This window comes from Equus quagga, chromosome 4 (genome assembly GCF_021613505.1).
Source record: "Equus quagga isolate Etosha38 chromosome 4, UCLA_HA_Equagga_1.0, whole genome shotgun sequence".
Lineage (NCBI taxonomy): Eukaryota > Metazoa > Chordata > Mammalia > Perissodactyla > Equidae > Equus > Equus quagga.
Window position 1 is genome coordinate 29,497,073 of NC_060270.1, and position 138,422 is coordinate 29,635,494.

General features: G+C 39.3%; 1 protein-coding gene across 4 annotated transcripts; it reads right to left on the minus strand.

Annotated features, from left to right (window-relative positions):
• Positions 1-37,090: 37,090 nt before the first annotated feature.
• On the minus strand, positions 37,091-119,834 carry OPA1 (OPA1 mitochondrial dynamin like GTPase). 4 transcript variants are annotated; one of them, XM_046658890.1, is made up of 31 exons: positions 119,624-119,834; positions 112,464-112,782; positions 111,712-111,808; positions 109,692-109,799; positions 108,862-108,915; positions 108,090-108,157; positions 99,379-99,489; positions 94,546-94,599; positions 91,432-91,536; positions 89,649-89,735; positions 88,618-88,731; positions 85,142-85,222; positions 84,942-85,016; positions 84,550-84,621; positions 84,367-84,466; positions 83,895-84,025; positions 81,117-81,189; positions 80,951-81,023; positions 80,072-80,187; positions 79,122-79,186; positions 78,020-78,096; positions 72,735-72,900; positions 70,561-70,713; positions 69,067-69,175; positions 68,496-68,575; positions 65,129-65,269; positions 63,246-63,362; positions 61,379-61,472; positions 60,766-60,876; positions 39,881-39,955; positions 37,091-37,222 (listed from the first exon to the last, which is right to left on the minus strand). In XM_046658890.1, the coding sequence occupies exons 1-30, from the start codon at positions 119,653-119,655 to the stop codon at positions 39,891-39,893; spliced, it is 3,048 nt and encodes a 1,015-aa protein (XP_046514846.1). In that variant the 5' UTR covers positions 119,656-119,834; the 3' UTR covers positions 37,091-37,222; positions 39,881-39,890. The 4 variants fall into 4 exon arrangements, with proteins under 4 accessions (XP_046514846.1, XP_046514847.1, XP_046514848.1 ...); XM_046658891.1 differs by lacking the exon at positions 108,862-108,915 and having other exon boundaries at positions 119,624-119,833; XM_046658892.1 differs by lacking the exon at positions 99,379-99,489 and having other exon boundaries at positions 119,624-119,833.
• Between the last annotated feature and the right edge of the window lie 18,588 nt (positions 119,835-138,422).

Genomic DNA, 138,422 nt, shown 5'->3' on the forward strand with positions numbered 1-138,422 from the left:
CCTTCTTACCTCCTCTGATTTCATCTCCCCCATGGAGTCAGGATCATCTTTCTAAACTGTGAGTCGGCCTAAAACCCTGAGGATCAAACAAGATCCTTAACCGGTTGCCGATGGCTGGCATGACATCAGGGCCTTGTCTGCCCATTCAGCCTCCTCTCTAGCCACTTCCTCAGAAGTGGAAGGAACCTTGACCTTATGATCAATTAAAACAGTTTCTCCAGATGAGCAGCCTCTTGGTATCACAGAGAATATCTGACATTTTCGCATAACCCCAATGACTAGAAACAAGTTCAGGAACACTCCTGAAAGTTTACGTTAACATTCTAGGGATCCCTGCAGGCAGCTCAGTTGACAGGTAAGAGTATTTTGGAGCCAGAAAAACCCGGGTTTAAATTCTGGCTCTATCATTTATTAGCTACATAACTTGGGGCAACTTACTCAACTTCCCTTTGCCCTGCTCTTTTCATCTGTGCAATGGAGATAATAACAATACTGAACAATAATGAATTATTGCTGACAACGAGTGAGATGCTAATAATAATGGAAGATGATGTTTATTAAGAGCCAGCTACTATGCTAAGTGCTTTATATGTCTTTTCTTTTGATGTCACTGTTTGTTTGTTTTTGGAGGAAGATTAGCCCTGAGCTAACATCCACTGCCAATCCTCCTCTTTTTGCTGAGGAAGACCGGCCCTGAGCTAACATCCATGCCCATCTTCCTTTACTTTATATGTGGGATGCCTACCACAGCATGGCTTGACAAGTGGTGCCATGTCCGCACCCGGGAGCCGAACTGGCGAACCCCTGGGCCGCTGAAACGGAACATGCGAACTTAACCCCTGTGCCACCAGGCCAGCCCCTTTATATGTGTTTTCTTGATCTCTGAACAACATACTATTCTTATGCTCATTTCATAGATGAAGAAAGTGCAGCACAGAAAGGTTCAGCAAATTGCCCAAGGTCACACAGTCAGCAAGTGGAAAAGCCAGGATTGGCTCACATCTACCCACTGCACCGTTTCCTGTGCGGCCCAGTGCCTGACACACGTGCTCTATCCACGTTACCTGGGATGAGGAGAGGCAGAAGCAACAGTAGAAGATGCATTTTGTGAAGGGCTTGGTTCATAGTAGTGCCCAATCAATGGTAGCTTGTAGGACTGTTATTAGCCTGAAGAGTCTATACCCTGGAATTTGCTTTTTAACTTTTCTACCCTTTCTTTAAAAAGGATCTAGGAGCCATTGTGAGGCAATCTGATCAGCAGGAATGGTTCCTGTGCAGCGACCGAAGGCGTTCTGGCCATGGAGGAGCCAGTAATCAGCGAGCCAGGAGCTCTGGCACTGGCTGGCTTCTAGTCAGTGAGCTGCCAATTCAAGAGGCGCCAGGCCCCGAAAGCCTTCCTCTCGCTCCAGGCCTAAGGCCAGTGATGTGCACACAAACAGTGGAGCCCAGGTCAAAACTCCCAGAACAGCTGAGGTAGCCCCAGAGGACTGTGACAGCCACAGAGTCTCTGTTGGCCCTTGGACTGGGCCCCGGGGGTCAGCTGGAGGACATACCCGACAGACCCCTGCCCCTCTTAGGCCGGTCATGCCCCAGAGGGGACATTCCTACTGTCTCCTCCTTCCGGGGAGGGGAAGCCTATTGTCCTTCGGAGATCCATATCTTTTTTTGGCCTTACTGTCTGGATGAGAGAGGGAAGGCACGGCCAGTTAGTCCAACTTGACAGGAACACCAATGGCATCTGCCCTTGGCAAAGTAGGGAGTCACTGAACCCCAAAGATGGAAGGGTGCTTGTTTGGAGGGCTTCTGTGAAGGTAGGTGTTACAGTATTAAGGTCGATGGCCCCGACTCTGGAGGCATCTTCCCCAGAGTCCAGGCTCTGCCACATACCAGCTCTGTGACCTTGGGCATGTTTCTTAACTTCTCCGTGCCTCCATTTCCTCACCTGTACTAACGTGAATAATAATAGTACCTACTTCATAGAGTTCTGTATTACATGAGAGAACCCACGTAAAGTATTTAGAATGGTGTTTGGGACGTAGTAACTGCTCAGTAAGTGACAACTACTTATTCTTGTTACTATTTCCTGCTCACCCAATGTAGGACTCCTCGTTATGACTGATGGACAGCTCGTGTCTGCTTGACTACTTCGAGTGACAGGACGTTCACTGCCTTGTAAGGCTGCTCCACTGTTGGCAAACGACTCTGACTATTGGGTGGTCCTTCCTTCTCTTTGCAGCAAATAAAAAGTGCACGTGGGCAGCCTACATATACTGGAATGAAGGATATTCAAGATACATTCAGTGGAAAAGATCAAGCTGCAGAACAATACATGTATATAAAAAAAATATATGATTTGCCCTGTTCAGCCCTGAGACAGCTCGGTGACTGACAACAGAGCTTGGCCTCTCTCTCTGGGTGACTGGCTTCCGAAAGGAACCAGAGGAATTGACCTTCCTTGGTGACTTTAGGCAGCAGGGCAGGCTGGCAGGTAACGGAGGAAAGTTTGCGGTGGTTTATTCCTGCTATGATTAAGTCACCCAGCTGCCTGCTAATACAGACTCAGGGTCAGGCTCAGAGCTTGACCAAAGGAAACTCACTGGCCTCAAGAAGTGGTTTTCATCATTTTTTAAATGAAGCTCAGCATCCAGAATTGATGGGAATTCTCGTATCTGTCATTTTAAAAATTCCCCAAACTCTCAAGAGTGGGTTGAGCATCTCTTATACACAACAGGCTGCATGCAAGTCAGAGCAACCCCAGCTCATCCTCTCTTTCTAGACACTCAGGAGTTTCCCGGAACGTCTTCGTTATCCTCGGACGACAGCCCAGACCCACGTGCTGTACCTGCTTGCTAGCCAACCACAGGGGGCATCGGATTTCCTCTCCACAACCACTGCACCTGGGGAGGCTTGGAACAGTATCACGAAACCACTTCATTAGCATAGAGAGAGCACTCACCTTGTGTGTGAGTATGGCTTCTGCAGAGAAGTTTCTGTGGGTCAATGGAAGGCTGCAGACCTGGGCCACGTGACTATGCAAAGCTCCATCATTTTATTCAGTCTTACGATAAACCCATGTAGCAGGGCTATTTGAGCCCCACTTCACAGATGAGGACACTGAGGCAAGGGGAGGGAAGGAACCTGCCTAAGGCCACACAGCTCCCTGGTGCAGACGTGGGCTTCCCACTTCTCCCAGCTCCTCGTGAAACGTTCATTCTGGTCCCACTGGCCCCTGAGCAGCTTCCTCATTTCCTCCTGTCTTTGTTCCTGAGCCAGTTCTTCTGCCCTCCTCAAAATCTACCATCCTTCAACACCAGGGGGAAGGGAAGGCTTGCTGGAGGAGGAGGAGGGGAAAAGAAAAGCACGACAGAACAGAAAACTGTGGGAAGCCCAGCAGAGCAGCAGCAGCAAATACAAACGGGACGCGTGTTCATCCTGCGAAAGCCCCAGATTATCAAAGCTGATTTGGAGGCTCTGACTGAGAGAAAGCAAGGGTCCTCCCAATGGCCGTGAGCTGGTCACTCTGCTCAGGGCTTCACAGAGGCCTGCCAACGAGGCTCCATCATGTGGACTGAGAGGAGGATAAAGGATAGTCAGGCCTGCCCTGGGCCTGCAGGGCTTACACGAGGCCACACAGGAGCTTTAGAGCCCTTAAGCTGTACTTTGAAGAAGGGAAGGGATGCAGCCAGATCAAGAAGGCAAGGTCATGCACCACCATCGCCATGGCAGCCTCACACAGCAACATCATTTAGATGGAACACAGATTGACAGAGAGAGAGAGAGAGGACACCAGCCCCAGACAGCCCCTGTGCCTATGCTTGGCCCGCCCTGGCCCAGGCTTTTAGGAGCCCCGGGCTCCTCTGGAGCATTTCTCAAGCAGCCGCAGCCCTGGGCAAGACTGAGAATGGGAAAGGTATTTGCCCAGCCAGCAAACTTCATAACTTATAACATCTGCACAATGGACAACTTAAGGGTGGGAGCCGGGGACTGGAAGCTTCCCAGGATAAACTTGCCCTAGGCTGAGGAGGTGAAGGAGGAGAGGTTTCCAATCCATTCTTCTTCTAAGTAGAGGTTCCATTGGGGCCTTTATTTCCACATGTGTGGAACAAGGGACTGAAGGAAATTTCCAGCCTCTTCGCTCTGTTCTCCTATGACTCTGTAAACCCCACACCTTGACTTCCAAAGGGCCTGGGTCTCCAGATGCAGTAGCTCCAGGTAGACATAAATGAGATTTTATCCAAGAGAGAGGCCGCTGTTTACTGAGGGTTCCCCAGTATCAAAAACAAGAAAATACTCAGCTTTCCTGTGATAGCCTCAGGTGTGTCTTTATGGCCCCCAAATTCAGCTGCACTCAGTTCCCTCGCTAGTATCACAATTTAGGTAAGAGTTCATACGTCCTTCCTTTAATTCAGCCAAAGCTTTGCCTGGAGCACCCCCATAAATTCCTCCAGGTCTGAAAACACCGACTTTAGCCCCTGGGGCCACGTTTCTACCTGCTTCCCAGATTCCAGTGGTAAGGAATGTCTTTTTCTTAGGGATCTTTACAAACTTTAAAAAAAAACATGAGAAGATGCCTATGTAAGCATGCGTACACACTCATACATATTTGTTCAGAAAATGTGTCCTGTGCCCTCAGCGCAGGCTGTGTGCTGGATGCCAGGCTGGCAGTCTCCTGGAGGATGCAGACAAGACAAGCAGAGAGACATCAGGGCTGATAATATGGACATGCCCCGGCCCTTGATCCTTGGGGCATCTGGGATCACGTTTAAATGCAGAAGACATAGGCCGAAAATGGAAAACTCACATGCGCTGTTCACAGAGCTGTGGGGGAGGCCACAGAGGCCCGGCTGGCAGCCCGGGAGAGTCTCCCCTCCCACTGACCCGGCTGGCCCCTCACTCACCGCTCTGATCACGTGCAGCTCCCTGGGGACCCCATTGTCTGCACGGATGAGCCGGGGTTCATTTGGGAAAGCCGTTCCTGGGAATGGAAAGGGAGATTTCAACCGTGGAGCTGGACTTTTGTGTTAATACAACTATGTTTTGTTTGGGGGTTTTGTCTTTTTTCAAATAACACCACATAGAGAACCCTAAGAAAGTCCCCAGGCTGCAACAGACAGAAGCATCGTTTCTTTTGTATTCCATCAGTCAGGAAAAAAAGTAAGAAGGAGAAAACAAAGGGAAGAAAGAAAAAAGAAGCCCCCTAGAGCCCCTCCTGTGTCCTTCCCATCAGACACGTGGGTTTGCACAATTAAATCTCAATAGCTCCTTCCAGGGCTTTGTGGGGGCCCCGCCTGCCCCAGGAGGACAGTCACTCAGGCACTCCAGGGACTTTCCACACGCCTGCTGGTCTCTCCCTGACTGCTCCTTCCGTCCCGCACCTAGCCAGGCTGACTGGTGTCCTGGAGTGTGTTGTGTTCCCAGCGACAGGGGAGCCCAACGCCAGACACAAAGCAGCCCAGACTCCAACTGGGACAAACTGCCAGGCCATAAAGAAGGCAGAAGATGCTGGCCGCTGGAGTCACTTGCCTTTTATGTGGCTGCAAAGAGAGTTCATCTCAAGTGTTAGGTTGTTTTATAGCAAGAGCAAGAAAACGTTTTTTTTGAGGGTTTTCTTGCTTTTTGTTTTTTTGTTTTTGTTTTTTGTTTCTATTAAGGATCCATCAGGGATCACGTGCATTCAAAATCATCTAGTGTTTTCTGTTTAAACAAAAATCCTAGACTTTCAATTTATCTGATAACAAAATTAAGAGTGTGGAATGTAATAAAAGATGTATGTTTTAAATCGGAAACTATAGTATCTGATAGGCCTCAGCCCAAGTTAGGAAAGAAAGAGAATTCAGGGAGAAGGGATTCAGATAGGTAGAAGACGGGGGCAAGGGGCTTCTCTGGAATGGGATGCCCTTCCCCGTTCTCCCTCCACTTCCATCCATCCTCTCCCCATCCCAGAGCGTGCCGTCCTTTCCTCTGCTTCTTCTGCCCCTTCCATGAACCAGTGGCTCCCTCCCTCAGGCTGGCTCCCATCCCACTGCCTCCACAGAGCACTGCTGGGTTCTGTCCCTGACCCCTCTGGCAGCAACCTCTGCATCGCCATAGCCCTGTCCCTACCCGCCCACACCATTTTTGTACCTCATCTTCTGATAGAATTGATTGCATGTGTAGCTTTCCCACTGACCGCCGGGACTGCTTGCTCCTGGAAGGCAAGGATGGGCTCTAAGACACCTCTGAATCCCACTGCGAGCACTGGCCTGATGCATAATAGGTACCCAGAGTGTCTGAGCAGAATGGCAGGTGATGGAACATGAGGATGAGTCTCTAGGGAGGCTGAGCCCAGCTGGTTGCCACCCCTGCCTCTCCCGGGATATTGGCTATGCCGACTGGAAGATTCCTCTGCCACCTTGTTTAACAAACATGCATTAATTACATGAATCTCTCCAATGAAAAAGAACTCATTTGGTCTTAAAGTTCTGTATGTAGGGGGAGGGGACATGGGATGTGAGCTCACAGATCTTGAATTTGCATTTTAACTGCGCCATGTCACTTTAGCTCTTTGATACTCCTTCCTCATCTGTAAAATGGGAATAATAATAATAATGATAATAATAATAATAACATCTAGCCTGCCTTCTTCCCAGAGCACCTGTGAAAAGCAAATGTCCACGCAGAGCGCTTTGTACAAATTACAGGTATAAATGACTGCAAAGCAAGGTCCCCTGTGCGGGGAACTGTCATGCCTCAAGCAATTACTGTCAATAGTTAGAAACTGATTTGAAAATTAACAGAATAAAAGACTAGTGGGGAAAAAAAAAAGGATCTATATATAAAATTATGGTCTTCCTGGTGCTAGAAGGGGGTGAGACGGGAGGACATTAGGGAAGGGAACCACGCAGGTCTGAATGTGAAATGGCGACTGGTTTTACTGGAGCCGAGATAATGTGCAAGGTGAATTTGGACAAGAAGGTTGGGGCTGTATTTATAAAGTCTTGACGTGTGTATTAGTGGAGCCCCTGAAGATTTCTGAGCAAAGAAGTGAGGGGTTGCAAGTTCTGTTTGAGCGCGGTTGGTGTGGCAGGACATTTTGGATGGGGAAGGGAGACACTGGAGAGAGAGCCACCCACAAGCAGGTGACTGCAGTAGCCAAATGGGATGTGGACTGGGCTGTGGCAACAGCGAGGAGAGGGCAGACTTAGACCCACCCTGCAGGAAGGGGCCTCTGCAGGTGACGGCCTGGTGGGAGGAGGAGGAAGGGAGAGGCAGCAGCCCCCAGGATGCCAAGGCGGAATCATCTGTTATCCCAGGGTGCCCCCCTCCTTACATGGCATTGCAGCTGCCCGTGGCTTGTTCACCTCCCACACTGGACCATACATTCTTTTAAAAAGTGTCATACAACTTCCATATGTCCCACATCCGGCCCCTGGAAGGTGCTAATGAATATACCTGTGGAATGAATTGAGAATGACCCAAATTCATTTATTTATTTCCTCCTCTCTCTCTCTCTTTTTTTTTTTTGGTGAGGAAGATTTGCCCTGAGCTAGCATCTGTTGCCAATCTTTCCTCTTTTTGCTTGAAGAAGATTTACCCTGAGCTAGCATCTGTTCCAATCTTCCTCTATTTGGTACATGGGTCACCACCAGAGCATGGCTTGATGAGCAGTGTAGGTCTGCGCCCAGGATCCAAACCCAGGGCCGCTGAAGCTAACGAAGTGCATGAACTTAACCACTATGCCACTGGGCTGGAAGAGTGACTCAGAGTTAAAGGGTGCCTTCAGAAGTACCCCTTAGGGAAAGCTAGGGCTCTGTGCTTGTGAGGGACCTACATTTGGACAGCATGACTCCCTGGGTGTTCCCCTATCCCAGGATGGGGCCCTAGGAAGTTTCCAGCTGCCTCACTCCAGGCTTTGTCTTGGCTCTTCCCATCTGATATAGGGTCCCATGGGAACACTAGACCAGCCTGGATCCCAACCTGCTCATCACTGATAGCCATCATGGCCAGATTTGTGGAGTGTCTCCTCTGTGCTAGACCCTGGGGCTATGATGTAGATCATCTCATTTAATCCCACTTCATCTTCATGGAATCCTTCAAAAGGGTGATCATCTCATTTATCAGAGTTGGGAACCAGGGCCCCAAAAAGCTCAGCTGAACTTGCCCAAGGCCACACAATGAGACACAATGGACCCAAACCACTATGCTACAAACCTCTTGGGGGTGGGATTGCTTTGTGTTCCCTACTGTATCCCCCATACCCTGCCCACGCTGTGCGATTTTGAATACTTGTCGAATAAAAATGAAAGAGGACTTTCTGACGCCAAAGCTCGAATGCACTCTGAGCCTCCATTGCCTCATCTGGAAATAATATGAACCTCATGGGCTTGGTGTGAGGTTAAAACGGGTGCTGGCGATATGCTTGGGAGACAGGGGTATGTAAGCCACCTTCCTTCCAGAATTCCCCAGATCCCCAGACGGCAGACAATGCTTGCATATCCTTTCAAAGACATTTGGCCTTCAGAGCGCAGCACACTTCCCATGAGGGCTCATTCGTAGGTCAGATCTGATACTTAAAACTGGCATCATCACCTGGCCACCAGGCAAACGAGCAAACCTTCCCTGCAAGAGAAGCCGAACAAACTCCCTTTATTCCAGACTCATCTGAAAACTGCTCAGCCCTCCCAGCCACCACCCCTGTCCTGACCACACCTCCCAGCTCTAACCCCTCCCCACTCCACAGCCCTTTGTCCACGAACTCAGAGGAAGTGAAAGGTTAACTGAAAGGAGGACGCCTTTGTTGCCAGAATAAGTTAGCGGTGGGGTTGCGGTCTCAGCCATCGCTGCTGAAGTTTCAGCTGCTGCGGCCACACAGAGCAGGCCTTGTTCTTTCATGAAACTTCTAGTCCCTGTTTTGTTCCAGGGATGTGGAGACTTCAGCAGGGCCTTTGTGGCCAAAGAATCCTCTTGGACAATAGGGCCACCCTCGTCCGAAACGCTTGCTCCACCCTGGAGGGAGAGCCGAGGCTCCCACACTGCATGGCTGTCCAGCAAGGGCGGACGTGGAAAGTTCCATGAGGCCCAGCAGAAAAGGAGAGCTCGGGCCCCCGCTGCGCCAGGACCCTCTTAGGCCAAGTCACGATGGGAGGGAAGCTGCCTCCAGCCCTCCCCTGGTGGTGTCAACATCAGCCACATTCAGCTGGGGACAAGAGGGGAGACGGTCTTACGCAGAAGCTGGCTTTTTCTGCCTGGTGCAGCTAAGGACCCCTCTTCGTCTAGAGCACAAGACTGTTTTATGACCAAACACAGAGTGTTCAAGGGGGGACAGTAAGAGTGGAGATGGCGTGAAACTTTATCCAGCATTTACTAAATGCCAAGTGCTGTGGGAAGCACTTTGATAATAATTAATATTTATTAAGAACCTACTATGTCCCAGGCATTCTGTTAATTGCTTTATATGTATTTTTTTCATTCTATGTCCGTAACAGTCTTATAAGGAAGGTAGGAATATAATCATCCTCATTTTACAGAGGGGAACCTGACGTTCGGGGAGGTTAAGTGACTTCCTGAAGGTCCCACCACCTGTAAGTGGTGAGCTAAGATTTAAACGCTGGGTTTGAATCCATGTCTGTGCAACAGAGAAGCCTATATTCTTTGTTTCTTTATTGAGGTGTAACTCACATAGAATATACTGCACATGTTTAAAGGGTACAACTGATAAGTTTCAGCATATGTGAAACCATCACAGTGGCAATAGCGACCATACTCATCAACCCAAAATTTCCCTCGTGCTCCTTTGTAGTACCTTCATCCTGTCCGCAAGCAACCATAGATCTGCTATCACTATATATTAGTTTGCAATTCCTAGAATGTATGGTTTCTAGAATCCCACAGTATGTACTTTTGTTTTAATCTAGCTTCTTTCAGTTAGAGTCATCATTTTGAGATTCACCCCTGTTGCTGCATGTATCACCAGTCCATTCTTTTTGACTGCTGAGTAGTATTCCATTGCACGGATATACCAAGTTTGTTTATCCATTTCTCTGTGGGTGCACATTTCAGTTACGTCCAGTTTCCGGCTGTTAGAAATAAGTCTACTATGAATATCTCTGTACAAATCTTTGTACAGACATAGCTTTCATTTCTCTTGGGTAGATACCTAGCTAAAGGCTAGTTCATATGGTAGACTATATATATTTAGCTTTTTAAGAAAATGGCAACTATTTTTCAAAGTGGTTGTACCGTTTTGCATTTCTGCTAACAATGTACAAAGATTCCAATTGCTCCAGATCCTCATCATCACTTGGTATGGTCAGTCTTTAGTTCTGGCCATTCTAACAGGTGTGGAGTGGTACATCTTTTTGTGGGCTTACTTGCTATCATGTATCTTCTTGGGTGAAATGTTTTAATTCAAATTTATCGCCATGCTTTTAATTGGATCTTTTGAGTTCTTATGGTTGAGTTTTGAGAGTTCTTTATAAATTCTGAATACAAGTCCTTTATCAGATACACAATTTGCAAATATTTTCTCCCAGTCTGTGGCTTGTCTTTTCATTCTCTTAACAGGGCCTTTTGAAGAGCAGAAGTTTTTAATTTTGATGATGTCCAATTTATCAATTTCTTCTTTTATGGATGGTGCTTTAGTTGTGAAATCTCAGCAGTGTTTGCCTAACTCAAGATTGCAATGGTTTTTTCCTACGTTTTCTTCTAGATGTTTTATAGTCATAGTTTTTACATTTAGGTCTATGATCCATTTCATGAAAATTTATGTATATGGTGAATTGAAGTTTTTGGGTTTTGTTTTATTTTTTTGCACATCCAATGTTTCAGCAGCATTTGTTGAAAAAACTATCCTTTCTTCATTGAATTGCCTTTTGTCAAAAATTAGGTGTCCATATATGCACGGGTTTATTTCTGTACTCTCTATTCTGTTTCACTGATCTATTTGTCTGTCTTTATGCCAATATCACACTGTTCTGATTACTCTAGATTTATAATAAGTCTTGAAATCAAGTATTGTTACTCTTGTTGCGGTTTCTTCTCTGAAACGTGGTTTCGTTGTCTAGGTCCTTTGCACCACATTATAATTTTAAAATCAGTTTGTCAATTTCTACAAAAAAATCTGCTGGGATATTGGTGAAGTTCATATCCTTAATTACATGCTAATCTTATTTAAATTTTACCAAAAATCTTTGATTTTGGCATTATTACTATTTTATAGATGAAGAAACCAAGACTCATCCAGTTTATGGAATGTCATTGGTGATAATGTAAAAACTTGAACCCAAGTCTGCTGTAATTCTTGCTACCACGACACCACAGTGTTTGAACAAGCTGGCTGGGTCATAAATGGTGGTACAGCCTTCAGCTGGCATTTTCCATTGGAACAGTTGTGGATTGTGTTCAACACGTGAAGCCATCATTTGATGTCTACTTCACTGCAAAACAGACTTTCAAAAACATATCCTTCATGCTACCTCTCTCTGGCCCTCTCTTCATCTTTATTTCTTCAGTGAATGGGAAAAACACACTCTCATCTATGCACATAGTACCCATAGTACTGTCCCTCTAAGTCTCACTAACCATTATCATAATGAGAACTTACTCACCAGACTTGTTTACAAATCTTTAAATATCCATCTCCTTAAAAAGCTTGTCACTCTCCTGCTCAAAAAAAGTCAATGACTCCCCAGTGCTACAAAAATTAGGTTGACTTGTGGAGTCATGCACGTTTAGAGTCAAAGAGAGCCTAGACATCATGTATACCTAACAGTGGAGAAGTGATGTTCAACCCGGTTGTTTCAGGTGAGCTGATTACCAAGGAGAGGAAGTGACTTTGATGCAAGGAATCTGTAACTCTACCTCTCTTAGGAATTCTGGTTTTGATTTTATTCGGTTTTAAGCATTGGGTTGGGATTTTGATTGCAAACCAGTCTAATGTCTTTGCCTCTATAAATGTAAAAGATTCACTTTGACATTCAAGTTTCTCCTCAATCCCATTCCAGCCACTCCCTGTCCTTTCACCATTCTCCAGGCAGCTAGTGTCCACGCCAGCAGGGCCCTTCCTGATCTCTGTGCCTTGCTTTCTGCTGCCTTCTGCCAGTGATGAACTCTCCTTTTTCCATCTGCATCTATCTCTTCCTGAAATACCCTTACTCCCCATCATTTGAAGCTGATGTCAAATCCCACCTCTTCCGTGAAAACTTCTCTGATCCCCCAGCTGCATACAGAGGTTCTCCAGGTTCCCATCATCCTGGGTCTGAGATGAAAACTCCCCTGGATGAGATGAACAGTAGATTGATGACCTACAGAAGAGAGGACTAGGGAATTTGATGACATAGCAACAGAAACACAAAATGAAACCCAAAGAGATAAAAATGAACAGACTGTCAGTGAGTTGTGGGACAGCTCCAGTGACATAATGTGTATGGAATTGGAGTTGCAGAAGAAGAGGAGGGGATTCACAGAAAAATATTGAAGAAACAAGGGCTGAAATTTTTCTAAATTTAATTTTTTAAAAAAACTATATACTTACAGATCCAATAAGGTCAACAAATCTCTAGGCACAGGAAACATTAAGAAAAATACAAGGCATATCCCAATCAAATTGCTTAAAACCAGTGGTAAAAATTTTTTTTTTACAAGCAATTAGGGAAAAAAGACACAGCATGTACAAAGGATCAAAGAGTAGAATTACAGCAGACTTCACATTGAAAACAATGCACCTCTGAAGACAGTGGAGCAACATCTTTAAAATTCTGAAACAGAAAACCAACTTAGCATTTTTTGCCCAGAGAAAAAAGCTTTGAAAAATGAAGGTGAAATAAAGACTTCTTCAGACATATAAAAGCTGAAAGAGCTCACCAGCATCATACCTACATTATAAGAAATATTAAGGGAAATTCATTAAAAATGATACCAGATGGAAATGTGGGTCTACAGAAAGCAATGGAGAGCACCAGGAATGAGTAATGAGTAATGTATATGATTTTTCTTAGTACTTAAGTCACTTTCAAGGATCATTTTGTAAAAAGATATTTGCCTGTTTAGAGCAAAAATAATAACAATGTATTGGGGAATTTATAACATAAGTTGAAGTAAAATGTACGATGCCAATAGCACAAAGGTTGAGAGAGCACCAAATGCAGTGTACTTTTGTAAAGTTCTTATATTGTATGTAAAGTATAATATTATTTGAGTTAAAGATGTACATCTTTAAACATTAAAAATCAAAACAAAGAGGTAGAGCTAATCTGCCAATAAAGAAGATGAAATGGAATCATGAAATATATTCAATTACTTCAAAAGGAGGAAGAAAGAGGGAAGAAAATTCACTCAGACAAGCAGGAAATATCAAGATGATAGATTTCAACCCAACACATCACATCAAATGGAAGTGGCCTAAATTCCTGAATTCAAAGACAATGTATGAAGCAAATGTATTAGCCTTTAACAATTGGTGAGTCTGGGTGAAAAGTATATGGGAATTATTGTCACTTTTCTTGTAATTTTTCTGTAACTTTGAAATTATGTTGACAATACAAATTTAAAACAATAATCTTTGTAATTATTTTTTAAAAAGCAGTAAATATTTTTAAAAACTCTTGCATCTCTTTCTGTAGGGTCTTGTAGGATCTTGCTTTTCCATCTTGCTGACTACTGGCAGGGCTGTGCTCTGGAAAGAGCACTGGACAGGGAATCATGAGACTGGAACTCCAGTTCTACTTCTACCATGTATTTGACTTGACCTCTCTGAGCCTCAGTTTTCTCATCTGGGAGATGGGCACAACAAAACCTCCCTCAGAGGGTGATCATGAGAAATATGCAAGGATGCCCCATGCTGGCAAATCATGGGTGCTCAGTGAAAGTCATGCTGTGCAACAAAGAGCCTAAAACCAGGTTTCCTGAGCTTGAGGCCATCTCAACCTTGCAAAGTGCAGCCGAGAAAGACCTTGTCTCAGGAGCCAATGACTCAGCAGAACCAGGATGCTGCCAGGGGCAGCTATTGCTCAGTTCCCAGTCTATCTGCTGCCCTCACCCACCCCCAGGGCATCCTTCCTGATGGCGTTCTCTGGGAACCATTCAAGTGCAGAACACACCAATGCACGCCCCCTCAAACCAACACTGATGGAGAGTATGCCCAGCCATGGACAAACAGTAAACCCTTGTGTCGGTCCCATCTGCTTCATCCCTTACCACCATGGTCGATCTGGGACCCTTGTCACTTCACACCTGGACTATGGTAAAAGAGTCATAAATGGTCGCCCAGCTTCCAGTTTTGGTCTAACTTCCAGCTCTTCATCTCTGAATCCACTCTCCTCTCCATACTATGGTCAAAACAATCTTTCAGAAAAGCAATTCTGATCATGTCTCGTTCTTGCTCGAAACTCTTCCATGGCTCCCCATCACCTTCAGGATAAATATCTAAACTCTTAGCTTGTCACAATTTAACCCAAACCGGACTCTTCCATCTCATCCCCCAGCCTTCCTCTCCTTCCTTGACAAAGATGCATACCTGGATCTGATCACACCAGGCCAGCCTCTGCTATCTAGCTCCCCGCATGACATTTAGTGAGCAACTGTTATGTGCCAGATACTATGTTAGGTGCATTTTCGCTGTAAAGTTTCCTTTTTTGTTAAGGTATACTTTTTGGTGAGGAAGATTGGCCCTGAGCTAACATCTGTTGCCAATCTTCCTCTTTTTTTTTTTCTCCCCAAAGCCCCAGTACATAGTTGTATATCCTAGTTGTAAGACATTCTATTTTTTCTATATGGGACTCCGCCACAGCATGGCTTGATAAGCAGTATGTAGGTCTGTGCTCAGGATCCAACCCAGCAAACCCCAGGCCACCAAAGTGGAGGATGCCAACTTAACCCCTTAGGCACAGGGCCAGCCCAACAGTAAACTTTCTTAATTACCACGATTAAGTCAGTCTTATAATGCCAAAAGAGAAATATGACAGGTCCATTTTTGAAGGATGACCTTCAACGCAGCTCACATGCCACCTCCTCCACAAAGTCCACCTGGGGTGATCCACTCTCTTTGTCCTAACTTCCCATGGCACTCTACACTCCTTTTCATAGCGCTGGTTCTCTGAAGTTACTTCTTGCCTGTGATCAGGATTAGTACTCTCTTCCTCAGGTTCAGTCTCTACCAAACTATATGAGCCTCTTGAGCTGATGGCGCACATTTTATTCACCTCCATCTCCCCAGGGCGGGAGTCAGAACTGAGCGGAACCGAAACCCTCGCTCCTGGAGCCGGCTCCTGCAAACGTAGCCCTTCCTAAGGATTTGTGGGCGCATGTGCAGACGGCCCCCCCGCCCCCCGCCACCTCCCTGGGCCCCGCCCGCACCCCAGCTGCCGGCTTTTAGGGTGTTGCGGGCATGTGTCTTGGAGGGAAGGGAAGCAAAGGCCTCAGGACAAGAGAAGTTATCAAGTTCCCAAGATTGCAGCGACCCTAGGGCTTCTGGGTCCCCACGTGGAGGCCCGCGGGCTAGGGGTCTCTGCCTAGCCTCTCTGCCTCTAAGCCGTGGCGTCTCTTGACATTCCGGCAGCTGCGGCTCCAGCGTGTGTGCTCCGAAGAGAGGGTGGGGCTCGCCAGGACCCAGGCTTCGGATTCGGGGGCGCAGGAAATCCAGGGGCGCTGGCCTGGCAGAGGGGTAGAGGCAGTCTCTCAAGGACTTGGCATCGCCCAGCCAGCTCCTAGGCCCACGATGTGATATTAGGCAACACACTTCAAAACGCAGCCGTCGGGTCCTCCTGTGGAAAACGAGGACCGCAGTAGTAGAGCACAGGGTGGTCATGACGTGCAATGAGCAGATTCTGTGAAAGCTCTTGCAGGGAGGGGGGCAGCGGTGCAGAGGTTGATGTGAAATCAGGGGAGAAGTAGATGAAATGAAGAAGTCTCATGCATGGAAGCAGTTGTTTTTGCTGTTGTGTGTGTTCGAGTGTGTGTGTTTCCTGGGGACTGGGGTGGGGGTGGGAGGGGTGGCAATGGTGATTTTTTGTACTTTGACGTTAAAAATGAAGTTCTTTAAAAGCCTTCTAGGACTGAGTGGAGCAACCTGGAGGGAGTTGGCCCCCAGCCACTCTCCCCAAAGCCTCAAGCAATTCCCCTTCCTTTTGGGGCCTCAGTTTCCCCACCTGTGAGTGAGGAAGTGGAACCCCCAGCTCTGGCATGCTTTTCGTCAGCCGTTTCATACTGTCTCCTACCCCATCCCACATACATGCACAGAAAAGGGTTTAGGAATGCAGAAAGGCACCAGGTGTCACCCAGCAGGGTGTATTTAGAGGGAAGTTTCCAGCCTGTCTCTCTGTCAATCTGCCTGGCATGATTTTCCCACTGAAGAATGGACCAGATTCAGGACTGGAACCAGGCCCAGGAGTGTCCTGGTGGTGTGGATGGAATCCTGACCTGACCTGTCTTCTGATGTTTCTAGATGGTGGTATGGAAAGAGGAGGAGGGCAGAGCGGTCACCACCTTCTTAGAACAGACACCCCGAGCCTGTGTGTTGACACAGGCGCACACAGTCCTCCCTGGTCAGCCCATCAACCCCCTCATGTGCAAGACAGTATGGTGGAGCCAAGGACTACATACACATTGGCACTGGAAGGGACCAGGAGACATGAGTCTCACTCTGTCCTTTAACAGAGCCAACCCCAATGTCAGAGCCGGAAGGGGTTTGCCCAAGTCGGGACAGAGCTGGAACCAGACTGTGCCGGCTGCGTTGTAACCGTGCCCTGCTGGACAAACAGTGCATTGGCTTCAAATGCCAAGGGCAAGTTCCAAAATCAGGAGGTGAAAACAGGCAAAACTAATCTATGTGAGAAGTCTACATAGTGGCCACACTTGCCGGAGGCGACCTCTGAGAGGGAGCACAGGCGGGCTTGTGGGTGCTGGCAATGTTCAGGTTCTTGACCCGCTTGATACCAGGGTGTGGCCGTTTGTGAAAATTCATCGAGTTGTACAGATAATACATGTATGTTACACTTTAATAAAAATATATTTTTTAAAAAATGAACTGAAAAGAGAGGAAAGGAAGCGTGTGGCATAGACACTGCGTTCTGCTGCTCCCTGGGGCACGCGAGAGAGGGCCAGTAATGTCTAACGCCCCGCTGTGCCCCTGGGAGAGGAGGACTTTGGCGGGCTGGCCGCCTGTGCATATTGGCAGAGCAAACACACGGGCCTCTGAGCACACTGTCCCCTCTGTGTACACAGGGTGTTAGGCCAGGCTCCACTGAGCTGCACTTCATGAGGACAAAGACAACAATGCCACCATCTCGTAATTCTCAACAGCATCGTCATGCTCAAGTCGTTGGTCCAATATTTGCAGAGCCCGAGGAGCCACATCTACTCTCTGATATTGACTTAGACCCACCACTTACCAGAAAAAGTGGAGGGTGCAGGCCCGCCTGCTCGTGGGGCTGTGGCCTCGGCGAAGTATGTGGCCTCAGCTGGGATGTGTGGGGTCTTGTTTCGTGGCTGTCGTCACCATGATCTTACCCATACACCCCAGGAGCCAGGCTGCGGAGAGGTCACCAATTTCCAGACTGCTGCTGAAGGTCACCTCGGGTCCGCCGTAAATGCAGCCTGCGAGATTCGGGGAGAAAGGAGCTGGGGAAAATGAAGCATTGAGTTCACATTCTTGAACTGAAGTGTTCAGGATGTGGCCGTTGGAAAGTTTTTCCTCACGAAGAACTTTTGTTTTTCCTACGAAAACCAAATTTCTTTTCCATCCCTGGGTCAAACCCTATAAATGCCAAACACGTTAGCCCCCAGTTTGCGGTTCTCCTTCTCCCAATAAATTCTGAGTGAGACACTTTACAGTTGACAAATACAAAGACTGCTTTCCAGAAACTTGTGTCACGGGGGGGAAGCTCCTGGCCTCTTTGTGAGCTCCGGGCCCCAGCGCCCGCCATGACCTGTGACCTCCTGGCCCCCAGCCTTGCTGTCAGCTGGAGAAAGCAGGGGGCCTGGAGACGCCGCCTTGGGGCTCTGCTTTCCACAAGGGGCTGACCCCTCGCTGCAGGTGCCCTGTCCCCGGGGCAGCAAGAGGCTCAGCCATCTCTGCTCCCTCAGAGGGTTTCTCTTTTTCCCATTTTATCTGAAGGGCTCTGCTGAGACTCCCTCCTGTCCTCTCTCTGCCTCCAGGGCCCACACATTCAGTGAGGCCTCCACTAACCATTAATTTAGCCAATTTCCTTGGCCACACCGTCCCCCAGGGGCCCCACTTTGGTGGGCAGCAGCGGAACATGACTCCCTGCTGTTTCCCTCCCTTTTAATTACACGGGGACAAGCTTCCTAGGGCTGACTTTGGGAGGCGAGCCCCAGGCCAGCCTGGCTGCCCTCCACGAAACAATGCACACATGTTCCGGAGAATTCCCTCCTCTCCTAATCCGGGCCGGGAAGAAAAGGGCTTTTCTTCTTCTTGTCAAAGGGGGTCTTCGATGCTAAGATACCATTTTGTGTCTCAAGTCATGTCACGGGACTTCTGCCTCGGCCTGGCTGCCTGCTCTTTAGAAATGAAAGACACAGTCCTTGCTTCACCTCGGGACAAGTGCCCCCCCCCCCCCATCCTGCCCTCCTCTGAAAATAAAGGGGGGTGGGGGCCAAGGGAAGCAGCCAAAGCTCGCAACTCCCACTGTTCCTTTCTCATCCTGGCAACCTCGGCTCTCTGGACTATTTGCCCAAAGGATGAGTAGGGAGGGCTGAGCCTCACCTGCTGCTCTCGAGGGTCATGAATATTCTTATAATCCCCTGGGTAGCAGGGTCCCTTTCACTAGAGAAGCAGATTCCTCCTGGCGGCCTGGGGGCTTGCCACCCCCTCCTTCCCACCAGCTAACCTCCTCTCTACCTTCCTGCCCCACAGCCTCTGGGTCCAGCCAGCTCCTCCATTCTTGGCCTAGGCCGGGCGGAGGACCAGATCTTTGTAAAGCATTGCTATACTGCTTTTCATCGCTAATCCGTGTCCCTATTTTATAAACCAATTAAAGGAAATAACAACAAAGAACTTACAGACATCCACCCTGTTGCTCAGGAAGAAGCCAGTTCCAGCACACAGAGCAGGGCAAACTTCCCGCATCCCTGGTGGTGGCATGCACTTACATGTTCACCTCACTTGGCAAAAGGATTGGAGATAGCTTGTGGAAATACTCACAAAAATTCAGATGAAGAAACCAAAGATAAATGAGGGGGCGAGGTAAAATGAAATCAAGGCAGGGGAAAGTTTAGTAGCATAGACATGGAAATGTAAGTTTCCATAAGACAGCAAGGGTAAGCACAGAATTTAGTTTGGGGCTTCCTAGCAGCCAAAGGAAAAGGAGAAAGTGGTCAGTAGAAGGTCAGAGCACACCAGCTACTGAGGGGAAGCACGGTTCTCCCTGATACCGAGGCCTGAGACCCTCTAGCGGTGGAGGGTTGTCACACGAATAAAAACACCGTGGGCTGCATGAAAAATGGCATCCCTAACGTAATAGTTTCATTAAGCTGTGCTATAAAATGGTTTAAAACTAAATTCTCTGAATGGTTCTCAAGAGAGATAAAGGACTGTATGGCAGTCCAAGTTTTCTTCAGAATCCGTAAGTGCAGCTCGCTGAGTTGGTTCCGTGAGATAAGACCCTCAGGGGCAGCCTGAAAACACATTGATGCAAGAGAGTTGGGCTGTGAGCGAGCGGACTGATCGCTCTTGGAGGCCAAGCCACAGCGCCTGGCTCAAGCACATCTGTTAGAGGGGGACAAATCCACAGAGCAGAGCTGGACAGCTCCCTGGCCTCACCGGGGCCGGACCTGAGAAGCAGGGGGTGTACAGGTCACATCGGGGTAACCCTGTGCTCCACAGGGAGCACGGAGGAAACAGGTCTGGAGAACAACATCCAGGCATCAGCGTGAGTGGACGCTGCAGGAGAGGGACAGGATTCCATCAATATTTATGATGCCTTTCCTATTCTTGGGTTTGTCAACAACTATGGATTGGCTCTTCATTTAAACCAACAAGGTAGCATAATAATAACTAATAGCTTTGAACACATGTTGGACACTTTGAAAGTGGTTTAAAGGTGTTATTATTAGTTTAACCTTAAAAACTCTATGATGTCAACTTTACACACACACATTTTTTGGGGGGGGGGGTGAGTAAGATTGTCGCTGAGCTAACATCTGTGCCAATTTCCCTCTATTTTTCATATGTGGGATGCTGCCATGGCATGGCTTGATGAGCAGTGTGTAGGTCCATACCTGGGATCCAAACCTGTGAACGCCGGGCTGCCGAAGCAGAGTGCACGAGCCCAACCACTGCGCCAACGGGCAGGCCCCACATTTTTTTAAATAAGCTGAGGAATCCAAGGCTTCGGGGAGAATTTGTCCGACATCACAGTCAGCAAGTAGCAGCCCCGGGATTTTAACCTAGTTCTGTCTGTTTGCAGGGCACAGGGTGTCCACCAACATACCATCCTGAGAGGAAAACCATACTGGGGATCAGGGGACCTGGAAATCTGTGGTTCTGAGATCATTGCTGCAACAAACCAGCTTTGCTGTGTTCTCCTTCAGGCATTCATTTCTGTCATGTTTTCAAACAGCGTTTGAGCCTCTGAAATCCTTTGCAGCTGCAACATTCAGATATGCTTATTCATTAGATCATAATTTATGGTGCCAGGCACTGTGAGGTGGGAAAATCAGATGTTCCATCTCGTCTATTGGAATCTACAGTCTAAGTAGGGAAGATGGACAGCGAATAAGTAACTAGAAATGTGACATGTGCTAGGAAGACAAAGTTCAGGCTACCACGAGGTGCATATCAAGGAGACCTACATTAGGCTGAGTAGGGGTAAGTCAGGGAAGCACTCCCAAAGGAGGTGTTAATTCAGCTGAGCCCTGAGGATAAGTGGCAGTTAGTTAGGCCAATGGGGGCTTGAGCATTGAGAAGAGACTGTGCAAAAGCCCAGGGCAGCATACAGTGTAGTGAAAGACTTACGGAACACGAGGAAACAGGAGGCTGAAGAAGGCAAAGGTGGGTCTCACTGGACCCTCAAAACCCTTGTTGGTGCTTTTGGACTTTATCACAATGACAGTGACAATCAAAGGAAGGGTTTGAAGCAGCAGAATAACAATCACACGTGTGCTTTAAGAAAATCATCTGGCTGCAGCGGAGGGAAGCCAGTGAGGCCATGAGGTAGGATGCTCTACAGCCTAGCGGGGGTAGTAACTGGGGATGGAGAGGCATGGATGCAACTGAGAGATGCTGATTGATAGGCCTTGGTGGATGATTTGACGTGGACATTGAGGAAAGGGGGAAGAAGCAAGGATGACTCCTAGTTTTTGGCTTGAGCAAGAAGGTGAGTAGTATTGCCATTTAGTGAAATAGGGCAGAATGGAGTGAGTGCACGTGGGGAAGATGATAATGAATTTAGCTGTGAAGACCCTTTGAGAAATGCCAGTGATAATGTTGACTAGGCCTTGGGAGTCATTGGTAATTAAATGATCGTTGAAGTTTTGGGAGCGGATGAAATCTAGGGAGGGAGTATAGATTGGAAGAGGGTCAGGACAGGGCTCTGAGGAATTCCAACACTTCATGGTTGAGTAGAGGAGGAAGAACTGGCAAAAGAAAGATCAAACAAAGAGCCAGAAATGTAGGAGGAAAGTCAGAAGTGTGTGATGTTGTGGAAGCCAAGAGACACAAGTGTTTCAAAGAGGGAGAGGTCAATGTGTAAAATGCGGTGACGGGTCAAGTGAGATGTGGCCTGAAGACCGTCCAAAGAGGTAGTGACATCAGTGCCACTGGTGTCCTTAGGGAGAGTAGTTCTTGTCCAGTGGTACAGCTGATTCAAACATGCAACTCACACGCCAGCCATCACTGACATTGGCTAGACTGCCTTTTAACACTTGCCATTGATTTAAAATACATCTTGAATTCAGGCTAGGAAACTAAGAGAGAATTCTCAGGAGGATGCATTGCTCTTTTAAGCAAAGGGTCTGATCCCGTATCTAAGCCTCATTGTACAACGCAGTGATTTTCAAAGTTTTAATCTCTTAAAAATTATTGAGAATCCCGAAGAGTTTTTGTTTATACGGGTTATGTGTATTGATATTTAATATTTGATACTGGCATAGTGGAAATTGAAACTAAGTAACATTTACTAATTTTTAAAAATAAAACAATTTCATGTTAACATAAATGACATTTCTTATAAAAAACAGAAAAAATTTTTTTGTGTGTGTTTGCAATTCTCCTTAATATCTGGCTTGATAGAAGATAATCAGATTCTTATATATGCTTCTGCATTCAATCTATTACAGCGTGTTGTTTTGGTTGAAGTACATGAAGAAAACCTGGCCTCGCACAGTAACGTAATTAGAAAAAAGAAGGAGAATTTAATAGCTTTTTCAGGCACTTGTGAATCTTCTTTGATACAACACTGATGCTTGACATGGCTTAATTGCAGTGTGGAATCTGAAACCCTTTCAATGAACTTATCCTCTGTGAGTTGAGATCCATCAGTTCACCTTCCACTTGGAAAGGATCTCCCCCCACACCTAATTTGGTCCCATCAGACATTAGCTGTTAGGAAAATATTGGTTTCCCTGGTTACGTAGATCTTCCAACTGACACATTTCCTTTTACAGTATCAAAAAATCACATTCCAGGCCAGCCCAGTGGCATAGTGGTTAAGTTCACATGCTCCGCTTCAGTGGCCCAGGGTTCACAGGTTCGGATCCCAGGCACAGACCTATACACCGCTCATCAAGCCATGCTGTGATGGTGTCTCATATACAAAATAGAGGAAGATTGGCACAGATGTTAGCTCAGGGACAATCTTCTTCAAGCAAAAAGAGGAAGATTGGCAACAGATGTTAGCTTGGGGCCAGTCTTCCTCAACACAGCAAAAAATGCCCAGAAAACACATTCATTAATACTATCATCCATCTCATTAGAAAAATATTGAGAAGTTATCAAGCTCGTTATGTTTTTCCAAATTATCATTTTTGCTTAAATGTATAAGTTTTATCATTGGCAACAAGCACAACAGAGTTGTTTTCCTTGAAGCAGTGGGCTCCCTCCACTTATTTTTAAGAAAATGCCTGCCATATGACGAAGTTTGAATTACTATAGTTTGTCAGTCACTCTTTTAAGCAAAATGGTGTTCCTCAAAAAAAGTGGTAGTTTAGGTCACAGATCGAATAACTGGACAAGTACTCTTCCTGAAGATGATCATGGTCATCATCTGAGCTGCAGAGTGTTTTCTGTGAACCTCCTAATTTGTCACAGAGACTATTAAAAAACATGTACTTAAGGGTTGAGATTTAATAAAATTAAAAATCAATAAAATAGTAATACAAGTTAATAAAATAAATGAAAATTTTTGCTGTTTCATCAAGCCATTCTTTAAGTAAAATTGGCCTTTTTTTTTTTTAAGATTTTTTGTTTTCCTTTTTCTCCCCAAAGCCCCACAGTACATGGCTGTATATTTTTAGTTGTGGGTCCTTCTAGTTGTGGCATGTGGGATGGCTGCCTCAGCATGGCTTGATGAACGGTGCCATGTCGGCGCCCAGGATTCGAACTGGAGAAACCCTGGGCCGCTGAAGCAGAGCTCGGGAACTTAACCACTTGGCCATGGGGCCGGCCCCTGGCCTTTTTTTAAAACTGTGCATGTACGGTGGTGAAGATGGCACGATGCCGTTCGTACAGGTTGGCGCCATTGCCTGGATTCATGCTAAGCAGTGTTAGCCACTGCTGCTTTTGCTCAACCAGTGGATGTCAATATAGTGAAAGGAGCAAATAAAATATTTGTATTATTGTAAAATCATGTTGACCTGGTGATCCCTGGAAGGGTCTCGAGGACCCCCGGGGTCCACAGACCGCCCTTGATCAACTGCTGGTCTAGACAAAGATCTGACATCTAAGAAGGCAGTTAGTCGAAGAGAGACTCTCCAGACGTCAAAAGAAAAGGCAAGGATTTCCCTCGGAAAATGTTTTCTATCTGAGAACAGCTCTGACAGCTAAAGGAATTAGAAATGTGTCCTGTGCTGCAGTCATAAATATTTCAGAAATTTAGTTCTAGACTCAAACTATTTGATTAAGGTTCGATAAATGCTTAAAATAAGCCAATAACTGAGTTCTACTCATATCATCACAATGACTATCTCATCTACCATATTGGCATATTTTAAAGATCAAATGAGATAATAGGTCTGAAAGCTATATGCTAATTAAGGGAAGTTTTACTTATAAAAGGCAGTTTTATATAAAAACAGAATCAAAGTTTTCACGAATATCAGCATTAGAAGGACCTTTAGTGAACATCCAGTCAAACTGTCTTATTTTATCAGCGAGGAAATTAAGAACAACGATGCGAAGGAGTTTCTCAGTTACAACAGATCCTGATTCTGGGTCCAATTTTTTGCCAACTGAAGTGAAAAGTTAATTGTTTATACCAGATAGCAAATGAAAAAAGAGATCTCACACACACACACACACACACGAACATATATGTTTGAATAAATTTATATTATTCAAATTTATAATTTGAATACTATCTATACAGACAGTATAGTACAGATAGTAGTAAGCCCATTAATTTGTACGTAACTTAATGTCTATGTATTATGTTTTATAGACATGAACAGTTTACTCATTTAAATAGTTTGTCAACATTTGTTGTGTCCAGACGCTGTGCTAAGTGTTAGGGATATGAAGATTTACAGCTGTCAGTCCCCGCCATCCAAGATCTTTCTGTCTTGTGAGGAAACATGTGAGTGGGTTGGCAATTCTGGTACACGATGCTGTCTTGGGACAGCCATACGCTTGGGGCGCTAATAAGAAAGCAGCTCCCTCGGGTGGGAGACAAGTGGGCGAAGAAGGGGTCACAGAAGTTTCCAAGAGGAGGTGGCGCTGGTTCAGGATCCCCAAGGGTGTACGACGGTTACCAGAGCAAGGAGGACATTCCAGACCGAACAGTGCATGACAGAGAAGAGGGTCTCTGGGTCCTGCTGTGCAGGTGGGAGGAGGGGTATGGTTGGAATTGCTGTGAGAGAGATGGGCAGCTCCATATCATGAGAAGCTATGCGTGAAAGATTTTGAACTTGATTTGGAAAGCTGTCTGGAGACAGTTTTAGTCAAGTGATCACATCTGCATTTTAAATACTTCATTCTGGCAAGAGTTTGGAGGATGCTTGGCAGAGAGATGAAAACGAAGCCCTGGGGCCATAATGGAGGTGAGCCCTGAGGGCCGCCTGATGTGAGCAGAGGCCTAGGATGGGTACAAAAGGTATTAAGATAGGAACTACAGAATTGGTGATTGGGTTTGTTGCTTGGACCTGGGAAAGGGAGATGCCCTGGTGTCTGTCTTGTGCAGCTATCACAGTGCCTGTCACCAAAATAGTGAAATCTGGGGATGGGACAGGTTTCACGGAGAACGGGTTGGTTGCATTTTGGACACGTTGAGTGTAGAGTGTCTGTGGGACGTGCAAGAAGATAGTTGGAGATAGGGGTTTGGAGCCTGGAGAGAGGACTAGGATGGAGCTAGAGAATTGGCGGTCACAAGCAGACAAGGCAGGGAGTGGGCCAGCCAGGGAGAATGTGTGATTGAGAGAGTGAGAGGCAGTGGGGGGAGCTCTAGGAATGGCTGGCCGTTAGGAAGGTCTGCAAACAGTGTGGAAAATTAGCAGCCATTTTGTTATCAGAAGGGAAACTAGGAGAAAGTGGTGTCACAAAAGTACAGAAGTCAAAAAAAAATAAGCGTTTATAGCGAGAAAGACAGAGAGAGAGAAAGGGTACAGATGTCACAAAGTATTAAATGGTTTTTAGGGATCAAACAAGTTAAGTATCAAAGTGTTTGGGGAAATTAGCATCATGAGGGGCGCTGGTGGCCTTAGTGAGGGCAGTTGGCTGTGTGGCAGTGGTGGTGGCAGCAAGGACATGGTGGAGGGGGGCCCAGCTGGTAAAAGAAAATGCCGGCTTGGAGCGAGCTGAGGGAATGAATGGGGCTTGAGTTCTCTTTCGAGGAGCTTGGCTGTGAGCGAAAGGAAAGACAGTGTATAGTTTATAGATACATAGGGTTTACAGAAGATGCCAATTCATTTCTAGATCCTGGGATTCAAGGACGTTTTAAAAGTTCATTTGCCTTATTTCTAAATAACTCTATCCAGAGTACCCAGAACACAGTAAGTACAAGCGATGGCATCACATGAGAATGAAGGAGAAAACGTTCAAATTAGAAAAATGTAAAAATAGTTAATGCAAGCAACTATACTGAATACTCTAAAATGCCCAAAAGCCACATTTCCTTATCCCCACGTGGTAGACAGAGCACCGCCTGGCAGCAGGGCTGTTATGAAATAACAAACAATCCCTTTTCTGCCCTGAAAGTAAGTATTCACACAACTCTCACCCTCTCTCAGGCAGCCACTCAAGTCTCTTTAACAACCTGCTTTGGTTTAGGTCTCTTTGCCCTTCCCTGTTCCAGCGCAGGCTATCCCCGTCTCACGCCCTGTCCCCTGGGCGGGGAGGAGCTGCTGGCCGGGAGCTGCCTCCTTAGCGGTCAGGGGTCTCCCAGGACGGGACTGCTGGTTCCCAAGTCCTTGGGTGTGGGGAGGTGTGCCAATGAGCCAGCAAAGCCGTTTCTACATGCAAACATTCCCGAGGACGCAGGAACCCTCCTGTCTACAGCTCCCAAATGCCTGTCCTCTGAACTCACAACCTCTTACACTCCTCTGCCATCCCTTGCCAACAGTCACTTCTTCCTCGTGCTTCCTACTGAGCAACGCAGGCCGTTTGTAGTGGAGGAACGGTTGATAGTATAGGGTGGTGGGTTGGCGCACAGAGCAGAAACCTGATCTCCAGGGTGGAAATCCCAGCTTTGCCATTGAAAAGCGAAGCAAACTCTGACAACTTCAAAACTCAGAGGCTCCATTTTTTTTTTTTTTAATCTGTAAAATGGGGAAAATAACAGTCTCTGTCTCTCGGGTCATGGAAGTGAACAGCATCCATATAGGTTAAGTGCTTACAACAGTGCCAGACATATAATCCCTTGATAAATGTCAGCTATCATTATTGAGAAGGACTCAAGAGAGAAACACCCTGTGCCTGGCTTGGAGGCAAATGTTAGAATGCTTTTCACTTAAAAGAGAATGTAATCTGGACAATGTCTGCCTGAGTTACTTGGACCAGGAGGCATTTTCCTGTGGTTTGGGGAGAATGTCTTCAGATGCTGAGTTTAATAAACGGCAGAGACTCATCGGCTATCTGGGCTGGAAGAAACCTTTGGGACTATCCAGCTCACTGTGCTTTCGCGCACCTGGTCTGGACAGGGACGTGGCTCTAAGAAGGTCACTTATCCTGCAGGCGGCAGGGCATGATCAGAAGCATCTCTCTTTGCTTCACGGTCCCGTGCTCTGCTTTCGTTCTTCCAAAGATAAGAACACACGGGTTTGAACTCTGGGTGTGTGTGCGGGTCATTGTCTTTCCCTTCTCAGCAGCAACTGTCTTTCCTGGTAGAATTTCTCCAACTAGGATTGCTGTTTCTGGAACCAAAGATGAACTCCTTGTTACAAATCCAGGACACACACACACACACACACACACACACACACGCACATGCTTGGTAGACAAGTGTCTCTCCTTTATGATAAAACACCCTTTAGTTAGTGAGATGATTTTATTCAAGCTGTGCAAGAAATACAAAATAATCACTAAGATTCTGGGCTACCTCTTCCTCAGTAAACCTTAAAAATAGAATGTGCTCTGAATACTTAGACCAAAAGGCTTTTTCTTTTTTTTTGGTGAGGAAGATTAGCCCTGAGCTAACATCTGTGCCCACCTTCCTCTATTTTATATGTGGGATGCTGCCACAATGTGACTTGATAAGCAGTGTGTAGGTCTGTGCCCAGGATCCAGGCCTGTGAACCCCAGGCCTCTGAAGTGGAGCACGCGAACTTAACCACTATGCTACTGCACTGGCCTCCCAAAATGCTTTTATGTAAGTATGTACAACTTATTCAGTCGGGGCTTTATCTTAGCAGTGACTTATCCATTGTGCTGGATGAATACACACACTTTGCCAGGCAGCCCACAACGTGAAAGGAAGTGCCGTCTCGGGATCATTGAGCGGGTAAAGGAAGGCGGCTTTTAGTGTGCTGCCAGCCCACTCAATACCTGCTGCTTTTTCTAGGCTTGGCAGTCAAACCTACATGGGATCCCAGAAAGACTTTGCCAACTAGACCTGCTGGTAAACGGTGATGACGCCTACCTTTGGAAGCTGTCGCAATAAGTAAGGTAATGTATTTAAAATGCCAAGAATGCAGCTGGCATTTAATCAATGAGATTTCCCCTTCTGTCCAGCCTCATCATAAATGATGCTGAAGCTCTAGGCATCGAAATGAAGCTAAAAATCTATGCATCTCTAAAATGACCAGAAATCATGGTATTTTCAGAAACCCTCAGTAGTATTTTCCTTCAAATCTGTTGCGAGCAGGGGGGACAGAAAGCCGCCGTCTAAATCAGAGGTTTCAAATGGTGACGCATGGGTGGGCAGTGAGCTAACTGTAGATGTTTCTGTCTGACTCACACACTGTTTAAGGCTTTTAAAATTAGCTGCTAACATTTAAAAGTAGGGAGGTCTCACGTGACTATCTAGATCCTCAGCGTCTTTTACAAAATACCTGGCTTGGGAGGCCTTGAATTTTTGGCCCCTGATTTTAAATCTTCAGGGAACGGAAACGGTCCCTGCTGGGCGTCAGGAGAGCTGAGTTCTAGCTCTACCACTAATCGAACAAATTGCTTCTTCTCTCTGGGCCCTTTTCTTCTTTTTTGCAAAATAAGAGCGATCATTGCTCTAAAATCACTTTCTAGATAAACAAAGTAAATCTAAGGGTAGATATAACCCCTCTAGAAATTACACCACACTCTAACAGTCAGCCAGGTAGTAGAAAGCCTTAACAGTATTCCAGAGTATATATAAGCGGTTGCACAAAAGATTATCCAAACTATAGACATCCATTTAAAGGCCATGGGAGTTCAGAAAGAGGAAAATCTTTTTTAAAGGAAGAACTGCTCTATTTTATATATACATGGGGAGATTTAAGCTTCCCATTACCAGATGTTGAACACGCAGACGTGCCATATATCCATCTGCTCTAGAAATTTCCCTGTTTCCACATTCTTATCTTGTAGTTTCGAGGAGGTTGAGCATGCCACGCCTCGGCCGTGGAGGCTTTCTGCTTGGTTGGCTTCAGACAAAGTTACCATTAACTCCCCAACCTGCAAGAAAATTATTCCACACAAAGGATTCCAAAATGTCCTCCTCTCCCCCTACAAGCCTGTGAACAAATGTTACAGGAATGAGGTCAGAAAGGAATCCTCCGCCTACCAGGCCTCTGAATTCATTTACCTACCTCAGAGCCCATTCAGAGAAAGGGGTGGGACCGGGAACAAGAGATGCACGGAGGCCAAGTGGAGTTTGGGGGTCGAGCGCTACATTACAAGATTTGACAGGCCTTTGCCAGCCTTCAGGTTCTTTGTGTCTCTCACATAATAGAGAAACACAAACTGAGCAGCACACGATCTGTGGTTACACCCTTGGACAGAGCACACTCTTTGCAAATGCTAATAGTATTGTAGCATCCTGTCACCCGGGAACACAAAAAAGGATGTTGATTTTCACATGAACCAGAACAGGCCCATTGTACACAAGTTTGTGACCAACTTGTAGTATCTGCACATCAAAAGCCCAGCCAATCATGGGGTACACAGCTGGCGAACCTCACTGACAGGGGCGCCCCACGGGGAGAATGAGATCCAAATGTTCCATCCACTGATATGGGGACAAAACACAGTATTTTTGACGTGAATGGAACTACGATGCCACAGTCCTGATTCAGCGATGACCATAGCAATTAGCATAATTAGCAAGAACGTAAATGTCTTAGGTATTTAAAAAGAGAAATTTGAATGTATGAAAATGGGAGTGGCGTGTGCTCATGTTGAGAGAGGCAGCAAGGGGCAAGGATGCTCAACTGAACATTCATATGAGGGATGTTCTGATACATGAAAAGATAAACTCATGAGAACATTGGCAGGAAAGTATCCATCTCCATTCTAATAGTCTTAAGAAACCAGAAACTTTAAGGGTAAGAAAATCAAATAAAGAATATATGACATTCCTGAAAATAAATTTAGTCAAAATTAGCTTTCCTTTCAAATGTTAAATTTATTAGAAACAAAAAGGCAGTCAAAATTTGAGAAAATAAAATATGCAATCAAGGTTTGAAAAACTAGGGTAAAAATAATTCTGTATCTTAATAGTTGGGCTAACTCAAAAAGATTTAGAGAACCTGCATAAGTAAGACGGGAAAATTAACATGATCATCCTGTTGAGAAATTGCAAAGAACTCATTACTCCTAAGACTTCAGGTCTGGGGTAGACATGAGACTAGAGCCCCCTGAATCTCAATAGCGCCTCGTCCCCTGGGACCCCAAAGGGAACCACACATCTCTGCTGATGTTGTTACTGCACAAATGTGGGGTTCTCTTGTCTGATTTGCATAAATAGAAACCAATTAATTCTGGATTTGGCTTTTGGGGGAGAAATCAGCTTTATTCTGCAAGATCGTTCTGCAGGGAGACAGGGGGGCGTGTGCCCTCAGATCTCTCTCCCCAGTTCAGGATTTGGGGCAAAATTTAAGAGGTTAGGGAGAACAGGCTGGCATGTGGAAATGCTGGTGGGACAGGTTTTGATGCGTGGGCTTCCAACACTTATGGTAAGGTTTTAAATATTTATGACAGGGTTCGAAACATTTAGGATGAGGTTCTAAACATTTTTGATGAGGTGGGGAAGGAATTTTAACACCAATCCTCCTGAATGAGGGACCCCTGCTTCTGATAAGAGTCCGACTTTTAAGTTTCCAGTGTGTCCCAGTCCTGGGCTCTGTGGGAAGGAGGCTCTTTTGTTCCGTGGTCATCTCAGGTCACAGTTTCTTTTACGCATGCTCTGGCCATGTGACTGCAGATTTTCTGAAAGACAATCCTTAGTCATTTTGTTGATAAGAGACAGGGTCTGTTCGAACTGGCTCTAAATGGGCCTGTTGGTCACAGTATTTCCATTCTTGTGAGGCAACACAGGCCTCCTCCAGTTAGGGAAAACCTATCCTGGGACATTTCTGTAAAGTCTGCTCATTTTGCACTTTCTGCATGTATCAGGGCCCTCTCTAATGTACTCCTAATTTCATAAATAACTTCATTTTCCTAAAAGTATCTTTGAGAGCGAGCAGATTTTGGAAAGTGCATAGGCTTGTAACCAGACTTGTTTTCAAATTTAGACTTTGCTACTCACTAGAATGATCCTGGGTAAGTTACTGAAAACTTTTCTGAGCCTATTTCCTCATCTATAAAATGGAAATAATACTGCCTGTGATACTGGATGCAAAACACAAGAATACTGGTTCCTTTGCTCTACATTCAAGTTCTTAACTTCAAAATTTAAAACGAAAACTGAAAACATTTCATGAGATCAATCCTTGGTAAGATATGGACCATTAAAAAGGCTTCAGGGGGCTTTCTAGATGAATCCCAAAATGCTAATGGCCAGTGACTCTACAGTTCTCTGTTGTGCTCCGAGTCCTGCTAAGACCTTAATAATGGGCCCTTACTAGGCATGTGTTCCCACGCCTGGAATGGCTGCAGACTGAGCATCTCTCTGCACCTTTTCTCCCAACACACATCAGGCCCCTCCTCTTCCTGACAGTGTTGTTCATGGCGGCAGGGAGGCGGGCTCACTATTGTCACTGGGTCGTGCAGTGTTCCTAACGCATAGGGAAGGTGATTTCTGGTTTTACTATAAATAAACTGATTGTAGAAAAAAAATTACATACATTTGGCATACAAGGGGATTGGCTGTGTACCACCTGGAGCATCACCGACTGCAAGTTGTGAGAACTTTCAACTTAAGCCTTCTAGGTAAATAACATTTCTTAATGGATAAATAGTAAGCATTGTATTTTGTTAATGATACATGACTAGTACTGTGTCAGGATATGGAAAAGAGAGATTAAAAACAAAAATGGGACACAAACTAAGGGAGCAGAAAAATGGATAGGTTCATTCCTTAAGTTTAAGAGGTGAATTAATTTCAGCACTTTCTAGCAGCTGAAGCAAAGAAAGAGGTAAGGTCTTGAGTTCTCTTTGACAGAAGGAAAGCAGCATATACATTTGTCTGGAGCGGCAAACTGCTGGCTCTGAATTATCTAGTAATCCTCACTTTAATGAACAGAGACATGTCATTAGGTTTTACTTCTGCGAAAGACACTGTGCATTTTCTTCAAATAGGTGTCTCATACAGCATTTGTCTGTGAGGGCCCAGGGCGTAATATTACATAAACTAAAAGGTAGGTAAAGGTACATAGTCCAGGCCGTACTGCTTTCTGATGATTTGGCCTAATTCTCACATAAATTTTAGCAAAGCGAGAAGACGGAGTTAACCTGTTCCCTACGTACTTTCTCACAAACGTTAGAGGTCTCACAAGCTTTCAGCCAGTGCTAGCTCATGTAAACTATGACTGTATTTTCTGACAAGTGGATAAAATTCTACTTTCCGTCTTGTTGCTATGTGATTTAGTTACTTCAAAGGTAAGCAGCAGAAGGGACACTCAGCTTTGAACATCGAGTGTAACGTGTAACTGAACACAGCCATGACACGCTCTGTGGGAGGCTGCTGGCAGTGTCACGCAGGGGGACTGGGTCTTCAGTGGGGTCTCGGGCCTACAGTTTTTTAAAAAACGACTTTGTGAATTTTCTCAAATACTTGGATAGGAATCAGGCTACACCTGGATTAAGTAGTTAAGAACAAAACAAGTAAGAATTCTTTGTCACAAAGAATGAACAACTGATTTAAAAACATTTAAAAGTTGCAGTTACCTGCCCATCAATGACTTGACCCCGAATAAACCTTGACACTGACAAGAATGTGAAGCTGAGGAGAAGTCTTTCGGACAGCCAGCACACACACTCTCAATTTTCAAGCTAGTAACTCAACCCTGTCATTAACCTAATACCTTATGAGGAACATTTTTCCTACCCGTTCTTTATAAAACTGTCTTCTTCAGGCTAAAGAGCACCCACATTTAAACTTTCCTCATACTCTCCTGCTTTTTGATCTTGGACAATTTTTGGATACTTAAGTCAAGTTTTCTACGTGTGTTAACTTAGTCTAATATGTGCAGAAAATATGACTGTCTTAGTTATGACAAGGTGGGTATGCTTGATTATTGTAAAACATTTTTAATATAATCAATTAATACATCTGTATTATTTACAAGCACATGGTGCTACTTCACTTTGATAAATATATCAATTCTTTAATTGGAAGAAAACAGATACTCTATCAAAGCTTCAGGAAGTAAACTCTTCACACTGTTTTGATACATGACAACTTCGAACTTGAATTGCACAAAGGATGAAAACAATTTAAAATACAACTACTTTTCGGGCCTCACACCAGGACTGGTCTGTTAGCACTGATAAGTGAAAAAATGCTAATATGGCTGGAACATGTTCTTCCCTATAAACCTTCTAACGGATTTCAAAGACTGTCTCCTGACATTTATTCACCAGAAACACACCACATGCCAGCTACTATGTACTGGTTACTGAAGCAATCGTGACTTTGAGTCTTTTCCTGGTTGGTTTAGCCGACTATGTGAATCCTCTGCCTTATTTTACACATTTAATGATCAACAAATATTGAATAAGCATCATGTATGAGCAAAGTTCCGGGAGGAATAAAAAAGTGAGAAATGGGAGTTCATAATCAGGTGGTAGATGGAATTAAGTGATCTAGAAGCTTCCTTCCATTTCTAAGACTTACTTAAGACTTTTTAGTAAGCCTCATATATGACTGAACATGTTAGCATCACTAATGAAAATGAGGGCCGTGGAAGCAAAATGCGATTAAACATTTTTTATATATTTTACCAAAGAAAATACCAAAATGTTTTGACAAGTATGAAGACATGAAAAAAAGCATTGTTTAACCATTGATTACAACTGTGAAATGGGAAGCGTGTAAAGCTCAAGGATTCAGAGAAGAGCCACATTAAGAGGGTGGTTAGATCATGAATTTGGTTATACTGTGGGGTCGAATTATGACCCTGGGTCCTCAGGTCTCTCTCTCCCTCATTAAAACAGAGAAAACTTAAAAGATGCTCTCCAGTATAGAATTCTAATGTGATTTAAATATCTTTAATTGCTCATCCACACAAATGACCTTAGATCAAGCACAGGCAAAATATAAATTGCAATGATGTCTACATGTAGTGTCAAGGTTTCTAAAAATAATACAAAGTTCATTCACAGTGCACAAGTAAAAACAAAGTTAAGTCTTAAATATTTAAACACAGCCGTGATTGTTCAAAAGGTAAAGAGATCTGTAAGCACATTTCCATATTGCTCAAGTACATGAAACTGTAGCACATACCAGCTTAGAGAATTGAGAGAAAACGCATTACCTTGATCCCTTTTATCGGAAAACTAAAATATTGTATTTCTTTTCGAAGATAAATACGTCTAAAATAAATAAATATAAGATTATTAACTAGTTACAGAATTTCTCTCTTAAACCTACACTCTGAATCTTGCCATCCTATGTAAAATCCCCACATTGCAGGGTTAGGAGGCACGACACTCTGCAAGGTTCCCCACTCATTTTCACACTATTATTTGCATTTGGAGGCTAAATTCTTGGTGGGAAGGAGTCTGCTGAGTAAAGCCTGAAAGGGGGGACAACACAAAGAGGAGAGAACACAGTTGAGCTGCTAAGAAGGGCTGACTGCTGCACCTGGGAGCACAGCTCAGGTGGCTCCAGCGGAAGCTGCAGGCACTGCCGCTTGTCCAGCGGGCAGCTGACAGACACTGACTCTCCCAACGGCCACCTGAGCGAGTCAGTTTTAGGGAGAATCTATTTACAATGGTCCGGTCTTCCACACAGAACTTCGTTCACTCTCTTCTTTGCAGATTCTGACGTGAAAAACAAATGGTTCCTGGTCTTGTTGGAATTCAACTTCCGTATATTGAATATCTGAAGTGGTTTGTTTAAATCTGAATCATTTGTAATTTCTGAACTACAGACACACACACAGGGTTTACTGTTGAGAATCTGAATTTTATTTCTTTCAATGACATCTACATTTAATAAATATCTAGCTTTCAAAAAAGAAAACATGCTTAGTATGAGATCAGCTAAAAATGAAAAAAATATATAATCCATGAAAGAAGTCATATAGTTGAGGGGATGAGGGAATGTCTGGACTCCTATACGGGGCTTTTAATATTAATTTTTATCACCTATTTATATACTTAAATTACAAATACTGATCTCAAAGAAATGAAGACACCCCACCCCCTTTCTTAAATTTATACAAAGGGATGTGATAAAAGTACTAATTTAACATCAGCATTTTACTTGGGAGAAGAAATCTGTAGAAATACCGCTGAGGGCATTTTTTCCTCTCTATAGCTGACAGAAATAAATATGGTCCTATTCCCTTTTTCCTTTAGAAATAGATATGCAGTTGTAAAGTGGGTGTGTTTTACAACTGCGAAAACGTTAATTACTACTGGTATGACGTCTGCTTCAGTGAGGGGTTGCCTCCCGGCCAGCACTGCTTACAGGGAGCTAACCAGTGAGGCCACCGCCCAACCTTTGTGCCAGACGGTGCGGGGCTCTCCCCCTTTCTGTCCGTGCACTAGCCCTAGATCTGACAGACCCACGACACGCTCTCGATTGCTCACCCACCAAACAACAGCGTATGCTGTGGACACTATGCAGCGTGTGCTGCTACTAGCTGCGGAAAACCGGATCTACGCTTTTCAAATAGTATAAAACAAGTATTTACCGAATTCTCAATTCTGAAATATTCTGTGACATCCTTCAACCTTGCATACGAAGTGGCAGATCTTGAGATCTCAATGAAGAATGTATTAAAAAAAAAAAACGCGGGGGCGGGGGGTGGTAAGGGAACTGTTGCCAAAACACAATTCCAAGAAAATTGTAAAATTAAGTAAACTGTAAATTAAAAACTGTCACACAATGGGCATTTTTATTAGAATAATAAAGGCTTGACGAAACAGCAGCAAAGAGCCAAATTAAATGAGAAAGACATTTTAAGTCAAAAATAGCATATCTCTTTGCTTTCAAGTCTTCAGCCAATAAAAAAAATTTATACAAAACACGAGAGTGCTGTGAGGGATTATTATAACTGAACTGCAATGAATTAAACCACATTTTTCTTTAAACGTTCAGCTAAGAGGGGATGGTCAACATTATTCTAATTGTTGAAATAATCTATTTAAATACAGTCCATGAAAAAAAGCCTTTTCCTGATGCCTAGTTGCAATGTCTGACAATAGTCTAAATGAAATCACTCAGTTGATTATTCTTAATCTTGCCTATCCTGTGACACAATCCAATAGCTTTGTCAACAGGTAAAGCAACACTGTTAACAGAAAGCCTAGCTCACATGTACAACATCCAGAATGAGTGAATTCCAAACAGTTACAGAGTGTACAACACAACCAACCGGATCAAACAGGTAAAGGGCTGCTGACTTAGCTTCCACGGCAACTCGCTGAGCTGTCGACAGGCCGCTGAAATCTCTTTCACTGTACACAGAATCGGTGCAGTCCAAATTCACCTCTTCCTGGGTTCTTCTGTTAACTGTTTCCTTTCACATGATGAACAGAAACTGAATTCTCATGGCCAAATAGTTTTTGGATACAGAACATTACAGATACACATAACAACTCAGCAGGTTACCATCATTTTATATATAATTGATAGCTTTTAGAACATTGCTGTAAGTTTTATTTCAAAACACCAAGCATTCTCTTTCTGGAAAAGAAACGGACGTGGAGTAACATCAGCTAATGAATTAGTTGAACTAGTGCCACCACAAATGAGACAACAAGCAGGAGAGCAAGTGTCTGATCCTCAAGGACTGGACCTAATGGTCATACCACTTATATTAGCCCAATTTATCACTTCAATACAATAAAATAGGATGTTAGTGCCATTTCCACTGCTCTTCCATTCAAAGGGCAGCTGATCGTTAAAGTGCCTCTAACACGCATAAATTATCTTTATTCCATGGCTTTATTTTATGTTTAGAAAGGTGGAATAGCAGAAGAAAAAAAGGCAGGACAAAAGACTTTGGAGTTCTCTTTCTTCAGATGTAATGCAGAGGTGATTACATTATCAGTAGGATTCTGTAAAAATAAACACATTTGATAACTTTAGGTCTGGAGAGACAAAGTGCAAAATTTCTAAGTAAACTTTATTACCGCATGATCATAAAACTACTGAAGCTTAACTCCTTAAGTTTGCTAGTTTTATTAAATTTAAAATATCATCTACCATAATAACAATTTTATCAAGCATGATATATGAATCAAAAAATACTACAATTCATTTCTTACAGAAAAAAGTTAAAAGCATACTATATTAAAATGGATCAGCAGAAGGAATCTGTACATGGCTGGGTTAGGTATAAACATCTTCACCAAGCATCAGAATTAGTTACTTGAAACGATCAGGCTGAGGAACTCCACACATGTTAAAACGACCACTGAGAAACTATTCCTGAAGATGCTTGGTAACTTCCATAAAAAGGTCAGAATGAAGCACGGCTATCATTTTGCCAGATTTATTCTTTTAAATGGATTTGGAGGGTACAAAATAGATCCTCTGTCCAATTCATAGATATCTGTAACAGTTCAGAGTCATAAATCCCAAGGGTTAGGAAGGGCCTTAGAGACCAGACAGGTAGGGGACAAAGAAAGTTGGGATGGTTTCCCTGTATACAAATAGGACAACCTGGCTCTTATGACTGCCCTGGTCTGCATTTGGGACAGACACTTCGGCAGGAAAAGGCATGTTCCCAGCAGCAAGGGTAACTCTAGATGTTACACTGACCAGCTTAGGGAAGTGACACTCACTGTTAGGTAAAGCATTTTCTGGCTTGGGGAGTCCTCATTTCATTAAAAAGACAGAAATGTAGTTTATATTTTTAATGGGGTTTCAGTGACTTTCATGAATTTTCTTCCCGCAAAAACGACATTTGTAAACAACAAAAAAAAAACCCCAGAAATATCAAGTGAACTCCAATGCTGAAGAAGAGAATCTCCAAATCAAGAAGGTTCTCAAAATGTTTATCTCAAAATTAACTATTGATAGTAATTGTGATGACAAGGAAGATATCATAACACTTCATGTTTTTCTTTTTTTCTTTTGCTGAGGAAGATTAGCCCTGAGCTAACATCTGTGCCAAGCTTCCTCTACTTTATATGTGGGTCACTGGCACAGCATGGCTGATGAATGATGTAGGTCTGCACCCGGGATCTGAACCTGTAAACCCTGGCTGCCGGAAGCAAAGCATGCTGAACTTGAACCACTAGGCCACGGGGCCAGCCCAACACTTACTGGCTTTAAAAGAAAATTTTCTGATGTTGTATAAAACATTTATGAACAAAGACACTTAACACTGGCTTTATTTTTGGCATGTGTTAAAGATGACTGATATTTAGTTTCTAGATATATTTTTGTATATATCTATACATCTGCCTTAAGAGATAATACAAAGTAACAAGGCATTACTCTAAAGCTTTCTAACTCCTTCCTCCCTCATTCACTGCTGGTGTAGCATTCTCAGCGATGTTGGTCTGAGCTGTGCTTCCCTTTCTAGCTTGCTCTCTCAGACATATTACCCCTACAGTAGAGGAAAGTAGGCAGTTTGGTTTAAGGGCTTTTTCTGAACAGAGTATACAGCTAGGGAGGGAATCTTTCACATTTCTATTCCTTCCAGGCCTGACTGTGTTGCAGGCTGTCTACAGGGTAAGGCTCACAGATAAAGTGGTTACTTAAATATTTTAAATAAATGACAATGTCTTAATTATAGCATTTTCCTTCTCTCAACTTCTTCAATAAAAACAAAAGACTTACTAATTATAATTCTTCAGTGATAATTAACAATTAACTGTGCTACTAAGGGAAGTCTTTTTTTTTTTATAAGGAAGATTGGCTCTGAGCTGGCATCTGTTGCTAATCTTCCTCTTTTTGCTGAGTAAGATTGTCCCTGAGCTAACATCTGTGCCAATCTTTCTCTATTTTGTATGTGGGATGCTGCCACAGCATGGCTTGATGAGTGGCGTGTAGGTCTGTGCCCAGGATCCAAACCCACAAAACCCAGGCCACTGAAGTGGAGGGCATGAACTTAACCACTATGCCACCGGGCCGGCCCCAAAGGAAGTCTTTAAATATATAATATTTTATTGGGAACAGGCTTATAATGCCAGAGTACAGAATTAGGTAAAAGAGTCCACACATTCAGCAGAGTACTAAATTCTAAGGCTAAGTTACTTTAAACAGGAAAAAGGTATATCTAAATGATTTAAACATAAGAGAATAAGATTAAGAACAATTATTGAAATTTTTAGGCAAGCCAAATAAAAAGCTTTGTAAGGTAACATACACATAACTAGCCATCGAACATGAATAATGAGGAATAAAATAATGAGAGCTAGAGTTAATTCTTTACATGCAGAAAATTTAGGACCCGCTTGCATATTATGAAATATCTGAGCTTTGTTCACCTTTGTTCTGTTCAAAATGAGTTCTAGAGGAGAGTTCTAGTTCAGCCAGAAGGCAATCAAATTATTCAAGGGAACGTTATAGACATGAAATTTAGAATCTAGTTTCAGAGATTCCTGCCATTAAAATTATTCCTACCATTAAGGCTATTTGATTATATTAAAATTACTATTAAGGAGCAAGATAGAGTTAAGTAGAATGATAAACTATTAAGGTAAATTTAAAATACAGCTTTTGTGTTTAGTTAGTGCGAGTGTAGTGAAAGGACTTTTACTCACTCATTATGATTTATTTCTCCTGATGAAGAGCTTCTATAAAAGCATCAAGTTTTTCTTGAATTTCTCTAACTTTCTCTGTAGAGATAAAAAGAGAGAATAAATTTGTTAAAAACATTTGTTTCTCAAAGGCATCACAAATCACAGGGGACAATTATTCAACAAATGGTCTAGGATACTTGAACTATTTGGGAAAAGGGGAAAAAATCACCTCAGCGCCACACATCACCTTCTATCCACATCAAGGTCTAAGGGCTTCCAGCACCGGCTCTTAACGATCTTTCGGAAAGCGGAGGGCATGGGGTTTGCGCCAGATCCCTCTGAGACTTGAGGAAAAGTTACGGACTCTTACACAGAAAAATGTACACGCAGATGCACAGACGATTATGTACGGAATTTTAAGAAGTTCTCAGATTCTCTGGCGTCCAACCAACGACTCACAGTCAGCGACATTTAGAACAGAAGAAAATATAAAATAATAAAACCACTTTCAAAAATTAAAAGAGAACGCAAGCGAGTCATTGGCTGGAGACTAAGAAATGACTTTCTAGGTATAAAGTAATGGAAAGAATTACAAAGGAAAAGATCCACCAATATGACCACATTAAAATGTACACTTTATATATCAAAATGTCCTAAAATTAAAAGACGAAAGTAAGTGTAGGAAATACTTGCAACAAACATGAAAAAGGCAATAACACTTTGAAAATACATATAAAAATGTATTTTTTTAGCTATGAATAAAGGAAGTTTAAAAACACCAGAGCCACTAAAGACAGATTTACATTATTTTATTTGATTTTAGGTGTTCACGTGTATAGACTTCTAAATAAAATCTATAATTTCTCTCTGAAATATGAAGATTCCCTCCCCAAATGGAAACTATTCACAGTGCACATCAATCTCCTAATATTAAAATCGGAAAAGTCACGATTTATTCTACTTCACTAGTAACTTAACCACGCAACTCCTATTTTAAAATACAGGTTATAGCAAGCATAGTGACAAATATTTTTGTCCTTTTAACACAATTTAACACACGAATGGGAATTACCAATTGAAGGAAGGAACTGGTTCAAAGCTAGCGACCTAGAGGCAAAACTGCCCAGCATTCTGCCTTCTGTCTAGAGAAGAACCATCTAAGATGCGTTACTGTCTAACAGTTATATCTTTTACATTTAAAAATAAATAAATAATCTGCAAATGAAGATAGAAGTATCCCTTTTTACCAGTGAGACAGCATTTGTGATGAGTAGCCAATAAAAGGAAGAACTGTGCTTTCTATGAATTTTTATTAGCACGGCAGGAACTCAACAAGCCTACCCAAGTTGCATATAAAGAACATAACATCCTCATATTCCTTTTCCAGTAATTTCACACTTCTAATTCTTGGTATCAGACTGAGACTAATGCAAAATCTATAGGAAGAAAAAAAACCCCTGTTGTTTTAATCAAACTATTTACTGAGGAAATATGATAATGGTTATTGCAAAGGCATTAATTCTTATATATAAAATTAAATCAGAGAAACAAAAAAAGAATCCCAACTCAACTCTTGGAAGTTTAGTCTGTACTTTTCGGTAGTCTGTACTATTTTTCTTTTTGAGGAAGATTAGCCCTGAGCTGACACCTGCTATGAATGCTTCTATTTTTGCTGAGGAAGAGTGGCCCTGAGCTAACATCCATGCCCATCTTTCTCTACTTTATATGTGGGATGGCTGCTGCAGCGTGGGTGACAAGTGGTGCAAATGCCGGGGCCGAAGTGGACCATGTGAACTTAACTGCTCCACCACTGGCCTGGCTCCTAGTCTGTACTATTTTTTAACCAGCAGTCAAACCGGTAAACGTACTTCCTTTCTCAAAATAAGGCCACATTCTTATTTTTAAAATTAATTCATCTAGTTGCTTAGAAATAGCTTCACCGACTTCCCTCAATGAATACCTAGAGAGTTCCACAGAGCGCAGTTCATCAGGTGAGAACTGTCAAAAGGCGGGGAGGGTAGGAGGAGAAAAGTTTTCTAAATTGTCTCACAGAGTTTTAGAAATGGATGGGGTCTTTAAAAAATCATCCAGCTTCAACAGTACACCACATGGCAATCGACCCGGAGTTTAGAGCCGCAGCAGCTCCTCTGAACATTTCACTGGGACCCATTTCCACGTGGAAAGCTGGACTTCATGAAGAGAAGAAGTCCGATTCTACTCGCTCAGCGGGCCGCTGCAGAGCCAGCTCTATCCATCCTTTTGCCGCGTCAATGACCTCCATCCTTGGCTGGACAGGCCATCTGTGAGTGGCTGGTACAGTGGCCTCACTCACAAGAGACTGTTCAGAGCAAGATCTATTTGTATGGAAAGAGACCGAGAGCCACTCTGATGCAGGTGTCTAACTGTGGAGTCTCAGACAATTCAGTCTTCTAAAATTAGAGATAAGCAACGTTTTATCCTAAATGAAAGTAAAAGGACTATTTAACTTTAATATAAAAATGACAATAAAAAATTGCCAAATTTCCCTTAAAAAAGCTGTTTTTACAAAATATTGTAAAATGAGAATATCAGGACACTATACCACCATACCCTGAAACCTCAGGAATGACTCAAAGGATATTTACATAAGGTTCCAGGAAGTAATGGGGGAGGAGGAAGGAGATGGGAGGATGGAGGTAAATGTTTAAATAGACTAACTGTGATAAACGTATCCTTATAATACTAAATAAAATAATCAATTTCCTTCTTTGTTCCTTCACTGACACAATGCACCTAATGGAGTGCATTGGGGGCACAGGTGACATCCCTGCCTTTGAGAAGCATTCTCTGCTTACTCCTTACCTCCTTCTAAGTCTGTGAAGCATCCACTATGTTTTGAGTGATTTCAAATCCCACATTTCATTTGGTCTTCATACAACCCTGCAGGTCTCACTGCCAAAGATGAGGACACTGAGCCTGGAGAGTTAGCCATGCCCACGGTCCTCTGATTCAGAAACACATGCAAGATCTGCTACCATATGCAGACTCCACATGTAACAAAACAAATGCTATCATTTCAAGTGTATTTGTTCTAAGTTTTACCTTTTATGTGAAATAAGACATATTTTGGTAAAGCTTAGGGAGTAGAATAGTTAACAAGCACCTCCTAGGTAGTTCTGTGCCTAGGAATGACTAAACACGTACAGTATACTCTCATACTCTGCTGAAAATTATCACCTCTAGAGGAGACTGGAACTACAGACACTCGGAGAAACCCTGGAGAACCATGAAACTGGACAGAAAAAGTTCAGCATCCTCAGTGTCTCGAACAATGTCTGGTTTACTATAAATGCTTAATAAATACTTGGTAAATGATAAATGAAGTTCCCAAAAATACAGCACAGAAAATAAGGGCTGGAGGTTATCAAGAAGAAAAAAACCACTTGACAGGCTTACTGGATGTTACGCCAGTGACCAAGAGGGAAGAGGCCAGGGCCAGAAGAGCTAGAGCAAGCCTGGGGACAGGAGGCAGCACACAGACTGACAACGCAGGTCAAGGAAAGCTGGCGAGTCACCTGAACAACATAAGCAACAGGGAACTGAGAACACTCAGGTCCCACAGTACAATACCAGTGGAAAAAGAAACTTCAACTGAATTATTGCACCTTATTAGGAAGGCTAAAATATGGTGATTATACACGCATGCATGCACGCACACACACACACTTGTAGCTTTAGAAAGTAAATTGATTTCTTGCTGTGCAAGGAAGCTATCTTACAAATAATAAGCAGCATTTCCCATATTTGAATTCATTCATTTTTAAATCCTGATGGAAGTTTTCTGCACTGTCTTGTATACTAACTACGCCATCCAGCTGCAAAGAAAACTGAGCTAGTATCCATAAAATCAAGGTTGAATGTTAGCAACTAAAACTACTTTCTAATCCTTCTAAATTAATGTCCCAGTATTACAGTGTTTTCAAATCCCAAAATCTTATTGTATTTAACTATTTCACCATTAGAAATTACTTTCCCACAGAAATATATGTACAGATTAGCATGGCTAAAGCAAACTCCTTTTTATATTAAATATTTGCATTAAATATTTATAGTTAAAGAATTCTTATAAAATTTGTGATTTACTCGTTAAATTAAACTAACTCAGGAAGGGATTAACAAACTGCTATTTCTGTTACACTGAAATAGTCAATTCCACATGTAGTGAATACTGAGTCTACGTTCCATTTATCCAATGTTTACCTAAAAGATGAACTATTTCAAACATCAATTCATTGTGCTTCTTGATTGAGTCATGAATATTCCCATAATCCCCAACTCATAAACCGTGAGGCTCAGTGAATGAAGTTCCTTCTCTTTTTTCTTTTCTTCAGATGACTTGACACCCATTCATGTTTTGGGTCTCTTTATCTCCACATGAAACGATACGACTACTCTCATTTTCTTTCTGAGTTTTCTGATACTTACTCTAAAAGTTTCAAATATAGACTAATCTGTAATTAGGTTTTGAATACACTGTGAATACCAAAAGGCCAAAGCGGGGAGAAGGCTCACTTCAGTGGTTAATAACAGTTTTGAACAGGAACAAAGAACCACAAACAAAACGCTACCACATGCACTGAAATGAACCTTTTATAACTTTTGATGTTTTTAAAGAAAGCATGAAGAAACAAGCTGTAAACTTACTAACGCAGTGTACACATCCAAAGATGCAAATGGACCTTAAGAGAACTGCTTTATAACACGCTGCATACACACTTTGTACCAAGCTTAGGGACACCTTATAGGTGAGATTCTGCTATAGAAAGCTGTTCACTACAGGACCGAAAATTAAAGGAACCTTCTTATAATGTAATATGTTATTCCTGAGAAAGCCTGCTTTTTATTAGACAATTATACTGTAAGTGACCTTCAGAAGTTTAGTATCTAAAGGAATCCTCTAGGGTACAAGGAAACAAACAAGATTGTCAAAATTACAGTTAAAATCTTAGATCTGGCACAAGAAGAAATGTGTTCCTTTTACAGCTGATGAAAGGAAGAACCAAAGAGATATCGTCAAAGGTGTATAGCTGTATCTAACACTTCTCTTCTGAATCTTGGCCCTATACTTTTCTCCCTACAAATAGGCATGATTATTTTTAAACAGACTCATTAATGAAGACAAATAGAATACTGCTTATTATAGAAAAAGGAGGTGTCCTTTCCTACGTCCCAGAAAGCTGCTTGAGACTGGTACAGTAATGCCACAGCTGGGGTCCCAGACTTCCAGGGGTCTCTGAAGGTGGTAAGACAGTTCTCTGGGTTATTTCATTGTTTCAAAAGTTCAAACGGAAATCTTTGTTTGGACTAGAATTACACCTACTCTCATAACAATTTTTTTTGCCTTTTTAAGGAAGATTAGCCCTGAGTTAACATCCACTGACAATCCTCCTCCTTTGGCTGAGGAAGATTGGCCTTGAGCTAACATCTGTGCTCACCTTCCTCTATTTTATATGTGGGATGCCTGCCACAGCATGGCTTGATGAGTGGTGGGTAGGTCCATGCCCGGGATATGAACCAGCGAACCTGGGGTGCTGAAGCAGCGCCCATGAATTTAACTGCTATGCCACTGGGCTGGCCCCGACGTAATTATTTTTAGGCTGATTAGGAAGTATAATTGTAACCCTATGTTTCTAATTATAAAGAATATAAGTGTATTATTGTAGACAAATCTTCTAAAACATGGACCTTACAGGAGTATACAATAATGAAAGGAGTGTTTGATTAAAAAAAAAAAAAGTTAGAAATCCCTGGTCAAACATCTCTAATAATCAATGAGGTAGTTCTACGTTTTTTATAAAAATGAAAACATAAAGCATTAAAAGCTAATGTGATCAGGAAAACTAAGCTTCTAGTCCCAGCTTTGCCTTTACCCTTATGACTGCAGACAAGTCACAGTCCTAGTATCTCTATCTATAAAATGAGAGAACTGTCCAGAAGAATTCAAAACCCATATTACTTTAAAACTTAGGACTGGACTATTCTATTCTAACTGATCATATGTTCTAATTGCATCTTTTAAAACTTGTTAGTCCTCTTTTATTTCTTAGTATCTTTTATTTGCTAGTAATTTCCTAATAAAAATGCAATCACAAATTATGATATTATTCTTACAGGGCTACACAATTCATTTTGGGAAGATACGTTTTATAGTGTTTTTTATTTTTTTTGTTGGAATCAATGTGGGACTGCTTGTATGAATTATCTACTTACAGAAGTCTGTCATTTAAAAATCACTCGGCCCAGCACAGCACTTGCTATGTAATAGATGCCCATGAATATTCATTCACTGTTCACTCATTCACTGTTGAGTGTCTGACTCAACCAATACTTAAACATTAAAGATGATTATTTAAAAATTTGCTATTTTCAGACCCCAAAACAAGATGACTTAGAAAGCAAGCTACTGTAAGAAAGTCTGTGAGGTAAATTATAACTTATGTCTGCTGAATATATAAATAGCTCATTAGTAACTTGTGGATAAATTCAGTTTTCTTTCTTTTGAGCTCTTTTAACTGTAAGCATTTCTATCAGGCTCCTTTTGGCTAATACAATCAAAACTCCTTCAAATACCTTCTTAATATTTTGAAGCCTTTTCCCCAAAAGACTTCAGTATGGGTGAACACAGAATAGACTTCAGTATGGGTGAACACAGAATAGACTTCATTAAGCCTCTATATTGGTTAGGACCTTCAACTTTCTTAGTAGATGGCAATCCTAATTTCAGCTCAGCTAACTATTAATTCTTATGAATCTGTCCTTAACTAATAAAGAGTAGCACCAATGCAGGTGCTTGTCAATGCCAACCAGTATAAAACCTCAAACTTACTGCTTGCTACCTGATACTTACACTAAAAGGTTCAGCTGCAAGAAAATATTTATGTAAGACTGTATGGAGGATGTAGAAATCATCTATTTCTCTAGATACTACACATTTCATCTTTAGATAAGTCAAACCAAATAGCTATGTATCTGGACTGCATCATTTTGATTTCCCTCAGAATCGCTTACGCTACTGGTCTACACTGAGGAATATTTCAATAAAGTCCGATGAAATTCATGATTAGATGTAGCCATTTGACTCACTGCATCACCTCACTCAGTGCTCCTTTCTGAGAACTGATGAAAGCTCTCTCAGGTGTGTGTACAGGAATACCCATGCTTCTCCTAAGCAACTGCTGTGCTGTTGTCTGACAGCCACCATAAATCATGTGATCAACTTTGCTTCCCATTTTGCATCAGCCACTAGGAAGCTCAGGGCTAAATTTGCAGCTTAGTTATAGCAAAGTATATAGAACCCTTGAGAATGTATTTTGAGGGGGTACAATCATCCCAAGTTTCACATTATTTCACTTGCCTGGATTTTCTCTTTCCTTCCACTCAACTTTTTCACTTAACTATTTTTACCTTTCGCACAGGACAGGTCTTTGTAAGCTTCCCTCAAATCCTTTTTGGGGTAAGGTAGGGAATTAATAAACAAATGAAAAAGCTAGTTTGTACCTCTAGGCAGGTCATTCATATAATATGCCATAATATTCTAAAAGTGGTCTTTTCATACTGCTAATACTTCTTAAATCAGTAGTTTAAGAAACTTTGGGGGACAATATTTGTCACATTTAATCTATGAATAATTTCTACATAAGGGAAAAATTAATTATTTTTATTTCTGCTCAATTCTTGAGAAACCCAATGATATAAATATCTATACTTAAAATATTTATTTTTAGCAACAAAAGAAAAAAATCATAAATTTTTGTGGGATTCATAATTGTCTTTTTTAATGTAAAAGTTAGATAGATTCTATTATAAGATTATAATCACCTACTGTGAATTATTTTCTTATCAGTACATAAAATGTTCCATATTAGGTACATCTATCAACTGAAATTATGGAGAAAAAAATCTTTAAAAGTTATTTTATATGCTAACACATGAATGATGAAATGTTTTATTTTCTCCAAAAAAAGTTTAAATAAATAAACTACTTCAAAATGAAGACATTCCTTTTGTCCACAGAGAAAAATCTAAATATCAATATAATTTAGAAAATACCATTTAGGTAATTAATCGGGAAGGCTAAAAAGGCTTTAGCCTAATGACAAGTAAAATATTTGGTCCCAATCAATTAGAAATGTTTTAAAATAATCCATCATTTTTTTCTTTTCTATTTCCTCTGATTCTTAAAAGCTTATTTGACTCTGAATTTTTTTAGGAGGAAAGTTGAAACATTTTAAGAAAAGGAAAACCACCCAGGCAGCCCTTAAAGAGACAGGACATCGTTTATCACTTGCAAAGACAGATTTATAAGAAGAGGGCCCCTTCTGTTCCTTTAAGACTGAAAAACAGATGGGAAGTGAATGGACAGTCAATGGGACAAGAAAACACATGGGAGGTGCTGCTGCATGTATGTTCCCAGCAGAAGAAAGAGGTCAAGATTGTAACTGCATGACTGGGTCCTGGAAAGGGTCTTTCTTCAAGCTGTTACAAAGAAAAACGCTGTTCCTCATCCTGCTGTCAAACTGTTATAAATATTGGTCTGTCAAAAGACCTTCAGTGCTGAAGCTTTAAAAAGGAGGTGCAACAGACGAATGAATCATGAGAATGATTCTTAAACAGTCAGATCATTAATGTAATTTTAAAAGTAAAAACAAAAAATACAAGAACAGAGAATGTAATTCTGATTTATGAACCAAACTAAAAGTTTATTAAAAAAATATGGAATTATAACTTGCTGGCTTTAATAAAGTTATAAATTAAGTGAGATGAAAAAACAGAAATGAAATACAATTATATCACTTAAATAAGATGCTGCATTAGGACAAGCTAATATTAAACTTATCACAAGGAGAACTAACAGGCATTATGTTTTGTTAGGCTGATTTCATAAATATGCACTTATTTCTCACAATAGAAGGTATCATTATATTGGTACCATAAGTCAGAATAAGGTTCCAAGAAATAATAATAACTTTAGAATTAATTTCTTATATTCATTAATGGAGAAAATCATGTTTCAATTTTAAGTCACAATTTCTTTTTTTCTATAGAAAAGGAAAATTACAAAATTGAAATAGCAATGAGAATACATGGATTTATAAACTTAGGGTTTTTTGAAGAATGAAACCACTACATATGTCTTTAGGAGATAAATTCCTTGCTCTAGATTCTCAATGATTAGTTTAACAAGGAAAGTAGGGTCTAAAACTAACACATTGAAATTATAAAAAAAGGAAGCCAAATTACATGAATTTGTTTACCTATGGTCACCTGCAAGCACAAACCCAAAGACTAATGGAGCACAGAATCCCAAAACAAATTTTAAAAGATATTATCTCTAACACATGGTTTTAGCCCCAACTTTGTCATAAATATTTTTGTAACTGGCTAAATCCTTTTCCCTCAATGAACTCAATTTCTCCATCTGAACAATGGGGATAATACCTTAGAAGCCTCACATGCCTTTACAAGGCAAACACGGACAAACATAACACATTTTTTATCAAGTGTAAGCTCTATACAAATGTAAGGGAGAGTTCCAAGTAGAATTTGGATTCCAAAGTCCCAAACGATGCAGTTACATGAGAAAATTTTTTATTCCTGAATGCCTGCTTGGCTCATTGCTTTCTCTTGATTGCCAGCAATCTTAGAAAAAACAATTTCGGTAGAAATGAGAATAAAAGATGACAAAGTTAAGAAGGGAATGGATGGTTAAAAGTGGAGGCAGCAGGGAAACAGTCAAAGGGTTTCCTGTGTAAAAGAGAATCAAGATCAAAAGCAGCTAGAGTGCACAGAGGAATCAATCCGATAGTTTTAAGATGGGAATGACCTGAGCATCTTTGAAGAAAGGAGAGACATAATGAAGGCACAACACACAGGAAGCGCAGGGTCCCGACTACAGGTGCAGATCAACTTTCAAAGGAGTGCTTTGCAGTATATGTTATGCCACAATATAGCCTCTGGAATACCTGCCTTATTTAAAGTAGGTGGTATTATAGGGTTTTTTTTTGTTTTTGTTTTTTTACTAATTACTGGCTATTCCTTTCAGTGAACCTTTTTGAAATAAGTCTATATGAAGAAAAGAAAGAGAAATTTAGCCTACTCTGATAGATGAGAAAGCAGAAATAGGAGTGATGACAATGAACTCCAGATCTCGGGGTATAAGAGGAAGCCAAGCTAAGATCTCTTCATGAAACATGTATTCCAGAAATGACAGAAATTCTGTCTCTAAGACCCATTTAAAAAATTTCTTAGAATACAACGTCACAGTAGTTATCTCTGAGTCCTGGCAATTGTTTAAAAAATTTTGCCATCCATATTTTCTAATTTTCCACAATGCATATGTACTAGTTCCGGGAAAACAAAAAGGATTAAAATAATATGAAAACACCTAAAATTCTGGTAGTACACTTGGTAACGGCAGGTACAGTCAGCACATATGACTCAGAGGATGAAGTGGTGCCAATAAAGGGAGAGACTAAAAAGCCCTGAATTCCTGGGCCCAGAAAAAAGATCTAACTGAAGCGAATAAAAATTAGCAAACTTCTTTCTACAACTCAAAATACTAAAGCTAAGGAATAGATGAAATAGCCATTCTAGGAGAAATTCAAACGGACCATTTCTATACACAGTAGGTAACAATGAAGCAGAGAAAATCTATTATCTTAAACAGGTTACACAAGCTTGAAAACTTCTTTAGTTCAAGAAAGATTCAAATTCATTCACAGATGACAGATCCATGATGGGCAGTTACTGGAAATGAGAAAAGTTCAAAGTGAACCCCAACCACTAAGGAAGAGACCATGATGAGCAATTACAACATGATCCCATGAAATGTCGCTTGGTGTCACAATCACCAAGAGATTATTTGGGAAAATATTCTGTCACTTTTAAGACTGATCATATCATGAATTAGCTTCATCATTTCTATGAACGTGCTAATTAAGAATATGAATACATTTCTAAGGTAATTTTGAATTATGCTGATTTGGGGAAAAAACCAGTTTAGAAATGTATAAAATAGTAAAAAATTAAAAATTCCTTTTGCCCTTAACACGCACGCTCCAACTCCCCTGAGAGTCCTCCTTGACAGAGGTTACAGTTTAGTGAGCATCAATTTGTCCTTCAAGACTGCTCTGTTTAGGGCTGGCCCCGTGGCCGAGGGGTTAAGTTTGCACGCTCCGCTGCAGGCGGCCCAGTGTTTCGTTGGTTCGAATCCTGGGCGCGGACATGGCACTGCTCATCAAACTATGCTGAGGCAGCGTCCCACATGCCACAACTAGGAGGACCCACAACGAAGAATATACAACTATGTACCAAGGGGCTTTGGGGAGAAAAAGGAAAAAAATAAAATCTAAAAAAAAAACAAAACACTGTTCTGTTTAAAAAAATTTATTTATATCTTGCTTAATTTTATTTTTTTAATATACTGTTTCACAGGCTAACAGATTGTTTTGTGATTAGATTTAGTTTTCAATGACTGGAGTCTATTTTTTTTCCATCTTAGAAATGGAGAAAATGCATAGAACATAATTAAAACATAAAACAAATCAAAGTTTGATCCCAACTTTAAAGACGTTATTTCATTCTAAACTCTCAATGGGGAAGTGGTAAGCATTATTAGTGAGGGGAAAAAAACCAGCTTCATTTCTAGCTTTAAATATGTGCACTGGCCTTTTTATACACAAGAATACACATATAAACATATATCACAACAACACGAATAAAACCTACTTTAAAATGACAAACAAAAAATTCAATCCATAAATTAAGAATAAAGATAAGAAAGGTCTCTTCAGTAATCAGTTAAAATGTGAGTTTAGAGCAAAAAGAATACACTTGCTAGTAAAGCACTAAGTATCAACAGCCTGTATAAGATTACAGAGAAGTAAATATCCTTTTAATCTTGTACCAATTTATCAATATCCTTCAATGTTGCCTTTAAAAGAGAGACTTAGGCCATGAAAAATGTGCCTGATTCTAAAAGCTCCATTTTAAGTCTGGATTTTCTCATCAATAAGCTGGGAAGCACACCACCCAGGCTCGTCTTGTGGAATTCTGCGTGTAAATAACTACTTCTCTAACACAGAAGACTCTCCCTGAGGATTACTTTATTCTTTGTGTCTCTCTTTCTCTTTTTTTTGGCTACAACACAAAGCAGAGTCTACTTTATCTATGCAGACTCAAGGTAAAAAAAAAAAAATCCTTCACTATTTTCCTCAGCTGCTTTGTCAATTTCACTCACTATGAAAAATATTATTTCACAAAGACAGAATTTAAAAATTCAATCACTTTTACCATGAAAAGACACCTTAAACATCTCAAACATTGGTAACATAAGACAGAAAAAAGTTATTTATATTTATTCTGTAGTGAAGAAGAGAAATATTCCAATCTTTCCACTTTTCAAATATACTCATTTCTACTAACAACTATTCCAAAAAGTACACAGATGTTAAAGAGAATGAAAATATTCCAACTGACTTGGGGGCGAGCCCGGTGGCGCAGCGGTTAAGTGCGCATGTTCTGCTTCAGCAGCCCAGGGTTCGCTGGTTCGGATCCGGGGTGCGGACATGGCACTGCTTGGAAAGCCATGCTGTGGTAGGCATCCCACATATAAAGTAGAGGACGATGGGCATGGATGTTAGCTCAGGGCCAGTCTTCCTCAGCAAAAAGAGGAGGATTGGCAGTAGTTAGCTCAGGGCTAATCTTCCTCAAAAAAAAAAAAAAAGAAAATATTCCAATTGACTTAAAAATTCCTAATAAATATCAAAAATTATGAAAGTGTTTTGGTGAATTGTGTGGATTGACAATTAAGAAAACATTGGTGACCTAGAAAGAAATGGTTTCTCTAGGGATGAAAGCCAGATCGCAAGGCGGAAAGAGAGGTGGATGCAGCAAATGCAGGCTGCTCTATAAGAGACATGAGATGGCAGCTTTCTTGTGTGGCCGAGTGCCGGAAAGGTTCCTTATGATGAGAAGAGTTAGCTTCCTTCTCCCTCTTTTTTTAAGTAAGAGAAGGGGCCTAATGAATAGTCTATATTAAAAGGTCGTGATGAAAGAGTCACTGAACACATATACTACATAACATACAGGATATGGTGTATTTATGAAAGAAACCAAATCACTTTGGCAGAATAGATCACTCACAAAGACATGAAAAATTTTTTTCTTAAATTGGTTATTTTGGTTGATCTACAGCTGCCTATGGTGGGAAACCGGCCTTCTGCTCAATTAAACAATACTGGCAGTAGTTCACTAAGGTTTTTAATCACTGAAAGAGGGCAAATAAGTAGGGAAGAGGAAAAATACTGGTTGAGGACCAAGCAATAACGATCTAGAAGAAGGCACAGTGAGAGACCTAAGAAGAAACAAAGAGAAAAGACGGCTTAGAAATGCACCAAAAGCGGTACTGAGGTCTTAAAATTATTGGCCAAAGAAATGCAGCAACAGTATTTAGATATAAATGATACTACAGGGATTACCGTCCTTACAGTTTATGCTTTCTCTCCAGGGCACCTTACTCCAGTCTCTATAATTGTGATGTTGTGAAAAAAAAAAATTCTTCTCTGGGCCTAGGTACTTAAAATTCTACAACTCAATGCCACCCTTGCCTTTATATGCTTTAAAATTCATTTTCTTTGGTTATGTCTACAGAAATAAAATAAACATGCTACTACAGATACGGTTCAAGTAACTTATCAAATTTTCAACAGTCACACGGTTTATCAGATTCTACTAAAAGAAGACTTATGTCAACTTTACCCCAATTCATAAAACGACAAATGGTACTGCTGTGAGGAGAAGAATTTCCCAGAGTACTGGTTTGGGGGCAGGTGGGTGCGTGGCAGCGGCATGCGGAAGAATCACCTATGGAGATTTGTCAAAAGAGGCATGCCAGAGCCCCACCTCTGGAAAAATAGTTTTAAACATACGACTTCCCTTTTCCATAATTTTAAGTTCCAGATTCTGAACATAACTAATCTTTCTAGGCGGATTTTCAGTCTCACACTACTTCATGGCCACTATTTTCACCCATAATGGCCTTCAAGGATATGGCAGGTATGGGAGAAGTTTAGGAATGTGGAGTAACCAATGGAAATTAAATTCAAGAGTATCTTTATATTTTTCTTTTCTAAATGAGAAACAAAAAGACCATTTTGGCCAAGAGTTCCATCTACATATGTTCTGGCTACTTTCTATTCAAGTTTTACCGTGTCATGAATATATTTCTTAACTGTCCTATAAATCAGAATTGTGTTTTAGAACTAATGAAAGTATCTTTTTAGATTTAAGCATCTATGGTACATTTCTCTTCCAAACTTAGCTTTAAAAATGGCAGTACTGGAACATTCTGCTGCTGCTCCCTTTTTATCACCACAATTTCAAAAATGCACTGGCACATTAATTATGAGGAACAAAGTTTTCATTATAAAAATTATTTCTATTATTGAATATCTGGTAGTTCAGAGAAAAAGGAAATTTCCATCTGTAGTCTATACTTCTATGTTTTTAGAGTCAAAAGTGAATGTGATGCACACTAAGATACAAAGCTTGCATCTTTGCTCCTTTCTAATTATCAAGAGAAAGCACAGGATGGAGGATAAGAAGAGACTGGGAAAGTGAGGAGACACAAAGATGAGCCCCACCAGCATTGTATACTCCAAAGAGAAACAAACTTTAAGGTCCAAGAAACAATCGCCCGCTGTCTGGGAGATGCTCAGGCATCAAACAATAAAGAACAGTCAACAGAGGCAAGAGGCCGAGCACGCCACTGCGACTCCCACTCTCTAATCCCCGCCAGAGCGCTGCAGAAAGGCCAGCTGTTGCCACCTCGCGTAGGGAGTCAGCAGAGCAAATGAACCGCAGGAGAAAAAAGCTGTGGATATTGGAAAATTCTCATTTACCAGCCTCTTTAAGCTATACTGTTTTTAACATTAAGGACATCAAACTATATCATTAAAACAAGCCTCTACAACAGTAGCCCAAGTAAAAGAGTTTACCACCGTTTTCACATTTCACTGGCAAGTGAGATGCAAATATGAAGTATTCAGTTTTGACTAAAGCACATCTTCTATTCATATAAACTACAAGAAATACAAAGAAATATACTTCTTTTTTTTGCTATAAAACATTTCAATACTCACAGACTAGCTCAACAAAAAACCTCAACTTAGATCAAAAGCCATTATGCTCAATTAAAGACTCTGTACCTGTTATGGCTGGACCTTAAGTCTCTAAGCATGAAAACACCACACTGAAAAGCTGGGTCTGAATTCTGGGCAACTGAGATCCTATTTAACTAGGGTGGAATTTGACAGAGGGTACATCGAAACGTGTCCACAAGTCATATAAAGAAAATCACCTTCCTTCAATCTGTTATAGTGTCTTTGTTTACACTGTAGTGTTCTCTTACCCAGATGTTCTAATTCTATCAAAGTTTTCATATCGTTTGAAAGTTTAAATTACAAAGCTTTTCACGGTGTAGGAAGTACACGGGATGATCATGATCGTAATCATGACTAAAATGTATGTCTTTCTGACTCACTCTGTAAAAGACACTGTTAACTACGGAAGCTTCCAAATATAAAGGACTGTTTTATGTAATTATATTTTCCAACAGCTTGAGGTTTTTTTCCAAATTAGTTCGGCACAGTAGTTACAAGACCTGAGCTCAAATCTTGGCTTTACCATTTGTTATCTACATGTTTCTAAGCCTTCATTTCCTTCTCTATAAAACAAGAAAAATGACTGTACCTATGAGAATGCACGTCAAGCACAAAACCTAATACCTGGCACAGGAAAAGTATTCAAATATTAATTCACATTCATAAACAGTCTCAAGTTCTGATACAAAAATGATATTGTAAAATAAGGAGGAAAAGACCCCAGAGATCTTAAAAAGAGTGTTCTAAATGAGTGATTTAATTCCTGGGTATCAATGATTCTTTGATTATATACACAGAGAATGAAAAGCGTAACTCGGCTTTGGTGAACAAGAGTTAAAAGAGAAACCTAAGCTCTAAATCCCAAGCAATTGATATAAAGGCCCGAAAACTCATGATAACTTAGTTAAGAGTTGATACAATGTTCATAGGGCAAACAATGAAAGAATTTCATGCTGTGCTGACGGAACTCAGCAACACTACCAGCAGTCGTTTCCAGAGCCCCGATACTTAGTTTCAGGGCTGAGATGGAGAACAAACGCCAATAAAATTCTGTAAGATGTTAGCACCACTACTTGGTTTTATATGATGACAATCATAAAACAGGTTTTATAAATCATAAAACAGATCATAAGAGACAGAAAAACTTTGAATTAAGCTATAATATACCAATCTTCCCCTCCTCAAAGAAAGCATTTTAAAATTACAGTCTGTTTCAATAAACAGATTGGATATATTATTAAAAATTATGCTGGGAATCCAAATAGATTTTATCTAAGTTAACACTGTATTTAAATATCTACAAAAACCTTTTGAAATAAAATTCACTACAAAATCAAAAGAAATTCATCAAGGTCATAGTGGGGCATGTTTAAACATCCGACAGCCTAAGTGTGAGTAGACTCTGCAAACAAGGGACTAAGGGGGAAAGATGATGCATGTATCTCATTAAATTGTCCATGAGGTAACTCAGTCTTTTGACATCTTCAGAGATGTTTTCAAATTATTTTCATATGACCCTGATCCATATGTTATAAAAACAAAATTAAACTTTTTTTACTCTTTTTATGTAAAAACGTCAGACCTACAGAAAAGTTGGAAGAGCATATTTTTCCTGAATCATTTACTGTCATTATGTCCCATCAGCCCCAACTATTCCTTTGTGTACTAGCTACAGATATTTTCCTGAATAATCCCAATTTAACTATCAAAGTTTAAAAATTAACATTGATGTATTACTATCACGTAACCCTCAGATCCCATTCAAGTTTTACCAACTGTCGCATTAATGCCCTTTAGAGCAAAAAGATACAGTTCAGGATCACACATTACATTTCATTTTCATGCTCTTTAATCTCCTTCAACCCGGAACAGTTCCTCAGTCTTTCCTTGTCTCTCATGACCTTGATATATTCGAGGATTACAGGCCAGTTACTCTGTAGACTGTGCCTTAATTTGGGTTTGTCTGATGTATCTTTATGATTGGATTTCAGTTATACATCTTCGGTAAGAATATCCTAGAAGTGATGCTGGGTTCTTCTCACTGCATTCTATAAGGTGGCACACAGTTCTGATTTGACAAATACTGACTCTGACTGCTTGATTAATGTAGTTATTGCCAGGCTGCTCCACTGTAAAATTACTTTTTCCCTTTTTAATTATTTTGCGTGGAGCTATTTTATGTGATTATACAAACATCCCACTCCTCATCACTGATTTTATTCATTTATTTATATAATCATCAACTCACGAATTCCTGTTTTATTCAGTGTGTTACAATATGTAACTGTAATTATTTATTTTGATACCCAAATTGTCCTAGTTTTGGTCAGCTGGAGTCTCTTCAAGCTGGCTTCTGTATTTTGTTGACATGTCCCCATCACCCTGCAACACTTCCCTACTTTCTACATCTTAAGATGCCCCAGGTTTACTGTGACCTTTTCCTGCTCCAGCGATGGAATCCCCCATATTTCCAAAGCATTCTGGTTCCTATGTACGACTCCTGTTCTCATGAGCCTCCGAAGATGGCAAGAGGTGGGCTCTTCTTCCACTTCTTTGATCTTCCTAATTCTAGCTTCATGGCTTCATTTCAATAATGAAAATCGTATATCTCCTCTAGAATATGAGAAAACATTGCACTACTTCTTATGTACTCATCTTAAAGGACAATCAGTTGATGAATCTTGAAAGTAAAGTGGTAAAATGATTTAAAATTGGGCAAGTTTAAGACTGGCAAAAATGTGATGCATCAAGCTTTTACCAATCTCTAAAATACTCTATACTATTTTGAATTTTTAGTAAAAATTCTCTTGACTGCCTCTCTTCCTCTAATGTCACTATATTCTAATTGAATATGCTATACTAGAAACCTGGATTCGTCTAATACAGTAGTAACTGTTACCCTTTGAAAGTTTTCTGGCTGAAAGTATCCACGACCATATTCCCAAGTGTTCGACTAAAGATAAACAGTAAGGAAAAGGTACTCTCAAGACACTTTCTCAGCTAATGGACAGTCATGGCTCAGCTCCTTTAGTGTGACTGATGAAGCTGAATCACTGGCGAAAGACTTGTTTCCGAGGACATTATTTGGTACATTACTATGATCATGATTTTATACGTACAAAAGTAGTAAACCATTTCAAGGGAGTCATGAGTACTTTCTCAGGAAAACCAGCAAGAGAATATAAGACTTGGCTTGACAGAGCACAAATTCATGTAATACATTTTCTTAAATTATAAAATTGGCAGTGGAGAGTGATGGGGTGACACAAAGTCTTTATATAAAACATGAGAAAAGACACATCATTTTTTAATCACTTAAAAATGTAAATGCTGGTAAAATACGCTGAAGTATTTCACTGTCTGATAGCTATGTCCTGAGGGATATAAAAGAAATGTATTTGTCTATGTTGTGACACTGACACACTTCTTCCATAACAGCAGTGATTAAGCATAAAATTATGAACCAGGGACTTCCAAATGTTTCCTGAACTAATTCTCCTAACAATCCTGTGAAATAACTATTATAGGAATTGTCTTTTACAAAGAATCTAAGGCTCTGGGAGATACCCTGCCTAAGATAACACAGGTAGTAAATGGCAGTTCACATTTAAACACAGATCTTGTGTAATTCAGCACACACTTAACTATATTGCCCAAGTGGCATGAAAAAACTAAAAGAAAAGCAACAGAACATGAAAATAAAAGTTAAAATGAGATATGTTTCAAAAAAAGATTATTGAAAGAAAGAAAGAAAAGGCACAGAGAAAGGAATGAAGACCTCAGATAACTAGAGGAGAGGAGATGACAGGTGGTGGATGGAGAGCATGCTGCTTAGGCAGGGGGCATAAAATAGGAAAACTCTGCCTGGTTCCTCTCGGATAGTCTAGTGACTATACTGCAGTGATGTAAATTTAGTTTACAAACTATTTTCAAATTTGAAGAACTTCTTTCTACTCAGCATTTGCTTTCTTTTGGATATGAGAAAATGCATAAGACAGAAAATTTCAGTATATATTGAAAGAAAAAGTACATTGCTTCATGAAGCTGAAATAAGGGAAACTTGTAACAACCTAAGCTCAAACAAAAGCACCAACCTCCAGTATTTTTATTTAATACTATTAATCTTTCATCGATTTTCTTGGGTTCTCAAGGATCTAAGGAAATCTTAGTATACAACCCAAACATCTTAAAGCTAAGAACCCACTAGTATTCAAGAAAGAACCAAATATCCCCCCAAACAAAGTGACAAAGTAAGGTCAGGCTAGGCTGGTGGTGGGGAGGGGTGAGGGAAGGAAAGCCATCTGGGCCTGGTGTAGGTGGTAAAGCCTAAGCAGGTTTACCAGGGTGTTCACGCGGCGTGTTGGTAGCCCGGCCCAGGAGTGAGGAGAGCATCCGTGCAGGAGGGCTGTCCCGTACAGGGTGTGGGAGTACAAGCAGGATGAGAGGGTGTCTCCACAAAAGCATGGTACGGTTTCAGGAGAGGAGGGAGTCCTTGTGTGGAAGGTAGGGGATGTGAAGGATGAGAGGGGAGACGCCTGGCACAGTGTCAGAGCATGAGCTCAGTAAAAAGGGCCCAAAAGAAGGACAACCTGGCACGGGACGTCTGAGCCTAGATGAGGTGGAAAGGGTGTCAACACAGGGTAAGGCACTGTGATGGTGACCTGGAGTTGGGTGATAAGAACCTCAGGTGGGTGAAAAGAACGTTGTGCAATGAAGGGGATAGCAACAAATGTGGTCACATATAGGAGGACTGATTAAAATAAGTAAACATATTTGGGAAACTTGGAGCCAGATTTCTCATTGTCACAAACAGGAGTTACAAATATGGAAAAGGAGAAAACTAGAATGAATCCTGTATTGCTGGATTAAAATGGAAACTATCGGTGTCAACTTATGGTTTTCAATATAGACATATTATATGATTTGGAATATAGATATAAATGTATATATATACCTATCTACACACACACACACACACACACACATACACAATATTTGTTCTCTAGTTCTTTACACTGAGAGGATCTGGGAACAGTGATATTCCAAAAACAATGAGCATATCTAGTTCTCAACTCTGGCTTTCTTTCTTTTTTTTTTTTTTTCAACGATTTTATTTTTCCTTTTTCTTACAAAGCCCCCCAGTACATAGTTGTGTATTTTTAGTTGTGGGGCCTTCTAGTTGTGGCATGTGGGATGCCACCTTAGTATGGCTTGACGAGCGGTGCCATGTCCGGGCCCAGGATTCGACCCAGTGAAGCCCTGGGCCTCCCGAAGCAGAGCACGTGAACTTAACCACTCAGCCACAGGGCCGGCCCCACAACTCTTGATTTCTAAAAGCCATTCTCCAAAAAAAGGAAGCCGGGTCAGGGAAAGTACAGGATGAGCATGGAACATCTTGTTATATGGAAGGACAACATGAGGACAACAGGTGAAACTTGAATGGGGTCTTAGCATTGGATGCAGTGATGTATCAGCATAAACATCCTGATTTTGATGGCGCGTTAAGGTTGTTAGGAGAAAAATCCCCATTTCTAAGAAGCACACATTAAAGTACTTGGAAGTGATGAGGCTTCAGATCGGCAACTCTCTCTCCAATACTTCAGGCAAAAAAAGTGCTTTGTATATACTTTTTTGTAAGTTTGAGATTAAATGGATGAACAAAATAAATGGAAAGGGAGAAAGTGAAAAGGAGGAAGAACTACTTACTGAGGTCCTCGGCCAGTTGAACTCGTTTACCAGTAAGGAGCTTAACCTTCTTCTCGCTATCTTCAGCAAAATCTTCCAGTACCTCTTTAACATTTTTCTCCAATCGCCTGACTGTTCAAAGTAAATAAAAGACCTGAGGAGTACCATTTTTATGAATGTACAAGGATAATAAAATTAACAATATATGAGAGTAAGTTCTTATTTTTCTCATGTGAGATCTATTGTTAAATTCAGACTTCTCACCGTTATAGGGAGAATTTCGACCTGTTATACAGCACTTTTATCAAAATGAAACGAACACATGTTCTCAGAGAAAGTCATAGTCTCAAGTCCTAACATTTTAATGGAAGTCCAGATTCCCCAAAAAAACTAAGTGATGCTTAAGCATCATTTTCTAACAGAGTTTTTGTGTGATGAAGGGAAACTCCTGGTATGTTTTATCTCCCGTCTTTTTCAATTATGATTGTCATTAATATTTTAAGGGCAAATTAAAATTTTTCAGTTTTTCTAATAAATCTATTTTTAAGAAAGTATATTGGCATTCTTCTATTAAAAATGGATATTACTATTATTTTTGACGTCAAAATTAGAAAGCAGTCCCTCTGTGGCTTACCTTCAGTGTTTGTAAGCTGCTGCCGTAAAGTGTTTGCAGTGATAGCAAGCATGCGCTGTATTCGCCAGAACAGGACAACATCGTTGCATTCCAACTGAAATATTAGGTAATCAAGATTATCAAATGCAAATTTAAAACTGAAAACCATGATTATAAACACATACAACCATAGCTGTCCCCCTTTATCCATGGGGCATACATTCGAAGACCCCTAGTGGATGCCTGAAACCATGGATATTACCAAATCTTATACATGTTTTTTTCTACACATATATACCTATGATAAAACAATCTATAAATGAGGCACAGTAAGAGATTAACAACAATGACTAAAAATAAAATAAAACAATTATAACAATATACTGTAATAAATGTTACCACAGATGTTAGGGACCTCAGCATATGATTTTTTTCATTCCTTATTAAGTCGAGAACTTTCACCTTTTCACTTAAAGCAAGCACTTTCTGACTTTTCTTTAGCATATCTGAATGGCCAGCATCACTACTCTTGCACTGTCGGGCCATTATTGTAAAATAAGGGTTACTTGAACACAAGCACTGCAATACCATGACAGTCAATCTGATACCCAAGACGGCTACTAAGTAACTAACGGATGGGTAGCCTGTGCAGCGTGGCTATGCTGGACAACGGGGATGATTCACGTCCCAGGAGGGATGGTGTGAGATTCCATCTCACTACTCAGAATGGCATGCAATTTAAAACTTATAAATTGTTTACTTCTGGAATTTTCCACTTCATATTTTTGGACTGCAGTTGACTGTGGGTAACTGAAACCAAACCTGGAAAAGCAAAACTGTGAATATGGGGGAACTGATACTCAAGTCAGTACCTATATTCTAAACTTTAATAATAAATACTCATGTTTACTAATGCATATATTCCTATTGCAGATAGAAGCTACTAAATCACTGCTGCACAGGATCCATAAAATTCCACATGATTTGGGTTCTGTCTGCCCCACACCTATATAGCTTTGCTATAATTCCAATGACAAAGCAATTAAACTTGAGAAGTAGAGAATTTCATTACATTATATACAACTAAAATTCACAGCATATACCCTTAAATTGTATTTAGTCTCAACTAACAACCATGTTATTTTAGATATGCCCTTAGGTTAACCTCTTTTCTTTGAGTGTGCACTCAAGCCATTTTTGAAATTCAGCTGTATATGAAAATAAGTTAATAAATTTTTTAAAAGAAGCTTATTTTGTAGAGAGAAATCTTCTCAACAGTTAAATTATGCTACTTTTTACATAGGTGCATTTAAATATAAATTTCTTTTAAGCTGCTAAAAACTCAAAAGCATTTTAGGGGTCTCAAATAAGATCACTGATTAAGAGAGTTCTTTCAGAAGGCTACTTTAAAATGCATTTCTGCTTCTAAGAAAATGCTCAAAATACATCAGTCTGCTGCCACCTAGGGGTTACTCTAACATTAAACTGTGTACAACTGTCCATTCCAAGAACTTTAAACAGTTCTTTTAAAGAATTATGTAAAGCAAGATTTTAGTGATATAAAGAAAGAATTACAGTCTAATACAAGGGAAAAACACAATAAAAATTGTTCTGCAGTATGATTTCCATTATTGCAAATGGATGGTTACGTTATACACACACATACAACTGTATATAGAAACAGTGGAACAGAAATACATAAAAATGTTAACTAAAATTACTTCTAGGCCAGGGTATTATAAATGACCACTTCTTACTGCATATTTTTTACATTTACTTATTGCATTTACTTTCCACAATGGGAATGAAGTATTTTCTAACATGAAAAAGTTAATTCTTAAAAAAATATCACTAAAAACCATTTCTCCTTGTTTTTCGGAAACCTTACCTCAGAATCTACAAAATGCCTTTGGTAGTAGTAAAAGCCTCGTCGACAAAGGTTACAGTGGGTTAGAGCTGTTTTTAAGAAATGTCTTCTATAAACCTGATGCCAAGTATCCTTAATCTAAAATAAAAAAACAAAGATCAAAGAGTTACTGTACTCTCTTCAGGTCGTTTGAACACATTCTGAAAAGTCATACACAAAGTTTATTTATAACAAAGCTAATTAAAACAAATGGCAATGCTGTTATTCTACCAACTTTTTTTGTCCATTAAAATTTTTTTTCAAGACCAAGATTAGATTTACTACTACTTTGACTCCTTACCAGTTTATGTACTTCAAAATTTGCAGTGTTTTTAACAAGCATCGTTTTTAATATTCAAATAACCATCTTGTAGAGTAGATAGGGTGGGGATTATCCTCCCCCAGATAGAGGTAAGCAGTCCAAAGCAAAAAGAGGTTATGAGCCTTGTCTAGGGACAGAGTTAGGACTAAGAAGCTGGTCTCAGACCACGTCCATCAACCCAACAATATTTCCTTTCTGATTATTAAATTTCATTGTTAACACAGCAATATGACCCCATCACGTTATTACTATATAGTCTGTCAGAGTGTTCAAAGTTCTTTCATACCATTGTCTTTTGTTGAGCATAACAATAATAATGTTATGTAGGTAAAACAAGTATCATCAAAACCATTTGACAGATGAGAAAAGTGGGGCTCAGAAAGATTATGTCAATGACTGACGGTAATATTACCAGCTAATGGAATGGAACTGGACTAGAATTTACATCTCCTGACATCCAGTCCATCCACTATTCTTGTTATAATAAACTTTGCCACCTATTTTACAGCTTCATAAAGTGCACTGAATACAGCACCCCTTAGAAAAATCCTGAGATTTTCTTGCTTACAGGAGGTAATTAAGATATACAGCCAATCCATATCCTAAGATATGGGCAAAGTCCCTCCTACTGTATTAACCAAAGTGTCAACACTTACAGCCACATACAAGTCTAACGCTAGATGTAAAACAGCTTTAACTGCTTTGAGTTGCACCAGTTTTCTTTTCTTGTTCTGATCTCTGGTGGAATTTAAAATAAGTACTCATTTCTCAAGTGCAGAAACATAAGTAGCAGATAACCTTTAAAAGAATTTACGTGTGGCTCTGAAACTTCTTATATGATTGTCTTCCCCACTAGACTGACTTTTCTAAGTGAGTTTCACTTAAGCTAACTTAAGCTAACATTAAAATGAGGTTTTGATCCCTTGTATCCTAAATAGGGAACATAGGCTCAGAAACAAGGGTTTTTTAATAATTTTCCCCAAATAAGCCTCATGAAGGTAAGCAAAGAGTAGTCTGTGATCAGTTTTATCCTCATATTTATTATAAATGAGGAAAATGAGATAGAACCCAAAGGCATTATCCAATTTAATAAAAACTTATTGTTCATATTTTTTCTAAGTCCACTCACACCTGATTAAGGTATATTTGATTAAAAAACATACATATATATAAATGAGTCATATTTTAGCAGAAATTCTATTTTGCAATCTGAACCAGTATGATGTGGTGCAGAGATCTGGGAGGGTTTCATGCCCTTTTGCCAGAACTAACTGCTGACCTTGCCCAGGTACTTCACTTTTCCAAGTCTCAATTCCCCCATTTATAATATTTAAAACAATCCCCTTAAAAAAGCAATACTGAGAAAAAAATCTGTACTCTTTACACAATTAAAATGACTGAGCTTTCAGTGTCAGCCAAGCACACATGATCAAAGTCAAATTAACCACTTAAATATCTAAGTAACACATTAGAAGCAGTTACATTTTACTACAAGAAACAAAGACTAAAGAAGCCAGTTCACGCTTTTCAGCAGTATTATTACCAAGCTCGGATCTACTTCCACTCCTCGGGATTCCAGGTTCTTTCGGACTGTAGTTATCTCATCACTTGCAAGGTAAGCGGGGTGCTCCTCGTTACATTTCAACATCTTCTCCAATTCATTCTTGGTTTCATTGTGAACAAACTTTAAAATGTTTAAAAGAGGATTGTGTTTAGATGGTTCATGATTTGGCACACTTATAAAAACAGAGTCTCAATTTTAATAAAAATTAAATTATGCTATCGTATTACAGGCGCCACAAGCCCAATCATAACAAACAAGAAAGAACACAGTACCCTGGCTTACGAACACAGGGCAACAGGCTTACAAATGTAGAACCACCTGGACTTAGGAGAGGCAAAAAGAAAAAAAAAGGAATTAGCTCTGTGTTATATTTCACTCTTGCTGAAATGTGTTACTGTCGAAGCTACAGCACCTGGCACCTTACTATGTGCTTTCTTTCTTGAGCTTAGGGTGTGGTTTCAGTGTAGGAAAAAGTACCCTGAATACATGGGAAGAGAAATGTTCTGTAAACGCCTCACGCCTAAGAACCAGATGACTGTAAGGATTTGTAGTGGTTCATATGTTTCTTTTCTGATAAATTAAATATAAAATTCAGTTTGATTTTCTGAAAAAGTCTTTTCATTAAAAATCGTGCTTTAGACTGCTGCTGTGAGGTGCCTATGATTCTTAAATTCACTTTCAGTCTCTTTATAAATTGTTCACAATCTCTTCACCAAAGGAGGAAAACATATGCACACTAGTGATAAGTTTGAACATAAGACTCTTATATGGTGTCAAATTAAGTTTATCTTTTCATTATCAATTCTTCTTTCAAAATTGCAGGTACAAGAAACTAGCTTCAAATTCAGTGACTACTCTAAACAAGTTACTGTCGTAGCACTTTGCCCCAAACTGTGCCAACCTACAGAATCTGAGTATTCATACAAGGATAATATTTACACAAAATTAACTGGCTTGTAAATGGAACTGCTACCAATTAATGTTCTCTGAGAACATGACACTTTAGAAGAAATGTATTTAATAAAGAGAAATGTCACTGTTTCCTTAAACATGTGCTATTTGGTCTGAGGTAGGAAGGAATCTCTAACTATGATATATTCCCCAACTCCTCCTGTCCTGATTTCACTTTCGGCTGTCCACACCACACTTGGTCTTCAGGAGAACACTTCTCTCCCATCTATCCTGACCAAGGTCTCCAATCACCTCGCTCAAAGTGAGAACGTTTCAAAGAGATGGGTTTTTCCTAGAAAACTAAGGAAAAAGTAACAACACAAAAGCACAAAGCAGTTTTCAGAGCATGGATTTCTCATCTTCAACAAAGGACAATCTTAAGTTTCTCTTCCTGCTAAATTCAGTCACTCAAAGACAGAAGAATCGTTACACAGCTACCTAAACTTGCAAGGTGAGACCAGGGGATATTCTCAAACTTTTCTAGAATCTGTTTCTCATTGTAACCTGCAGGTATGAGGTCTAGAACAGTGGTTTTCAAGTGGGAGTAGGAAGGTTAGAAAGGTTAGAGGAGTACTCGATTCAGCGAGTCTGATACAAATCTTTGTTTTGAAAGAGAAAACAAAAGATGGATATACAAACGCCTCCCTGAGGGACTCTGACATCCCCTCTCAATACTCCAAATCACGGCTTCTGTTCCACAGTCAGCCTGGTCTTATACGTGCTTCCCTGAAACCCTGGGAGAAGACTCTTCTCTGAAGGGTTTCCATTTTCCTCCTCTAAGCTACAGATCCTTGCACTGACTAAAACTAATTTCTCTGCTTCTCCTAAAGGGACACCCTATGGATTCAAGTTCCTGAGAAAAATAACTGACAAGCAGGAATCATTTCTCTCCAAGAGTGTTTGGCCAAAGCATATTTACCACTAAGTGCTGAGGCAAGTTCTGCCATCATTGATTGTTCTGGAGACTTCAGGTCTAATTTCACTAAGCCTTGAAGGTCAGATACCATTTTTCTTTGGACTTTATCTGCCTTACACCAGTTCTTTCCAATCAACATTTCTCCCTGTCTCAAGGCAGAAGCCTCTGATGGCTCCTCCAGACATTCTTTTCTGACAGACCTCCTCCTCTGAGCCCGCATGTAGAGCAGAGATAACTGGTGCGCCCGGAGCACAGGCGAGGTCCAACCACTAACTCTGACACTGCCTCAGCTCCTCTCCAGTCTCTTAACGACCCATTTCTACACAAAACCATATCAGAACAAAGAGAAGAGGAAGACTGTCTCTTCGCTATTAAGACAAACGGTGACTCACACCTGACAGAAAGCTCATGAAACAGGAAAGGCGTGAAACTAGGAAAAGATAGGGTGCTGATCACGTAATTTAACTGTATTTAAAATAAAAACAAATACAAATAAAATAAATAAGGAAATAGGAATGACGTATCATTCGGTAATTTTTCATTCTCTTTATCTCCTCTCTTGATATTTCTGTACCTTGGTCTCCTTTCTCTAATTCCACGGATTTGAGGAATGAAGAAAAGAAAGTGGACTGGATGCCACCTCTTCTTCTTATTCGTTACTCCCTTTATTTACATATTTTGATGCTATATTCTATTTGTATTCATTTTTATTGAAGGAATGAACATAAGAATGAGACATGGTGTAAGACGGAACGCTGGATGGGAAAAGAAGCCTTAACGATAAGGAAGAATAAAAGGGGTGGAGGCCGGGGAGGAGACGATAAGGAAGAATAAAAGGGGTGGAGGCCGGGGAGGAGGACTTGAACGACTTACACGTTTTCTCTCTACTCACACATTTGTAGTTATTTATACTTGCCTTTACCATTTTGTTCTTCTGAAGTGCTCATTAAACGTTTATTAAATGAATGAATTCTACAATTCTACTTCCTGTCTGAATTTTTATACTTGTTTTGTGGACAGAGGTGCAAAAAATGCAAAGGAATCAAATAACCTGAAGAGCCAACTAACAGAAAAATTCAGAGATCATATACTAGAATAAGGTAAAAAAAAAAGTCATTATATCTTTTACTCTAATCACATTCATACGACATTCTCTGAAATCCTTATCATTTTTTCTTCTGTTTGTAACTTTAATCTTCATTTTACCTCAAATAGGGAGCTGAAGTGAACAAAGAAATCAACCACAAAAGGGGCATGTTTCATCTCCCCTGCCTTTTAATAACACAGCTACCTTACTCTTTAAAAAAAACCTTTCTTTTGTAGTTTACTGTTTATTCTTAAGATTGTTTATATTTTAGAAAGGATGATATGAAACAGGTGAAATTATTAAGTAGAGGCATACAAAGGTTATATTTTAATGCTTGAATTATAATGAACAAAATTCTATCATCATAAGACAAGAGATTTGTTTGTTTTTACCTGTTCTTGGGTCCGATTCTTCCAGTATAGCCACCTCTTTTTCCAATCTGGACCTACCATGTTTTCAATTGCATTTTCAGCTAGAAAAATTAAAAAAAAATTTTCTAATTCATCAAGAATTTTAATGCTTACCAAGTACATAAATTATAACTAATAATAGGTTTGCTTTCTTAACTACTTCAAAGTGCTATATCAATAAAATTCAGATGAAATGAAAAACAAATACATGATTGATATGGTACATATATAAGAACACTTTACATCTATTTAGAATCTATGACAAGTACAATTGCGTATAAAGTTTTCATAAGTATGGTAGCAAAGACTAAAATAGTCTGAATTACAGCTTTTTAGAACGAGTACATATAAACTCATGTGTCCAATTTATTTAATGCTTTTAGTAGTTACTAGGTAGTTAACTGAAAAATTCCACAAATCATATTTCAACTATAGTACTAACGACACAGATTTGAAATGTTAATTCGTTTTTTTTTTTAAATGCTCACTGATGTTGACTGACTCCTTTCCCACTGGGAATACTCAAAACTCACTCACTCATGCCCCTACTTACTATCCTTGAGCCGAGCCTGAAGAGCCTCCTCCATAAAATAAATAGCTGCATCCCACTGCTGCTTATCAGAGATGGACCGGTCTTCTAAAGCGTTGTGCTGAATAACTCTCTGAAATAACAAGGAAAGAAAAGCAGCTAATTTGATTTATGTCTTATCATTTTAGTAATTTTATTCAAATTGACAGTTTAGCAAATATCCAAAATAAGAGATGTATCTAAAACAACAGAAAAATAAGTCCCTGCCACCCAAACGCAGGAGGCCCTATTATCTGCCAGCTTACGTGTCAGTTTTCTGTCTAAAAAATAAACAGCGGAGATTTTCTCCTAGCCCAAATTAAATGAGACGACCATCTCTAAGACAGTCGGGGGGGGGGGGGGGGGGGGGGGGGCATATGACACATTTAGCTACATAAAATCCAACATCTAGAACCCCAGTCTTCAGCAGTTAATAATTCAGATCATTTGCACTTCTTTTTTTTTGCCATACGACCTACACGTTAGTATTTTCAAAAAAGACAGGAGAAGAAATAATAATAAGCATTATCTCATTGTTAACAGCAATCAAAAATGTATGGAGGGAAGCTTAAAAGGTTTAGATGATCATAAGTAAATGTTAGTTATTTATTATAAGAAAACCGGTCTTCAAATTTTATAATTTTTGAATGGATAAAAATGGCACCATTCTCTCAGAAAGTCAGTCTTAATAAGACATTTAACAAGAATGAATAGGGTTTTCAAATATGAAGACAAACATTTCTTCAAAAAAAATAATAAATTTGACCAGCCAACAGTGAGATTCACATTTTCCTAGAAAACTGCTCAATCTTATCTTTCAACAGAGCCTCTCATCTCTGTCTAAACTGAGCAGGTGCTTAACAAGGTTTGATATGGTGATAAGAATGCTCTGCATAACAAAAGATTTATCAGGTGGTGGAGGTCAGGAGGCAGGCTTTGTAATTAAAGGGGGCCAGTATCCCAGCTTTGTCAAGGACAGGAATAGGACTGCTTAAGAACTAAATAAAATAATGCTTACAAAACACATAGCAGAGTTTCTGGCACCTTGTAGCTACTCAACACATGGTAGTTAGTGTTATGAAGTTAGGAGCCTAACATTTTATGACTCAAACCCACTGAAAACTAACATGTCTAATTCCTTCCATTACCAAAAGGGTACAATGAGAAGCGGCTGTCTACAGTCCAGGCCCATGTAATGCCTAGTGGATGACAATTTGTGAAAGTTGAGAAGCCTATTTACTGTGAAGTTTGACTTTTCCCTGAAATCACAGCCGAGAAAGAACGAACACAGGGTGATTTTAGAAGGGCAGAGAAATGTCAAAGGGCTGACTACAGATGGTAAATCTATTTCTTTCCTTCATTATTTTAAATTCAGGATCTAATTTAAACAGTTACATAAAAAGTCTCCTATCAAAGAGCATTAATTTGAGAAATTATACAAAAATATGAGGCTGTCACCCTAATATACATGCGACATACCAAGCTGTCCTCTGCAAAATCGTTCCACTTGTGGCGTTTAACACTTTCTTCCTTAACAGCCTCTTTAAGTTTATCAAATATGTCATCATGCTCTTTTCCTTTTGGTTCTGTCATGAAGCGGGAAAATTCTTCTTGCAGGGTCTCCCAAGCAACCTAGAATTATTTAAAATAAAAAAGTTATATTTTATACTACATACTTTTATTTAATGTGTAACATGAAAAATAAACACATGAATTTAAGCCAAATAGATGTGATAAACCAGCTTATCAGAAAATACATACAAAACCACATTTTTTTAAGTGTCAGCAAATATAAACCCTGGTCTAGAGATCTCACCCTGGTGCTGGTAGGATAGATTTGGCCTCCAGACATGTTTTGCTAGACATATACAGTGCTTTAAATTTTTAAAATTTAGTAGCCAACATTTAAGCATTGAGACTTCACATAAACCCTGCGTTTCCAGCCTCTCTCAACTCTCTGGCAACACTGTACTCACATTCCTACATAGCGCCACCTGCTGGAGCTGAACAGGACCTGCCTCCTTTGGAAAGGCATGCATGCTAGTCAGCCACCAGACTTGGTTCACTTATTTATTTATTTCACTCTGTACAACATGTGAGTTTGCAGGCTTCTTTCACGCTGCAAAAAGTTTAAAATTTCTTAATGATTTAGTCTTCTTCCCATCTTTCCTTTATGCAAATATATGAAGCAATGCAGCAGTATTTCCAACAGAGCTGAGCACTACCCAGCCTCGTGTGAGAGCTAACTGCTAATCATCTGAACAGTGAACAGGAGAGCACAGTGTCCAAAGCAATTAAGAACTATAACTACTTCTGATTAAGGGGGCTAGAGAATGTTGCATTTTATATTGGCCCTCTTCATTTCAAACATTAAGAAATTACGGCATAAAGAAAGGTGACTGCGAAGAATACAGAGCGAGGTATTAAAATCGACATTTCCTGACCTTCAGCAGGTCCACACCTTTCTACCACACCCCAGCGTGAAGAAGAAAGCAGCAGGAAACAGAATCATTGCTGTTTTCATGACTAGCTCACTCCTTGAACCTTAGGATATGAAAATATCCTATCATGCAAAAGGTCCAGAAAAAGGTTTGGCCCAGGAGTGAGATCTAGTGAAGTGGTAGCAGCAGCCCTCTAATTTAGGGGTAAACGTGTCAAGAACTGATGCAAGGGTCAGCAACATGAAGCTTAGGTAGAGCAGCTGCAAGAGTTCTCAGAAAGAGAGGACTGAGGAAATTGAGAACAGAGGCGAAGAAGCTAGGACTGCAGCAGGATAGGAAAGGGGTGAAATACACCTGAATAATTAGACACTGACGTTTTGTTTCTAAGGTAGGTATGAAAAACAAAGTTATTTTTAACATTGATTTTAATTTTGTGAGCACCTTCACACAGAAGCACAGAATACATTGACTCTTAGCTAGAACAATCATCCTTGAAAGTAATATACATGGCAAATCAACTTGGATGACGATAATGATCATCATTATCATAAAAGCAGCTGGCATTTACGGAGCAGTTACCATGGACCAGGACCACTGTCTAAGTATTTTACATACATTAACTCATTTACTCCTTATAACAACCTGTGAGGTAGCCAACATTATCACCCTATTTCATAGATGATGAAACAGAAAGGTTAAGCAACTAGCCCCAGGATCACACAGCTACTAAGGGGTAGAGCCAAGATACATGGGTAACAGAAATGCAAACTTTAGGGTACTTTCTTATAATTCCTAGTCTAACCTCTGGCAGGATCCTAACTAAGGAATGAGTATTTAAGTATAGTCGAGCCCTGCAGAAAATCGGTAAATGTTTCATCCATCAAACATTGTCTTTATGGAATCTCTGTCCACACAAGAAGCTAAAAATATTTCACATTCAAGCAAATTTTGCTTGTTTTTTTAAACGCTATCTTTGGAAGAAGAACCAATACCGTCAGACCAACACCATACCAATTAGTAAATTTCTATAAAAGTAGTAATTGGTAGCAGCATTAAGGTTAATCCCAACACAGAGATGAGGAATAAAGAATAAATGGAGCATAAGGACCAAAAAGAAAGACAGTCACTGTGATGGGAATAAAACCTAAAATTCACAGCTCCTACTCCCTTCAGATAATGCTTCTTACCCATTTAATTAAATTATATCCTAACCTCTACTGCTTTATTTGGAAGCTGTTTATCAGTCCACTGTTTAAGCTTGATATCCACGGTAGTATTAAAAGTCCCTGAATTCATGGTCTGTGCAGCTGGAAGATAGATGTTTTCAATCACATGAGTTGATACTCTTTCCCACAAAGACTGCTGAAGGATTTCCTCCCTAAAATTAAAAAAAAAAAAAAGTTTCAAGATCACTAATATTAAGTTTTTAAAAATAGCTTTATTGAAGTATCATTAATTTACAATAAACTGCACATATTTAAAGCTCTGACCTATGTGCACACCTGTGCATCACACCTTGCTAACACTTGGTGTAGTCATTTTAATTTGAGTCATTCTAATAGGTTTATAGTGGTATCTCATTGTGGTTTTGATTTGCATTTTCCTAATGATTAATAATTCTATGCATCTTTTCATGTGCTTATTTGCCTAAAGTAATACATACTTTGTACGTGTTGACTGTGAAGTGGAGCTCAAGACTGAAAACTTCTTGGTAAAATTTTAACAATTTATCAGACCATAGCACAAAGCAAAGAGATGTTACAGGATATTCCTAGAGAAATTGTTCAACACCTCATGACTAAGGTAACAATATAAAAGATGCATAATCAAGTTGAAAATTCTGCCTTAAAACACATCTTTCAAGAACACAGCTCTCTAAATAAGAAAAAGGCAACTATTTCAATCAAGAAAAAAAATTGAAATCTCAAGAAAATATTTATTTGGCTTCTCCCAAACTAATTTCTACTGTAATATAATACTACAATATACAAAAACACTCTGCTTATCCAGCGGTCAGTCTTAAGAGTAACCTCAACCCTCCAGAATCAGTCACAAAGCTCATAGTAGCAGAAACCTCCCTGACGTCTAAAAGCCAAGCTGTGCTTTTCCTGGGTGAGGAAGTCAACACCTCCTCCTGTCTAAGACTACGCATGCGTGATCACTCACTCAACAGTAGTGTAACATTAAGCCCAGAGTCAGTGAGCTTAGCTGCTGGGTTCTCCTTGCTAACTTTCAGGTGTTTTTTCAGTTACAACCAGAAAACAAAAGAAAGAGTATAAGAAAAGGATATACCACTGAGGAGCAGAAGGACCGAGTCAATTTAGTCATGACATTAATGACAGATAATGGGAGAATTTTAGGAGCAAGTTGGAAGAAAAGAAGCTTGTCAGGGCCTCCTATTCAGATACAATTCTGAACACAAACTCAAGATTTCTGAAAGATGAACAGAAGACTAGGTTCCAGCCTCTGACCACCAGAGCTTTTCGCTGTTCCTGCCTCAGAACAGACATGGTCTGTTATCTCTTCCTAGGAGTCTGTGGGCGAGGAATCTACAGCCCAGGCACCCTTTTAAGACGACCATAACAAAATCCCAGACCACCACATCCTGACAGGCCTGCAGTAACTTTCTCAAAGAAGGCTGCTGCTTCCCAAACCTATCCTTACCGAGCCTCACCTGCCATTTCATCACCAAGCTGCTGTCCTCTGTCCAGACTCCCCCTGCTCCCCTCCCTCACAATAATTTTTATTGTGCCCCCAATACCCTGTGCCGTAGCAAACAAACCATTTTATATTCTTATTCTTTCCCTGTTCCTTGTATCTTCAAACCTTTCCTGGCTCTCCCTTACACACAGTGATTGTCCTCAAATTCTGCTGACTGGAAGCTGCTCATTAGGTGAATATGCTGTAGAGTTAGAAAATGGAAGCTGTGTTCCCTTCACCCCACAATCTCTCTTCTGGACCACTAGTCCTCAACTCTCATGGAAAGACACCTGTACTGTGAGGCCACTCCATCTCGTTTTACCAACTGCTACACTTACTTACACAGACCAATTCCCCAGCATACGTTCTTTGTGACTGTAGACTTCCTCTCTATCCTAAATTTTGCTATTATCCGGGGATAAAAACCACAAATATACAAAATACGATTAACATTATAGTTCTATTTATTACCCTCTTTATCTCCAGGAACTTTACTTATACTCCATTTTAATTAAAAATTGTTTCAAAATGGAAATTTCTTCTTTTAAAGCAGAAGATATGCTCCATTTAATAATTTTAACCAATCCAGAAAAAGTAAGAAGTCCTCCATAATTCCTCCTTCAGTAGATTACGACTATTCACTGCTCAATTTATCAAGAAAATTTAAAGCCTACATAAATATTTGTGTGTTTACAAAAGTGGATATTACACATACTGTTTTATACTTTTTTGAAACTTAAAGTATATTGTACATCGTATTCCATGTCAACATCCTATGTTTCCAATGGCTGCACAGCAATCCACTCTATAGATAAATCAAATATTATGTAATTCCAAATAGGAAACTTAAATTTTCAATTTTTTTACACTTACACACAAAATTGTGGTGAAGACTCTAGTGTGTTCATCTTTGTCAAACATATCTTCATTTCCATAGATTCCTAGCAATGTACTTATGGACATAAATGTACTCACTGTTTAATCGACTTGTCTTCTCCATTACTTACACATCCAATCACTAAATCCTGTCAATTATACCTTCTAGGTAACCTCTCAACTCAAAAATATCTCCTCTTCTCCATCTGCACAATCACTATTCAAGTTCAAGCTGCCATCACCTCTAATCTAGAATATTTCAACAGCCAACTGTCTCCTTGCTCACAGTTTTCTCCACCTGTAGTCCATTTTCCCTACTACAAAGAGCTTTCTAAAATGCAAAGCTGACCTAAACCTGTTCAATGGCCCTCACTGCTCATGGGATAAATTCCATGCTTCTGAACACGGCTTGTAAGGTTCTTAATAATCTGTATTTTGCTTTCATTTACTGTTGTATCTCCTGCCTCTTGCCTCTTCCTGTGCTAAAGCCACAGGTAACCGCCTTCAGTGACCTGTGCCACCTTTCACACTCTCACCTCCTGGACTCTGCAATATTCCTCTCCTTGCCTTTACCTAACACCTATTCACCCTTTAGATCTCAGATTATGTGTCAGAAATCTTTTTGATTCCTCTAATCTGAGTTAGGGGACTCAACTGCGCATTCCCATTTTCTTTCCATTCTTTTAACGTCAACAAAATAAACTTAATATTTTTCGCCAAAAATTGAATGCAAGCCATGGTATCATTTTTTTAAAAAGTATATTTCTATAAATCCAGCCAGCCATCCTTCTAAACAACATATGAAAAAAAGACATACCTATAATCATGGTCACATAATGTTAATGATATATCAATATCTCCTGCTTAACGTGATTGATTCCTAATGATCAGGTATATTGTGTGAAAACGTTGAGAGCCTATTTCTCACTATAATGCATCATATGTCATATCTAAATCCCCAATAACTTTCTGAAAATACCATTAAAGTATAGTAGAATGTCTATAAGTAAATAAACTATCACATTAGGACACAAAATGCTTGTAACACTGCTTCCAGATAGCCAAATATAAATTACACAGTCCTGTGACTTAAATACGTATAAATGTCTTAGGCATAGATCCTAAAATATGACATAAGGCATATGCAGCAAAAAGATACTACCTAAGACAACATCAACTATATCACAAAAATAAAATGTTTTGGCTACAATGCAGCTGAATTCAATATGGCCTGAAGAGTTAAGATTAGGCCCTGCTATTTTGATCTGTTTGTGTTAAGCCATAGAGCTTGAAAAAAAGAAGCTGATGAGAAGATACAGAATCATCTGATCCAGCCGCTCAAAGAATAAATCTCTAGCAGCCAGATGTCCTAGTTCTCTCCCTTGCCTTCTCAATAGGCAAGCTGGCAAGACAGAAGTCTTGTCCCTTCACAATGCCCTTCAGCCACCTTGTGTTAAATAAATTAAATTTATCTTCAAGGCTCACTTTAGCACAGGTTTACTCTGATATCAGACTTGTTCTGTCCAAACAAAACTAACCATTCCATTTGATGATGCCAGAAATTTATAGAGGCACTACATTTTCCTCCCATAAATAGCATTCCTAGTTATTATAGTTTACAAATCACTTTGTGTATACATTATCTTCATACAACCTAGGAAGGCAAGTAATAGTATATTCCTTTCGTGTATGTGTGTGTGTGCATTTCTACATGATCTATCTTGTGCAACTTCAAAAAGCCCCAGAACTGGCTTAAAATACAAATAATAGCAAACATAACAAGTTGTGTTTTATATATATCTGATTAATCAGCCAACAAGTATAGATAAAATCAGAATTCTTTTTTGGATAAGGAGAGGAGATTAAAAATAGGCAGATTTTGACTACTTGAAGAGAAAACAGGGTTTACCACTGAGGAAGAAAGGGCACCAAATGGGGAAACTAGCAATGCTGAGTGCAAACTTCAGGTCTGGACACTACCGTCCAGGCTCAGTTTTGATCATCTTCAACTGACCAAACAGAAGAAGTACAGAAAATATTTATGAAGAATGGCAGTAAGGATAGTTCTGCTCCAAGAATAATAAATTCTTAAAAATACTACAGGCTTTATTAGAAAGATAATTTATGCACAAGGAATTTGTTAATTAAAATATGACTGCAGAAATTTCAAGGCTATTTATACAGAGTTTGCTTGAGGTACACAGAACCTATTTTGGTTACAGTGCCCCATTCCAACAAATTTAAGGGTGCCAAAATTTACATAAAACATAAATTAAAGGTGACAGCTTGCCTTGAAAGAGATTTGCATGAGCATTTTTGAAAAGGATGCATATACTTGCTATTTAAAAAAAAATCTCAATTAGGATTCAATTTGAAATGTAATTTGTACAAAACATACTAGGCACATATAAAAAACATCAACTGTGTTCTTACTCAGAAATGAGAACTAGAAAATATACACTCTTCGTGCTTTACAAACCAATTTTCTCTATAGTTCATGATTAATCCAATAAGAGCAACCAGTTCTGATGGACTGTTTAATATTTATCTAAAGCACAATTTGATGAAACTTTTGCCCAATTTTACAGAAATCAAAATTATGTATTTATTAAGTATATGATGAAGAAAAGCCTAAGACAAATCAAGATTTTAAAAGAGCATGAAGAAAGCTATCTTTCAGAACATCTTTTCTGAAAGATACTTAATAAATATACAATTTATTGTACTTAAATACTTAATAGGTTAGTCTAGAATAGTGGTTAGATTTAGCAAACGGCATGTACGTTTATGTTCTTGCCTATTTACTAAGTGTTTTGGGGGATGAGCCAAGGCTACCATAAATCACTGCTTTATCAATCTAAATTTGAGTATTTCATTATAATTCCTACAGTAAAGTCTCTGGGAAAAGGTCAAATACTCACCAATGTTTTGGTGTAACCTGGCTCAGACTGATAACTTCATCGAGGATTTCATTTTTAGCTTTTTCAAATAGTTCATTCTAGACAATATAGATAGAAATAAGTAAGATTCTCATAAGACAGTCAATTTGCCCTGCCATGATTTTCAAAGATAATTAAAAGGAAGGCCTCTGACAGGCTAGTGGGCTGACCTTGGGTTTGAAGCATGCATGAGCAGCAAATAATGCTTTTCTCTTCTAGTCTTTCTTTTAGGAATGCCAATATTCAGATAAGGACAGAGAAACTGATATATGTCTACCTTATCCACTCAATTCTGAATGCAGCTTTCCACATTAACATTTGTTCAGATAAGTTTTTCACATAACAAATGTTATGTGAAAGTATCAGGACATATTAATTTAGTGTACTAGTAACATGATGCTCTGTTTTATAACTGATGGCATTTTAAGTCCCACTAAATCAGTACATTTCTTCATGGTAAATGCTGAAAATTAAAAAAGTTGATGTATAATTTTTAAAAGTTTACATTAGATAAAATACATTAATTCTATAAGACCTTGAAAGAATATTTTTCACCTTCTCAGAAAACAATTTTTTGTCAGTTTGTGTGTGTTTTTGCCATGAAAGAGTCACCCTGAGCTAACATTTGTTGCCAATCTTCTTTTTTTTCTTTTCCTCCCCACAGCCCCCATACATAGTTCTATACTCTATTTGTAAGCCCTTCTAGTTCTTCTACGTGAGCCACTGCCAAAATTTCCTGACAGGTGAGTGGTGTGGGTTCCATGCCTGGGAACCAAACCTGGGTCGCTGAAGCAGAGTGTGCCAAACTAACTGCTACGCCATCAGGGCTGGCTCAGAAAACATTTTTTTAACCTTGTTGTGACATCCTATGATCCCTACTTACTGTTTAGTATTACGTAATAAGTAATTTAAATTATTGTAGAACAGAGAACTGCTCCTGGAAATGAATTCTTGCAGCTCTAAATTAGTAACCATGGTCAAAACCCAAGCAATCTAGCTCACCAGATTTTGCTCATCAACCAATTTTGTTAGAACACAATATTACATCAGATCTACACAAAATCATGAAGTACAAAAATATTACCCGGTCAAGTTCTCGCAGGCGAGGATAGTTATTCTTCCACTCAGTTTCAAGGTTAAAACGTGTTGCTGAGGAAGAAACATATTCAAGTTTGAGGATTCTCTTTCTTTCCAGATGCAGTGGTCAAAGCCATCTTGCACATCTTCTGTATTAACTGAATTTCTGAGTGTGAAGCTACGAGTCCTGAATACTCTGGGGTCTCGACATCTCAGAATCTCATTACTGCAATCGTTGCCAAATTTATCTCCTTGACTCTAGTTCCTCCATTTTCAATCCACAAAACACACAGCTGAAGCAGTTTAGTACAGCTGCTAAGAGCACGGACTCTGGAGTCCTACCACCAAAATTCAAATCCTGGGTCTATTATCTATTCCTGTGTGATACTGGGTGCATTACTTAGGTAAGTTACTCTGTGCCTCAGTTCCCTCTTCTGTAAAACAGGAATAATAATAATACTGACAAGGGTGCTGAGGAACCAAATGGGATAAACAGGTAGGCTTTCCAAGTGGGAAAAGGGAAGGCGGGTATATTCTCATCAAATGAAACTATGGAAGCAAAGCCGTGGAGCAGGAAAGTGTGGGATTCAGGAACTAGTACAGTGTAGCTGGAACACAGGCTGCTCTGCTTTCCAACACATTTCCTCTCTTCCCCACAAAAACAGGGCATCTGACTTCTCTACAGTTTACAAACCTCTTTCTCCCAAACACTACTACAAAGGTCCTAATCTGTTTAAACTCTGCAGTGTGCTCCCAGCAATGTTTCCCCAGAAAGGGAAAATCCTGTCGTTGTACAAGTGAAGATTTATGTTCTCCCCATTTTCTGCATATTATCTAATAGTAAATGAACTAAAAAGCAGCTGTTAAAGAAAGGGAGTAAAGAATCTGAGGGATGCCTAAGGCTGCCAGCTAAAAGAAATGCTAAGTTTGTTTACTTATTTTAAAAACCCAACTTACCTTTGAAACTATCGGCCTGTTGTTCAACTGACTCTCGTACCATTTTCCAAAAGCAGTCCGACACAGCAAGGCTTAAATTTCTTGTAGTCACCTGGTGTGCCTTTAGCATGCTTGTCCTATTAAAAAATAATAAGAGCTAAAGTATATTAAAATGGGAAAAAGGGCAATACTATCAATAAGTTTGAGAATGTGCTTATTATGACAATATGAGAATAGCCACTTAGACATTTTACACCAGCGTTGTCTGATAAAACTTTCTGTGATGAAGAAAATATTCTGTACCTGAGTTATTCCATATGGTAGTTACTAGCTACACAAGGTTATTGAGCCCTTGAAATGTGTGGCTAGTGTGACTGAGGAACTGAAGTTTTAATTTTATTTAAACACAGTGAGGGGGTAAGCTTAAACTGTTCCATTTCAAGAGACTCTCTACATATAAAATTTTAATATAACTCAGTTGCCTTTCAGCAATTCTATTTGGTTTTCTGCCAGTATCTTATTTTCTGTCAATTTCTGTCAATGTCTACTTAGGGATACCCCTTTGACATCCCCACTCCCCACTCCAACTTTCCCTAATACTGTAAGAGAAATGTGTACACATATTGATTTTTAAAAATCACTTTATGTGAAACTGCAGAGGTGCCGGTGGTGTTGTTCTGTGCCCACATCCCAGGAGGCGGTTCATTATGCCAGCCTGTATTGTACCATGTGATAAAGTGCTCCCAATTCTGTCAGAGTAGCTTGAGGACTTGCTTATTAGATGCAGACCACTATTTGGGGAAAATTCTGGAAATTCAATGTTAAACTAATGGCTAAAAAACTTTTAAGTGAAAACAATTTAAGCTATAAAATCTTGAAATAGTTAAACAAGATACCTACTTTAGGAGTTTTGAATTCTGAAAAAATTCTTCTTCATATTCTCTTATAGCTTCAATGCTTTCAGAGCTGTTTCCTAGGGAAAGAGGATGGCAAAGTTCTAAGAAAATTAATCTTTAATAGCTGAAAACAACAAAAACTGAAACTATAATAATCCATCTTTGCATACCTTTTCCTGTTACAACAGCAAAATAACCTAGAGCTTTCATTGGGAAGAGTTTTCCTTCAATTATCTGCTGAATCTATTTTTTAAAGTGGGAAAAACAAATGTGAGATGTAGGTTTATATAATTTTTTAAAGCAAAATATACTATTTAAAAAGCAAATTTAATGCTAAACATGTAAATTAAATATATAAATCTGTACAAAAGCTTAAAATGTATTTCAATTGTTATTTGAGGAAAAAATAAATACATTTAATTTTACCATACTAAAAAAAGTATTATTAAAACAAAAGTACCAAAATTAAAACTTGGAATGATGCACAGTGTTTTGGAGTCTGGGCTTAGTACGAATCCTGCTCTGCCACCTACTAGCTAAGTGGCCTTAAGTAAGTTACTTAACTTTTTCAAAACGATTGCTGAGAAGATTATATAAGATAGGATACTTAACACAGTGTGCCAGGCATGCAGAGCACTCAATAAATGGTAGCTACTATTATTATTTCCCCATATTCTTCTTTAAATACCTAAATTCTAACCAAGTTAGACTGCCTCTTTTTATTACTTTTTTTTTTTTTTTTTAAAATATTTGGATCCTTTGGCTCTCAATTCTTTTAGGGTCAAAAATTCTTTCCTAAATGTAATAAAAACTATGGACTCTATCTCCAGAAAACTGCAGATTTGCGGAGAGATCCATCATCCACACACAAAGTAAAAGAGTTCCCACTCCCAGAAGCCCATTCAGATTAATATTGAGGTAAGAATCCGTCCTCTACAGCAAGTTACAACCCTAAGAAACGAAAGGAATGAAGAGAGATGGGAAAGAGGCACAGAAATTTGCATCTACCTCACTTCTCCCATTCTGCATATCAGGACCAATACTGCCACAGTGGGCTTTACCATTAAAAATAAGGCACAGAGGAGGTCGCGGAGGCTGTGAGGAAGAGAGTTAACACAGCAGGCCCAACACTGCTGTCCTTAGAAAGGCCTGCTTGTCCTTGGCTGGTATCTGGGAATTTAACTGGTAAACAATTCCCTACATTGATATAAAAATTTCCCTAAATACAGTGGTTCATTGTGCAAGCAATGTGGTTTATGCTGAACATCTGCTTTCCTTTGGGCGTCTGGAATTTTTGTACTTGAGGGTGCCTACATGACTACCCCCAATAAAAAGCTCAGGTGCTGAGTCTCCAACGAGCAACCTGTTGCTGGGGGCAGTAAGCACATCGGTGTGACCCTACTCGGAGGGGACTCTTGGAAACTTGAGCCTGGTTTCCTCCAGACATCACCTCTTGTACATTTTCCCTTTGTGATATTGCTTTCTATCCTATCACTTTAACAAATCTTTGGTGTAAGTATGACTATGTGCTGAGTCGAGTCCTTCTAGAGAATCAGCGAACCTAGGGGTGGTCCGTCTTGGGAACCCCTGACACAGAGGCACAGTCCCAGAAAGTTTCAGGTGGAAGGAGAGAAATGTAAACAGCAGTACGAGGGATGGGCCTTAGTCTGAAGTTGTTGTTCTATGGGGATAAAAATATTATAATAACAGATGACGGCCAGCACTTATATAACCCTTTTTTTGCCAAACACTATGTCAATCACTTTAAAACAAACTCATTAAACCTTTAACTCATTAAACCTTCACAACCTATGAGACAGTAGCATGAATATCTTTATTTCCAACAGAGAGGAAGCCTTAAGCACTGAAAAAGCTAACTTACCCAAGGTTTCACAGCTAGCAAATGGCAGAGCTGGGATCTGAAACCAATCTGGCTACAGACTCTGTCCTGTTAACCACTACCTTATGCCTTTATAATTGAGTAATGAGCATGCCCTAAATCAAGATTTGCACTCTACTAAGACTTACACACAATGTCTCCTTGAAATAAAGCTCTTCCCTTGTTACAGGAAGCGGGGGTGGGGTGAGACACTGAACACCATACGTAGAAGTCATACAATTTCAGAAAGGAAAGCACCCTAGAGATCAACTAGACTAACAGGTTGGATTGTGCACTGACTGGATGTGAAAAGAAAACAAGATCTGCCCAACAGCTAGTTGGTGGGGGAGCATAGCTAAGAATGCTGAGGCCCGAGACCCAATTCAATGCCTTCTCTACTATAAATATCTGCTATACAGTCTTCAGTCAGTTAAGAAAGGTAATGTTCATCTGAAAAAAGAAAAATGGCATATACATAAGGTCCAAGAGGAATCTACACTGTCACTAGTTTTACACTAATTTATGAAAATCAACTAAAAATAATTTAAAAAAAGAAACACCACAAATGAAGTTCATAACTGATTATCACTATACAAAATTTTTAAAATTAAATTAGAGTAAGCAACATTAGGAATTTAAGTATTTCCAAAGTGAACTACAGTTACGTGCTGTTTAACAATGGGGATACATTCTGAGAAATGATTCGTTAGGTAATTTTGCCATTGTGCAAACATCATAGAGTGCACTTACACAAACCTAGATGGTATAGCCTACTACACACCTAGGATATATGGTACTAATCTAATGGGACCACCATCGAATACATAGTCCATCGCTGACTGAAACATCATTATGTGGCACATGACTGAAACTATCATTATGGAATTTTATTTATACCTCAAAATTGCACTTAAGTAATTTACTATAACTTTCCAATACTTTGTTTTATTCCATTACCACCTCTGATCAAGTAGAGTATTCCATAAAGAGTTTTTTTAACCAACCAGTCGCGGTCGCAGCTGGAGCTTACACAAAGACTGTTCTCTCACAGTAAAGAACTTGCCCTCACCCTGCTTGGGCTAGTCACATTCTTCTCTGCCAGGTCTACTTTGGTCAAAACAAATATCGTCCTTCTTCCATGAGGATCCATTTGACTGACCAAATCTGTAACAATGCTACGTTCAGCATCCACAGATCCATCTGAAAACAAAATGAAAAGTGCCAGTGTAATAATCGCAAAATGGATTTTGAAAACATCTACAAGCTACAGCCTTGTGTCCACATTATAGTAAGAAAAATTTTAACACATTTATTTTAGTTATAAAAAGAAATTCTAGCCAATAAAAATTTCTATGATGCCTACAGTGAAATTTACAAAAATATTCCCAACTTCAATTCTATTTACTAATAAAATGCACAAGTAAGAGGAGGAAGTAAAACATATTTATCCTGTATGTTTATGTGATGTGTATATTTAGAGCAAGGCTTGGGTTGTTAAAGGAAGCATATCAGTGCAATGAAAATCTTGTGATAAGACTTACCTTGAATACATAGTATGATGGCATTAGGATTCTGCATATAAGCTTTGCTGATACTGAAAATAGTCTCCTTGGTGTCAGGTGCCATGCCTGATGTCACAGTCTTGAAGAAAAAGGTTTTAAATGTCATTATAAATGTTTTCCACAATAGGAATATGATAAAATACCTATTTTGTGTACACTTACATTAATCACACCTGGTAAGTCAACAAGCACCATCCTCTGTAGTCCAGGGCCTTTTACATTTAAGGATATGGTCTACTCAGAAAAAAAAAAAAAAAAAAAAAAATTAATATCGTGGGGCAGTTTGTTAGGAATTTTTTGCTGATATTCTGAAAATTCTATATCTCAAGCATCCAGATACAGTACTCAGAAAAATGTTATTCTTTTTCTGACTCTAAAAGTAATTATTCTAGAAAATTACCCAAAAAGTGATACATCATTTGGAATATTAAAAAAACAACTACATACGTATGGAACAGCTGCAATCTAAACATCAACGCCAGTATCATGCTTTATTTCAAAGTGTAAACATTGGATTTTCATAAAACACTGTTGAAATGAATTGCAACGCTTACCTCAGGGCTGACAGTACAGCCCTCTTTCACATTTTTCCTCATTCGGAGTTCTATTTCATGTCTCAATGCTGCAAGCTATTAATGCAAAACAACAAAATCCTAAGAAAATCTTCAGTTAAAAACATTCCATTTAATTGTCTTTTATAAGCCTTCACAGGTTGTAAAGTTACACACATGAACCTCCTATGAATTCTACTTACATCTTCCTCTTTGGTGAGATCAAACTCCCGAGAACTATCTTTAAACAAGGCCACGTGGTGAGGACCTTCACTCAGAGTCACCTGAAATTAAGAGAACATTGAGATTAATAATGCATTTACAATTCATATGAATTCCCCTAGCACTTACATGGTCTAGACAGCGCCACCACATTGCACAAATCCAGGTGTTCCTTCACACTACACATCAGCAGCATCCCTGGGGGCTGTCAACACAGATAAATACCAGGGGAGTAATGCGAACTGGGAAGAGACCAGCCTTGTGTGTTGCAAGGAAATCTGTCCATGCTCTACCCTCCTGCCAGAAGAAAGTTAACACTCCTTCCTGAAATACAACATCACCCAGAGCCACTACAATTAGGGTGCTGGTAACAAAGTAAAAAGGTAGGTTTACAATGTTTTTACAACTGATTATAGCACTTGATATGAGGTGTAAGCGGGTTTTTCCCCTCCCTAAATTAGAAGTATCCCAAATGCCCGGCAATAGTAAAATGGATCAGGCCAGCCCGGTGACATAGTGGTTAGGTTCGTGTACTCTGCCTTGGTGGCCCCGGGTTCGCAGGTTTGGATCCTGGGCATGGCTGGTCAAGCTACAATGTGGAGACATCCCACGTAAAACAGAGGAAGATAAGGGGTCGGCCTTGTGGCCAAGTGGTTGAACTTTCATGCACTCTGCTTTGGGGGCCCGAGTTCACAGGTCTGGATGCCAGGTGAGGACTCACTCCACTCATCAACCATGCTGTGGAGGCATCTCACATATAAAGTAGAGGAAGACTGGCACAGAAGCTGGCTCAGGGCTAATCTTCCTCAAGAGAAAAAAAAAAAGGAGGAAGATTGGCAATGGATGTTAGCTAAGGGCAAATCTTCCTCACAAAAAAAAGAAAGAAAGAAAAAAAATAGAGGAAAAGTGGCATAGACATTAGCTCAGCGACAGTCTTCCTCAAGCAAAAAGAGGAAGATTGGCAACAGATGTTAGCTCAGGGCCAGTCCTCCTCACCAAAAAAAAGTAAAATGGATCTATAAAGTGTGGTACATTCACCCAATACCACAGAGAAATGAAAAAGAAACTAGCTTTACACAACATGGTTGAATTCACAGCCAGATCCAAAACAGTGCTCTGCATGAGTCACATTGGACTGCCCAATACCCCTTTGCTATAGTTATAAACAAACTTCATGTCTTGACAATTTTAGCCTCAGCCTCAGAGTCTCACTTTCTACCACTATTCGGGCCTCCATTCTTGGTGATTTCAATTTCCCAATTCTCCAAATACTCTATACCTATACCCACCAGCTGAACACAAAAGAAAAAAAATCCACAACCATACAGCTGCCCTTTAAATTTACGTCCAGAGACCTTAATGGGGACTTCAGCACAACTCAGTAATCCTAATTTCTCAAATTCCCTCATCAACTCCTTCCTGGAGTCACCATTTGCCTAGAAAAAACTCCACACTTTCCCTCCTGCTTCAAGCTTCAATATCTTCTCCCCTCTCTTTACTTAACAGCTGATGATCTAGCTTCTTATTTCACTGAGGAGTGGAAGCAATCAGAAGGAAGCTTCCACATAGCTTACTTCCTCGCCTCCAGTGGTAAATTCAGCCACCATTCTCAGTCTTCATCTTCCGTGACCTGGCAGCAGCAGTCGACCTCAGCTGCCCCTTCCTCCTGGATGTTTTCTTCACCTGGCTCCCAGGATACTGTTCTGGCTCCCTCCTCTCGCACTGGTTGCTTCTTCACAAGCTCTTGTTGTTTCCTCTTCCCTGAGCCTCTTAACGCTGGGAGTGCCGGGGAAGCAATCCTTCATCCTGTGTTTTCTCTGTCACTAGTCACTCCCTCTTTTAAGATCATGGCTTTAAATACTACCTTTAGAGACTTGATTATGACTCAATTTATGTCTCTAGCCCAGACCTCTCTCCAAACTTGTATATCCAAGTGCTTATTTGTTAACATCCCTCAGGCAAGTCCAAAACTCCTGATCTTCTTCCCCAAACCTATCTAACCCCAGACTTCTCCATGTCAACCACAGCCTTTAATTCATTCAGGCCAAAACCTCAGAGCATCCCGATGACTGACTGACTCTCTCTCTCTCTCTCTCTCTCTCTCTCTCTCACATTCCACATCAAATCTATCAAGAAATCCCATTGATTCCTCTTTCAGAACAGATCATAATCCAACCATTTCTTATCACTTTCACCACAACTTCCCTGGCGCAACTGTCACCTGGACCCTTCAATCGTCCCCCACCTGGTCTCTCTGGTTCTACCCATCTTGCCTGCATCTGTTTTCAACACAGCGGCCAGAGCAAGCCTTTTAAAAAGCAATGTTGTTACTCTGCCCAAAACCCCACAGTGGCTCCCCATCTATTCAAAATAAAAACCAAAGCCTACACAATGATCTACGAGCCCCTAATGACCTGCTTCCCCTTGCCCTCCACCATCCCTGACCTCATCACTACTACTCTTCACTCTGCTCTAGCCACACTGGCCTCGACCGCGAGAGCCACCTAACCACCTCAGGGCCTTGCGCTGACTCCCTGACAGAACACTCTGTTACATGATATCCACACGATCCTCTCCCTCACTGTCTGCAAGTCTTTGTTCAAATGTCACCTTCTCGATGCAGTCTACCAAAACCCTGGCACCCCCATTCCCTTTTCTTATTTGCATAACACATACCACCTCCTAATATACTATGTAAATTGGTTATTTATTATGTTTATTATTTATTGTCCGTCTCCCTCTACTAGAATATATCCTCCATTATGGCAAGGATCTTTGTTTTGTTTACCAACACACTGCCCAGAACACTGCGGCATGTATTAAGCACTCAATAAATATTTGTTGAAAGACTCTAGCCCCAGACTTTCTTCCTGTGACAATGCCTGAATTGTCAGTGCTTCTAAAGACAGACAGCTTGTTCACTGACTCCCAGCCTCTGCCGCCTCAATGACTTTGCTCTTGCAACTGTCCCCTCCCTCTCGCATCATCATTTTTTTTCTCAACTAGATCATTACAATCAGCATATAAGTATCTTTAAAAACCTTCCCTTGTCCCAATATATTACAACTGCTACTGACGCATTTCTCTACTCTTTTTTTACAATAAACCTAGAGATGATTTATATTTACTGGCTCCACTTCCAATATTCTCATTCTCTCATTCGGCCTCTCATTTATCTTATTCAGAACAAAATCCCAAGGCCTAATGACAGCTCAGTACAGCAAGGCCTCCCACTGCACCTCTGCCCTCCCCTCCCACTGCTCTCCCCTCCTTACTCAGCTCCTGTTACACTGGCCGCCTGGCTGTACCTCCCACTGATTTCTACAATACAAATCACTGCAAATGCTATATATCAGTTCTTTCTCTAGTTAAAATTCTTTATTTCAACACAATGATCAAAGCTCCCTGAAGCGATTACTCCCCTGAGGAGCTTCATTCGGATGACCCATTTTCTCACCTTCACTGGAGAACGCGTCATCATCTCCCCAGATCCTCGTGGGAATATCCGTGCTTGGGCAATCATTTCCAACACACTAGTTTTTCCAGCACTCTGATCTCCAACCACAACCACCTTACCACAAAACAAACAACATTTATTCTTAACTTTCGATACTAAATTAAATTTAAATAGATTTGGGATGCTGCTCTGAGATTTTTTAGTCTTTCAAAACACCAAGTTAAAAAAATATATTTTAAAATATATTTTTAAAATATCATCTATAAAAAAATGATTGATACAGGTATACACATGGAAAACATAAACAACAAAACATTAATTGGATCCAATGTTCATAGCCAAATTTTTATTTAAAATTTGTGCTAATTTAGGGCCGGTCCAGTGGCACAGCAGTTAGGTTTGTGTGTTCCACTTTGGCGGCCCGGGGTTTGCTGGTTTGGATCCCAGCACCACTTGGCAAGCCATGCTGTGGCAGGCATCCCACATATAAAGCAGAGGAAGATGTGCACAGATGTTAGTTCAGGGCCCGTTTTCCTCAGCAAAAAGAGGAGGATTGGCGGCGGATGTTAGTTCAAGGCTAATCTTCTCCAAAAAATAAAAGGAAAAAAAACCACTTGTGCTAATTTAAACCACTATTTCTAAAACCAGATCATTAATGTTCCACAAATCATTTCCATTGCTAGTCTACTCTTTACAAAGACATTTTCAATACTATGAGGTTAAATGTCACTCATGTGCCTAACTTAATCCACTGTTCAGATATTTTAATATCACGAATATTATGAATACATAATGCCAAATATCTGATATCCTTCCTTCATTACACATAAATACAGTCAAACAACATTCAATGCTAAGACATCACTCAGAACACATGAATAAATGTTATATAGTAAAATCTACTATGTCATTATCCACATCTATTGTGTATATACTTGTGTGCATGTGTATAATAACACATTTAATTTTTTCAGAACCTAGTGTTTATTTTGCTAATGGGCAAGTTCACTGGGTATTAATTTTTCACTTACCCTTGGCAGATGATCTTGAGTATTATAACTGGCATCATAATCAGACAGAACATCAAGAACTTCAGAATACATGTCAATCAAAGATTTCTATAAAATTTAAAAAATTAACAAAACAGTGAAAACATTTAAAAAAAAAATACCACAGATGCGTCAAGAGAAAAAAGGCTGATAAATTCAAAATGTTTTTCTATAATCACTATTTTTTTAATTATACAAATACATTATTATAGTAAAAAGTAAAACAGTAAGAATAAAATTCCATTTCTTCTTATCTAATTGATCTAATTTAGAAATATATTGATTTACTAAAGTACATTAATTCAGGATTTCCTAGCCTTCTAATGAATTGGTCAAAGAGGGAAGTTATTATTTAATACTGAAGAGCTAACATTACATGCCCAACAAAGGAAAACCACTAACACCAAAAAGGCCAAACAAGGGATCAGGTGACCAAGTGAAAGGAACTTGACCTCTACCAAGTTTTCTGTGTGTGTGTCAGAGAGAGGGAAGAAAAAGAGAAAAGGAAAGGGAGACAGACTGAAGAAAGGATAAAAGTAGAGAAAGAATCACCAAAAAGGCTGCCACGTCCCTAATAATGATTAAGCGTGCTCTGACAACTGGGCAGACTATAACGTGAGCATCAGGGGCATATATCCTGTATTCTTTCTCTCAGTAGAATCAGGATTGAACGTGGTGCCTCGTACACAACAAGTTTCAAGTACATATTTGATGAATAAAGGAACAAATAAACAGGCCTGGGAAAAGAGGCTACTATGAAGCATTAATTACTAAAGATAAGTTTTAATGCGAGGTAGGAACAAAATGAGAGCCTATGATTCCTTTCATCTCTTAACACCTAGAAATAATTAAATGCAAAGCAACTGTGTCCCATCCACCTAAAAACAAACAAAAAACTTTTCAAATTTTCATTACCATTTTATTGTATGAGAGAAAATACTGTTTCTGAGGTCAACTCTCAACATACATAAACACTTGGACATGACATTTCTCAGCTGACATGTGTGACTTGTAAACAAAGCCATACTATTCATTTGTCTCACGCAGTCATGATTTAGAGTCAGAACTACTAACACATGTTGGCTAAACTAGAACTATATTTCTTTGGACCTTGGCTACAGAATGGATGTGCCATGACTTAGTGCAGTTTTACTACACATAAATTCTGTTTACCTATATGAGATTTAAGTTAAAAGGATGACTTCAGTTTAATTTAGCACATACAGCTTGGTTTAGTGTGGGGGGGATAGTAAGATTTAATTTACTGATAATGGTTAATTACCAATGTGCTGATAACAATACCAGCATATGCTTTTTCAAAAATTCTTTAAATGCCTAAGGAATCGTCCAGAAGAAAATGTTCACTCTTTGAAAAAGTAGCCTAACCATTCAATAGAAATACAAGTAAGGCAGTGATGATAAGTCATATCTAAATGTCTATCAATTCACAATTCTGATTTTATAGCCACAGAAATTAAATAAGCCTAAAGATAAACTAGGTATTTCAGAAAAATAAACTGATTCACGAGAAATGACTCTTACAAGTATAAAGATTTTATGGGCATAGTATAAAACAAATGTTTGGAGACCACAATTTGTGAAATGTTTAACATAGGAAGAGATCTCCCTATCTCCCAAAGAAATCAGGTTAGAAAGAGAAGGATGACAGAACATTTTACAGTTCCTTAAAAATTGGTATTGATGAATGCACAATGTAAAGTGGCAAAGTTCTGAGAATTACCAAATTACGATAAACTTAAAGTACCTTAAGCTTTCTATGATGGATGCCTTTATCATCTTTCTGCAACACTAATTTTCTCAATTCTTTGTTCTCCTTTTCTAACCGTTCCAAGATTCTCTGGTACTTTAACTGCAACAAATAATACACATAACTATGTTAAGAAAAAGGTTAATAAATAACACTTATTAAGTCTAAATTACAGTTTTCCAAAAGTTGTATGTCTCGACTAACTTAAAATGAATTATTTCATTTAAACAGTTCCTATGAAAATGTTGAGAGGACAGAATAAATTATGAATATTATCTCATACAAATGGTGAAATTCATTATAGTTTTCTACTATAAATTGGCATTTTTGGAAAATTCTTCATTATTTACATTGAGGACATTAAATTATTTAAAATACCAAAAATGTAAGAATTTAAAGAAGCAAGTTCTTAAGTACACCCTATGAAGTAATATTTTCTATCATATCAAAATTTTAAACCTTCGTTTCAGGGACATTTGACAAAAATTCAAATTCTTCCCATTCCCCATGTTATTTACTGTTTTGATTAAAACTCTATGTTATAAAATAATACTAGCTAGCAGTACCCAAGCATGCATCGCATGACAGGCTCTTTACTAAGGGTTTCACCCGCATTAGTCCCTAAGGCATCCCCGGAGGCCAAGGCTGTATGATTAGGAATCTCCAGTTAGGAAGGCTTCGTAGCCTGCCCAAAATCAGAGTTTGGAATGTAAGTCTGAGTCGAAGGCTTAAATTTCCAAGTTTTGGTAAGTTTCTGTGGCCAGAGACTACACATTAATTTTTGACATATTGATAGAAAAGCACTTAAAGAAGACTAACACGCTTAGACAGGCCGTTTTTGTCAAAGTAGAGGCTTGGCTACACACATTTCTTCTCAAATAAATTTTGTCCTTTGCTAATTGGCCTTCTCAGTTTTTACACTATGATTTCTTCTCTAAACATTAACAATGTTCAGAAAACTATCAAGAATTACTCCTTCCTACAACCAGCAGAATGTTTATGTCCAATTTATAATATCATGCCTTTAACAACGGAAAATATCTCTTAGAAAATTTTTTGGGTTGTTGTAATTTTCCAAGAACAAAGTAAATAACAGGGAATCATAGTTCTACCTTCAGAGAATGTTCAACTTAAGCCAAATTAAACAAAAACATTATGTAGATGAACCATATAGTATGAGACAGGGAGAACTATAGGACTGATTCTACTACAAACATATAACTCATTCATTTATATGTAGTAATAGTATATACAACACAAGTCTGGTAGTATCTAAGAATGAGATCCTTGCTGTCTAATATGGCAGCCACTAGCCACATGTTGCTATGGAGCACTTGAAACAGGGATAGTCTGAATCAAGATGTGCTGTTAACTGTAAAATACATACATATATCTATGATTCAGTAAATAAATATAACATCTCATGAATATTTTTCCATACTAATTACATGTTGAAATAATACTATTTGGGATCTATTGGGTTAAACAAAATATAGTACTAAAATCAATTCCACCTAATTCTTCCTCCCCCCCTCTTTTTGTTGGTGAGGAAGATTGGCCCTGAGCTAACATCTGTACCTATCTTCCTCTATTTTACATGGGATGCTGCCACACCGTGGCTTGAGGAGCTGTGCTAGGTCCGTGCTGGGGATCCAAACCTGTGGAGTCCAGGCCACCAAAGTGGAGTGCATGAACTTGACCAGTACGTCACTGGACCGGCCCTCTTTTTCCCGTTTTTAATGTAAAAATTTACAATAACACATGTGGCTTGCATTATATTTCTATCGGACATCACTGATATAGATAACCCCATAGTTTATTATATCAATTTTCCATACAGTGTTTGTGTTAACGCCCAGTAGTTAACAACTACAACTGCAAAAGTTGAAGGGTTGATAACAATGGATATATAAGGGTGGCAGGATTTCCAATGGCTCATTTCTTTGTAACTATGGCGTCTACATTTTCTGGGGATGGAAACTTTCTTTGGTACAGGTGCCAATCTATAGCCATCTTGCACAGATGGGCTACTGGGCCATCCTCCAGAGCTCTAGACCAGTAATTCTCAAACTTAGGGATGCAGCAGAATCACTTGAGGGCTTTTAAAAACAACGATTTGTGAGTTCTACTCCCAGAGTTTCTGATTCAGTGGGTCTGGAATAGGCCAATAATCTGCATTTCTAACAAGTTCCCAAAGGATACTGATGCTCCTGCTCCAGAGACCACACTTTGAGATCAGTGGTTCTTAAACTCTGGCTGCAGACCGGAATCACCTGGCTGGGAAGTCTTAAAAATATATGTGGTGCTGCCCAGAGCACAGGCGATTCTAACATATAGCCAGGTATGAGAATCAACACACAGATATTAAGGAAACCTCTGACCCAAAATATACTAGTTGTTTAACTTCATCTAGATTGTCCCTTGTATTTTTTCTCCCTAAGAAGAGAGACCCAAGATAATGTCTTTTTAACTTAAAAAAAAAATAACTTCTTAATTACTGCGTATCATTGTTATCTATATAGAATAACTAATGACTGAGTGGGTGACAAGGCAATTTTACACTAGAATGTTACCTACCTGTTACATTGCACAGAACAATAGGTCTTTAAAATAATGATAATTTCATCATCAACTGTGAGAGAATAGCTTTTCACAGTAGTGTCAATAATACTTTTAGAAGTTATTATCTGATTGGTTTTGGGCTTTAGAGAAGCAAAGAGAAAAGTTCCTGCGGGTAGACTCAACTCCAATTTCTTTAAGTGATACTTAACTCTCTTAGCCTACTCAGTGTAAAAATGCAGGCACAGGTTTACAGAAGGACAAGCCACTTTTCCCCATTTTTTTTTTCTGTAGTATTTTTCCTTAAAATTAGAATCACAAGGTTCACTCAAAAATAGGTTTCTACACATAAATGAGTTAACCACACTTATCAAGTTCCTTCCTTATTCCTTATTTCTCAATTAGCCTTTCCATTTTTTGCATCTATTGATAATAAGGTTCTATCACTAAACCATTCCAAATTTTGCTTTGTTAAAAAACTAGTTTCACATCACCAAACTTACATGAAAGTATAAGAAAAAGTCTCCGGGTTTTTTTACTCATCAGAATTACCTGAGTATGCAGAAGTTCTTCTTGCAGTTGGTCAATTTTCTCTTTGTCTGACACCTAAATATTTAAAATAAATTAATTTTATTTGGTTTACATAGAATGTTAAATTTTCTAAAAAGTATTTTTAAGAGTAAAAATTACTGGCTTTATATACATAGTAATCAAAACAAATTTTAAATAAAATAATTATTTAAGAAAGTAAAAAACATCTGTATTCATCAATAAAAATAGCACATCAAAATTTTATATTACTTAAAAAGCAATCATTTCCCTGTTACCATTCTAGTCATTTCTTACAAATGATTTGTTAGAAAACTAAGAGATCAAACATCTGGTGACTATATTCTTCATAGGCTGGTTTGTACTCAAGCACAGGCACTTGGATGCTTGGAGAAATAAAGCACTGATATCCCTAAGAACTGTGTTTTGGGGAGTCAGACATGTTATCATTTACAGCTAGTGAAAAAGCTCACTGGTCACAGTGTATCTTTAAAGAAAATATTGTCCATTTCTACTCTTTGAAGCAGGGAAGTGTTTAATAAATGCAAAGAACAACTTGCATTTTCAGAGCTTTAAGTGGAGCCAGATACTTGTTTTTAAATTCAGTTCCAGCGCAAGATTGGCTAACCCATAATACAGAGAATGCATCAGTATCAATGAAGTCAAATAAAGCAACTAAAATTGATTTGAACATAAAATAAAAGTAGGATAAAATCCACAGGTATTGTGGAAACTACTTCAAATTGTTACTAATGCTAATAGCTCTAAAATAAAATATCCAAAAACAACAAAGAACTTTACTGTATAACAGGCTTTAAAGTAGTCACAATACAATTCTAAATATGTAATACAATGATGTCATTTATGACAAATCCACATTAACTTGACTCTTGCGTGAGGTGCCGAAGTTGTCATCCTCAGTCTTTCAAAATAATTGTCTAATTTCTGACAATCAAAATTTGTAAACATGAATTTATTTCACAGAGACAAAAATCAAGTTAAAATTCATGTAAATCTTTGTTCATCTTCATTCATTGGCTATTTAAGAAATCAAGATTATCATGATAGCAAATATATATGAAAAAATTTTAAATGATTTGCTTATTGAGGTAGATATTAATAAGTCTTATCCATGCAATAAAAAGTTATTTTGAGATTTTAATTCCTACTTCCAAATACTTTCTCAAAAACTTCCTCAAATTTATTTTAAACAAAAATGACAATGCTTGCTGGAAACAATAGGTACATATTTTTTTTCCTTAAAAGCCTATGCCTAAAAATCTCCAAATATGACATAGTAATTATAAAAAAGATAATATAAAAGAAGTTTTGTTTTACTGTTTTCTCATTCCACATAGCAAGCAGACTTGTGGATAGAAGCTTTTTTCATTTGACTATGTGTTTGTGAAAAATGGACAAGAATTATTAATAGTCTCCTAAAATTGAGAAAACAAGCAAGTTGGGAAGGAGCCCACAACCCAAACAACAAAATCTGAAGGCTAATGAAGAAATAAATAAGTCCATATTTTGATCATATGGCATGTCATCATACTGTAATAATGTGGTCATAAAAACTCTGTTATGCAGATTAAATTCCTAATTCATTTTAAAAGGTACTTTGATTTACTCTGTTCCATTAAATATTCATCCAATGGCAGCTAAATTAGTATGAATTGTATAAATAGTATTAGTATAAACTGTTTTAGTTTTGAACGTGAATATTTAACGATTTTGTGCATATATCTTAAATTACAATAGAAAATTCAACATTACTTTAAATTTGGGGCAATAATTAAGAAACTAATACAATCACACAAAACAGTTAGAATGTTTACTATAAGCCAAAGGCTATAAAAGATTAACTTAGTAATTTGGTAAATAAAAAGGGTATATAAAAAGTTAAAATAATAATGTAAGGTTATTAGAATAATATAAGTTTATTAGAACTACAACCTTTATGCTAATATTAGTATTTAGTAATCATGACTGTTAAGTTTTTATGAGTATTTAGATTTATCATTTGTCCTTCTGGGATGATTGTTAGGAATAACTCATGCATAGTTTTACCAATACACTTCCTATCAGCTAGTTTAATGGAACATCAAAATTAATATTGTATTAAAAGATAGGTAATGAAGTCAAGAATTAGATCTAATATTTTCTAGGAAACAAGATGAAAACCTTAAGGTTTACAAAATAAATATTAAAGATTAATGAGAAGATACTTTGACATTTTCTTAAGAGAAAAGAACATGCTGTTTTTAATCTGTCACATTCAAGGTCTTAACTAGCAATTTGGGAATATTTTATTTTGATGTACTTTACTGGTAAAATTCAGCTACTTACGACAAGAATAAGTTCTTGTCCTGTAGTTTAATTTATTCAGTTTGCATAATGAAATTAACTTAAAACTCACCCTGACAGAAATGGGTATCAATGGCCTTGAAACCAGAGCTTTTCTACAATTCCACAGCTGTGAAACTGATGGAGAAAGAGCGGAATCCTCCGCAGAAACAAGCTAAAGCTGAAAGAGAAAAACCTTTACTAGCTCCTCACAAAACCAAGCCTGATTTTAAAATTTTAAGTATTTTTTCCTACTAAGGCACTGTGGCCATTCTGAAATACCTATATATATATATATATATGACTGGTAAAAATTTCTATGTATGTGTACGTATTCCTGGGAGGCAAAACTACCACTGGCAGTTTTAATCTACTGTCGCTTGCATGAGCTCCTTTGCTCAGAAGATACAGGGAAAATTTATTAGCTGCTACTAGCAAGATATAAAAAATGAAGAATTCTTAATATTTTCAAGAGGGTAAGGGAGAAAGAATGATTAAAAAGGAACAAAAAGTAGCTGTGGTTTTGTACCTCATGTACTCAAATGCCTGGAATGATAAAAATCTCATGAATTAGGATTTTGATCCTTATGACAGTGAAGGGCTGATAACTTAGCTGTGTACTGACTACAGGGAGAGAAGGGGGTAAGAAATAGCAAGAAACTATCCATCAGGATAGTATGGGGAATGATATTGTTATAGAAGAGCAAAAATTGTTTTTAAAATCCCATTTACTTTTGCACAAGGTAACTCCAAAGTGGGCAGGAATAAGCCCTTTTTGGTGCTCCATTAAGTATGCCTTAATAAACCAAAGGGAAGGAGATACAGTCCTGTGAGTCATTAGGGGAAAGGGAGGAATAAAAGGGTTATATGGATAATCCAATAAATATTAGAAATATGAATGATATCTCTAAGCCTGAAAAAAGGTTAGTAAAGTAAGCCTCAAATGAACATTAACCTTCGGCAATGTAGAAATTGACCAGTATTCACTATTAATATCCCTTAAACCATTTGATTCAAGAGCATACCGATAATCTTAAACCACATCTTAGAATCTTTTAATGGCAGATCTATGGGACTTCTTTCAAATTATTTTACCATTATGCAAAAACACTTAGGAAAAACTTGTAACTAGAGCTATATTCATACTTCTAACTAACACATCAGAACACAGTAGCTCCTTCCCCTTCTTTCTGTAACAAAGCTAAGGAACGGATGGCTCAGCCTAAGCATCCAATTTGTTGGAATATTTAAATGGTACTCGCCACAGCACACAGGACAGAGAACGCTAGAGCACCATTTAAAATAAGTTCTTCCTTGGTTTAACAAATCTACTTTAATTTAACCAAGTAGGAAAATAACTTATTTTCTATTTCTGCCTATATTATTCATTCACTGAAAGCTAAAAATATACAGGAGTTGATTCCACAGCCATGGAATTGAGAAAAGCCAGGAAATGACACTGAAAAAATAAATGAGTACTCAAGTATTCACCACCACCAAATGAGATAAGGTTAGCCAGCAGAATTACTGCACTAAATCATTATCTGTAATATTGGTTAAGTTCAATATCAGAACCTACAGGAAGCTAATTATATGACTGAATCTTTCATCCTGAGTAATATTTGTACATAACTTTAAAACTTTTCTGATCTAATTTACATAACATAACTAGCTGATTTCAAGATCTCAGAGTATAACTTTAAAATCATTACATTCATTTCATTTTGACTCAAAAAGTTTCTTTAGAACATTAACCTTGGGATCTACACTGTGGGATCATCTAACAGCCAAAAGCATATTTTTAAGAACTTGATTGCACCTATAAGCAAATATTTATAGAGATTTATGCTGACTTTCATTAGAATCTGTTCTTTAGCAACCAGAGTAATAGCAACTTTCCAATGTTCAATCTTTCAGCAGTCCACAGTGAAAATTTACTTGTGTTGACTTTATTGATGAATGTGGAAAAACTTCATGCAATGAATTTATCAAAGTGTATAAGAATGACTTTGCTCTAAAGTTAAACCAAAATAGTTTTCTTCTATAAGAAATAAGAACATCCTCTTCTGAACGATCCCAGCTAAAACAAATAAATGTCATTCTTTAAATAACTTAACATGGTCATCCACAGTAATCTTTTTCATTTTAGAAATGAAAACTTGGAGAACAAACAAATTGACAAGTTGGCTACAAACTCAGGATGATTCAATAACTGGATCAAGTAACCTGCAATTCACAATTCTTCTCTAAACAGAAATCCATGGGTCCTCGCAGATAATCTAATTTTCAGAAGATAAATTCCTATGTTTAATATTTTGGGTTTGTTTATCCATTCCCAGAAAGTTACATATTTGTATTATGTATCTTTCATATTTTTACTTGTCAAAAGTAATTTCTCATAATTGGAGTCCATGAATGGATTAAGGTGACATGATCTGGTAGAAATGGCTGATTAGTGTGAACAATCAGTAGCCCCCTTAAACCATCCATCACCTTGCGCTTCTGTTGGGCATAGCTCGTGCTATATTGGCCAGCGGCTCTGCGTGCTTCCTCTTCATGCTCTTGAATTTGCTGTTGTAAGAGAATGAGCTCACCAAGCAGACCCTGCCATGAGTTTACAATGAGGAGAAGAGGAAAATTGGGGAGGAAAACAATGTTAAACCAAAGGGCACAAGCAAGGAATAGATGCAAGTTAGGAAGGAATGAATGGCTTATAACAAAAATGGAAACTCATTTACGGACCTGTAGAGCCACTGTATAATTGCGCTCTGTACCACATTTCCATTTTTCCCCTGAGGAAAATTAGATGTCTCAGAAATATAAAACAACATAGTTTATAAAGTGAAAAGGCAAATGCAGTAAGTAACTGTTTGCTGAATAAAACAAGCCAGATATATAATATCGACATGTAGTAAGCCTAGACTAACTGGGATGCTCAAGGAAGGTGGTGCTGCAGCGCTGTCGTTAACTGAATTTCCTCGTCACAGGAAAGTCAAGAAAACAAACACTTCAAACCTTAGTTTTGAATTGCCAATACCAATGAGTGTATGCTCCTGACTTGATACATATGGGGAAGAAAGGAAAACATTTTTTGCACAGTGTTGATCTTTCAGGCCTAAATCTTTTAATTCTCAACCATAATTCCCATAGGACTGAAAGGGATACATCATAGCTTACTTACTTATTAAATTATTATTCTTAAACATTTTTTCTTGACATCTGATGTCTTCAATTTAAGATTACAGTCCCTCAAAACTATCAATTTGAGTTTTCGAGCATCAAGTTAATCAAGGTTTTACATTAATTCATATATTTTACATGCCTATGCACACAAGCTTATTTGACTAAAATTTAGGGTTTTTTTTCACAGATTAAAAAATGTTTTAGGTACTGTTTTAATTTTATACAACATCAAGGTTTGACTGAATTATCACTTTTTATCAGCTGTTTTGACATTAAGTAAAGATAGCCTCTCAAAAAATAAACAAGAATATATCAATTACTAAAGCAAAAGCACTATAAAGGAACATAATTAAGATATGTAGAAATATAGTTAATATGAAACAAAACCCAGTTTGGACCTATGCACAAAATAATCACCTTTCTGTGTTTAAAATTCATTCCATTTAATAATCACGAAAGGTTAATCTGGTGCAATTTTTATCACTCACAACGTATTCACATGTAGCAAGAACTAAAATACATGCCATTTTCAGTACAATATTTTTAACCGCTGGCCTATTAGATAACTGACCTTGAGAAATGTGAGAGAAAAGACACCTAAGAATTGGCAATGCCAAAGCCTAATATTTTCTCAATTAGAAACCTAACTAGGTAAAGTTCCAATGATTGAGGTCACTATTTAATTTGCACAATAGCGTTCAGGGAGAACAACAGGCTCCATTTTTACCAAGATATAAAAATAAACATGTTAGGGAAACTAACACTCATTAAAATAATCTAAATTAAGAGTTTCAAATAGCTTCAGAGCTTTTTAAAATTAACTGCCAAAAATATTGGGGCTGGCCCCGTGGCCGAGTGGTTAAGTTCGTGCGCTCCGCTGCAGGCGGCCCAGTGTTTCGGTGGTTCGAATCCTGGGCATGGACATGGCACTGCTCATCAGACCACGCTGAGGCAGCGTCCCACATGCCACAACTAGAAGAACCCACACCGAAGAATACACAACTATGTACTGCGGGGCTTTGGGGAGAAAAAGGAAAAAAATAAAATCTTTAAAAAAAAATAAAATAAAATTAACTGCCAAAAATATTTTTCTCTGTATAATAAGATTAGAAAGTCTCTTAAAATAAAATACTAGTTAACATTATATTCAAATTTTAATTAGTAGACTCACCAAGAGGCTTAATACCATAGTTTACTTTATATACCCCAAAGACTTACATAAACAAAAAAGTTTTCCAGAAAAGAAGTAAATACAAACAGAAAAGATAGTATTATAGTAAAGCATTTCAAATTAAGGGAAAGTATTAGCATATAATATGGGGGCGTTTATTTTGTTTGATTCTTGGTTTTAACATATTAGGCATGGTTTGATGAGCAATACTAGGTTTGAGCCCAGGATCCGCACCGGTGAAACCCTGGGCCGCCAAAGCTGAGCATGCGAACTTAACCACTCGGCCACAGGCTCCACTTCGGCAGCTGAAGCAGCGTCCCACGTAGCACAAGCAGTAGGACCTACAACTAGAATATACGACTATGTACTCGGGGGCTTTGGGGAGAAGGAAAAAGAAGATTGGCCAGCTTCCTTCCATAATTTTTCATTATTTCATACCTTTGCTTTTCATCAAGCAGAAAGAAAAGTAACTGAACTTATTTTTATTCACTTCGTCATTTATCATAATCACCCAAGTGTTTAGATTTCATACAACAATTCCCTTTTAAAGAAGGCTTCCTTTGTTGGCTTACACAGTAGTGTGCCTGTGCTTTAATTAACATACCACCAGTATTCTAATTTATAAAATGCCAAAGCAGTGAGAAAATATTCCACATTTCTTAACTGTGTTGGTCTATCAGGTACACGCTTCTTTTTCTATTTATGGCTTAAACACCTCTCTCTAATCCATTGCTTACATCTATATGCAAACTGTATGGCAAATATTCTAACATCTATTACATTACAAGAAAACACCCTCTTTCCTAGTGACACCTCACTTTCCTTCCAAGTCTGTACTGAAGCACTGTTATGTGAAGATAGTTGAAAATAACTGTTACCTCCTGAAAAAAGTAGGAAGAAAACAAGAATTAGACACAGAAAACACTATTCACTCTATACTATCCAACTAAAGGAGGTCACCCTTATCCAACTTTAGGCATCAAACTCAGCCTAATTACCAAGTGATGGGACACACAGCTTCTAAGCTAAGGCCGAGTGAAGTAAGGAAGAGGAAGAAATATGTGTATCTATTGTGCAAGACACACTCCTTAAATGGACAAAATACATTTTTTTCAATAAATATTTTCCCAAGCTCAGACATTTTTCTCAAGAAATAGCACATTTTTTAAATGACATATTATATATAAAATGTAATAACTTATAAATATCAATAAATAGTTATTGTAAACAACTACAGATGATACGCTCTCTTAACATCTCCCGGTTATTGTCAGTTTGACAGTGCAGCTCTCATAGTCTCATATTTCATGTACATTGCTCTTAGTTTTTAAAAAAATTATGTAGGATCAAGATGAGTGATAACTCCAGAAACCAAAATATCAACTGAAAATGCTGCGATAACCTAAAAGTTAATGGTCTGTTAGAAAAGATTTAAAATAATGTTGAAATTATAAGCCATTCATATGTGAGAAAATTTAAAACACTATATTTTTTAACAGTATTTTAAAATTTACTGCAGTGCAGGGTAATCCTGTTTGCTTTTATATCTAAGCACCTAAAACAAGGCCTGACACATTAAATATGTTACAGCCAGCACCTCAAGTCGGGATTGGTACATGCTTGTTGCTTGAATAAATCAAATTACAACCTTCTTTTACCCAATAATGCCAAATTTCTAGCATCAAATCCAAATTGAGTTTCCTAAAAAATCCTTATTCTATAAATAAGCCACGCATCAACCCTACAATCCATTTTCCCATTCTTTACAATCTCCAGAACAGAGTCCATAGACAATTAAGGGGAGAAAATTAATCAAAAATGCTAAAATGCTGTTATCTGATGAAATAACTCAAAGTGTAAGATAATAATGATCATTGTCATCATTATCAATAGAATCCTAATATCCATATTTATTTAGTTTTATTATGTGCCCATCTTGTGCTAACACGCTTTACATAATCCTCACAACAACCCTATCAAATAGAGTCTCCCCCCTTTATAAAAGAAGAGGAAACTTGTTCAAAGTAACACAGCTCAGAAAGTAGGAAGGGCAAGATCTGAAGGCAGGCAGTGTGATTCAAAGTCTGCACCCAATATCATCCCGTTAGTACTAAGGTCTCACTATTTTCAAAGTGCCTTTGACCCATCAGGTTCAATTCACATTTAAAAGAGGAAAAGGCAATATTCCAATACACTGAAAGGCATATTTAAATTACCCTTTAGAGAAGGGGCTGGCAAACTAGGTCAGCTAGCTGAGTAGCCCAGAGACCTAAAGGCCTGCAAACCTAAAACAGGCACTATCTGGCCGTTTAAAAAGTTTGCTAACTCCTGTTTTAATAGTTTTAAAAGTAATTTGGGTCCAGAAAAGAACTTTAAGAAAGTGAAGTCTTCTTTCCCCTTCCATTTAAAAAATATTCCTGACCACTAAACTACTTTTCAAATTTGAGTAATTCTGCTATTTGATTAACTAAAAAGAACCATTTTCCTATTTTTTTCCTTCCCAGTAATATATAGCTCTGCTCATATTTATAGCAAACTGAAAAATGTTTATTATTGGTTATTAGAAGGAAAGAAAGCTTTCCACTTGGATTATTTAACTTGCTCCAATTCAGAAATACCATATCCTATTTTATTATTTAGACAATTTCTACAAATAATTTTAAGAGAACAAATCAGTCTATTACCAATAGTTATTATCAATATTACAATTTCTAACAAATCCCATGTTCTAAATGATTAACTAAAAAAGTGTTATGTACACAGTTTATACTTAATGTTTCTTAAATGACATAAAAGTGCAGTATGCTTATTATTAAGGAATAAAATAAGGTTGCCTGCTTGGCCCTTCCATTTTTCCCCCTGCAGACCTTCCCTTCTTGGCTTCCTCCGATTCCTCTGCTTCCCATCTACTACACTCCAGGACACACATGGTTTGGCTTCCTGGCTAAGAACTAACCAAGTACAGTTGCTAGTTGTTAGCTGCTCAGGAAACTTAAGTTTCCTGTATCTGTGGTTACTTGATGGGCCACTTGTGAGAATTTCATTTTGCCACATTTTCTGCATTATTTGTTGCATGAGGAATCCCAGAAATGGCAACTGTACTTAAGCAGCACGGCTTCGTTTCAAGTAAGAACACCGAGTACATGTACTACCTCCACATGCCTGTTCTCAACAGCTGCCAAATACTGGAGGCCAAGGGAGATTCTCAGGTAATCAGAGCAAAAAGACAGATCACATAAAATCTTTGGACTCAGTTTTGTTGGCATCAATCTAATTTATTTCCTTTAAATTAGCCTTTCTTTTGAGTTAAATCAACTAATTTTTCTAAAGAGCTCAGCACTACTCCAGGTGCTTTGAGGACAGAGCTTCTGTGATGGAAATAGCCCACTAAATAGTAAGAATGCAAGCCAAAATAAATAGTGTTTCATATGGCAAGTGTTTTAAACATTGAGAGTATAATTAATGGAACTAAAATGGTGATGGAAGGCTTCATGAAGGTGACAACTGAGCTGCGCTTTAAGGATGAGTGGAAATCAGGCAGAGCAAAGCAAAGAGATTTTAGCTGGGAGGTACAATACAACTATAAAGCCACACAAATAAGAACTGGAGCAACATGTGGAAAGGAAGAGCATTAACGTATTACTATTTAATAATTATACTTAAAACAGTAATACCATTTTTCATGATTTGGATTTTTAAAAGGTCCTTCAAATAATTTCTATAAACTCTAAGAGTGCTTGTCACCTACAGAATGACCATGTAGAAAGACCATATTCCTTACTTCTGTGAGATGTTTACAACCAATCAGAAACACGGGAGAACAAAAGCACAGATAATAAAATGTCTCATTTAGCAAATTAATTCTCACCAGAACACAACAATCCTACTGAATCTAAAATAGGAGATGCACTAAGTAGCCTTGTCTCCTATATATATTATGACCGATACACAGAAGTCTGATTTACAAATCAGATGAGTCCATTAATTCACAAAAACAGGCTCACTACTCCCATTGCCAATGTGTCTTCAGGTAGTTCTGAAGGTCTCTAGGTCTTAAGAATATTATTCAGTTCACACCAAGGGCTTTTTCTAACATTTTCTCCAGTAGACACAAGTTTTAAAATTTCTGATTAACAAAAAGCACTTACTAAAAAATAGATTCAGTATTTTTCCATTTTCTATTTATCAAAGATACATATCAGGACTTTTTATCAACATAAATAACTACTGTCCACAAACTGAATGGATATAAATCCAGGCAAAGTCAAAAAAACCTGATGTTTAGTTAGCCTGTGCAGCATTATGTGGAAATATATGCTTTTGGTAGACTTTTTGAAGACCTCAATTACCACTTTCCACACCACCTAAAGTCCAGTGACCTCAGACAGGGAACCAGAGGTAATCAGATCACCGCGGTGTTCATTCTGTCTGACCCACGTCAGTCTGACACCTATGGTCCCTCAACTCCCCGTCACTTTCACTTCTGCTGACTTCTGAAAAGTCCTAACTGTTCCTCTACTTGCCGACACTTCTCCAGATGTGTTCTCCTACTACAAACGACAAATCGTGTTTTCAGTTCTAGTTGTAGGAATGTTTTTAATTTATTACTACTTTTTAAAAATATGACTTTTACTTTTACATTTTGCATAGAGGTCTAGCGAGAAACTTTGGTACAAACCAGACAACCACTAAGCTAAGGCATGACTGCTTCAAACCCTGAAACACCATTTTAAATCTGGGGCTCTCAGACACCAGGCTGAACCAGTCGAAAAGGTATCAGCTAAACTCTGGATTATTGCCCAAGATTATTGCCCACATTTTCAGACTTGATGTTTCAGAGTAATTTCAAAAAGCCTACGACTAAGCTAAAGTCTCTCCTTCCATACTTAGAATAAACCAACGATTTGTAGACAAGTTTCTTAAAATCAGCTTATTTGCATCTTGTCTGAACGGTTTATTATTTTTAAGTATTACAGGTAACAGTCAAGCCTTGCAAACATACTGCTGCATGTTAACAGAATTTAACACCACTAATTGAGGCTGGAAATAGTTTTTCTGTATACTAAAGTTTTATACTAGCATTTGCTACAATTCGATTTAGCCTGTAATGAAAGCAGCTTAATCACAACTCTAGATTTAGTCTTTACAACAAACAGTTGGAAATGATAATTGGTGAGTTTTTAATGAGCAAGACAATCACCATAAATTAGGAAAAAGTTAAGAGGAAATAGTCTACGAGGGCGTTTATCTTCAAACAACAAAGGAATAAATTATAAAATAAAGCAATATATTAGCTTTCGTGTCTACTGTATAAAATAAAATCTGTAAATATAATTAAATTTCTGGAGATCCAGTCTCTTGCTTCCTCTATATTGCAGATCATTTATTGATTATTCATTTATCACCTTAACAGGATTTTAAGGGAATTATCTGCGTCAGGCCCTGAAACAGGCTTCTCATTCACCAAAGCCATATCTGAGAAGAGCAGATGTGCAGACCTCCTCCCTTAACTGATCTAGGCAACAAGAAATCTTGTCACTTGAACACCACACTACAGTAACTATAACAGAGGCTCCGTCTCCCCACTAGATTAGCTCCTCTCTGCACATTAAGTTCACCCGCATTAAGGGCTAAGGCCTTGCTTCAACAGAAGCTGTGCATAATAGGCAAAATTTCTATTCAAATTTTTCTGTGGAGTAGCCTGAATAATAAAGGGTGTCCCTTGGTTAAAATAATGCCAATGGAAAAGATATCAAAAAAGGTCAAGTTGAGAGGCAAATATACATGCATAAATATACACGTGCACACACATTTTGAAATATGTTTTCTCCAAAAGATCAAGTTAAAAGGCAAAAGAAAAAAATCTTTCGACATATAATTAAAACTTGGAATATCACATGAAAGTTCAAAGTTGAAGGAGAGGGAGAGAGACAGAAACCTACACAGAGGTATTATTTTCTTCCTGCTTGCCAAATAAAGATAAAACTATTTCCTTTCAATATATTAAAACCATAATAACCTTCAGAAGAAAAGCTACATATTCCATATTTAATTTTAAAATGTTCATAGAATAGTTTTTCCCAAAATCTATTGATCTAGATATTATTTTTTTAAAAACTTTCAAGGAATCAGTTATCTCAATCAATTTCAAAAGATGAAAGTGAGGATTAAGAAAATGTCAGGTTAACATATGAATATAAATACAGAGCAATATATACGTTATTCTACATCAGTGATTCTCCTAAAAACTCTCATACAGATTTTATTAATGCATGTGTTGAAACCTACATACCCTACATAATCCCGTACATAATTTTGTTGACTAGCAATGTAACAGAATCAATTTATCCCCTAATAACCCATTTCCTATTCCCTTAATATTTCCCCTAAGTATATGCCATGAAACACTAGTCCCTAGAATATACTTCATGGAAAAGGGTTCTGTTGCTAAATAAATCTGGAAAACTCTGTACACTTGACTTCTCTTGGAGATTCACAAGGCACACGAGTATACTAAGGACTGAGAAATCCTAGGGAAAAGAAAAGAAGCCTGCTTATTTTATTTTTACCAGTTTTTCCCACACATATTTAACAACAAAAGCCTTTGTTGGGGACAATCCTTGAAATTAACATTTCACAGAACATATCTAAAGGAAACGGGTTTCTCCAATTCTATTTCCAGAACCGCTGCACAGTACCTTGCATTCTGCACCAGGATTAGTTAACAATGCGTCTACTTAGCTGCTCTTTTATGTTTGCTCCTCAGATGTTACCATTTTCAGATCTTCCATAGGTCAAAACTTAACATCTTTCAAGATTACCTACATGAAGAATTCGCCTTTATATTTACCTTCCTATAAGGCTTGTCACTTTCAGATCCAGGATCTGTTGCTCTAAATGCGGTTTCTCCAGGTGAACCTTAAAGATAAACATGCAATCCTTTAAATCTTCCAGTGATATCAATAGTCTCAACTAAATTTCAAATTACGTCTAGGCAATTAAAAGGTAAATGGATTTTTTAAGAGCAAAAAAAAAAAAAATCACTTTTTTTTTTAGGGAAAACTATCCCTATTTTAAGGAACATACTGGTAACCTATGCAGAAAATTTAGAAAAACTGTAACACATGTCTAACCTATTTTCTAAAATGTCACTGAAAATTGCAATAAAAAAATAAGACAATCTTTGGTAAGGATTATTTTACATGAGAGTACTTACAGTTTGGCCATATACCACCGCCATTACAGACTACATACAATGAAAAATCAAATTTAAAATGTCAACTATGACAGGACAGATGAGACAAACTAAAATTACTTTTCATTTTAATTATTGAAAACAATCAGATAAATTTCAAGAAAATATTTTGGTTAAGCAAACTTTCTTTTTAATAGCTTTAATCTTATAATATAGATACATATATTTAGGAATTTTAGTTTTACCACAAAATAATTATTTTATTATTTCCACCTAGAGAAGAATGAATTTGCCCAATATAGTTCTGGGGTTTTAAAATTCAGCATAAGCAGTATTATAAATTTGGTCTGCAATTTTATTTGCAACTAGTTTATTAGAAGCATTTAAAAGGCATGTTAAAGGTCAGCAAAAATGTCTGTTTACACACCTAACAAGAGAAGTAGGTCAGAAGCTCCTATGACTTCACTAACCAATTTGTGACCTGTGAAAAATCAGCAAAAAGGGAAATAAAAATGTAAAATTTAACAGGAATGAGCAAACAAAGATGTCTGAGATCTCAGATTTATATCATGATAGGGCAGTAATTGGGCAAATACACCAGGATCAATCTTAGTAAATTCTACTTATTATGGTCCATCATAATTAAATTTGTTCTTAAATCACCAAATTGGCTCTAACTAATTATGAAAAGCAAACACATAGGAAGTCTCATCTACTTGTCAAAAACAAGTGATATTTCTTCCCTGACTGACTAAAGACTAAAGCCAAGTTTAAGTTCTTGCATATTTTCATTTTATTGGGCTAAACAAAAATTAAAATCACCACAGAGGCCGGCCTGGTGGTGTAGTTGTTAAGTTCATGCATTCCACTTTGGCAACCTGGCGTTTGCCAGTTTGGATCCTGGGCACAGACCTAGCACCGCTCATGAAGCCATGCTGAGGCAGTGTCCCCACACAGATGAACTAGAAGGATGTACAACTAAGATATACAACTATGTACTGGGGCTTTGTGGAGGAAAAAAAAAGAGGAAGACTGGCAAAAGATGTCAGCTCAGGGCCAATCTTCCTCACCAATAAAAAAATGTAAAATCACAGAACAACAAAACTTAAGTGTTAATCTTCTTTTCAAAAACCTGTCGTCCATTTGTACTAAATGTTTTCAATTAAAAGATGGGAATAAACAAATGAATACATCTAATTATTTTTCCTCTGTGGTTCCTGATATTTTAAATGAGATCAAACATAGGTCCTTCCTTACCTGTGGTGAAAAAGTCCTTCAATAAGCTGAGGCTTTCAACAATCTTGTCAAAATCGGGTGCCAACTTTGCAAGGTCCTCTGAATTAGGAAGGGCTTTTCTAATTTTCTCTGGAGAAAATAAAAAAACATATTCTCAAAATAAGAATTTGACTATTAAGACATTCATCAAATTTAAATAATCATCATATATAAATTCAAAGTATTTTTCCATTTTTTTCCCTATTACAACTACAACTGCAAATATATCTGAAACAATGTGCTATTCCGATATTCTACAAGCCATGCCATTTTTTTTAAAAAGATTCACCAAACATATGTCTTAAATGGATACTTTTGATTTACAAGTTAAATGCCTTGAGAAAGAAGCACTGTGTCAGTGCACACACTGGACTAGGATCGCAGGTGCTTTCCGGGACAAGCTGCAGCAAAGAGGCAAAGAATCAAAGGAACAAGAGAAAAACATCACAATAGCACCTGACCTGAACCAAAAAAAACACGACAAAATCCCAGTTCAAGTTCAAGAACAGCATTCCATTACTTTTCTCCCTCCTTTCATAGTCTCTCAGAAGATTCACACCTGTTACCAACCGGAAATGAACTCTAAGAGCCCAGGCCAGCTTCTATTTTATTTTTGCTAGCTTTATTTATAGCACGGTCAAAGTATTTATTTCTGTTTAGAAACACTCAACAATCCTGTCAAAGTCTGGTACAACGTTACAGGGTCTTCTGAATAAGGAAAGGTTTTTCTAATTTTCTCTGAAGAACAAAACATATAAATATTCTCAAAATAAGAATACCTGTCAGCTCTTATTCTAAGTGCTACAAGAGCACTAGCTTGCTTAAGCTTCAGAGTAACTCTACAAACTCGTTATCATCAACCCCATTTTACAGATGAGGAACGGAGGCACAGAGGTGACGTAATGGGACCTGAGCACACAGTGGAGACATGGGAGAGTCAGGGTTTAAGCCTAGGCAGTCTAGCTTCAGAATCCAGGCTCTCAGCCACTACACTGTGGGACTGGCAAAAAAAAAAAAAAAAAAAAAATTAGCTCCCTTCATGAATATTAGAAAAATAATCTGAAAGAGTGCTTTTCCTGCAAATACCTTTCTCAATGCAGCATGGTCTAATCTTTAAGAAAGTGCTGTGAACAAGTGCACGGAGAGATTGATTCCACCCCCAGATACACCTAAACTAAGAAATTAGACAAAATATAAAAAAAGAGACTGAGGAAAATAATTTCATCCAAAATAAATAAATAAATAAAGGTCACCATGACTTACTGGCAATGATGGCTACCAAATAAACTTTTTTCTCACCTACCTTTGGTTAGAAGTGGGGGACAGTGGCTGACAATGGGGAGAAACTACTCTGGACATTAGCAGACTTTTAAGGAACCTGGTTACAAAAAATAGAGGTAACCAAGGTATCCAATCAAAAAGAGCTAGTTAGGTGGGTCACGAGTCATCTGTTCTGGGTGGCACACAACACTGAACATGACGTCTGGGAAGGTTGCTTGGCAGTACGGGAAATGCTGACAAATGTCTTAGGGAGCAAAAGACAAGATATTGAAGTGTATGTTCACTATGACCATATAATTTCATTTTTTACTTTTTTTTTCCTGAGGTAACATCTCTGCCAATCTTCTTCTATTTTATACATGGGCTGCCGCCACAGCATGGCTGATGAGTGGTGTAGGGCTGCACCTGGGATCCAAACCCACCAACCCAGGCCACCAAAGTGGAGTGCACCGAACTTAACCACTATGCCACAGGGCTGGCCCCTAGAATAAGTACAATTAAAAGAAAATACTCCATAAGGGGAGTGGTGGCTGTGTTAAAGCGAAGGACTAGTGAATACTTTTTTTTCTTACAAATTTTTTCTTTGATATTCTACTACTTTTATCATTAAAATAAAACTACTAAACATTAAATTCATGAATTAAAAAACTATCTCAACACAACTATTTCTCTTTTCTAAATATATGACCAAAAAAAGTATTTTAACATTGATGATACAAACCTAAATCGATATACTCATCAATCTCCCACACGATGTCAGGCACAATCCACTTATAGTCACTAAGGTCAGGGATCATATCTTTCCACTGATCGAAAGTCTAAAAGATAAGAGAGTATGCCAATCAAATGCTCTGAAAGTCACATAAAAAGACCAAGAAAAACTTTTTAATTTATTTAATTAAAACATGCTAGTCTACTAAGAGCGATGTATTCTGTTCAAAACTTTTAGAAACAAAGTGGCCTCAGCTCTTCTAAAAACAAATTAGCAGGCAAGTTTATAAAACATGTAAATGTTCCTCTATTAAACATGGAAAATGTAAAAATTCAAAATATATTCCTATTTCAAACAGGTTCCATGATTTGGCTTTAAACAACACTGGAAGAAAAGGAAGGCAGACCCGGGTCAGGACACCTTGCCTCTGGTCCCAGAGCTGCCTAGAAGTGGTTGCGTGGGCACACCCCTTCACTTTCCTGTCAGCGCTACCAAATGGCAAAGCTGAAAATCAAACCTGGGTGCTCTCGCTCCCAGCCCAGTGCTCCTTCCACTAGGCCATTTTTATCTCCTATAATTCTAACTAAAATTCAGATGTTCCTATCAGCACCATGAAGACTACTTAACACATAGCAGAGACACAATAAACATTTAAACATCTGATTATATTCTACTGCACTAAAGAAAAATGACTTACATTACAAAACCTTAAAATAATCATGCTGGAATAATTGGAAAAGCAGTAGGAAGGTCAAACTCACCTTTTTGGCCGTATAGCCGCCCCCAACCGCAGATCCTAGTATGAGATATCGAAGTTTTAAGAGTCTTGCAGCTAATCTCGCTGGCCAGAAATTCCTGCGGGGCTGGTAGCCATATTTAATTGGAGAAAGTTTCAATTTACGTAAAGGAAGGTTAGTTAGAGAGGAGAACTGCTGAAATGAGGTCCTGAACTGGGGTCTTTGAAGCTTTAGGGTAGGATGATGTGAATGATAGATACTTCGGGAAACCAGATGCAGTTTCTGTAGTGATAAGCTTCCTTTCATTCCAGAGCTGTGTTTCACTAAGGATTGGCAGACCTCACTGAAAGAAAAACGAGTAGAGGACAAAGATCAGAGAGGGCAACAATGCAAAGGAAGTGATCTAGAAAGAGCAATATCCTACAGGGAAAGCACACGGGACCAACCACACCATGTCATTCAACAGCTCACACTCACTAACCATTTACCAGGCACCAGGCACTCCTGCAGCACGTGCTACCTCATTTAATCCTGCTAAGTATCCTATGATCAAAGTACCACTACTATCCTCACTCTACCAAGGAGGAAAGGTGGCACCGAGACAGAAGCAACTTGCCCAAGTGCACACGGATACAAGGAATACAGGCAGGACTCCAGAGCCTCCTCTAATTTACTGTGCGCGGGCTACGATCCCGGCCCCAGGAACTGACGCTGGAAAGAAAATGGGGGACGCTTACTTTATTAACTGCTCTTCACTGCAAGTAAAAGTTGAAAGCAAAATGCATTCAAACTTTTGCTTTCAAGCACAAAAATTCCAGCAGCTGAGAACAGCTGTTCTTCGCCCTGTCGTCTATGTCTCACAACCCTGAGAGAGCTCAGGGATGGAAACTAAGGAAAAATCGTTAACACCCTCAGGCACCTGGCTCCACAGGCAGGTGCAAGTAGCAAAAAAAAAAAGAAGAAAATCTAAAGGTGCACACTACTGTCTCAGCTCTTCCCTCTTCTCCTTCCTGGCAGAGAATGAAAGTTTACCAACAACTATATGCCTGATTATTTATCTTGTTCAACACACATTCAGAGGGCTTAATGGGTCAGGCCTGGTTCTAAGTGGCTTTAAAATATTAATTCATTTAATTACAGAGGACTAGAAACTTCTTAAGTAAAAGGAACCAAGGACCACAGAACAACATTGTGAAGGATAGTGGGGGAAAAAGGGGTACTTAAGTGCCAGGTGTTACGCTAGATGTTTTCACAAATGCTACTGTTAACTCTCAGAAAAACCCAGTAAGGTAACTATCCTTATTTTACCAATTTGCTTTTTTTTTTTTTTTTTTAAGATTTTATTTTTTCCTTTTTCTCCCCAAAGCCCCCCGGTACATAGTTGTATATTCTTTGTTGTGGGTCCTTCTAGTTGTGGCATGTGGGACGTTGCCTCAGCGTGGTTTGATGAGCAGTGTCATGTCCGCGCCCAGGATTCGAACCAACGAAACACTGGGCCGCCTGCAGCGGAGCGCACGAACTTAACCGCTCGGCCACGGGGCCAGCCCCCCAATTTGCTTTTTAAACTGTGCCTTGCCTACGGTAGAATGACTAGTAAACAGTGGAAAAGGGAATGAAACTCAGATCAGTCTGACAATAAAGGCCAAATTGTTTCCACAAGAGACACCAGTGGGTAGGGTGTGAGAAGCAGTGGATGCACAAACAGGTGCAACCGCAGATAGGAGGCTGAGGTGACATTTTGGAGCACTTGCCAGCTGCTCTGGAACCCCGAGGATAACACTAGGCCTTGCTCTGATTCAAGACTCTACAGGAACCCTCCAACTCAGGCAACCTGAGAAAAATGGGACTCAGTAGGAGAAAAACACATCGCAGGTTTAGGCACACTGCTCATTTACAATTCTACATGTAAAGGTTCTTCTGGTCCCCAAAACACTGATCCTCTTTTTAGAAGTTGGTAAACATTCTGCACTTTTTTTTTTAAAGCTCTGCTTCCAAGATAAATCATTATTTCCCTCATCGTATAAAAAGTAAGTTCCTGCCTTCTTTTATTAAACAAGAAATTAAATTCACCTGATCTCAAACTCAGCAAATATAAAAAGCAAAGTCCTTATCTTAGCCTCAAAATGGACTCTGTCCCAGCGATCACACACACATGAAAATTAATAACACGACAAATGCCTCCATGTCAAAGGAGCAGTAGAGACAGTTAAGTGGTACGAGAGTTCACAAGAAAGCAAGTGATCCCTAAGGGTTGAAGCGGTCAGTGGAAATTTCCCAGAAAAAGTAAAACTTACTAGTCAGGTGAGAAGTAAAGAGTCAAAAATTGGGAAAGAAATTCCAGATAGGGAGAAGGGTATGGAAATACAATTCATAAAGCTATAGCTGCCATGGAAAGTGATTCCTCTGATGGATCTGGGCAAAGTAAATTGAAAACATTCTAGAAAGGATTCACCATTTTAGATGCCATTAAGAACACTCGTGATTCATGGGAAAAGGTCAAAACATCAACATTAACAGGAGTTTAGAAGTTGATTCCAACCCTCATGGATGACTTTTTTTTTCCAAGATGTCAATGCAGGAAGTAACTCCAGTTGTGGTGGAAACAGCAAGAGAACTAGAATTAGAAGTCGAGGGGCTGGCCCAGTAGCATAATGGTTAAGTTTGCGTGCTCTGCTTCAGCGGCCTGGGGTTTATGGGTTCAGATTCCGGGTGCAGACCTACACACCACTCATCAAGCTCTGCTGTGGCAGCGTCCCTCCCACACACAAAATAGAGAAAGATGGTCACAGATGTTAGCTCAGGGCCAATCTTCCTCGCCAAAAAGAAAAACTGGAGCCTGAAGATGTGACTGAATTGCTGCAATCTCATGATAAAACTTTAATAGATGAGGAGTTTCTTCTTACAGATGAGCAAAGAAAGTGGTTTCTTGAGCTCGAATCTATTCCTGGTGAAGATGCTGTGAAGACTGTTGAAATGACAACAAAGTATTTAGAATACTAAATAAACTTAGTTGATAAAGCAGCAGCAGGCTTTGAGAGGACTGGATCCAATTTTGAAAGAAGTTCTGCTCTGGGTAAAATGCTATTAAACAGCATCGCACACTACAGAAAAATCTTGATTAAAGGAAGAGTCCATCAACGGAGCAAACTTCACTGATGTCTTATTTTAAGAAAATGCCACAGCCACCCCAACCTTCAGCAAGCATCACCCTGATCAGTCAGCAGCCATCAACATCAAGGCAAGATCCTCCAGCAGCAAAAAGATTATGACTCGCTGAAGGCTCAGATGATGGTTAGCATTTTTTAGCAATAGTGTTTTTAATTAAGGAGTGTACATTGTTTTTGTAAACATAATGCTACTTCACACTTAACAGACCATAGTAGAATGTAAACATAACTTTTATATGCACTGGGAAACCAAAAAATTCGTGTGACTCGCTTTACTGTGATATTTGCTCTATCACGGTGGTCTGGAACCTGCAACATCTCCAAGGTGTGCCTGTAATGTTATTACTGGATTAATGTTTGTCTCTATCCGTAAACTGCAATCTTCATCAGGCCAGGATCCTGTCTATTTTGCTTACCATTAATTGTGCTAACCTCCACTAATTTATGAATGGATGGTCTTTTAACCCTAAAAAGTTGTTGGCTTTTTTTAGAAGGAATTAAAACCAAATATATATCTAAACAGATGAACTCCAAGCCTGAGTGGTCACATCCCTAAGATGTTTGGCTTTTCATTACTTCCTTTCTTTTTCACTTCTAACCCCCTAAAATTCCTATTTCCACAGAGGAGGTGGCGATAGCTGTGGGTGGCGACAGGGACAGACCGTATGGTAATCCAAGTCAGGAACTACACGTAAAATGTTCTTCAATTCGTCTACTGATAGAAGACAACTGACTCAAAGCAAAATCCTAGTACTTGGAAGGGCATCGTCAAGAATTACTCCTAGAGCTTCTAATTCATGATGACGCTCACACAGGAGAGACTATTTTTCACAACAGGGTCCTCTTGAGACACAAGTAAGAGAGTAAAAAGAGGAGAAGAAATTGAGATTTACTGAAGCACGTTCACCCCATTCCAATGTAGCTGAGCATTAACAGCAACACTTGCCCAGAGACTGAGCAATCTGGCAGGCAAGAGCTAAGGCCCCAGAGTGGGTGAGTGTGCGCACACGTGTGCAGGGGGGCTGTGGTCCTTTCCAGAGTGAGTCCCAACAATACTGGCATTTGTAACAAGATCAGATCACCTGCCCACTCTCTGAAAGCCCTAAAATGAAGCCTGCTAGGTTTACATCACACACCTACAACACAGCTTGCAAAATCAGCCTTCTCTTCAGGGGTAACCCACAAGGCATCTATGTCAATCATTAGTTCTTCATGTTTAAATATGATTAGATAACCAGACTCTTGTAGAACACCAGAAATGAGGACCAAGATAAACAACATTATTAATCCTGGAAAAAGCAGAGAGATGAAATTCTAATTAATATTCTCAGGAGGCTTCTTAAAGATATTGTAGATACAAAATAAAAGCAGGTTGTTATTAAAAATAGCAAACAAAGAACAAAATTTCACAAACAAATACAAAGTTTTAGAATTAAACATGTCCTTTAAGAGTTTAATAAATGTTAAAAAGGAGTGCATGGAAATTAAAGCCATAATGGCCAAAAAAAAAAAAGAATAGCACCACCAGAAAATGAATTAAGGAAATTCTCCAGAATTTAGAACATAAAGAAAAAAGGTGGAAACCATGAGAGAAAAGTGAAGTGACTCAGAAAAGCAGTACCTAGAGTGGGTGTGGGTGTGGGTGCGTGTGCGGAATGAATCCTAAACGGTGCAAAAAATGATCCACTGGGATTCAGAAAGAAAGTACCAAAGCTTCTAGATACAGGATTTTTTGTATCTCATCCTTCAAGATTATGTTAGGGTAGATTTATAATGCAAATAATTAGTACAGATGTACACACATATATAATTTAAAAATAAGTGTGCACATACACATTTTGCAGTCCATGCACACTTTTTTTTTTTTTTTAACAGTTGATGGGCACAGATCACATTTTGGAAATCAGAGACATACAGAATCAATTTAAGAAGAAGAATATTCACCTAATGGGCATCTAAAAAGAAAAGAACAGGAAAAACGAAAGGAAGAAAATAAAGAAATAAGAAAAATTTCCCAGAACTAAAGATTCTTTTTAACAGAAAGGCCGAGTGAGTACCAAGCAGAAGAGTAGAGGGGGAAAAAGACCTACATCTGGGCAAAGCCTTGAGAAATTTAAGAGCAAGCCAACGTCTAAAAGCTTCCATGATGGGCAAAACATCCCACAAACATGCAAAAATCAGATTGTCTTGATGGTTTGTAGTAGTAACAAAGGATCCTAGAAAAAAAAAGTAGCAATGCCTTCACAGTTTTGAGAGAAAAAGATTTTGAATATAGACGTCTATATTCAGCCAAACTAAAAATCAAATGTGAAGCAAAACAAGGCTTTCCCCACCTCAGAAATCATCTATTTTCTCTCCTCTACCACTATACGGTTAGATAATATGTAATTCTTTTTCAATCATTTCACACAAATATTTATTACACCTAAACAAATGTTGGTCAATGGTCTTCTTACACGTCTATGAACATGTATTAGATATGTATGTCAAAAAAGTTTATGTTCCTATCCATTAAAAAATAGGAATTTTTAAATGTACTCCTTCATACCATGCAGAGGAACTACAGCGAAAGACAAACTCCAGAGCTTGGGGCTTCTGAGCTTCGACATCTCTACTACTGCAGGTAGCTAAACTGTGCTATAAACATAAGACACTTTTAACCATGATTCTACGGCATCCATAGTAACTTCAGAAACAATTTAGGCCAAAAGCACACAATTGAATAAACGAGTATCAGTTATCAATCCGTTTGTTTTTGAACTCAATTTTTAAAGTTTTTCCTATATCTTAATTTGTCCTACAAAGTATGCTATTTTCTGCAAAGTCTTTTCTCTTTTCATTTAAAGAAAAGTAGATATGTTTCCCCAGTAAATACTGAGGAGTAGAAATAAAAAGGTAGTAAATAACTTACTTGACTATCGGGAGTTGTGGATTTACTCCTAAATTAAAATTCCACGAGATTAAAAATAATTAATCATTCTAGTTGACTAAAACTATAACTATTGTATACCATCCCGTCCTGGATTTAGACTCAAGTTCACCTTCATAAAACAAATGGCTTCCATTCCTTATAAACACTAGAAATTATCTACACCACTTAAAACGTTGTGAAAAAAAATTCAAGACAGGTGTTTAGAGGCTAATTCAGGAAAACCAAGTTTTTCCAACCTTGCTCGATGCGTATTACTTCTTATCAAATGCCTGCAACAATGAATTAAACCTGAAGGTATCTAAGGATATTAGAACACAACTACATGTAAAGATAAAGTAAAATGTAATCATATTAAAATGCAAACAGTAAGCCATAGAATGAAAAGACTTCTATGATTTTTCTACGTAGGATTAGACCAGGCCAGGGCAACAATAACAGGTGATCAGAAACGTGTTGCCACATTCGCTACTTTGTATCCAAAAGCAAGGCTCCCTCCCTAAACACCGTCAAAAGCTGCTATCAAGAGAGTATCTCAAATCACCATCTCTGACACCGTATGCGTCACTGCTCCAGATCTGACTCCAAATCACGTTCACGCAGCGGAGTCCCTTTCACCCCAGGAGAAGAGCGAGAGGACCTGCAAGAGCAATGTACGCCTGGCGTGGAAGGAGAAGATAAAGACTGTGAGAGTTAAGAGAGACGCAGAGACGGTGACACACGGATAGAAGCAGAGACCGGGGAGGAAGAGGGCAAAACCAAGAAGCAACTAGAGACAAAGATAACAGCAAGGACAGAAGGGTGAAAGGGGCAGGGACAAAAGGACAATAGAGACTGGCCAAGACTCAAAGGCGCCCAGAATCTTCGCGTGGCACAGAACAGGGACAGGGCCAGCATTGGAGCCGGCACCTCAGGTAAGCCCAGCCACGGCTCCTGTCACTCCAGATCCTCAAAAATATCCCGGAATGCTCCACCGCCCTCCACCTAGGCTGAGAGTTAAAATCTGCACATTCAGGAGGTAGTGATGGGACAACCCGGTTTTCCGGAGGCCCCAGAAATAACGGGGCCAGGTCAGTGCCCGCACTTACCAGGCCACGGCGACCCGGCGAAGTCGCCACATCCCGCCGGCAAGGAGGTCACACAGGCGCCGAGACGGCCACGCGGGAGCCCCGGTGTCAGCCCCAGTCAGGCTTCTGCTCCAGGAATGACCCAGGAAGAGGCCCTCGGCAACAAGGGCACAGAGCAGCCACTGCGGCGCTCTCAATGGCGCACGGACTTCCGCAAGAGCGGCCCGGCACCCGTACTCAGTCCGTCAGGCAAACCACCACCCCGCCCTTCCTAGGCGGGCAGCACAAACGGTCCGCGGAGGACTGGAGCATGCGCTCAGAGCCACTAGAGAGGACCAATGTAGTTCCCTTCCCCGCAGTCCGCTTTTGTGGGTGGTAATTCTGAATTCGAGCCTCCCAAGTTAAAGACTTGGAGAGTCGAGGGGTGAAGGGTTGAGCAGGGACACGTAGGGTGAAGGACGTGAAATCCAGATTGATAAATTCTCACTGGGTGGTACCTAATTAAGAAAATTTAGGTATTGAGGGAGCAGAAGGAGCCTAGCAAATCCCAACTGAGTAATAGAGTAATAAAACAATGAAAAACAACGCTTGCTCCTTTACCCCACCCTCTCCATCTGCGTCTTTGTTTACAAAGTGCTTTCATCTTCACAACAGTCTTGGGAGACAGGAGGAGGAGTCATAGGCAGGTTAAATGCTTTAGAGTCTCTGAAGGTCAGAGCTGCAAGAGGCTTAGATCAATTAGCCCAGCTATGGGTTTGGAATAACCTCATGCAGTTTATAAAGGCATCAAAAGTGATTTGGTTCATTCACTCTTTAGCTGGCTTTCATCTGGCTCTTAATTTGTTCAAATGGCCTGTGTCAAGTCTCCAACAATTGCATATTGCCAGTGGTCACAGACCTGTCAGCATTCAGCTCAGAATGTTGGGTGCCCAGCACTCTCCTCCGGAGTCAGCTTTCCTTTCTTCACTTTCAGGCCATCACATTCTCCTTTCTCTCCTGGAGCTGCTGCTGCCCAGCCTCTTTTGCTGGTTCCTCCTCCTCTCCCAAACCTCTCTATGATGAAGGGTGCCAGCTCTCAGAGGTCCTGGGCCCCTTCCTTTGTCTAACTTCATTTTCTCTTTCTGTAATCTAAGTCGCTTGTATGGCTTTAAATACCTTTTTCCCTTCTAACTCTTATCATTTTATGTTTTATCAGGAAACTAGGGCCCATAAAAGGGATGGGCCCTGTGAAAGGCAAAGAAGTCAATTCGTGGCATAGCCAGGACCAAAATCAAAGGGTCCTGTGCCCCTTCTTCTCTTCAAGGGCACCACCCCCCACACATGCAAAGCGTGAAGAAAATTCCTTTTCCATTAATCATCAAAATCCTAAGTCAGTATCCATCTATTCACAACACCAGCAAGTACAGACCCAGCCATTGGGAGTAAACTCCCCAAATTCAGGACTCTGGGAATTTTCTTTATTATATTTATTGTGGTGACTATTTTCATGGCAGGTCTAGATAGGAACTTGCTATAGCGACCTGTGCAAACTGTGGATCTTTCCAGGATTGTAGAGTTGTACAAAAATTTCCTTGTTACTGTTACTTCCTGGATGTTTTAGAAAAAAAAAAAAGAGAGAGAGAGAGAAACCAGATAATAGCAACCCCTTTCATATCTGGGTTATCCTTACATTTTACAAAGCCCTTCTTTTTGAGGAAGATTAGCCCTGAGCTAACATCCCCCGCCAGTCCTCCTCTTTTTGCTGAGGAAGACTGGCCCTGAGCTAACATCCATGTCCATCTTCCTCTACTTTATATGTAGGATGCCTGCCACAGCATGGCTTGATAAGCATTGCATAGGTCCGCACCTGGGCTCTGAACCAGCGAACTTAAACACTATGCCGCCCAGCTGGCCCTACAAAACCCTTCTTTTGCAATTCTACCTCTAGGCGTTTATCCTACTGAATCACTCTCATGTATGTGCAAGGATGTATGCAGGATGGTGTGTATTTCTGCATTGTATGAAATAGCAAAAGGTTGGATTCAACATGATTAAAAGATAAACTGAGGCATATTAAAAATTTTAAGAGTTTATTTGACCAAAACTTCTTTCAAGTCAGGCAGTTTCAAGCTAAAGTGGTTAGGAGTGCTCCACCCACAGGAGCTAGGTGCAAGATTTTTTGCAGAAAAGACAGGAAGCGAAGCAAGGAAATTATTTGATTAGCTATAGCTTAAGTGGTTGCCTTATTTGGGAAAACCTGGTTGGCTATTTGTAATTAGCTGTCTGAGGTTTCAATTTCTTAACCTTGAGACATTTACAAGCTTAGGGTTTGGTTTGCTTGGTGGGCTGCCAAGGCATTAGACCACCTCAAACTAATGGCCTTCTTTGTTTAATTAATTTAGTAACATAAATGTCCACAGATAGGAGCTAAATAAGTTATATTCATATTGGCCAAGAAAGCCTATGAGTTAGATTTCTTTGTCCTGATAAGGAACAATCTCCAATATGTAGTATCACATGAGAAAAAAAGCACAGAATATTGTGTGATAAAACTGCTACCATTGGTCCAAATTCAGCCTGCAGACCTATTTTATTTGGCTTGTGTTGGGCTATCCAGTGTTTTAAGAATACTATTGGATTTGTCGAAACCAAGAAATTTCACATTAAAAAAATTCTATTTTCTCTTAAAATACCAGCTCTGACAACATCAATCCTTGATTCTTACATGCAAAAAAATCAGTTGCAACAAAGAGCCAAATAGGTTCTATCCTTCAGACATGCTTGTCCTCGCCAGCAGTTCACATTCTTTCCTCAAGTCTTCCTGAAATTGAAGAGTACATCAATTGCTATATATCATGAAGCTTGCATGTTTATTTCCCTTAGTAAAATCAAGAGGAAGGGGAACCACTATTTACATCAAAAGTGAGGAAAAGAGACTTGAGAAGTTCAGGTGTTTCCAAAACAATGAAAAAGAACATTCTTTTTTTTGCAGAAGTAAAGAACATAACTATGGGAGTAAATTATGTGGTGTCGAAAGAATACAATTGAAGATGGCACATGCAACAAAAACATCCGTGTTATTCATCTTACATGCCTGACCCAGGAAAGTATTTGAGTTGATCAGCCCTAGTGAAGTGCAGTATAATATTGTGATTTATAATAAGAAATACATGTTTGGTCTTAGTCCCCTTTCCTGGCCCACAGCTCCCAAAACTCTTGTATTTTTCTAAGTGATTAGAGCAAAAGGGGCATCTATTCTTAGACTATGTGTTTTTTGTCCTCTAGACATTGCTCCAAAGTGATAGAGGTGAAAAGAGTGACTACTTATTCATAACAAGTCCCTTTCAACCACACCCGAGTTTATGTTAATGGGGCGACTTTTGGAAAGCCTCTGAGGATGGGGGCTGGTTGCCAGGGGAACCAGTCATGAGACTAGAGGATTGGATATTTCAGCACCACTCTCCACACCCCCACCTCTGAGGAGGCAGGGAGAGGCTGGAGGTTGAGTAAATCATCAATGGCCAGTTATCTAGTCAATTATACCTAAGTAAGGAAGCCTCCATAAAAACACAAAAGGATGAGGCTCAGAAAGCTTCGAGGTTGGTGAACAAGAATGCATCCATGTGCTTAGAGGATGGCACACCCAAATTCTAAGGGGACTGAAGCTCCTGTGCTTGGGACCCTTCTGGACCTCACCCTATGTTTCTCTTCATCTGGCTATTAATTCATATCATTTGTAATAAACTGGTAATCTAGTAAGTAAACTGTTTTCCTGAGTTTGTGAGCCACTCTAGTAAATCGAACCTGAGGAGGGGCTCATGGGAACCTCTGATTTATAGCTGGTTGGTCAGAGGTACAGGTAACAACCTGGACTTGTGCTTGGAGTCTGAAATAAGGAAGGGGACCAGTCTTGTGGGACTGAGCCCTTAACTGTGGGGTCTGATGCTGTCTCCAAGTAGATAGTCTCAGAATGGGATTGAATTGCAGGACACCCAGCTGGTATTTGGAGAATCTGAGAATTGCTTGGTGTAGGGGTATCAGCTCACCCTTTGCACGTTTGGTGACCAGAACTGTCAGAAGCGAAGTAGAGTACTCAGAGAGTAGACAAAGAGGAGGAGTGTTTTTCCTTCCCAGGCAGGGGCTGGGGAAGGACTTGAGGATGGTGGGTCATGAGTGGAGGGAAGACTTAGTTTTATCATAAACCCTTTTATACTCTGAATTTGTTAACATCTGTATTATTTACTTAAAGAAGTGGATGTTTTTGAGGAGGGGGAAATTCCCCGTCACCACTCTTGAATTCTTTTGGCTGGTCTAGGTATTAAATTGACACAAGACAGATTAACAGAAGGAAAAAAAAAGCAAATTTAATTTGTGTGTATGGAGGTCTCATAGGAACAGAACCTGAAGAGATGATCAAAGGCAGCACCTTTTATACTTTTTAGACAAAGAACCAATAAATTTGTGAGGAGTTGACAAAACAAAGAAACTTAGGCCTTGGGTGCTTAGTTAGTGAAGATCTAAGCACACGGTGTTCACACAGCCTTCTTGGCACTGAATCGCCTAGCTCTGGCAGTAAGGATGTTTTTCCATCTTCTGGTACAAAAGGAAACTTTTCAGAGTTTTCAATGAGTCAGCTATCTCCAGAAAGGGAGATATGGGAGACATTAATGGAAATTGAAATAGTTGGATTTGTTTTCTTAAGTTTTATATGTAAATTTTTACAATAGAAGCTTTTACAAAATTCTTCTTCTTGGGAGATGCCCAAGTTTCTGGACACTACACTCTTCCTCTGTGGTTTCCTGGGGAGGGAAACTTGCTAAGTCACACCTATTTGCACCATCATCATTATCAAACTCTCCCTCCTGCTCAGAAAAGCATGGCATAATCTTCATCAGCAAACATTTCTAAATCATTTCCTGTGAATTCTGGCCTGAGGATAAAAAAAAAAAAAAAAAAGAGTAAAATCCAGTCCCTACTCTCAAGTAACCATGGTCTTGTTAGGCAGATAGACACATATATAAAAAGATAAAGATGGGAAGGAGTACATGCTGAAGACCAAGTAAAAGGTAGCAGTTCTGCTACAGGGCAGAACTATAGCATAATCAAGTGGGCTTAAGAAAAATAATTCCGGAAAAACAGAAAAGGGTGAATTTTTGAAAAGAGAAATTGAGGGTCAGGAAGACCATCTAAGGGACTATTAAGAAAGCCAAGTGAAAGGGATCTGAATCAAAATATAGTAATGGGGATAGAGGCGAGAGATCACATAAAAGGATATTTGAGTATTTAAAGCAATGGAAAACTAAGTGCAGAATCAGGGAGAGGAATCAAAGATGATGGGGGTTTCAAGCTGTAGTGAACTGGTAGTGCCAGTGCCAGTCACAGACATAAGAAAGCTAATTTGGAGGGGAGGTGACAATGCTGGCTTTGGGTTGATGATTAATCCTGAGATATTAACTAGTTATCTGAGTGGAAAAATCTATGAGGCATTAGAAATTAAGTCCTGGAATTCCAGAGGGAGCTAAGGTTTGCGATACAGACTTGAGAGTTGTCTCTATAAAGGTGAAACTGAGTCACATGAACCTTTGTGAAACCGTGCAAGAGTTTTAAATTGTAAGTGATTAAATCCACATTATTTTATAATGTTTATATTTTAAGACTAAAATTATTACATGCATGCAATAATTCAAGAAAAAGCAATATAAGGCATAACATTTTCAGATGACATGATTGTTTACATTGGAAAATCCTACGAAATCAATCAAAAAGATAAACTGCTAGGAATAATTAGTTAAGGAGAGTCTCAGAATACAAGTCAATATTTTTTAAAAATTGTGTTTCTATAAACTTCCAAAAACACCTGTGTAGATATCAGGTCCTAATACTTGAAATTTGTAAATGTTACTTATTTGGCAAAAGAGTCTTTGCAGATGTTATTAAGTTAAGCATCTTGAGATGGGGAGAGTATTCTAGATTACCCAGGTGGGTCCTAAATGCCATCATGTGTATTCTTTTAAGAGGGGGATTTCACACATACACGCAGGAGAAGACAATGCAAAGACAGAGGTAGACTCTGGAGTGATGCAGCCACAAGCCAAGGAATGCTGGTGACCATCAGCAGATGGAGTAGTCAAGGAACAAATTCTCTATGTCCACTGGTAGTGCAGCTCTGCTGACACTTTAATTTCATCCTCATGATACTGATCATTTACTTTGGACCTCCAGAACTGTGAGAGAATAAATTTCCATTGTCTTAAGCCACCCAGTTTTGGCCATTTGTTATAGTAGACACAGGAAACTAATACAACCTGAAAATTAAATGAAAAAGATTCCATTCTTAGTAGCAATATATATATATATATATATATATACACACATATACATATACACTCACACATACATAGGTGTATACATACATATTTATATATATAAAATTATGATAAATTTAACAAAAGATATACAAATCCTAAACACAGATAACTGCAAAGTACTCCTGAGAAAAATTAAAGAAGACAAATAAGTGGAGAGATGTGCTGTGTCCGTGGACTAGTAGACTCAATATTGTTGAGATACCAATTTTCCCCCAGTTAGTGGGGGAAATTAGTAGATTATATATTCAACCCATTTCCAACGTAATCTCAGCAGGCATTTATTGTATAAATTATCAAAATATTCTAAAATTTATGTAGAAATGCAAAGAGCCTAGAATGTCCAAAACAAAGAACCAAGCTGGAGCATTTATAACTACCTGACCTCAAGACTTAATGTAAAACTCTTATAATCAAGACAGTGTAGTATTGGGCTAAAGACAAACAGATCGGTGGACCAGAATAGAGGAGTCGGAAATAGATCTCCATTGGTGGAGTCAATTGGTTTTTAACAAAATCACCAAAGGTATTCAATGGAGGAAGAAGTCTTTTTAATGACTGGCGCTTGAACAATTGGATATCCATATGGCAAAAAGATACCACACACATGCCATATACAAAATTTAGTACGTTTATATCATGTATAAAAACTAGTATACATACCAAAAAATTGTATAATTAAATTGTAAATTGTAAAACACATAGCCCTAAATGTAAAAGTAAAAACTATAAAACTTCTGGAAGAAAATTTTGAAGAATAATTTTCAACTTGGGAGTAGGCAGAGATTTCTTAGGTCACAGAAAGTAGTACCATAAAATAAAAAAATTGGTAAATTGGACTTCATCAAACTAAAATACTACTGCTCATCAAATAACACTGCTGAGAAAATGAATAGGCAAACCTCAAATTGGGAGAAAATATTTTTAGAATATATATCTGACAAAGGACTCATATCCAGAATATAAAAGAAACTCTTACAACTCAGCATTAGGATAAACAACCTAGTATGGTTTGAATTTTTGTGTCCCTCCAAAACTCATATGTTGAAATCCTAATGCCCAGTGTAATGATATTAGGAGGTGAGACTTTTGGGAAGTGCTTAAGTCATGTGGGTAGAGCCCTCATGAATGGGATTCATCCTTTGATAAAAGAGACCCCACAGAGTTCCCTAGCCCCTTCCACCATGCAAGGTTACAGGGAGAAGACATTCGTAAATGAACCAGGAAGCAGACTCTCACTGACCAGAACAAGACCATGCTGGCACCTCGATCTTGGACTTCCCAGCCTCTAGAACTGTAAGACATGAATTTGTGTTCTTCACAAGCTACCCAGTTTATGGTATTTTGTTATAACAGCCCAAAGGACTAAGACACAACCCATTTAAAAATGGGGAAAAAATTCAAACACTGCACAAAAGAAGACATATATATATATATATATAAATAGTCAAAGAACACATCAACCAAGTGCTCAATGTTATTAGTCATCAGGGAAATGCAAATTAAGACCACAAGGAGATAGCACTGTATCTTCACTGAAACTGCTGGAATTACAAAAACTGACAATACCAAGTTCGGTGAGCGTGCAGAGTAACCAGAACTCTTAGACACGGCTGGGAGGAATGTAAAATGGTACAACCACTGAAAAATATTTGGCATGTTTTACGAAGTCCGATGTACACATTCCCTTTGGTCCAGCAATTCCACTCTTAGGGATTTATCCAAAAGAGATAAAAACACATATGTACAAAAAGGCTTGCACAAGAATGTTCATAGCAGCGTTATTCGCAATAGCCAGAAACTGGAACCTAATCAAATGTTCATCAGTAAGAAAATGGAGAAGCAAATTTATACAGGGAAATACAAGTCAACAACGAACAGGAATGAACTGCTGATACATGTAGCAACATGAATGAGTCTAACAGACATGCTGAACTCAAAAGAGGACATTCTATCTGATTTCATTTATGTGATGTTCTAGAACAGGGAAAATAGGTGTTGGAAGTGGGAAAGGAACATTGAGGAACTTTCCGGGGAGATGGAAATGTTCATGTGATAGGAGTCTGGGTTACATGGATGTATGCATTTGTCAAAATGTACAGCTAAGATTCATTCCTTTCACATTTCTGATATGTGTAGGTACATTTTACATAAATCTATAAAAGACAATTGAGTGGGGAGTGTTGAAGTGGGTGGAAATGAGATGAAACAAGAATGCAAAATGCTGATAACTGTGGAAGCTGGGTGGTAGGTACATAAGCGTTCATTATACTTTTCTGTTCACTTTGTATGTGTTTGAACGTTTTCATTATAAAAATGTAAAAATGTATCACGTTTCTTGTAAAAAAACATGAGGGAAAATAAAATGCATCTGAGACAAAGGCAGTCTCATTAGTGTGAAGGAGGAGCAGAAGATGAATATGAAAGGCAAATAACCTGCGTGCTGTGGAGAACTCATTCCAGCTGTATTAGATTCCTATTGCTGCTGTTATAAATTACCCCAGCCATAACGGCTTAAAACAAAGCAAACTTATTATTTATAGTTCTAGAGGTCAGAAGTAAATGCATCTCACTGGGCTAAAAGCCAAGTGTCTACAGTGCTAGGACCTTTCAGGGGCCTCCAGGGGAGAATCCATTTTTCTGCTTTTTCCCGCTTTTAGAGGCTGCCCACGTTCCTTGTCTTCTGGCTCATTTCTGTCTTCAAAGCCAGCAATAGCTGGTCGACTCTTTCTCACATTGCATCACTCTGACACTAATTCTTCCGCCTTACTCTTCCACTTTTAGGGACCCCTCTGGTTACATTGGGTCCACCCAGATAATCCAGGATAATCGTCCTACTTTAAAGTCACCTGATCAACAACTTAATTCCATCTGTATCCTTAATGCCCATTTGCCAAACACACAGGTTCCAGGGATTAATGCAGACTTTGTGGAGGACTTTATTCTACCTACTACACAGCTCCATTTAAATTCTTTTGACTGATCTCTCTGTGATACTAGGGAGAGAAAAGGTGTGTGTATGTGTGTTCCAGTATGTGTGCACGTGAAGTTGTAATTCGAGCTCAATGGGTCTGTCTCCTTTTGAGAGTAGAACAGAAAAGCACAACCAAGGCTGAAGTGGGTAAAGAAAAAAGGTTTATTGCTTGCACAAGCCATGGAGAACACCAGGACTAGCTGCCAAAGCAGGGCCCCGCCCCTAGCTTAGTGCAGTTGGAGGTTTTATACACCAGAGTGCAGCAGATATGTTACAACTGTGTAACAACTGGGCCTTATCAGGGCACGTGTGCAGGCCATTACTTAATGGGTTCAATTCGACTACATAACAGCTTTAATGCAACGTGCCATTTAGAGCTGGAGCAATTTGCAGGGGTCCTGCTGCAACCATGTAAGTTTCACCGTAGGATGGCAGCATCTGCAAAAACAAGGACATCAACTTCTGAAAAACAGCACATTTCATTTTCTCCTTGTCTGGAAACACTTGACAGACAGTGTTTAGTTACGGATCAGATTTTCAGTAACCCTTTGCTTGCCTGGTTTCTGGTCACAAAGTATCAAGTTTATCCAGCCCAGCCACACCTGGGAATAGCTGGAGTTTTAAAATTATATTTCTAACCTTTGTTCTTCATATTTATCCTTTTCTCTTTTTTTCCCAAGCCAAACTGTATCCAGCTTTATTAAAGATACTTTTCATAAACAATCATGATATTTCAGCTAGGACATGGGCAGACAATCATTAACAGTATACAACAACCTTCAAACTCCCTTCTCCATGGACTACCAAAATCAGAAAGCCACTATAAAAACCAACGAAGCCTTCATGTGATGCTCGGAACAGAGAACATTTAGAGTGAGGGTTGACATTTCACTATTAGTATGTTGTTTAACAACTTTTCACAAGCCCACCCTGACTTTCAGGAAATGAAATGAAAATGGCAGAATTATCAATCTGAAGATCCACAATCTAAAAAAGCAACTGCTGCTCTTTTGAGGGATGCCATCTCAATGGTGACACTGGACAGTCCAGATTGCCTGACATACCAGTAACCAATTTTGGGGGCTCAGGTCTCAAGAGGTCTCTGGGTTTAAGGGAGTCAGTTACATGCTGAAGGCGGAGAGGGTGAAGAGGACATGAACACGAATTTTAGTTTTTCCACGCCACCAGTACCAAGGTGGCTCATGTGCGTCAACGTCAAGAGATCCCTCCTGGGAACCAAGAGGAAGGTCTCTCAAAACTAGAAGGGAAAGCTGTTTTTTCCCCCATGTCGATCCAGCTTTGGAGACATTCTATTAGTGACATATGACCTTCCCCAAAAAACAACAATGAAGCGTTCCATGTGCTAACAACATAGCTTAAAAAAAAAAGTAAAACAAAATTCTGCATTTTTATAAAACTTGATAAAAATTAGTATTTCAAACTGTACAGTCACCAGAAGTACACAGTTATCAAAAATGCACACGCTTCACTTGGCTTCTCCAGCACCTCCAGCTTTCTGTGCCTGGTCTGTTTTGGCATCTCCATTTCCTGCAGTGTTATTTCCATCCTTACCAGCATCAGCCTTCCCCTTTTTCCCTTTGGGTACCTTCTCTCCTTTCTTTTCAGGGGCTTTTTTAGGCTTGGGCTCTGGCTTTGGAGGAGCAGGTTTAGCAGAGAATCTTGTAGATCTCCTCTGTGGTTCGTCCTTTGCCTTGGCTTTGTCTTGGCTTTGTCTTCTTTAGCATCCCCTTCAGCCTTTCCCTTGGGCGTGTTGGCGACGTTGGGACAGTGGTGCTGGATGTGGAGATGCAGCAGTGTGTGGCCTTTGGTCAGCCCAGGGGTCGCTCTCACCTCTTCTTCACACTCCATTTTCTTATTTTTAATGCGTTTTATACCTTTGTCTTTTTTTTCCTGCAATCTAAAAAGAAATCTCAAGTTTGTATTCCAAGTCACAAATTTCATTTTCTGCAGTGGCAATGTGGCTTTTTCTTGCCCTCTAGGTAGTTTTTAAATTTAGTCTTGCATTGTAAATCTTAAAATATTTTCTTTACTTACCTTTATTGCTTTCTGTGTCTGTATTTTAGAGGTCAAGCTTTTTTCATTATATTAAAAATGCAAAATTATTGTCTAAAATTTTTCCTTGTCCCCATCATGAATGAACTCATAGATAATAAAGTTACGGACACGATCTGTCTCTGGATCTTCCCATTATAATGACTATTGTGATTTCTCTTACCAGTGGACACTCATTTAACGTGCTAGGCCCTATGCTACCCCTTTACATAGAATATCACTTTCCATTCCTTTCTACAATATTTTTTCACAGGCTTCGTCTTTCTTTATTTCTTCCTTGTTCTTCCAGGCCAGGGGGTTTTCTTCGTTTTATGTGGCAAAGTATGTATTGACTGATGGCTAAGATCTTTAAATCTGCTGTACAGATCTTGTACTTAGTGGTAATTCTTCCATGATTCTGGCTAGAGGTTATTCTCACTGTTATAAATTTTCACATTTTTATTGTTTTCACATGTATTTTAGTAATTAGAAAAAACCGCATTGAGGATGGCTAGTCAGATACTTTGTTGGCTGAGAAAATGTGACTCCTTGTAAACATTCAAACTGAAGCCTTGTTTCAGCTGTACAAATGACCAAGGTGAGATACATTTTTGAAACTGATTTTATGGATTTTTTCCCCCCGCAGACTTCTCTTTTCCTTCCCCCATTGAAAAGGTAGGCAGCTATTGTAATTTCCTTGCCTCAGGGATGTTAGCAGGAAAGAAGTGTGGAGAATTCAAAGGCTCGTCTGGTGAAATCTTTCTCTGAAAGCTAAGTCTGGTGTCAAGATTTTGTTAGGAGGCCTGGAGGAGAGAGAGGACCTCAGAGAAGTGAAAGTTGGAGGGTAGAGATTCCTAGAAACTAGAAAGAGGAAAAGTACTCCTCCTCTAGTTGAGAGAGATTCAGAACTCTGAGGGGGCCTCAGCCCTACCAAAGGTTCAGCCTAAGAATGATCAGAAAAAACACATCCAGGTTCAAAGGGGTCACGAGGACAGGAATTTGAGGAAGTCCAGAGGTTAGCTATGATCACTGATTACAAAGACTATTTTCTATGCACGTGGTTATTTAGGTTTATTATATCTGTGTTGTGGAAATACTATATAGCAACGTGCTATCGTGCTTCTCTTCCCAACTCTGTGTTCGGTGACACCTTGTTGGTCACTTGAAGTCAGTTATGGTGGGAGTATTTACACCATAGACATCAGCAAACACTACAAACCAGGGCTTGATTGATTGTTTTGTTGATTGTTTAGTCTTAAGAAAGTGATGGAAAAAATGGTAATACTACAGGTTAAATTTGAACGTGTGTTGTGTCTGTGATTGTTCCATTGTGAATAGCACAGAAAATTGTGGAAATATTCTTCCACTATTTGAAAACTATGATCTGACTCAGGAAAGAGTCATGCATGTCATCATGCCTTAAGTTCTGACATACATCTTCATTGTTTTACCTTTCTCTTACTTGTTAATGTATAGGAAAATATCAATATCATAGCAGATCTAAACTCATAGGCCAATGATTTGAGCAAGTTCTTTGCTGAAATAGTCATCAAAATTATCAGCATTTATTCACAGTAAAATTTATAATGAACTTATGCATATATATGTATACTTTTTTTTTGGAGAGCCAGTTAAACTTTTACCAGCATACCACTGTTATGCATATATATGCTTGACCAACACACCACTTCTTTTCCTCACTCCATTTCTACCTTTCCATCACTGAAAACTTTTGCTATTGAGTTTTTTCTTTGTTTTGAAGTTTCCTGTATCTCTGACCACTTATATGACTGTCTCATCTTTTGGGCCAATGTTATGCCTGAAGTCTGCAGAAGTATCTCTTTCGCCTACTCCCCAGGTTCTGAGACCTTCTCCTCCAGCGTGCAGGTATTTTTGCTCTATGCTTTGGAACATTTCCTCTTTGTTTCCCTTTTAGACTAAAAACATATCCTCTACCTCCTCCCTATTCTCAAACTTGGCCTGTCCAAGAAATGAAATATATACTGGCCCTTAAGTCATTCTGCATAGTATCTGTACCAATCTCCTTTCCAGCGTGCTAGCAACCTCCTCAGCAAGAGTAGGTTGAACTGGTACCTGGCAGAGGGACCAGCTCCCACAGCCTTGCAAGCTGTTGACAGTCTCCTTGCCCCTAACGCTTCGAGTGGTCTTAAGTTTCCTCCGTGGTAGGAAGCGCTGAGATGAGCAGTTGAGGCAGCAGGCTGCTACAACTGCTGTAATCCAAATCCAGCTCACAAACACCACCGGGAGAGGGAAGTCTAACCATCTCCCAGTCTGGAGACCCATCTAAGGAGCAGTGGCGCTTGCGTTCAGAGAAGTCAAAATGAATCCGCTCACGGTGATCCATTTACCAGGTTATACCAGTAGGAGAGATGAGAGGAATGCACAGCACCCAAGAAGTTCTTAACAAGCAGGATTGGGTTACATATGTATATAAAACAAACACAAATTAGAACCCCTTCTTCCTTTGTCCCCTTTGCTCTACCCGCTTAGCCATTTTGTCCTTCCTTGGGAATAGGCGAGATTTAGACAAGCAGAAATGATGAGGGAAGAAACTATAAGGATGTGTGTGGTAAATTTGGGGTTCAGTGACCATTTTAGGTTTGTACTTCTGCATCATTCTATTACCATGACATCATAATATGTGTTGATGTGTCTTTCTCCTTATAAAATGAGTTAATATGTGTGAGGCATTTAGAGCAGTGCCTGGCATATAGTAAGCACTTAATAATTGTTTTAGCCGACATAGGATGGGATAGGCTGCTGTAGAAAATAAACTCCCAAATCTCAAGGACTTAATCACAATACAGAGTTACATCCTTCTCACATGACGGTCCGATGTGCTTTGGGGGGCTCGCCTGAAGGCTGGAGACTCAGAGACCCAGGTTGCTTCCCACTTGAGCCTATGCCTTCTGAAGCATATGGCCTCCAAGGTCACTTTGGAGAGCACAGAGGATTGTCAGGGATGATTTTTAATGGCTAGAATAGAAATGGCTTGAAAGTGACGACTATGAGAGTGGTTAATAAGGTCAAAGATTTCTGCCCACATCCTATTGGCCAGGGCCTAGTCATATGGCCAACATAACCACAAGTAAAGCTGGAAACTACACAGGAAGACATGGAGACTTGTTGAGACGTCCTATCTCTGCCATTGCAAGCATTAGCTACACTAATGTTATTTTTCTCCTGGAATGAGATATTTTCTTCTGGTTGTGTATTACTATCTATATTTCCATTGAACTTATAGTTTTAGATTATTTTGTAACCTATGCTCATCTGTTTCTAAAACACCATGAAACCTACTTTTATTTTATTCTCCATAATAGGAGAGTAATCTAACTTTATTTTACTCTTCATAACAGGAGAACCACCAGATTGGCAGTGGCTGAATCTCCCAGAAACCAGTTAAATGAGGTTTTGGAGTTAAAATTCAGTTGATTTGGGCTGGCCCTGTGGCCAAGTGGTTGAGTGCACGTGCTTCACTTCGGTGGCCCAGGGTTTCACCGGTTCGGATCCTGGGCGTGGACTTGGCACCCCTCATTAGGCCATGCTGAGGTGGCATCTCACATAGCACAACCAGAAGGACCACAACTACAATATACAACTATGTATTGGGGGGCTATGGGGAGAAGAAGAAGAAAAGAAAAAAAAAAGAGATTGGCAACAGATGTTAGTTCATGTGCCAATCTTAAAAAAAAAATTCAGTTGATTTAAGGAAATGCAATAGTTTTCACATACCTGAGTTCGCAGTTTGAGATTCACACCTGCTCCATTAAAATATATGCTCCCTGTAGAGAGGTTAAAGGAGATTTAAGTGTCTTCAACTTTCAGGAGTGTTCCATGGAACTGTTAAGAGAACCTGGTGTTATAAGAGCCCTGGAAGAAAAGACTATCGTGAGGCCCAGCCTTCTAGAAGGTAGGTTGCAACTTAGAGATCTGTTTGATAAAGGGTTGGACTTGGAAATTAATCCTATTGCATCAGGAAAAAAGGTGTGAGAAAGACTCTGCTCTAGTGCGCACCCTTGTTACCTCAGGACATTGGGTTTAGGATATAGGGGATTGGAATTTACCACCCCAAAATCTGTTCCCTTGCCTTGGTTATTTTTAAGAACAAAAGACTCAGGAAGAAACTTTGACATTCCCCCTAACTGCCTGAAAGAATGGAAGACAGAAGGCCTGTTTCAGGAAGGAGCTGATACCATAGGTAACCCTAGTATAATATGAACTAGGTGTGGTAGACAGGGAGGAACCTAGTGAGGCCCATTTGATCAGAGTCATCTCCACATCTCACTGTCTTTGCAAGGCATGACAAACATTTGTTTACCAAACATTTGCTTCTCCATCTCCTTGTGAATTGCCCTCCTCGTGTTTGAAGTCCCAAACCACTACCCCCAACATCCTCCTTTGTCTTTAGCTGAAGATAGTATTTAAGGTGGTGGCTTCAGTTATTTTGGCAAGTTACTCAGTTTTCCTGGCTTTCTCCAAGGTTTATGTGTTATTAAATTTGTTTGCTTTTCTCCTGTTATTCTGTCTTGTGTCGATTTAATTTTTAGACCAGGCAGGAGAAACTAGAGGGTAGAGGAATATTCCATCCCCCTACCCGTCTGCCCCAAGGGCTAACAGTTCTACCAGTGGGCAGTGTAGATAATATGATTTCCATTTTGTACTTTTATGAGATCAGAGAGATATCTGAACTTTCTCAAGGTCACACAGTAATTTAGATGTGTAGGGTGTATTTAGGGCTCAGTATGCAAACCATTTGCCTGGAAAAGCAGTGGGAGAGAAACTTGGAAAATAGGTTCAGAACAGATCATAGAGAGGTTTGAGGATGTTGAGTTATGTTTGCATATTTTTCTTGTGGCAAAAGAACTTAAACATAATTTCTTTGTGGGGAAGTACCATGATCCAAATGGTGCTCTAAGGAGGGTCATCTACCAGCCAGGGCAGGATTGGTTTAAGGTGGAGACTAGAAGCAGAGAGCCGAGTTAGGAGGACATTGTAATTATCCAAATGAGTTCTGATTTGGATTATGATTATGGGGTCAAAGATGGCTCTGAAGTTTTAAGTGTAAATGGATGAATTTTCATTTTCTAGTTTTAAGGCCGAAAGATATTTATATGCTTTTAAAAATGAACTTTTTTGACATAGTTTCATTTTTCTTTCCTCTTTTGAAGCTTCCATTCTACCGTGGTGGCTAGTACATCCATACTTCCTTCATTCCAGCAGTGTCTGTGCCAGTGTCAGGAGCACTGACATCTTCATAAGCCAGTTCTGCACTATGCTTTTATGAGTTTTCCCTTCCTGCATAGCCTCCAGGTCACATTCTCCAGCCTTTCCAGAGATTCTGTGGGCCGCCCACTGTTGCTTAATACATTCCTTTCCTGCTCAGTCTCTTCAGAGTTAGTTTCTGTTACTTGCAATTAGAACTTTAACTTATTCCTTTTTTTCCTATTCAGTGCCACAACCCAGGTGTTAACGAGAACCACCTTGCCCTGATGATTTCGATGAGATCGATTCAAACCTCATTCCATGGACTGTGGAAAGTCCAATGTCTTCCCCAAGATTTCTACAATTCTGCAGCAGGCTGAGGTTCTCACGTCTGACTCAGATCTTTTGTTTCCTCTAAATCAGGATTTCTCAACTTTGGCAGTGTTGACATTTTAGACTGAACAATTCTTTATTGTGGGTGGCTGTCTTGTATATTGTAGGAAATTTGGCAGCATCTCTGCCCTCTGCCCACTCCATGCCAGTAGCTGCCCTGCCCCAGTCATGACAATCAAAAATGTCTCCAGACATTGCCAAATGTTCCCTATGGGGGCAAAATCACCCCTGGTTGGGGAGCACTATTCTGAATTAATTCAGTGTAAGAATTGGCACCTATTGTCCTTGTTCTCAACCAAGTCAACATACGTGTGGGTGGTACTCAGACATTTTTCTTAATTTCCATCAAAAATTTTTTTTTTAAGTCATAAAAGGTATCTCTACTGGTAGCAAATTTGATGGAAGTTCTGGAGAAATGGAGAGATTTTTGTCATGGATATGCAACCAAATCAAATTTGTTAGATGCCAGTGTTCTTCAAAAGTCTCAGTCATTTCTGCAACTTGGGCTCTGGTCTCCCGCCAGGGTGATAGCCCCTCCTCCGTTTCTCTTCTTTTCTATCTACTTCTTCCCTACATCTACTTCTTCTTATATCTACTTACTTCTCTAATATCTGCTCTTCCCCTCCTCCAAATTCCTGTCCATTTAAAATTCAAAGTGGTTTAGTTATATCGTTTTATTTCTCTGTGCCAACTCATCCCCTTAGGATCTCACCTTCTACATTTTTTTTTTTTTTTTGAGGAAGATTAGCCCTGAGCTAACTACTGCCAGTCCTCCTCTTTTTGCTGAGGAAGACTGGCTCTGAGCTAACATCCATGCCCATCTTCCTCTACTTTATATGTGGGACACCTACCACAGCATGGCTTGCTGAGAGGTACCATGTCTGCACCTGGGATCCAAACCGGTGAACCCTGGGCCGCCGAGAAGTGGAACTTGCGAACTTAACCGCTGTGCCACCGGGCTGGCCCCTCACCTTCTACTCTCAATTGGCATCTCAATGTATTTTCCTAAAAAAATGGCCCCCTCCCCCATAGTAATTCTGGAAACTATTATGAAGATATTTAAAATTGAATCTTGTTGCAACTGAGGGGGAGCAGAATTCCCCACTCTAGAATGTGCCACTTTGGCATGTGGATTATTTTGAGCTGAAGACAATAAAACTCAGCCCAGCAAACTCAGGAACAACTTTTTACCTCCCCCTCAACTGCCTAAAATAATTTACATAGGGGGCCTGTGTCAGGAAGAGGACTATTACCAAAAATAACTTTTTATATTTGAAAGACATATCTGCATGGCATGGCAGACATTTGTGCACCAAACCTCTGCTCTTCTCAGCCTCCTGTGAATTGTCTTCCTCCCCTGTGAAGCCCCAGATCCCTACCCACTTCTCCTTAGTTCAGGACGGTATGTCAGTTTCAATTACCTGACTGCGGAGGAGTCTCATATTTTTATGGGGCTCCCATATATACAAAACTTGTTTTTCTTCTGTTAATCTGTCTCATGTCAATTCGATTGTTAGACCAGCTGAAGAACCTAGAAGGGAAAAAGGAAAAAGTTTTCTATCGCTACGCCATCTTCACTACAGCTGCTCCTCCGTAGCTACGGTATTAACCCCACTTTATTGGGAGGAAGCTGTCCTAATGATCTATTGCAGCATAACAACTGCCCAGACTTAATGGTTTACAACAACAACCATTTCATCATCTCTCTCTTCAAATTGCGTATCCACATGGTTAGCTTGGGCTCCTTATAGCACAGTAGTCTCAGACGAGATCGCTTTTCATGTGGTGGCTCAGGGCTCCTGTAGAAAAGGTTCCATGTGGCAGGACGTGG

What these genes read in the sequence shown, in the direction of transcription:
- OPA1 (XM_046658890.1), bottom strand. Translation starts at nt 119,655, where the DNA reads ATGTGGCGACTTCGCCGGGTCGCCGTGGCCTG. An exon ending in GTGACAAGCCTTATAGGAAG is followed by an intron (nt 99,490 to 108,089) that starts GTAAATATAAAG and finishes AACTCATGGCAG; the next exon opens with GGTCTGCTTGGTGAGCTCAT. An exon ending in TCAACTGGCCGAGGACCTCA is followed by an intron (nt 39,956 to 60,765) that starts GTAAGTAGTTCT and finishes TTATCTCTACAG; the next exon opens with AGAAAGTTAGAGAAATTCAA.